The sequence below is a fragment of the Typopeltis vanoorti genome, chromosome 8 (assembly GCF_054136105.1).
Source record: "Typopeltis vanoorti isolate ZY-2024b chromosome 8, IOZ_Tvanoo_1.0, whole genome shotgun sequence".
NCBI classification, from domain to species: domain Eukaryota; kingdom Metazoa; phylum Arthropoda; class Arachnida; order Uropygi; family Thelyphonidae; genus Typopeltis; species Typopeltis vanoorti.
The window spans coordinates 278494-422672 of NC_143556.1; the positions used below are offsets into that span (position 1 = coordinate 278494).

The following is a 144179-nucleotide window of genomic DNA, read 5'->3' on the forward strand; positions in this document are numbered from 1 at the left end:
ACAGATACATTATTGTAAAATTTAACCAAGTTACTCCAACATAATTTTATATTATAGCCTTTTCACTACTGTGGAATCCTTCCCATGCTGATATCCAGGTTAAAGCACAGTCAGTTCAACTGAACTGACTTGTCTTAGCATTGATGTTTATATGCTATCAGCCCCTGTTCTGTTTATTTATCAGCTGTAGTACCTGTTCCTGATACACCTGGCATGTTTTATCTACAGGTAGCATTCAGTTCCGTGGTGCAAAGACAAGCAGAAAGCATTTAGTGTGTCTCATGCTCAATAGCTGAAGAGTGCCTTTGCATCTCCCACGTTGTTACTATTTTCATTTGCAAGTGTTATTCTTTTACATTCATTCTTTCCTTTACTTGATATGTGATAGAATTCTATTGAGTTGTGTGATGACTATCCATGACTAGATGATTGAAATACTCCAAACTCTTCCCACACCACTTTCATATCACCCATCTACCCTTGCTTTAGCTGTTGTTATCTATTTATACCATCCATTGTACCAAGCATTGAGGTTTTGAACTTTCTATGATTAGTCATTCTTCAGATATATCCAAAGAACATAGTTTCTTTTGAATTATTTTTGCATTACATTTTCTTTGCAGTTTACTTCGCAATACAGTTTTTGTCTGTTACCTTTTGTACCCATGGAATTATAAGAATATTTCAATAACATGTTCTTTGAAAAGCCATATTTGTCTCACAGAATCTTTGAACATTACCCATCACTCAACCAGAGACTACTTTTGAATACGTGTTTCCAGCAGTCTGAGCTTTGTGGAAATGCTTACTGATTTACTTCTCTATATCTTCTACATTGCCTACAGGTTTACTTTTGCTTTTGTTTCTTAGTATAAATCATGCATCATGTTGTTCCCTAGGTATGTGAAGTTCCTAACCTGCTCTGGCTCTTCATTTTTGACCTTTAAGTGCTTTTCATCCTCTTATCTCTCTGAATATCACTGTCTTTGTGTTTCTATGTTAATTATTAGCCTATATTTCTATCTTCACTTCAGCACTGTTCTTTCTACTTTCTCCTCATCTTTGATAATGAGTATTTTAACTGCAAATAGAAAGTTGTTTATATTACTACCTTGACTTGAAATTCATCTGATGTCCTCTATGGCAGCCATTGTTCTTTCTAAATACAGGATAAAGATGCTTGGGGGGTGATATCTAGTCATCAGTCTAGTTACCTTCAGAACAATTGCATATTTTCTCATGGCAACCTCTGCATTCTCATTGACGTTGTCAACATCACTTTCATGTGCACTCTATAAGTTTCAGTATGGTGCATGTGCTTTCTGAACTATTCTGTTAAATGCTTTCTGGAAGTCAACAAAACCGGTATAAACATTTACTTTTACATAGCACTTTCTCGATAATCAGTCGTATCATTAGTATTTGGTTCATGGTACATCTGTCTTCTAAATCTTGTTTGCAATCTTCCAGTTATTTCTTCCATTAGTTACTGTATTATTTTTGTTAATATTATCATAAGTACTTTCGGAAACCGATTTCTTAGACCAATTGTTCTGTAATTTTTATAGTGCATATTGCTTTCTTTTCTGTGAATCGGTATTGAGATTGATTTTCTCCATTATTTTTTTATATTTTGCCATATTCAGTTCATTTGTAATCAACTCACTACCATAGTTCAACATCTCTCCAGTGATCTCTTCATTTTCAGGGATTTTATAGATTTTTAAGATATTTATCTGTTTTTCAATCCTGGATAAGTGTTCTTCACGTGGTGGTGATATTTCCTTCAATTCATCAATGAACCTTTTTTATCCCTCAATATCTTCCTGTGTCTTATATAACTGAGCAGTATCATGTCCATCTGTCACATATATCTTCTGTGTTCATCAAGATTTGACCATTTACATTTTAGCTCTTTTAGACCCCATTTCTTCTTAATGTTTCTGAACATATTTACTTCTTGTTCTGTATTTCCCAAAGTGTTTATTTATATCCTTGTGATTCTAACCATTTTGTTTTATCTCTCATAACCGCTTTCTTCCTTTCTATTTTGTCTATGATGTTCTTCCATTTCTGTAGAGATCTCTTCTTATATAAAACCTTCCTTTTCTTGAATTATCTTTAATGTCTCCTATGAGATCCCATTGCTTTTGGCTTTAGTAATGTAAAATGGTCTTGCCAAAATTCTTGCCATTATTATTCTGTCATTTACAGGACTGATTGTTCCACAGTTTTCTAGATTCCAGAAACCACTTTGTTGCATTTACCTGCAGTTCATTTTCCATAATGGATTTCAGTTCATAACTGACCACATTCCTATACACTTTCCCTGCAATTTTTTCACTCATTGTCCTCATTCCTACTGATTCTGAACATGCCTTTATTTGTTCCTTCAATTTCGATGTGATATTTGCAATCAATAAGCTATGATCCAATTCCATATCTGTTCAGGATACTATGACAGCACTATATCAGTTTTTATTATTATTAAAAATCTATCCACAGTTTTCCTTCAAATTAGTCTATTGCTTAATAGAACACAGTACATTATAATATGTAACATTTCGTGCTTGTAATGCACTTCTAACTGAATCAATCCATCTAAACTTTGGTGTTCCTGTGGGTCTCTTTCTGACTATCTTGGCATTATATATTTAATTTTATGGGGTTTCTTCTCCCATCCATTTGGAGAAGTTAGGTTGAGCAACCCTATTGAGGGATTAGGCAGATATATTTCAGACTGTACATCCATGTGTTCATGGGATGTGTTCACCTTTTATGAAGAACGAATAATCCAAGTTGTGAACAACCTTCTACCTAAATACGAGACTAGCTAACTCAACTTTAGCTGAAATAACCAGATAAACGTTCCTCACATCACAAATGGGATTCAATCCAGATTTTTCTGAATAAAGGCCTTGTCTATGGATGCTCTATCTTGGCCTTAAACACTTATTTTTCTAATATATCCACCCATTTTATTTAAATGACCTTACCAGTCTTGAATGGTACCAGTATTGAGTTCCTATCTGATATCTTCATTTTTAATATCTTCATATTAAAAATGAAGAAAGAAATATATTAAAACAGAAAAAAGTGATACAAAGCTGCCATTGATGCTATCCCTTCATCTCCATAATTTTTCTCAGAATCCTCATATCCGTTTTTGATTAAGTGCTTTTTTCAAACCCAACTCTCAGATCCATAACTTAAAACTGGTTTTAAGTTATGGATCTGAGATCTGAGAGTTATGGATCATTGCCATAGCTAAACCTAACAGGAAGCATGAATGCTCAAAGTGCCTGTATATTTGCTTCCTCTTGTTCCATTTTATAAGCTTTCACTGGTCTGGCAGCTGTTTCAAACTCAATGTCAGAGATCAGACAGACACTTCAGAGAGCTAAAACTCTTAGTACTAAGGAACTCGTCTTTTCGGAGGTCTCTGCCTGGTCTCTGATGAAAACAGCTCTCAGACCAGTGAAACCTTTTTAAATGGGAGGCAGATATATGGACATTTTGAGCATTCATGCTTCCTATAATGTTTGGCTAGGAAAACACATAAAATGAAAAATTGTTTTATTTTATAAACTTATGTATTCAATATTGTATAATGTTTAAGAAAAAGGAAGAAAACGCACTGCTTTGAAAAACGATAGATTAGATGTCTGTTTGGCTTCTACTTTTCTGCTAATAAGTTATCGTATGGCTGTAGAATCCCGTGAATTCCTCTTTGAAAGTTTAGTTCCTTGCTACAGATTTCAAATCCCCTGTTAATAAGAGCAACAGCCTCTTCCATTGATTTCAATGGAGAGTGGGTGTAGCACCATTCAGCCATAACCTTTTGGAATCCAGTTGTCTTAACCCCAGTGCATGTTTTCTATTTATCATGCTGGTCTTAGTCCATGGTTAATATAATTTGGTTTTTCTTATCATATTATATCCTCTTGTTTCTGTTTGATTATTTAAGTTTGAGGCCATACTAATAGTAAATATAAATATATTTATATTTAATATTAGTAATGCAGTTTTCTTACAAAATCAGGGTATCTATGTCTACGAAGTCATTCACTCTCTGACTAGCCACCACTTCCAATTGTGATTTATGAGATGCACAAAATTGTGCAAAGTTGTGCAATTCTTATCTGAAGTGATGTAAACTTATTCATACCTGTAAAGTGCATAAGATTGAGCATTAACTGTCAACTCAGTGGAGCAATAGATGAAAGGAAGTTGCTTGGTCCTTCATAGTCCACATTCATCTTACATATTCTTTTTTGCTGAGAGCTTGATGACCCACCTGTAAGCTTGTGAACAATGCAGCATGTGTTACCATTTTTCGCATTCTAGTTCGGTACTAGGAGAAAGAAATGAATTTATTATCATTCTCACTGAGCAACATATACTCAGGTAAATCTTATCTGACACAGATAAATTGCATGATTTTTAACTTTTTAAAAATAATTCATTTATGCAGACACATTTGATTATAAATTACATTTATATCTAGATACTGCTTTGTTAAAGTTTTCAAAATTTGTTATTTATGCATAACATGTTATTTATTTGGAAATGGATAACATTTGTGATCCATTTACCAATAAATTAAATTTATCAATAAGCTAACACTGTTAATGGGAAAAATCATTCCTTTGAAATTCTGAATATGTTGTATTATATTATATTATATTATATGATTAAGTGAGCAAATGAAATACTGTTGCTATTTTAATAAAAATATTAAAATATTAAAATATTAAAAATATTAAAATGCTCACTTAATAATAATCAGAACCAATTAAACTCCACTAGCACAATAACTTACAATATCTTGAAGAAACTGACATGCAGTACTGCTGGTTGATTTGTGGTTTATTGGCACATGGACCACAAATGTCATACTGTGCCATAGTGAAATTTATAGCAGTTCACAAGAAACTAAATGGATAAATGAGTAAATAATATGTATGTACAAAAATTAGGTTAAACAGTGCTGTATCTACATGTAAATAAAATTTATAATCAAAAATATTTGTGTGAATTATTTGTAATGTTAAAAATGTCATGCAATTCATGTCTAGTAACATCTCCCTGAGTGTATATGGCTGTGCTAGATAAATAAAAGCTTAGCTAGATAAATAAAAATGTAATTACTCTCTCATCTGATGTGATATAACATCATTATTCCAGAATATGACAAATGGTAAGATGCATGTTGAATTTTTTACATGCAGTTGGGTCATCAGCCTTCACTAAATAATCTGTAAGATGAGCGTGATCAATGCAGAGCCTAGCAGGAACAACTTCCTTACTTTTTTTCCTACGTTGATTAGACTGCTAATGCTTAATTTCAGGCTTAATATCATGTAATCTTTCAGTGTTTCCTGCCACAGTGACTACTCCTGGATCATTAGGATCTTGTAAAATATCAGTAAGTCTGTATGTAGGGAAGTATATTGAATGTAGTATATTGAAGAAGTATGAGCTTTTCCACTTGCTGTGCCTGCAGTCTTATTTCCTTCATTCCAGTGTGGCTGGGAATCCAGGACAGCTGAACATCCTAATTAAAGGAACTTCATTTTGTTTTCTACAGCAGTCATAATTCATTGCAAAGCACTGGATGTTGATTATGCATAGGAGAGGAGATAGGTTGTAAAGAACTGAAAGTGCCTGTATAAATTTTGTAGTGGTTTCTATGTACAAGTGCAAGCTGGATGGCAAGTTACTTTGCTTTATAATTACTACTGTTGAATGGGATCTGGTTCAATATAGTAAAATGATGAAACAGCAGTACACCCAACAGAAATTTTTGATTTTGACCATCGGTGTAGATGGACAAGAAATCAATGTGCTGCTCCGTGTGGCATTAAACATTTGAAGATAGACAGATTATGGTTAAAGAAACTTTTGTAATTGGAAAAGTGACATTGCAGGGTACATTTCAGACCTACAATGGATGAATGCTGTTATGTTTTGTTCAAGTAATGTCAACGTACATTTTAATAGCTAACAAAGCCTCTTTAACATGCATATGAAAAGAATGTATGGCCATTCACATGCTACATTTGTCACCATCCCTAATGTAGTCCACATAGGATGTTCTTGAAGTGACTATTTTAGGGCATAATTAACAGATAGTTGTTTTTGTCTAAGTAATATAGCTGCTTCATTTTCTTGATCACAATGGCTTTGAGTGAGAAATGTGTGAAAGACATTATTAGCTATCCATATACCCTTATGATAGATGACAACGATTGCAGCTTACTCTTCTTTGCTAAATCATAGACTTGAGATGTATAATCCAGCTTTGTATAACCATACAATAAAGACATTGAAGATTATTCAGCACCCCATTCTGTAGATGACAGAGTTAAGAAGATTCAATGCTCTCTTGTTCTTTTCACAAAGTTGACAAATGTGTGGTAAATAATGTAAATTTTCTATAAACTGAATAGTTTTACATTTTTAGCATTTTTGGGACAGGTATACAGAGTTTTTGTGCAGAAAAACCTGAATCCATTAATAACAGTGCAATTGATCATATCTTTGCTTGTACCCTTTTTAATGGATTTAGGTTTTCAGCAGGAAATTATTCTGTATACCTCTGCTGAAATGGACTGCCTTCATGTTACAAGAGTAACAGTAAATTGTAACCTCATCAACACATAGCACATTGCCTGCAAGTGGATGAAGTTGTTTAGCCATTGATTTAACTTTGATAGCCAACAGGACCACACTTAAGTGAACCTTGGGGAACCTCCTGTTCTTCATGATATTTCCATCATAAAACTCAGCTAGGCAGAAATTTTTTAATAAATGCTGGAAGGTGTCCTCTGAGACCTAGGTTATAACTTACATCTCAGAGGTCTCTTAAAATGCCTTATATCTACCCTGTCATAAACTTTTCTCATGACAAAGAATACTGAGATCAGTTGTCCTTGTTTGTAGAATGTAGCTCTTATACAAGGAAATAAATGGGCCATGGGACCAAAGTCAAATAATGTCTACAAAAGACACATTGGGTATTAAATAAAATATTGCTGCTTTCAAAATACCTGAGAAGTCTGTTGTCACCCATTTTCTCTAATATCATATAAAGGCAGCTGGTGGGATAATTGTTTGCACGTGTTGCTTCTTTCCTGGTTTTTGGATAGCGATGACAACTGACTTATGTCAAGAATCTGGAAACTCTTGTTCTGTAATATAATTAGAGAATAACATCCATAGAAATGTTTTATCATTTCATAATGGATGTCATCACAATCTATCACACAAGGGTGAAAAGAAGATCTTTGTTTTACTCCTTAACACATTGCTGATTTGTACTTAATTTTATTTATATGGGTACTCCCTGCAGTCAAATGACTCAATGAGTCATCCACTATAACCATTAACATAATACATATCATAAATCTTAAACCTATTCTCTGTTGGGTGCTCACAACCACCTCTGGCAATTCATTTCACTCACCTAGCACACTCTAAATAAAGAACCTAGCCTGAACATTCTCACTGACCACATTCGTAAACACTTTCTGAATATGGTCCCTTGTTTTACCACCTACTCCCCATGTTTTAAAAATTTTGCTATTTCTCAATCTTAGAGTCCCTATATTAGCGCTTCAGCATTGAAGTAATGCTCTGAGCTATTTTGTCAACACTTGTAATATATGTCCTGAATTTCAAATCTTTATCCACCATAATCACCAGCCTCATCAATATCCTTTGAACTAGTACCATCAGTATGATGCCAAGTTTAATCTTTACGTTCTGATGTGCATTACCTTACATGTACATTGAATTGACAATTGTCCTTTGCTTACACTGCTAATTTCTTTAAATCATCCTGTAAGATATCTGCATCACCTTTATTCCACTCAACCATAGCACACAACAGTGTTGCATTATCAGCAAACAAACAATTTCTAAACCTCAAATCTTTCACTATAGCATTAACCTACAAACTAAAGTGTAGATGTGCTAGTACAGAACCCTGAGTACTTCAGTTGTCACCTGCATTCACCTTGATTGTACTCCTATAGACCACCTTCACTCTGAATAGCAGCCATTCTATATCCATGGAATGCCACCAGCTTCATATCCATTCCAATTAGCTCCAACGTATGTAATAGTTTTCCATGGCATATTCTGTCAAATGTGTTTACAAAGGCCAGCAGTATCATGGTGTAACCATTTTCTTTATTCAATTCTGATGGTACTTTATAAAATGTGAATCAGTTACTGAGACAAGTCCAACCTTTTACTAAGCCATGCTTCCCTCCTACTGACTTTCATTTTTCCTATCCACCCATTCCTGAATTTTTACTTTTACCCAACTTTTTTGAATTCTTTAAAAAACATTCCAGATATACTAATTGGTCTGTGATTTGCTACTTCTGTCTTCTAGCCATTTTATGTGAGGAAACTATCTTATCATCTTTCCACTTTCTTGGAATCTTGCCCAAGCTGAGACTTCTATTAAACATCTTAGAGACACTACCAGTTTAATTCCACTTTCTTGTAGCAAACAAGCTGACACACTGTGAAAGCCCACTGCTCTATTTATTTTAATATTTTTCAATATGCTGAGTACCTCCTGTTCAACTACCTCAATGCTCACATCAGACAGTAATATTTTGTTACTTCCAAGTCACCAACTGGATGATATACTCTTGCAAAGAGATCAAGTAACTGAATTATTTCTTCTGCATCTATCATTTTCATGCCATATTTGCACTGAATAAGGTTACCGTTCAACAATAATTCTTTCTCTTACTTGCTAGGTAGCAAAAAAATTTGATTTACTTCAGTTTGTGGACGTCTGTCAATAACATCTGCTTAGATAGTTTTTCTCTCAAATTCTGATTTATCCATCTTTCCATACTAGTAACCCTTCTTGCTTCTGCTTTATACTGCTCAAGAGCAGGCTGATCACCTTGTTGTTTATGTTCTTTCACACAAAACTTTCTGTTTTTGCAGATCTTGCTTTATATAGATTGTCATCCACTTTATCCTTACTTGGTTTATTCCCTTGACCCTGTGTTTGTGCACTGTAATACTGCCTCGCTCAAACAATCTGTGATAACTTTCCTTGTAGTACTAATCACATTCTTTCCATGTTGTTTCTTATACCACTACACTTCTGAGTTGCCTCCTAAGTTTGTTATAATCACCAGCTTTCTAATTCCATAAACCCTTTTTTGATGGAAATTTCCACATGTTAACCAACCCCCCATAGAGACAAAATTGCATGGTCACTTTCTCTGATTAGAGGTAGAGTTGCTACTTTACACTTAATTTTCTGATGCTATTACCATATCCAACACTCTGAAATCCCTGGTTCACATCATTGTATGCTTTCAGATAATTATCACCAATAACTGTAAATTCCATTTCCATTTGCCATGTGCCCCTTTCTGCTTCCAATCTTGTATCACCATAGCTCTAGTCACTCATTGTGCTAATCTGCTGATGTCCTTCTCCACATTTTCTTCTGGACCACAGGTTTAGAATAAAATATGGATTATAGCAGCAATATATTTTCTCCTATTGACCTCTATCACCAGACAGCCTCAAATGAACCATTTCAATCAGAATTACAAGTTGTGAATCTGATTGAAATGGCTTGTATATTTGATGGTTTAACACGTTCATTGCCAATCACATGATATCGCACTATGCGAGTTCTCACCAAATGGCCAATCATGCATTATCGCACGGACGTCACTAATAAATAAAAAAATATAATAAAATTTGGCCACCACACAAAATTGCAATTTTCAGCTTGGCAATGTATGATATCGCGTGATCATGCGATGAGATTTCTTACCAAACGGCCAATCACGCGTTATCGCGTGTACTTCGCTAACTAAATAAAAACAAAAAAAAAATTGGCCACCACACGAAATTCCAATTTTCAGCTTGGCAATGAAAGTGTTAAGTTATCATTAATAATACCAGTCCTCATGCCCTATTTCTGCTATCTTACTTCCATGCACAATATCTGTTTATGGTACATTGTTTATATAATTATTGGCATCTCAATGACTCTAATGATGTGTCAGTGAGATGCCAAGAGAAACTCCTCTTTTTTTCTCATACTTCATGAATTTGCGAACATGCATTTTGAGATCCCCTTGGGCCCACAGTTACCCTAACACAATGAGATTACCTGTTAATTGATGATGGCTATTTGCACACAGCCATTCCTGAACTCATACTCATTTGTCCCACGTATGGTTAAACACATACTTGATAGCCCCTCCTCCTGCCCATTATCTCTAGTTTTCTGATTTTGCATTTCCATACTCATTGAACAACATTCTCCAAGCACCTCACTTCAAAATAATTTAAATGCATGTACAGGTCCTTATGGTTATAAAATGCACACCACACATCTATAAACTGCACAGCATTCCTCCTGCATAATCTTCTCACTGAAAGTCATGCCCCTTTTCTTAATTCTGTACTATCATACTGAGGTAGCAGACTCTATTTTTTATTACTTACTCTTCATTTTAGCTTCTTTTAACAACTCTCATATAATTTCTCATTGCACATTTCTGAACTTTGAAATCATTTGTGCCTGCATTTGTTCTGAATATTTAAAGTTCACTAACCAACTTTATCTTTGACCTTGAAAACATGCTTTGTCACTTTCTTATTAAGTGTACCTCTTAATATCAAATCTCTATAAAAATGCTATTTCTTTTCTCCTAGTTTCTAACACTTTAATGCTTTTCTTGTTCACTGTTTCTTTCATTCAATTGCCATTGTACAGAAGTGTGGATTATTCTGTACTACACTAATCATTTCTTATGTTGCTTGAGCTGATGTTTTATCCTGTGAAGGAATCTGCATTTGTGTGCAATATCTCTTCCTGCTGGCATCTCCTCCACATTATAATTTCTACCACTTCCTTTGAACCATTATTCATATTTCATGAACTATTATATTCAGCTCTCCACATTCTCCACACTTATAAAATCCTGTGTTATTTTTATATCCTCACTTCTTTCTATCACTCGTGACATTAGTTGCATTTCTTACTCATGTATGAAACATTCAGACAAATCTCCATTCCATCAAACACACAAAATTGCGCTAAATCACACTTTAATTTCAATGTCTTGGTCATCATTTTCCTTATAAGCATCAGACCCAAAACAGAAATCAGTGCCATAACATTTCTGAAGGAATATCACATAATAATAATAATAATAATAATAATAATAATAATAATAATAATAATTTTTAGATACAACAATAGTTTTATTTACATGTATATATATATACATAATTTTTATAATACATTACAATTGTTAAAAAAAAAAATAATAATAATTTTTTTTAAACATTTTATTGTCTCAGATAAATTACATACATACAACAATAGTTTTATTTACACACATATATATATATACATAATATATATAATACATTACAATTGTGAATAACAAATACTGGCAAGTTATTAATATTTTTAAATTATAATAATTTTTTTAAATAAATAATATTTTTGTTCACTGCTATAATATTTACACATACATATATACAATAGTTATCTTGAGTATAATAGTAATAATATTTTCTTTTTCTTTTTTCTTTTTTTTTGTCTTAGATGAATTGCATACATAGTTGCTGTAGTAATTATATATATATATAATATTCATAACACATTACAAGTATGTATAACAGATTCTTGCAAGTTAGTAATTTGCTTCCTCGAAGCTTAGCAGAGCTTATCTGAGGAAGATAATAGATGACAGAGGGTGGTGGTTTCATGGTTGTGTTCCTATACTAGTCACAAGCCAGGTGTTGATTTTACTGTTTGTTGGTACGTGCTTGAAAGACTTCGACTGCTATTACAGTTTAACTTTTTTATATATTTTTTTTTATTTTTGTGCAAATATGGTTGGATTTAGACGTGGTGTGTTTGTTTCTTTGTGTTCTTGTAGTGATAGTTTTTGAGAGGGGAGGATTGTCATAGGTTTGTGTTTGTGTGTGTGCATGTGTGGTGGGGAGAGAGAGACAGGAATTGCTCTAATTTTCATTCTCGCTATAATATTTATCTAGTGCCTGTTTCATCTCTCTGTATGTTCCTAGGTTTCTGTTTTCTAATGGAAGTTTGTTTATCATGTCAGGTATGTAGAAGTTTCGGGTAGCTTTGCCATTGTGATTGTTGTACTTATAAGTTATGTAGTTTGTTGACTGTGGCCTTGTTATTTGATATATTGTTCTGGTTACTCTATATGTTGGGCTGTAGTAGTGTTTTAACATGACTGTGTAGTGGTGTAAGTGTTTCACGTTGAATATTTTATGTTTTGTCCATGCTTCCTGCATAAGAGTGGGTTGTTCCCAGAATATAAGTTTTATCATTTTATCTTGCAACCATTGTAGCCTGTTAAGTTTGTAGTCTGTGCAGAATGCATATGATGTGATAGCATATCTTAAAATGTTTTCACATAATGCTTTATAGATTATTATTTTTATGTGGGTTGGGGCAATGTCTTTTAATCGGTATAATTTGCTTGCTATTATCCTAAGATTGGTATGTAGGTAGTTTGTATGGCTATTCCAACTTTGATCAGCATCGAAGTGAAGTCCAAGATAGCGTGTTGTTTTCACCTGTGTGATGGTTGTGAGTTTAGGTTCTGCACTTTGTGTATAGGAGGATGAATGTTTGATAGTGAGATATTTAGTTTCTATGGGCAAGGTTGGGGGTTTTTGAATATCATTAGCTTTGTTTTTCCAGGGTTTATATATATGCCATTTTTGGTTAACCAGTTAGTGATTTGATTGATGTCGTGTTGCATATTTATGTAAGCGATATTTGCATTGTTGTGAATGTTATGGCCGTTTCGTCTGCATACTGGAAGATTTTACTTTTTAGGGGAGTTGGCTTATGTCGTGTGTGTGTATATGTTAAATAGAATGGGAGAATAATAATAATAATAATAATAATAATAATAATAATAATAATAATAATAATAATAATAATAAAATCACAACTAAACAGCAGAGTCACAAGTAAACAAATACCACCAATTTCATTTAATAATGTCAATATCTAATACAAAATGACTTATCTCTGTAAAACATTCCTCAGTAATAGCAGCCATTACTCAGAAATGTTTGTGACATCTGTGGTTAAAGGTTGAATTTTGGATAAAGGTTGAAATCAAGAATATAATTTCTTGGAATCTTTAATTTATAGTATAACCAAGTGAAAAAATCAAGATATGCAAAAATCAATGTAACAGTCTACAACTCTCCATTTTTAAAGAGATTAAATTTAACTTCATTGCTCGATTTTTATTATGGTTTTTCTTCTCCTTCAAAAACTGTGTTAAACATGTATGCTTAAATATAGTAGTTTCTGAAAGGAAATGGTTTCCTCTATATGAAAACCACAATTTTTATTTATTTGGTCTCTAACGACCACATCAACTGTGATATATTTTTAAGTCTACTTATATTGATTTCTTAGTGTTTGTTACTTGTACTTTTCAATCTTAGGTGTTATACAACCCACTATTGTTATTCCGTAGTTTTTATCATGTGAACTAGTGGTAAGTTTTTATCATGTGAACTTTCTATTAATCTGCTGATGTAATGTATCCGTTTTATTTGTACATAATTTTTTAGAAATCCAGCTTGGTTTTTCATTACACGTCATGTTAACTAAGGTTCTATTCTACTGAATAACATCCTTTGCAGATTTTAACTATGGTTGCTTAAAAAGTACCACCTCTGTAGTTATTCTTTCTATTAAGACTGCCATTTTAGGCCATAGGGAAATGAAAGGGAAACCATAATTACTGTATAGTACAGAAAAATGGCAAAAATGAATTTAATTAAAAAACAAACATAAAATGAGAACAATCCCCAAAAAGAAAAATGTAACTGTAAATTCTGTACAGGTAATTAAAAAAACAAAAAAACAAAAATGAAAACAATTCTTTACCTTTTATCCTGTTGGTGAGCAAATAGCCTCCCTCACTTATTATCTCAGCCAACCCCTCAGGAAACTCACCAACTACTTTATCATCACAACTGGCTGCTTCATCTCGCACCTTAAGATTATGTAAATTGTCTCAAGCCTTCAACTGAATAAACCAACCTTTACTAGTATTAAACTGTTCACCTGCACTAGTTTTCTCCTTTCACTTTTCAATGCCTCAAACAATCTTTTTGCCTTTTCTTGAATTAACATGACGTTATTTGGGATATGGTGTTGATGTTGGTCTTCCAGCCTGAACAAGAAGCCTTTCCATCTCAATCATGAGCCTACTACACTTATTTTTGTAATAACAGGCGATTTCATGTACGAGAACTTTATCCTCGATAATAGTCCCAACTGTGGTGCAACTTAAGTTCAATGCGCGGCTGATGTTCGTTGGCATTTCTCCCATTTTGCCATTTTAATTATGTCTAATTTCACTTTTAATGAAATTGCTTTCCTTTTCTTTAACACACTGCCATCATAAGAGTCTGCCTGATGTTTGGGAACCATATTGAAGTGTAAAAATTCACAAAAAAACAGAAACACAAAAGTGAGTGAGTTGGAGTAAACAAAGCATATCATACCCAAAGAGTGTATGCTGCACCCAACTGATGCCACCTGTCCCAAACAAATACTGCATAATGGCGTAATCTTCTGCCATTCTCAAAGAAGTTTGCCTGTGACGTTTGAATTTTACATCGTGCTGCTTCAAGTCAAAATACTGGGATTACTGTCTTAAAGTCGAAATAATGCATGTTGAAGATGACGTAGGTCGAGGATCCCTTGTACTTGTAATTGGATATGCTTAGATATAGGAGCTATGATACCATTACATTTAATTGCTAAGAATTCTGCTCTGGGATGCATATCAAATACTACCATTTACCTAATTGATTAGTCAAGGTATATAAAGAAAAGTATGTAAACTATAAAGCAGAATATCTAGATCACCCTCACAGCTAACACCTGATCTGTATATATCTGTAAGGCTGCACATCTATAAATATTTATAATCATCATTTATACAAATAAATATAATGTAAAAAGGGAAAGGAAATTTGCATTAAAAATTAAAGATTGCAAATTATGGTCTTCCAAGTCTTTGTAATAAGAGATCTTGAGTAATAGAGATCTGATGGAGTTTTACAGATCCTCCTATTGAGGGTTTCACATATGTACTGTATTGCCAAACTAATTTGCATGGTCTTTCTCAATGCAATTGCCATCTGGTGGTTTGTACGAGATGACGGATTCCAAAGACGGTGAGATTTCAGGATGTCTGAATTCATGTCCTCACTTTCTGAGTTGTAGTTTTTTTACTCTATTGGCAAGTGGTTCCTGCTTAGCCAGATTTAGCACTGTAGAGTTTGTGACATGGTCCATCCAACATCAATCTGAGATATGTAGTTCCAAAGGAGTTAATTAGATCTGTAATTTTTGTGCTTATTGTCCAAGTTTCAGAAAGATAAAAGAAGATGGATCTACTGGTTGCATTATATAGTCTTCATTTTCTCTTTGTTTTAAGGCAAGAAGGGCAACAGGAAACCACCTTGTTCATAGTCACTTCCCAATATACTGGTTATAGCTGTCCCTACCAGTGTAAGGATGAAAGGAAAACATTCTATACCATTTAAAGGAATCCAAGTAGAATCTTTCAAAAATGCTGCAAAAAAACACAATCCAATCTCCTTGCCATTACAAATGAAGTTTGAAACACTAGAATAATATCTCAACAATGTGGACAGGGCCTTATTGTCCATATATCCTAAAATGGCAGTCTTAATAGAAAGAATAACTACAGAGGTGTTACTTTTCATTCAACCACAGTTAATATCTTCAAAGAATGTTATTCAGTAGAATAGAACCTTAGTTAACATGATGTTTAATTAAAATCCAAGCTGGATTTCTAAAAATATGATGTACAAATACAACAGATACATTATAATCAGCAGATTAATAGAAAGTTCACATGACAAAAACTTACCACTTATTTCAATCTTTATAGACTTCAAAAAATCCTTTGACTTCATAGAGAAGCAATGTCTACTACTCAGCTTCTATGATCTACCCTGAAAAATCATACAATTTCCATGCCATATAAAAATTAGATTGCTACAGTAATTTTCAAAACAGAAAATTCTGAATCCTTTTCAGTGAAAGCAGGAATCCTACAAGGTGATGTACTAGCACCTTATGTGTTTCTGGTATGCTTGGACTACAGAAAAACCTTGCTTAATGCGATTAATTAATTCATCAATTATTGCGCACTAAGTGAAATTGCATTAGAATATAACAAATAATAAGAATAATTATAATTCATCCATGAGCAAACATAAATTTCGAAAAAAAAATTTTACAACATAAGCTATATTAGAGGATAAAATCATCAAACCTAAGAAAAATCGATTCTTAAATTTGTGTTTAATGTCTATGGAATGTTTAAACACATTCGTATCTCTATGGAATGTGTTTAAACATTCCATAGAGATACGATTTTCAAAAAAATTAAGTAAAGATGTTTGAATTGTGTTTGACTTTCATCTTGTCATGAATTTGCCATAGTTACTGATCCATTTATCAAGATTTTGGTAGACTTGGAAGCTTCATTCCATATGAGGATCAGCACCAAGCTAAACTTCTTTAGTATACTCAATGTGATTGAAAAGTAGCTCAAGTTCTTTTCCAGTTAGATTCTTAGTCATAACATTCTCATCTTCATATGCACATTGTTTTCTAGTTAAAGGAGATCATTCTCATTTAACTGTTTTGAATGGGAATCGAGCAAGTTTCTCACATCTTTATTATTCAGTTCATTAAATCCAAGTTCTTTTCCAAGCCTGCTGATTTCTTCAATAATGTTAGATTTTGGATTATGAACATGATAAAGTGGACATAGGCTTCCGTTTAAAGCCTATGCATTGCCCCTTAATAACCTAAAATATAAATAAATTGATCTATATATACGTTCTATCCTTGTTGAGTAGCTTCAGTTTTAGTTAGAAAATGTTTTTTAGCATATGCATCCAAAAGAAGCCAATTCAGTCGACTTTTTGCAATCATTATAATCATCCTTTTGAATTATTCTTTGCAATTCTTCAGGAAATGTCACCATAAAATCATTATCAGCATTAGTAGGTTCCCCCAGTTATTCATATGCTATGTTTGATTTTTAAATTGGTCAAACCATCCTAGCCTCGGAGTAAAGCTTTTACATTTCTCTTGAAATTTGATCTGTTTAAATTAGGTAAAATATTTAGGGCCTTTGCCTGAATATTCCTTGTTGTAAGAGGTTGCTACTAATTCTTTACACACTAGCAACTTTCCCCGTTTTTTGATTCTTTGCTCTTATTTAAAATAGTCCAAACTCTAGATTCACTGTGTCCCAGGTCTTGCAAAGTCATTTTATTGCTAGTGCCACTTTCATATCTCTTAGTGGCATCCAGATTGTCTACTTGTTAGAATTTGGCCACAAAAAAATTTGTATAATATAAAAAATCACATTATTAATTAAAAGTTATTAATCACTTGCTTAAAGTGAGAAATAGTATTATTCCACTCAATCATGCTAACTGATTATTGTGCATATCGAATTCATGTTAAGCAAGGATTTGCTGTATAATTTCCAAAACAACACAGATAATCTTGATTTTAATCTACCCACACTTAAAAAAAGCTACAATTATAATTAATCTTAACTTTTCTGGCAATGTACATGTTGATACAGAACCAACAAATGTGCAAACTCATCTCAGTCTACTAGAGGCATAGGCTAAACTAATTGGCCTGCAGATCAACATCCAAAATTCAAAGTGTTCTAAATAGGTTATGAAAACCTTATACTTCATGTCAACAATAAAATAAATCCTTAGAAAGAGTAAAGAATTTTCAGTAACTTGGATCGTATATCAGTTTACATTTTGTAAAACAGCAATATTAGAAAGTTATATAGTTATTCAGCTGGATATAGTTATTCAAAACAAACTCTGTGCCATCTGGAAATTATCATTATATGCATATGCAAAATATAAATAAATATTTGTGCAACCTTTCAGGAATGAAATATATTTTAAAACAAATTTCTTAACACAAGATGCCATGCTACTGCTAATTCTCATAAATGTAACAAATAAAACGAACTTGAATGTATAAAGTCCTTTCATTTCCAGGTGAGCAACATATACTCAATGGACAAAACATTAGTGATATTTAATAGCATGTCAGTCTGCCTCTAGTGAAAATAACAAACTGTAATTTCTGAGTCATTCACTTCACCATGGGCAGAGGTAATTCTGCCCATGTCTGCTGCAGCATTTCCACAACTGCACCTTAGATGTCAGTCCTGTATACATGGATCTGATGTTTGTGTCTTCTGAGTCTTCCCCAAGATTGAATCGGATTTCAATCCAGGGTGTTACTGGACAAACTCATACACGTGTTCTGCAAGCCATTAGTGGAAGGTTGCAGAATAGTCATTTGAATTTGTGACCTGGTGGGGTGGAGCATTAATATGTTGAAACACACCATTGGTTGAATGATGGACAATGGATATAAAAGTATGTAGGTGATTAGCATGCACATTATGGTAGCATTCAGCATTTAAGTATCTCTCCAAACACACTAAGGGACCTAATGTGCCACATGAGAAGGCTTCCCAAACCATCACAGATCCACCACCTCCTTGACACAGCTGACCTAGCATGACAGGGCCCAGATCTCATGTTGTAGATGTTACACCTACATCTTCCTATTACCTCAGTACAGCTGATAATAGATTCATCAAAACATACCAATCTGATCGACCCGGCAAATGTCACTGCAAAGTGGATGTGGCATTTGCAACATTTAAATATGCAACAGCATTAAGTCAGTTCGGTTTATTATAGATCATTGCTGGAACCCTCTGGCATATAGCAGGAAACATCCATATAATTTGTCTTATTTACCTTCATTTCATATCTGACTACTTTAAATGAACCGACTCTCCCTTGCCTATTGTTTTTGGATGCAATTCATATGGATATCATCATTACCTCTCACCCCAATATATCTTCCATGAAAGTGGAACACTTAACACACCATCCCTGAACTACATTTGATGTTAGCCTATGCCTAATGCTCTTCATTGTTCCTGATATTTCTGTGTTAGTGTATGGAAACTGCAGGCATCCGTTTAAGACCCCAATTATTGTTCTTTCCAGAATTGACTATCCTACTCAATATTTTTGCACAAGAGACTAGATACGATAATTGGTCGTTCTCACACTCACTCACATCATGGATACCTTCACACAAACTGACCAGCTTCCATCTTTTTGTTCAAGTTTTCATTGTGCTTCACAATTTTCACTGAACAAACCTCTCTCTCTACAATCAAGTTTTTTCTTACTATAGTAACATTCTTGCTCTTTATATTTGCTTCGTTCAACCATTTTCACTCCTCAGATCATTAGTGGGCAACCAAGAGAATTATTTCTTTCCATACCGTTTGTGTATCCAAATAGCATGAATATCATTAATTTTTGCTACAGGGAAACAAACATTCCAGTGTGGCTGGGAATCCAGGACAGCTGAACATCCTAATTAAAGGAACTTCATTTTGTTTTCTACAGCAGTCATAATTCATTGCAAAGCACTGGATGTTGATTATGCATAGGAGAGGAGATAGGTTGTAAAGAACTGAAAGTGCCTGTATAAATTTTGTAGTGGTTTCTATGTACAAGTGCAAGCTGGATGGCAAGTTACTTTGCTTTATAATTACTACTGTTGAATGGGATCTGGTTCAATATAGTAAAATGATGAAACAGCAGTACACCCAACAGAAATTTTTGATTTTGACCATCGGTGTAGATGGACAAGAAATCAATGTGCTGCTCCGTGTGGCATTAAACATTTGAAGATAGACAGATTATGGTTAAAGAAACTTTTGTAATTGGAAAAGTGACATTGCAGGGTACATTTCAGACCTACAATGGATGAATGCTGTTATGTTTTGTTCAAGTAATGTCAACGTACATTTTAATAGCTAACAAAGCCTCTTTAACATGCATATGAAAAGAATGTATGGCCATTCACATGCTACATTTGTCACCATCCCTAATGTAGTCCACATAGGATGTTCTTGAAGTGACTATTTTAGGGCATAATTAACAGATAGTTGTTTTTGTCTAAGTAATATAGCTGCTTCATTTTCTTGATCACAATGGCTTTGAGTGAGAAATGTGTGAAAGACATTATTAGCTATCCATATACCCTTATGATAGATGACAACGATTGCAGCTTACTCTTCTTTGCTAAATCATAGACTTGAGATGTATAATCCAGCTTTGTATAACCATACAATAAAGACATTGAAGATTATTCAGCACCCCATTCTGTAGATGACAGAGTTAAGAAGATTCAATGCTCTCTTGTTCTTCCCCACCCCCCCCCCCCCCCACCCCCCCCCCCCCCCACCCCCCCCCCCCCCCACCCCCCCCCCCCCCCACCCCCCCCCCCCCCCACCCCCCCCCCCCCCCACCCCCCCCCCCCCCCACCCCCCCCCCCCCCCACCCCCCCCCCCCCCCACCCCCCCCCCCCCCCACCCCCCCCCCCCCCCACCCCCCCCCCCCCCCACCCCCCCCCCCCCCCACCCCCCCCCCCCCCCACCCCCCCCCCCCCCCACCCCCCCCCCCCCCCACCCCCCCCCCCCCCCACCCCCCCCCCCCCCCACCCCCCCCCCCCCCCACCCCCCCCCCCCCCCACCCCCCCCCCCCCCCACCCCCCCCCCCCCCCACCCCCCCCCCCCCCCACCCCCCCCCCCCCCCACCCCCCCCCCCCCCCACCCCCCCCCCCCCCCACCCCCCCCCCCCCCCACCCCCCCCCCCCCCCACCCCCCCCCCCCCCCACCCCCCCCCCCCCCCACCCCCCCCCCCCCCAATTTTACAATGAAGGTTTAGACATTATTATTATTATTATTATTATTATTATTATTATTATTATTATTATTATTATTATTATTATTCAGGCCTGAATGGAGTGAAAAGACTCATCGTGGGAGGTCCTTCCTAAGAACATAAAGTCTGTCAAGACTCATCAAGGGGAGGTTCCCCTAAGAAACACAAAATCTATCATACCACTCAATAATCTCATTGACCGTTCTTGCCCTCACCACTCTATCAGGCAATGCATTCCATGGCTCAACCACCTACCATGCAAAGAAACCGTTCCTCACCCTCTTGCTCACAGTTTCCTTTCGTAACTTCCAGGGATGGCCTCTTGTCATTACTCCTTCCTGCTGTTCAACCAAGTGAAAGAACTCCTCAGTGTCAACCCTGTAACCACCTCTCAACAGTTTAAAAGTCTCAATCATATCACCTCTCCTTCTTCTATCCACCAAACTCTGCAGTCCACATTCCCTCAGCCAATCCTCATAACTATGCTTGTACAGTCCTGAAACCATTTTTGTCATCTGTCTTTGTATCCTTTCCACAGTTAATTTATCCCCTTCAAAACCTGGGGACCAAATCTGAGAACAATAATCCAAGTGTGGTCTGATCAGAGACTTATACAACGGAATGATAACCCTCTTAAATCTGCAGTTCAGTGTCCTTTGCATAATTTCAGCAATCCTGTGTGTTACCTTCACCACCCTTGCAATATGTCCCCTAAACTTCAGGTTTCTATCAATCATCAACCGCAGATCTCTTGTTTCCCCAACTTCCTCCAGTATAACTCCTCCCATAGAGTATGCAGCATCCCTTCGATGTTTCCCAAACATCAAGACATTACATTTTGCTGCATTAAATGGAAAACCCCATTCATTTGCCCATTAATCTCGCTTATTGAAATCCTCTTGCAGGGCTACCACATCTGCACTATTACTAATAATCCTTCCCAGCTTCGCATCATCTGCAAAAAACTGAATATCCCCTTGCAATCCACTGGTAATGGCATTGATATAAAGGTTAAACAATATAGGTCCTAGTACAGAGCCCTGTGGGACCCCACTTGTAATCTTCTGCCTCCTTGAAACTGCTCCACCATACACAACTCTCTGATACCTATCAGACAGCCAATTCTGAATCCAGTCGACCAATCTGACATCCAGACGAATGGGTTGCAACTTAAATAACAGCTTATCATGTGGCACCCTGTCAAATGCCTTTGCTAAGTCTAAGAAAATTGCGATATATGCCTTTCCTTCAATCTAATGTTCATGTAACTTTATTATAAAAGGCTAGCATATTGCTAAAACAAGAGTGCCCTTTCACAAATCCATGTTGACTCTCACAAATAACATTACTCTCATCTGCCCACAGATAACATTACTCTCATCTGTATACCGTCTGCCACTACTTTCTCCAAGATCTTAACAACTACTGATGAATCACAGACTGGTCTATAATTAGACAATTCCAGTCTGTTACCACCCTTATACAATGGCACTATCTTACCTTCCTTCTATTCCCTGGGCACCTTTGCTGAAGCCAGACTTTCATTGAAAAGCCAGGTTAAAGGCACTGTCAGTTCCCTAGCACATTCTCTCAAAACTCGTGGTGAAATACCATCCAGTCCAAAAACTATTGACATCCAGAGCTCTCGGTATCTTAAACACACTCTCCTCCTGTACCTCTAAATCTTGAACCTGCCCTATCCCTCTAGCATTAAAACTGACTCCTCCACGATGAATTACTCCAATAAAGTGGTCATTGAACCATTCCACTATGTCCTCTGCATCAGTCGCTCTATTCCTATTTTTATTCCACAATATCACATAGCTAAAAAATTACCTAGGATTTTCTTTGGATCTTAGGATCAATCTCCTCTCATATTCCAGTTTCGCTTTCCTTACCACACTAGTCACTCTTCTGGCCTGTGTCTTATATTCTTCATGCATCCTCTCTTCACCTGTCTCCTTATATCTCTTCAATAGCCACTTTTTCACATGCAATTCCTGTTTAATATTGTTTATCATCCACTTTACTCCGAATTGTGTACTCTTCTTCACTCGTGGTGTACAACTTAGATTGCTGCTAACAAATATTCTTTCACAATTTCCCATGCACTAACGATATCCTGGCCTTCCAATTCCTCCCTCTATGAAACTTCCCAAAGTTGACGTCTAAGACTATTATAATCACTTGTATTATAATTCCGCATCGCAGGAGTATCAAAGAGACACCTGCATGTCTATTCATTTTACAAGTCAAAACAATATGGTCACTCCCTCCAACTGGTGGGAGAGATGTCATCTCAGTTATTATCAACTCTTCTGATGCTATAACCAAATCTAAAACTCTTGAACCTCTTGTTCCCTCTGTTACATGTTGTCTAAGACATTTGTCCCTCAAGAATTCTAGAAATTCCATTCCACTATTGCTACATGTATCTTCCTCTCTCCAATTTACACTATTGTAGTTAAAATCTCCCATAACAATCATTCTTCTTGCACTTGCCAAAGTTAGCTGTCTAAACATCTCCTGGTCCCCATCCTCTGTACTCCTTGGTCTGTTGCAACACCCCACTAAATATCCTGTCTTGCCTACCTCTACCTCACACCATATGCTCTCAAAAGCATTTGTCTCACTTCCTTCCAAAGCCTCCACTCTTAGAGGACATAGATCATCACTTATCATAAGCAGTACCCCACCACCATGCTTACCCCTCCTATCCTGACAAAAAATGACATTTCTAACAAAATTAGCAATTTTAACAAAATTAGACAGTACGCTAAAGTGTTTATTTCAGCAACAGTCAAGAACAAAAAGCCGAATAAGAAGGTATATTTCATCAAAACAACCATTATTATTTAGAAATGAAACACTGCAGCAAAAATGAAATATATGAGTTCATGTCATAGAACACTAGATAAAATGAGAAACCAAAGAATACTGAAATAATGGAACCAAACAATGATAATATACCAAACAGAAAATAGAAGTAAATTGAAAGTTCATATAGAATGAAACAGTGCAGTCCAATCTCCGAGAGTTGATGCTGCCCAATGCCATGTTCAAAGATTGATTTTAAACCCGGAGTATAAGACCTGACTGCCTTGTTTTAGATTTTTTAAAAAATCCAGCATTGTCTCATATGATAATATATATAGTATTTGTATTAAGAATAATATTGTCCTCTATATAACACTTACTACAATGACACAGTGAAACTATATGCCAGTTTGTTCAGGACTTTTTGGAATGGAAGTTGATTATAACAGCATTTCAGTCATCAGTCAGGTGTAACAAAATTTAAGGGAAGAATACATATCCGATATGTAATTACTATCACATCATCATCATTATTATTATTAAATGAGACCTCAAAGCAGTCCGAGGACTAATTGTGAGAGGGTACCTGCCTCCCTGTCTGCCCCTACTTAATCATCCAATTACAACACACACACAATGTCTTTACTTTAATATACTTCTTTTTAATATAATACAAATTACTTTAATCTAGTTCTTACTTAGATCATAGTGGGACTTATTTTTAAATCCATACAAAGATTGCTAGTCATGAAATGAATTGATATCACATCTTTTCCATCAAAGGGTAAAATGTCCCATTGTTCTTTCAGTTGAGCTACAGAGCTACCTAAACTATGATCTAAGTAAGAACTAGATTAAAGTAAATCATTTTCAAAGATTATAAAGCAAGATTTAAATTCTGGTGGAAGCTGACCTTTACCACAAAAATTCACTACAAAATTATATTAATACATTTTAATATATTCATTAATGATTTAAGATATACTATAAAAACCAAAATATAAAATAATAAGAAACCTGAAATGCCATCATAACAATTTTAAGACAAAAATTCGCTAAATAGCAATTCAACATAACTATTTCTCTAAACCTTACAACTTTGCTAGTGATAGACATTATACCTAGGACTGCTAAGATCCAAAATATTTTTGCAGTACACATTAAAGGATCCAAAACAAATTACTTTTTGTGTGACTTGAACGTAGTTGCAAGTATTTCGATATCTAATTTATAATAATAATTATAAAATTTTATCAGTCTGTTCAGAAATTGAGCAAGTGAGAATGCAAGCTGATGTATCTCATTTGTACAGAAATGTATGCAGTTAATTCATCTCTTTTTCAAACTCCATATCATCATCATGAAATTCCTGTCATGTATCCTCGAAGGGGTGTAGAGGATATGATGATAGTACTAGATGAACTTACATCATTACTGAGTTCTTATCAACAATGTTCTTCCAAATCAATTTATCTGTCAAGACACCAACATTATCAAATGTAAACAAATCAAACGGACAGATAAAATAACTAATGAAGAGGCCATAAAAAGGGTAAAAGAAGAAAGAAGTCTGTTAAGGATGATAAAAAAGAAGAAAGGGAAACTGGATTGGACATATTCTCAGTGGAAATAGAATCATCGGAGATGCTATCAAAGGAAAAATAGATGGGAAAATAAAGGAAGAGTAAGGATAACAATGGTAGATGACATGCTGAATGGAGACAGTTACCAACCTTAAAGAGAAGGCTCAGAACAGAAAAGAGTGGAAGGAAACTGTTTGCTACTAAGAGAGGAACCTGCTTACAGAATACTCAAAAAGAAGATATTTCTCTCTTTTTAGGCATATTTTACTCTTTTAATGCACCTATATCTTGGTCTTCCTGTCTTTTTCCCACCAACCTGGCAAGAACACTTGTTTTGTTAATCATTCCTCTCACATTCTATTTAAGTGACCATACCATTTGGATTAGCTCTGCTAACATATTCCTGGATGCTAATGTCAAGTTCATGCCCCTAATATTTCTCGGGACTCATATTTGTGGTCTCTAGTCAAGTATGTTATTTCTAACCCAGCTCTCAGATCAATAAGTTAAAATTGGTTTGAGTAATGTTGTATACAACTAATTTAGTGTTTTAGTATATACTATGTTAAAGCTACAAAGCAATTTTATAAGCTAGGTTTAATCCTTTTTCCCAAGTAAGCAAACAGACAAGTAAGTCAAGTTTGCACCTGCATGTAGTGCAAGTCTGTGGCAACTTGTGGTAAAGGTGGAATAAGTCCGATCACTTTCCTTAGTATTTTCCCCTAATTCAAAGCACATCCCCTTGCTTTCTATACCTTTTTTTACAACTTTTTACATCTTACTCTCATCTTGAGATTTTTATTTAATAAGTTCAAAGCACTTTGTGGCAACTTGTGTAGGTAAAATTTATAAGCTCTGTAGTACTTCAACCTTGGCATTTTTAGGTCTGGCTCCCACTGACAAGACCTCAATAAAGATCAAAAGTGGTGTGGGTAATGGCCCCTTGCCTTTAATGTATAGCATCATACATCTCCACAACGGGAAAATATTAAGGAAAGTGATCAGAGCTTACTCCACCTTTACGAGTTGCCTCAGACGTGCACTACATACAGGCGCAAACTTGACCTGTCTGTTTGCTTACTTGAGAAAAAGGATTAAAACCTAGTTTATAAAATTACTTGGTATCTTTAATTTCTTTCTTATTCCATATAATTTTATTCAACTGACTTCCTGCTATACAGGCTTTGTTGATTCTAATGTGTATAGTTTCTTAATAATTTCTTACATAGCAGTAAGAAATTATTTTGCTTGTGAGTACAAATCAGCAATGAGTACTTCCCTTGGTAAAGTGAATATAGAAAATAATAAATGCTGTTAAAATATTCTTGTTTAGTTTACAATTGAAATAGAAACACATTAATAGCCATGCACACAAGCACTTATTAATGATGATGTGGAGGCATATAATAAATCTCACAGAGAGACAATTGAGATGGATTCTAAGATGGTCAAGCAATTACAAGAGGTTATATAAGCTACAATCTGACCTCATGTTGGCTATGGAAACTCTGGTATCTATTTCTACTGGGTACATAACGTTACATGAACATGTAACGTTATGTACCCAGTGGAAATAACTGATCAGCTATCTGATAACTGTTCTAGCTGATCAGTTATCAGACAGATAACTGATCAGCTATCTGTCTGATAGCTGATCAGTAGTTTGTGTCCCTCGCCCTCTGTACAGGAGAGAATGTTTGCAAGAAATGTTACACATAGCCTGGTTACAACCAACAGAGGACTACTGTTCAGACTCTGAATTTGCTCTATAAAGAGAAACTATTTGAACTCTGATGTAGGGAGAGAAGGCAATCTTTTGATTCTTTTAATATATTCATTATAGGGACACTTGGAAAGCAGTGTCATGCTTAGTGGAGGAATCTATCCCTATGTTCATCCATATTTGGGTACCATGGGAGATACCCTACAGAATGATAATGCTCTTCCTCATGACCAATATCTTCAAGCACTGTACTTCTTTGCCTATATGGTGGCCTAGGAATAATAATAATATAGTGGCACTCTAACAATTTTCTTTTTTGCCTCTTGAACATTATCCTTCTTGGACTGACTTTCAGAACCAGCTTATCCTGATGAACATTTACACCAACTGACTTCCAAGTAAATAAACACATGTTTTTATTGAAAAATTTCTTCTGTTATTAATGAGGTTTTATTTCTCTGAAAGTTGTGAGGTTTGTTATTGTAGGCTTGCTACAGCATATACCCTAAACTTTGTTTGCAGATTCATTGGCTAATATGCTTAAACATTCCACCAATATTTAGGCAAAGTAGGAATTGGCTAGATGATAACTGTAATATGAAGTCAACTATCCACTGCTCCAGATATCTCAGGGAGGTAGCTAAATTCAACGAACTGCTACAAGAGATCTGAGAAAATTGGGAACCAAGTGCTGCCTTACAAAATAAATGGTGATCAGCTCAGGTTTCAAATCCTCTGTGTACTCCTTTTTATGTGTATAAACATATTACTTTCATACACTGGGTAGATTTGGCCTTCTGTACTTTTGATTAAACATATAGAAACAAACTTTAAATTAATTTTTACTAGCTCTGGAAACTCTTCCATAGGGACCAAACATGAGATTTTATGAAGTTCTTTTCCATCACAGTTCACAGACAAAAACTAAATAATTTACAAAAATATGTATAAAATTGATAAATGTGGAAAAATCCTTAGCCCACCCATAGTACAAATGTTGTATAAATTTACTAATAACCTTTGGTATGGAACTACATAAAAAGTGGGTCTCTCTATATTGCACTGTTGTTGGAATTTGGTGGGATTAAATTCGGTTTGGTTAATTAAATTAAATTAGTTAAATTAAATTTGGTGGGTCCATGCCATGGAGAGAAATTCAGCAGGTACTGGATACAGGTTCTGTCTATTAAGAACTTCCTGCTTTGCTAATGTTTAGATCTCCATAATGCCATAACAGCTTAGAAAGAAACAAAGAATCTATTCTCTACTTTCGTTTTTTGAAACCAGCACAAATTTTCTTTTTTTAAAATGATCTTCAATTTTAATGTGTTTAAAGAAAATGGTAATCCCCTTATATTTCAAATGCTTATACGACTCTTTTGTTCTGAAGTAACACATTACTATTAACAATAAATCCAATAATAGCTTTCTTATTGTGTTATCTCACAGGGGAATTTGTACACATCTTAAAAGCAAAAGTCTCAATATGTTATAATAAGGAAAAAAACATATATCATTATAAATTCAGATCCAAGTTCATAATCTAGGTCACAGCTTCAGGAACCACTTGTAAAAAGTCATTCGTCATTCTGATTAGCATGGAAGGTGCATTCTGTTACAATATATTGCAGTTTGTTATGGAGCACCACAGTAATAACTAATCCATTCTCTGAACAGAAATCAGGTGCCCACTGTTATTTTGAACTTTGCTCTTTTCTGCAAATTTATCAAAAACATTATGTCTATTGTTCATTCCTTACTCTAATCTCTAGAGCTCATGTATTGACCATAGCAGATTATGGAGAATAATAGCAGATGTATTATCTTGGCCATAGTTACTGCATCTGCACTCTAACAGACTGCAATTTTTAAACTAAACTATTTTGGTAAATATCTTTTAATGGAAAATAAATTTCACCATCCAAAGTGATCCCAGAACTTGGTTTATTGCAGTACTGAAGTGTTTTTTAAGAAAAAAGTTCCATGTTTAGTCCATATATTCTGACACAAATAACTAATCACCTGTACACTAAATCATTTTGTGGGAGGATTATAAAAACATCTATAATTCGATAATAGACTTCTCAAAGCCAGGTTTAAATTTGAAGGACTACTGATATGCTTTTTTGCAGATGAAAAATACTGGAGTATACCAAAGTTTTTTCCTTGGGTTGCACACTAATCTAAAAACCAAGGGTAATAGAAAGCAGGTATTTTGTGCAGATTGTAATGCTTGTATCTTAATCTTCCAAACGGCTAGGATGTCTATAGATGTCCAACTAAATCTGGATATGTTTCAGCCCACCTGTTTAAAGAACCCTGGATAAGAAGTGCAATTTGACCCTCATGTCCATTAGAAAGTGTGATAAACCCTCATGCTGAAGAGAACAGTTAATCGGATTATCTCGAGTTCGTAGCTGCCTCTCCATTGCCTATAACAAGAAACTCATTTCCTTGTACAACACCTTATTGTACAACAAAATTTTAATGCCTGCACAAAATAAAGATCTTGTATAATTTGTTCACTTAAAAATATTTAAGTGAACAAAGCCTTACCTTGGAGAACCAATTTAATTTTTTAATTTTTTATTTTTTGGCGCTAATTTTTTTCTAATTGCTTACTAAACAAGATTTTTCTTTGTTCTCGAAGAAATTAATTCACAATAATTATTTGAAATATTCTTTTAATAAAAAGAAAACCAGCTGCTGACATTCCAGTTTATATTATTTTTATTTTTGTACAAAACCTTCGAAAATCGAATAATACTTCACAGATTTCCTTTAGGACGTACTTGAGCAACTTTGCTTTATAGAGAATAACATGAAATTCTTTAATCATATTACTAAATTTTTTCTTCATGTTGTATAGTAATCTCTACTTTCACTTTCTTGGTTTCCTTGTATAATTGGTGATTACAAAATGAAATTAACAGTTATGATTTAAATTTATATTTTCTGCATAATTCAGATATTTTATTCTCCAATTTTTAAAGTAAGCGATAGATTTGCTTATTTTTATCATTCAAAATATGTATATCAAAATTTCAGTTCCTTTCACAATAGAATTGAACTTTACTTTGCCTCTGATAGTTTAACCCCTCCCCTATGTGGCATGACTATGACACCCCCAAAAACTGTTATGAAACATACAGTTTTTATTTAATTCGTTATTTTTCTCTAGTAATTGTTCCACATAACTTTAATTTTTCGATACTGAAACTATGTGGTGATTATTATAAATTAACAAATTATAAATCAGGCAATATACATATTATTTATGTATATTATCTGATATTGAGAGTCCCTTTACTGGGGAAGGGTTACTGCATTACAATGGATAATTACTATATGTATACTGAACCGCTGATTTGCTTTTACAGCATTGTACAGATAGTTATGGCACATACACTGTAAATTCAAAAAGGCAAGATATGCCTCCAGATCTGGCTTCAGGAAAGCTAATCGAAGGGGCAACTCCGAGCTTATCAGCGAGGGAAAGTCTTTGCACTACGTTGGAGAGACAAAAAAGATGTTTTTCTGCTGTCTTCCCTGCACAATCCATCAACGGAATCCATGGAGAAGCATGGTTTAAAGAAAGAAAAACCAATTGCTGTGTGTACATACAACGACACTATGGGAGGAGTCGAGAGGTTCGATCAGCACCTATCATTCTACTCTGTAATGAGGAAAAAGCATACAAAATATTACAAAAAAGTGTTTGAACATGTATTAAATTTTATTATTTGGAACAGTTTCCTCCTGCACAAGAAAAAATGTTTGTTTGTACCATAACATATCTAGAATACAGAATAGAAATTGCGAAAGCATTGCTGAATGCACATGCACCTTCTTCAGCAAGCAGAAAAACAGGAAATCCTGCCAGACATCTGAGGCTGACGCTGCTAACTCCAACCATTTTCCCGAAAATCTACCACCAACGGCTAATAAAAAACACTGCACGCAAATGTTATGTATGTAATAAAAAAATATCAGAAAGGAAACAAAAATCTGGTGCCCTGAGTGTAAAACTGCTTTGTGCATTTACCCTTCCTTCAAGGTGTTCCACACTGTTCAAGAATTTTAAATTCTGAATAGTAAGAAATAAAAAATGTTTGTTTTCAAGGCCATCAAAACAGGCCATTTCAGGACTACAAATATTCATAGAGGGATACCTGAATGAACTGTTTCCTTTTCATCTTGAAGGTGAATTTTTAATTTCTTTTTATGACACAGAATGATATTTTAGAAGGAATAAAATATAAGAGGTAAAGTATTTCACCAAAACAATAAAAAATAATGAAATAAAATCTACCCTATATATATATAAAAGATAAGCCTTTTATGTCATGTTTTTCAAAACGTTTTGAAACTCGGGTGCTACCCTGAATGTCAAGTCTTCAAAATTCGAGTCATCAGAATTCAGGGGAAAAACCCCCCTTTCGAGTTGAAGGAGAACTGGCTTACCAGACTGGAACATGGGGGGTTGGGCATAGCTCCCCTAGTTAAAAAATGAAATATATAAATAATAACGGGAACATTTTCACCTTGCCAACACTAAACACTGATGTGATATGGGTTCCAAATTTCTTGTTTCAGAGATATATATTACAAAGTTTTGTAATAAAAATTTCTGCTACAATGAAGTTTGACATAATCAACAATATTATTACTACCTTATTTCTGTTTCTTGTGTGGGAGAAAAATGGTAAAATGTCACTTTTGTAATTACATGAGATGTTATAATGGCAAAAATAGTAAGAAAAATGTCACTTGCACTTTCTCTTCAAAACACAAAGAAAGAACATTGTATATTCAGCCAGTGGAAAAGAAAATACTACATATTTTTCTTCTGTTATCTGATTTTTTTTCTTGTAGTACAAAGAAGAAATCACTGCATATAACATGGAGTCTGCATGAGGAACAAAATCTGGAAATTGGTTACATTATAACAAATAGAGAAATCATGTAAGAAAAATTATTCACATAAGATTCTAATCTCAGCAGACATAACATTTTCTTTTAGATTACATATCTAAAGTAACTGAACCTTTGCTACTATTTTATACTAAAATAAATGGGTATGTTCCCCAAGTGATTTACATTTGTAACAGCTGTCTTGCGAACGATTTATGAAATAAATTACCTGAAATATCTGCAGATTGATCTATAGAATAGCTGTAATGGATATAGAATAGCCGTAACGAGATTAATGTCAGAGGAATGTAATGGCATGATAAAAGGTAGAATGCTGACGAAGTTTTGATCCATGAAAAAAAGCTAGGGAGAGCTGACTATATTATCCACACCAGCCGGTTGGGAGGTTAATCAGAATAAGTATTTAGATCACAGAATGGAATATTAGGCATTTTAGTGAAAAAATCAGATATCTCACTTGCACCAATGCAATCACAAATAATGTAATTCATGGTATATGATGAAATGGTACAAGGATAAATATCAGAGCAACCTCCCAGAGAAAAACTAGTTAAATTTTATGTAATATAAAGATATTAAATACAACCTTTTGTGTAAACAAGAAATTGTAAACATATTTAACAACATGTTCAAGTTTCATTTAAAACTTCATAAAGGTTAACTTTCATTTCAGTAGCATTAGGGCTTGTACTTAGAAAAGGTGCAAAAACACTGGTGGTCTCTAAATATTCAACTTTTGTCTGAGCATGTGGTTTCATGCACATTGTCAATATTTACAAAAATCAGACATAAATTATGGCAAATATGATCAAGTAAATGGATCTGCATTGCCCAATGTAAGTCCACCTATCAACTTACTTATTTAACTGCACTACACACATTTAAATTTATTCCCTAAAAAGCCTGAATAACTCAGTCAGTATAAAGGAAGCTGTTTAGTCTGAAAGTCCTAATTTCATTTCACATTCATGAGTCAAGAGACCTTCATCTGTATTTTGCTTAAGATGAGTTAGCCAGTCTCATATAGAAGTAGGGGCTTTTGTTCTGGAAACTGGTTTTTTCTTCACCCCACAGAATAGGTAAACTCTCCAGAACACAAGCAATTAATAAAGAAAACTACATTATAACCAATAACTTTATGGTGGTTTCATACGATTGTGCCAGACTATCCAAATGGGACTTATGGCCACGATGTTATTATTATTACCATATCCCCTGCTAATTAATTCTCTGACTACACAGTGGAATTACCAGCTATCACCAGCACTAAGAACAGTATGTTTTGTCATTAAACTGCAAGGGTTCTCATATTATCAATTTGACTGCAAGTGGGCTGAAAAAACTCCACTTTCCATGTGCAAAAAGCCTGTTACTCCCATAAAAGGTCAGCTATCTCACCTTCAATAGAAAAATCCCATATAAAGCCTCCTAGTCACGAATATACTATTATTATTATTATTATTTCACACCTAAAGGGAGTCAAAGGACTAATCAAGGGAGGACACACCTGCTCTTCAAATCTGTCTCCACCATTCAATCACCTAACTGACTGCGACTACATCATCTACTGCCGACGACCACTGGTATTTCCACAGACAATTACAAACATCCATACCCATGGCATGATTCGAACCTGGGGACTTTTGACTGGAGAGCGGATTCGCTAACCACTCGGCTAACCAGGCCTGCAATGAAACTCTTATGTAAGCTTTTTTCTGGTGAATTAACTTTTCACACACAATTTAAATGGTTATTTTTCTCCAAGAAAGTCAGTCCAGATACAGACAAATCAGGCAGTAGAATTCAAAATATACTATTATCAGAAATTAGATGGCACTGTGTAGCAGTAGATTATGTAGTAATAATATAGGTTACTGTATTATGCACAGTACGATGCTGAGGTGAGTTCTTGGAGGATGTCAATAATAACATGACAAAAACATAAGTGAATATTTTTAAATTAAATTTTTCAATCACCTGGAAGATCAGGATCCTGCATGTCTATCCTCAATTGGAAGTTACTGCCATAGGTCAATGCCCACAGCAATATGCTATAAATGTTAAAACAGAAATTATGTATGAGTTTGATTTATACTTTAGTGTGGTGTGTTTTAGTAGAAATAATGCAGAAAATGCTCATAACATGTATATTTCACAACAGAATAAATAGATACATAGACTTGGGAAGTAGTATCTATTTATATAGTAAAATGTCACTGAATTGTCAATAGAGGAATGATTACTAGAAAGGATATCACATACACAAGTCAATCTGTCAGTTATTAATCTGATTATTACCATTTACCATATATATTCCATCTATTTCATGCACCTCGCTTTGCAGAAGAGTAAACTAACTTAAAAATGTTTCATACTTTTCACATGATTTATATAGTTCATATGAAAAGTATCATTCTTGAGTCTCTATGGACATCAAATTAAAAACTCTCCCACAAAATGCAGTAAAACCAATGTATCGCAGATTGATATACCTTTAAATAAGCAGAGAATGGGATTTACATAAATAATGCCTTTTATTGGAAAATGATGTAAGGAAAGACAGAAAAGTGTTTTTGAGAATGTGGAAGTAATGAATAATAATATACAAACATGAATCATGCCGTAAACATAATGTGGATGATCAAGTGACAGCCAGGTGCAAAATAGAACACTGACATGCTCATTCTCTGAAAGATGGCATGCAAGTGGAACACTGTGCTATCTCCCTTGGAACACTGTGAGCGTTGTGATTTTGATTGTTAATTCCATGTTGATCATAAGGTTATTCTCTCATAATAATGTATTCAGAACAGGCAAATTCATTTAACTACCTAGGATGTACGATCACATATGAAAATGAAAAAGATATAAATGTAAAAATTGCAAAATATTTAAAAATAACAGGTGAAATTAACTCTATATTTAAACCAAACCTAGTTCAAAAGCAAACCAGTCTAAAAGTATACAATACATTAGCCCTACCAGTCTTAATGTATGGAAGCGAAATCTGGACAATAAAACAAAAAGACAAACAAAGATTAACCACAGCAGAAATGAAGTTTATGAGAAAAACTGCAAAGTATACCCTATTTGATCACAAAAGAAACGAAGAAATTATGAAAGAATTAAAGCAAGAACCCGTAATAGAAAAAATTAAAAAACATAAACATAAATGGATGGAACATGTTCAAAGAATGAAAACAGAAAGATTACAACACGGAGCCCTAAAATACAAGCAATTAGGAAAAACCAGGACATCCTCTTAAACGATGACTTCTAAGGCTGAAATGGGCCATGTTAGGCCTATATCCTTGATATGCATGATGATGATGATGAATAACTGTATTCAGTTATTCTGAATAAAGTAAGCTCTTATGAAACACAAGTAATTGACACTGTTATCCTACTGACAGAATCTAAATTTTGTTTTTGATTAGAGATAGATATTTTGGATTTAATGCTGGATATTTCAATTTGGGAAGGAACAGTTATATCTCTCATTAATTGCCGACATGCTTAACACTATAAATCACTTTTTATACCCCATTAGAATCATGCAATGTCATATTTTGGAAATAGTTTGCAGAAATTTGTTGATGTTCTCTTCCATTTTTAGATGTAAATGATGTACACATGATATCATTCACATGCTCTGTAACACTACAGAACCAATGCGTGGACCCAATTTCAAACACATCTACTACTTGTTCTAAAATCTGTGTTTGTCTAAAGTACAATATATATTTAAGATGTTGTTTTCTCCATGGTACTGTATTCCCCCCTTACGAAATCATAAAGGGATAATATGAGCCAAAAATAAAGCTATGCTTACTCGAGATCATTCATTAATTAGGAAAAGCCAAAACAAAGACAACTGTTAATGTAGGCAATGCAGAAAAAGTGGCTGCATTGGATTATATTCTCAGATGAGAGCTATGTCTTTTTCCAAGGAGTGTGAGAACCCTAAATCAGCAGCTGATAAGTTTTTATGCCCACCTTCAAGAAGCTGCGAAACACATCACAGTCCAAGTTCACCTGTGGCTACAAATATTGGATATTTGTAGAAAGTGTTCCACAGACCAAGAAAGACAAAGAACTCATCTTCCAACAGGATCTTCCTCCATACAACACTTAAACAAGTGAGCTCCTCAAAAATGGCATCCAAATGCTGTGCCAGATAACTCTCCTGACATTAGTTGAATAGAAAATTTGTGGACCATAGTGAAAAGATACAAAAATCTTCAAGGGCTCACTTTAGTGAGTACGGGCATGGCAAACCCGTGGTACCAGATGCTGGACCATGCCTTACTTCATGTAATATATATATATATATCTGTTATATTATTCTGTAGACTGGTCCCTCCTCTTTTCTCCTCTCCTTGCTCCTTCCCCCTGATGCTATTAGAGTATTCGAGGACTAGCGGTGAGTATTTCCTATGTTGCTAATCATTTCGTCTTATGCAGCCACTGAAGGAGACAAGATAGCCTCAATAGGTGTGGGTCCCAACCCCGGATAAATGCGAGGGTTGATGTCAGGAAGGGCATCTGGTCGGAAAACTTCAATGACAGCTCAAACTATGATATGAGTCAAAGAGAAAATGATACCCAATAAGCGACATGCAGACACATCGCCCTACAGCTGCGAGAAGTGGATGAGGGCTACCGCATCAAGGGCGGGTGTGGTTAAAGAAGTGAGCCCAGAAGGTGGAGAGGATGTTGCGAGTGGGAACACTGAATGTTGGAAGCATGACTGGAAGGGGAAGAGAGGTGGCAGAAATCATGAGGAAGAGGAAGTTGGACATTTTATGTGTGCAAGAGACAAGGTGGAAGGGGGGGGAAGGCAAAGGAACTGGGAGAGGGTTATAAATTGTTCTACTCTGGAGAGAATAATGAGGGAAGAAATGGTGTAGGAATTGTGGTATGTGGCAGAATGAAGGGTGAGGTACTGGAAGTGGGTAGAAGGAACAACAAGATCATGCGAATGAAACTGGGTCTTGGAGAAGAGCAGGTGGTCGTATTATGTGTATATGCCCTGCAAGTTGATTGTACAGCAGAGGAGAAAGTTGAGTTCTGGAACATGCTAGATGAAGAAATGAGGGAATTGGAAGAAAATGAGATGGTGTTTGTTGGAGGAGACTTGAACGGACACATAGGGAGACAGAATAAAGACTGTGAAAGGGTGCATGGTGGCCACAGAGTGGGAATGATGAACCAGGAAGGAGAGATGGTTGTAGACTTTGCAGTAGCGTTTGATCTGGCAATTGTGAACTCGTTTTTCTACAAGAGGGAAGAACATTTGATAACATTTAGGAGTGGTAACAACAGTTCACAAATTGACTACATTTTGACAAGAAAGCATCTTAAGGTTGTGACAAATTGTAAAGTAATTCCAACACATCAAGTAACACTTCAACACCAACTGCTGTGCGCAGACTTTAAAATAAGATCGACGAAAAGAACCTCTGGATGCCATGGGATGAAGACAATTAAGTGGTTTCGCTTAAAAGAGAGAGTGAGGAATCGTTTTAGGAAGAGGGTGTTAGAGAGGATTCCGGATGGATTGGAAAGTGTACAAGATTGATGGAAACATAATTCAAAAGTAATCCTGAGCTCTGAAATCAAGGTAGGAGTGAAGTGGCACAGGCAAAGGCCATGGCATATCAAGATCTGTATGATCAATTAGAAACAAAGAAGGAACAGAGAAAAATTTACCAACTAGTGAAATGTAGAAATAAAGAAGCAAAAGACATCTTACATGTGTGGCAGATCAAAGATGCTGAAGGAAGAGTATTATGGAGGGATGTGGACATAAGGAATAGATGGAAAATATACTTTGATGGACTTTTGAATGAGGAAAATGCAAGGACTCACAGAGGAGATGGACAGCCTTCTGAGGGGATGGTGCAGAACATCATTAGAGTGGAGGTGACGGAGGCCATGAAGAGGATGAGGAATGAAAAATCGGTGGGCCCCAACAGAATTGCAGTGGAGACATGGAAAGCACTGGGGGAAGAGGGAATTGACCTGCTGTGGGACCTGTTCATGAAAGTTTGCCAACAGGAAAATACACCTGAGGAATGGAGGGAGAATACTCTTGTTCCCATCTACAAGGGGTAAAGGGGATGCACAAGACTGTAAAAATCTACAAGGGTAAAGGAGATCCCACACAATGAAGATCTTAGAAAGGGTTCTTGATGGTAGATTGAGGGAGGAGGTGGAGATTGCAAAGGAGCAATTTGGCTTCATGCCTGGTAGATCAACAACAGATGCTATCTTTGGGTTACAGTAGATGATGGAAAAGTATCGAGAGAAACAAAGGAAGCTACATCTGGCATTTATTGATCTGGAGAAAGCATACAATAGAGTTCCAAGGCAAGAAGTCTGGAGGTGTCTCAGAAGAAAGTGCTGGAGAAATATGTCAGGTTGTTGCGGGAAATGTACAGAAATGTGAAGACAAGTGTTCGGACCTGTCTGGGACAGACAGAAAGTTTTCAAGTTACAGTTGGCTTGCATCAAGGGTCAGCATTAAGTCCGTTTCTGTTTAATATTGTGATGGCGGTGGTAACAGAGTAGGTGAGAGAAGATGTGCCATGGACAATGTATGTTGTATGCAGATGACATCTTGCTGTGTGCAGATTCAAGAGAAGAAGCAGGAACTAAACAGGAAAAATGGAGAATAGTACTGGTAGAGAGAGGTATGAGACTGAGCAGAAGTAAGACAGAGTATATATGTTGCACAGTGGGCGGTGGATAGGAGACAGATCTAAAGCTGGAAGGAAATGTCATCAGGAAGGTGAGAAACTTTAGATACTTAGGTTCAACAGTCGAAGAAGATGGAGGAGCTGAGAAGGAAGTGGGATGCAGGATACAAGAAGGTTGGAGGAACTGGAGGGATATGGCTGAAGTGTTATGTGATAAGAGGGTGCCGATCAATCTGAAAGGCAAAATCTATAGGACATTAGTGAAGCCAGCTATGACATATGCTATAGAAACTGTGGCCCTGAGGAAAAATAGCATTAGCAGGATGGAAGTAGCAGAGATGAGAATGCTTAAGTGGATGTGCAGTGTAACCAGAAAGGTTTGTCTGAGAAATGACTATGTCAGGGGAACAGTGAAAGTTATTAACTTAGGAGCAAAAATACAGGAGGCAAGGTTGAGATGGTTTGGTCATGTGATGAGGATTGAGAACGAATATGTGGGAAGAAGTGTCATGCAGATGGATGTGCAAGGAAGGTTGAAGCGTGGGCCACTCCAAAGAAAAGATGGAGGGAACTGATAGAAGAGGACCTGAGGATAAAGAACATGGATGTGGTGACAGCCCAAGACAGGAAGGTGTGGAGGAGACTTATTATAAACAGTGATCCCACATAAGTGGGAGAAGCTGCAAAAGAAGAAGTGAAAAGATACATAAATTAAACTGTGATACAAATTACAGCTTAATAGAATTCATTATAAAATTATTAAGTTCAGATGCAGAAATAAGAAAAATTTGTTCCACATTCAAAGTGTCTATGTCTAAACAAATTAAATAAATTGTTAGGAATAGTGGAGCAAATAATTTATTAGCTAAAGTTGGAGTTTAATTGTTGTGCTTATTTTCTTGCAATAATTATAATTTTTCTTTAAAATGTGAGTAGATTATTGTTTGTTAAAATGGCTGAAGATAATAAATTAAAGTCACCTTTTCAGCAATTATTATTTGAATCTAATTCAAAGATTAAAGAATCTTTTAAAGGGGATTAAAGGGGGAATATGATCTAATTCAAAGATTAAAGAATTGAATGTAATTCAAATAAAGCTTTCTACACTTATACCCAACAGTTGCAACGCAAAAATTCTTTAGCCATTTTAACAAACATAATAATCCACTCACATTTTAAAGAAAAATTATAATTTTTCTTTAAAAATTATAATTTATAAAATCTACGTTTTGCCACTTTTTTATAATATACTTTTCTAAATATCTATCCATTTTGGATGGTAAGTTAATAAAAATTTAATTATACAACGTTTCTTATTTTGTTACAAGAGGATAATAATTGATTCAGATCATTACCTGTAACACTTCCATAATAACTCGACCCTCATTATCATTTTCCTGTTTGGATTCTGCAGAATTGTTACATTGATTTTTTATTCATTGTTGACTTAAAGTACATCTGTAACCGCACAGTGTATATCATTTTATCATATGAAAAATCTCCTTTGTTAACATAATTATAACCGATCAGTTTAAATATTTTGATCATATTCCCCCTTGTGTTCTATCTGCCAAACTATACAATCTGTATATCCTGAGTCTATCCTTATATTTTGCAACATATGAAACAACACTGCTATTCAGCATTAATTAGTTTATTAAATTTGGTCATAACTGATAATCCACATATTGTTACTTAAATTACACTGCCAAACAAAAAAACATTTTTTCTCCTGATTATGATCCGACACTTGTTTTTTACTAATTTTGGTGGGCTAATTTCAAATATCAAACCCATTTTTCTCTATCATGTCATGTTTTTCTTCTATAGCATTTTCTTTTTGCTAATTTGTATTTGTAAGTTTTTGATAGTTTTAAGGAGGCAGTACTATTTAGAGGATCAAAAAAATCGATTTTTGAATACTATTTTCTGAAAGTATGTACTTTTAAAAATCTGTTCCTAACTTGTTTATCAAGAAATTCGAAAAAATTCCCGAAGATATAGTCTATTATTCAAAATGGTGCACAGATCAGAATTCACCGCTCTCTCGCTTGTTAGTAAACGAATAAATATGTGAGAACCTGCAATGGCACGTGCTGGCGCTTTAAATGCGAGAGAGGCCGATAACTGACCTAATACATTTAGGTGATGAAAAAGTAGGTGATGACAACTTCCTAAAACAAATGAATGCTATATGCGGACAAAGAACGATCGAAATCAGTCAATCGTTAATCGATCGTGAAAGTATGATGAGCACTTATAACGTTTCAATAAAGTCTCCGTTTTGTTTTTGTTTTGTTAATTGCATGTGTCGGCAGTGAAGAAAATACATCATGTCTACTCGAAAATGTGTCAATAGTGTAGATTTCTTCTGCTACATTTGTGGCAGCTTTACTGTTCCCAGTCAAAGGACAAATATCACTGATTTCATTAAGGAACTGTACTTTGCATAGTTTAATGTAAAACTTGCAGGTCAGGACAATTAATGGGCTCCAAATAGTGTAAATCATGTGTAGAAAATTTACAACAGTGGAGCAAGAGAAAACACCAAAAATTAGCTTTTGGCATTCCTATGATTTGGAGTGAATCGAAAAATCACGTAGATGATTGCTATTTTTGTTTAGTTCAGAGATCTGATTATAATAAGAAGAATAAGAAAAAAATTGTGTATCCAAATAATCTCAACTCAGCAATTCAGCGAGTTGCTCATTCCAATGAAATAGCCATGCCAATTTATAAAGGACTTCCTTTACTTGAGAACGAGCATAATCAGTATATGCCAGATGTTCTTGAGGAGCAAGACCTGGATGTTGATTTAGGCAATGAAAATTTAATTTCTATTTCTGGACCACAACGTTTTACTCAAGCAGAATTGAATGACTTAGTAAGAGATTTGGGCCTATCAAAGGAATCATCGGAATTGTTAGCTTCAAGATTAAATGAAAAAACTTACTGGAGCAAGATATGAAGATAACATTTTATCGTAGCAGGGAAAGTAATCTTGTACAATATTTCAAACACAAGTACGGGTTGGTTTACTGTAACAATGTGTCAGGTTTACTAAATGAAATGAGTGTTGTACAATATCATCCAAATGAGTGGCGTTTATTTATCGACAGTTCAAGCAGAAGTCTCAAGTGTGTCTTACTACACAATGGGAATGCATATGGCTGAATTCCTATTGGCTATTCAGTCCACTTAAAGGAAACATATGAGGACATTAAAAACGTTCTGAAGTTATTAAAATATACAGACCATTACTGGATCATCTGTGTGGATCTTAAAATGGTGAACTTTTTACTTGGCTTTCAAAGAGGATATAGAATGTTTCCATGTTTTCTATGCTTCTGGGATAGTCGAGTTAGAAACCAACACTGGAGTCGTAAACATTGGCCTCTTAGAATATCCTTAAATGTTGGAGAACAGAATGTTACAAATCAATCTTTAATCGACAGAGAAAAAATAATTTGTCCACCTCTACACATCAAACTAGGTCTTATGAAGCAGTATGTTAAAGCTTTAGTTTAAAATGTGATGTTTCCAATACATATGTGAAACATTTCCATGACTTAGTTATGAAAAAATTAAAGCCGGTGTATTTGATGGACCGCAAATTAGAACTTTAATGAGAGACCCAAATTTCATCAACTCAATGAACAAAATTGAGAAAGAGGCCTGGACTTCATTTACAATGGTTGTGAATAATTTTCTTGGAAACAAAAAAGTGGGCAATTACAAAGATCTAGTGGAAACAATTCTTGAAAATTTCCAGTGCCTAGGTTGAAACATGGGCATAAAGCTTCATTTCCTATACAGTTATCTTGATAGATTTCCCGAGAGTTTAGGTGCTGTAAGCAATGAACAAGGCGAAAGATTTCATCAAGACTTAAAAACTATGGAAGATCAGTACCAAGGAAGATGGGATTCTCACATAATGGCTGACTATTGTTGGAGTATTCAAAGGGATTGCCGAAACAGAACATAGCAGAAATTGCTACAAACAAACATTTATTCCCTGAAACTCATGTGTAAGTAAAATTGTTATTTTTTTTATAAATATTTTTGTAATTTTTAATGAATATTGTTAAGTAGTTATGTATCTAATTATCAGCTTCTCTTGCATTCAAATCACCAGTATGTGCCGTTGCAGGTTCTTATGCATTTATTCGTTTACTAACAAGTGCCAGTGGTGAGCGCTCCGATTCTGATCTGAACACTGCTTTGAATAATATGCCATATCTTCAGGAATTTTTCGAATTTCTTGATAAAACGTTAGGAACAGATTTTAAAAAGTACATACTTTCAGAAAATAATATTATAAAATCGATTGTTTTGATTCTCTAAATAGTATTTCCTCCTTAAAACTATCAAAAACTTACAAATTAGCAAAAAGAAAATGCCATAGAGGAAAAACCTGACGTGATAGAGAAAAATGGGTTTGATATTTGAAATCACCACACCCAAATTAGTAAAAAAACAAGTCTCATATAAAAGTTAGCAAAAATTGTGTTGGGTTGTGTTATCTTTAGAAAGACAGACACCATATTAACCTATTCTTTTCTCTTCAAATTCTAAGCAGTTCTCTGCTGGCATACTAATTATCTGACATATGCACTAATCCAATATTGTGCAAAATTCCAACAACAGAGGTCATCTATTGGAAACAGATGTGTAAGTGTCAAAAATTAAACTAAACAGTTTATTTTGTGTTTTAAGCTGAGCTACTTCAATTATTATTATCCACCTCAACATCATCGAGTTTAGGACGCATCATGGAAAGTCAACAACACCAGAGAATACAAAGTCCACCATACCACTTATTAAACTTATCCAAAGTTTGCACTTTCAGTACTTTGTAAAGCAATGCATTCCACACCACTGCTACTTTTTATGCAAAATTACTTCTTACCATTTATTCTCTATTTTTCATTTCCAAGGGTAGCCGCTTGTCCTAATTTCCTTTCCCCTCATTTTATCATATGAAAAATCTCGTGTCAGCATAATTATAACCATTCACCTTAAATGTTTAGATCATATTCCTCCTTGTGTTCAATCTGTCAAACTATATAATCTGTATACCCTAAGTCTCTCCTTATAATCAACCTTATGCAGCCTTGGCATCATTTCTGTTATGTATCGCTTTCCCAGGTTACTCCATCTTCTTGAAATCCCAGTCACCAAACCTAAGCATAGAAATGCAGAGAGATGCATAGAAATGCCTTATACAATGGGACCACCATACTTTTATTTCATGTGTTCAATGCCTGACATTAATAATGCAGCCTTCACCAAAATTTCTTAATAACATTTGCGATATCCTGTAAACTTTAAATTTCTATCTACAGTTGCCATGAGACCCATTCCTTTCTCCATTTCTTCAAGTATAACTCCACCAAGTGAGTAAGAAGCATCTGATCTTTCGATTAAATATTTAACACATTCGCTGCCAACTACGAGTATACTCGTAGTGGGTAAACCTGCTTCACAAGCCAGCTATGAGTATACTCATATGATGCTTACCGCTGGGAACGAGATTATTGTAGTGACCTTGAAGAAGTGAAAATCCTTGGCTTGTGGGGCTAGCTTCAAAACTATGTATTCTCATAGACCGTATATGCTCTGTACAAGCCAACTACGAGTATACTCGTAGGACGTTTACCTCTGGTAACGAGATTATCGTACTGACCTTGAAGAAGTAAAACTGCTCGGCATAGGGGAACAGACCATGGCAAAGTAGCGTGGCAGCGAACGTGTTAAAACCTCTTACATTCAGTTGCATTAGACTGAAATCAATCCCCATATATTTGCAACATTTTTAAGCTTATTCAAATACTCTTGAAGAGCCTAAACATCAGCACTATTACCAGTGCTTTTATCAGGTGGTATGCAATGGTATGCAGTACTGGGACCTTTTTTCTTAAGTTTTAAAATTTTGCGATTTATTGACAGAAAATGTATTATAAATATTCTGGTAGATGGTTCTGTGTTCACAAATTTCAGTTTTGATTATTCATACGTTGGTACCCTGCTTTCCTGTTTCATTGGTTTGTATGCAACTGGAAACAGGAAGTTGTGTTCACTTCTGATTGCTTCCAATATCACTTTATCAGTTCTATATTCACTCTGCAACAGGCAGGTGTTCATGTGAATTTTGAATTAATCTAAGTTAAATCAGTGCAACCATTGTTCAAAATAAATAAAATAAGTAGTTACTTTATGCTAATGAGTAAAAAAAGGAAGGCTGAAAAAGCAGAAAATGTTGACTCTACTTGTGATCATGTAAAACAGAAAACTAGCAGCGAAAATACACTCGGTGGAGAGGATTATGAAACCAAGACCAAAGATCCACATGGTCAAAAGGAAGCAGATTCTGACGATTTGACCAGATATTGGACATTTTTACAGATAAATGACTTCTGTGACAGAAACGAGTGGCTGCATATCAAGAATAAAATGTTGATACCAAAAGCAAGAAGCGATCTTTGTGACAATATATCAGAGGATATGTTAAAAGTGTGGATATTGCTGTAATTACATCATCATGGTGAGTATACACTTTTTTATCCAGAAGCACTAACAATTACTAATAACACTCCAAACTTTACACGTCTGCAAAAAAGTTGAACTATACCTGTAGTCCTGTAATAATATCAGTGACAATATTGAAACCTGTGGAATATCATTTGTAAACTTAATGCTCTGACATTGCTCTTCATATACAACTATGTGATATCTTTTAAAACGCCACTAATTTAATCCACTAACCATATATCCAAACCCATAAGTTGCAACTGAAAAACATTATCTGGCACCCTGTTCAATGATTTGAAAAATTAAAAAATGACTTGTAAAAGATAATCAGATTACAAACCAAGAGTGCTCTTTTTTAAAATCGAAAACGGTCTCGATAAACACTACTGTCCTCAACTGCTTTCTATTTACAGGTCTACAAACTAGCTCTACAAACTCAACTGGAGAAGAAATAGAGATATAGTTTCATACCTGCCTTCAACTACCATCCTTATGTAATTGCACCATCTTAAACTCCTTCCACTCTCTGGGATAGTGGCATTGCAATACTTTCATTTAACAGCCAATTGAATTATTAGTATCATCATCAGATCTCAATGGAATAATCACCCACCATGGAAAAATTACTCTTTATCTACCACTGCTTACACCCTTATACAGTTTCCACATATGGTCCTTTGTTCTCTCATTATTACCACACATTCTGTGAAAAATTTCATTAACATTATTCTTAAAATCACTCCTTACCAACTTATGGTATGGTCAAATTCCTCTCTCCTTTTATATACTAAACTTTGCAATTTGCATTCACTTAATATTACCTCATAGTCTGCATTCCCAAAACCTGAAACCAGTGGTCTCTGAATTCCTGTCTAACAACTAATCAACTTTTTTAAAACAGGTCAAACCAAACCTTAAAATAATCAATGTGCCCTGATCAAGGCCCTCTACCATGGAATTAATGCATTATGTTTTCCCCACACATGCTCACCAAGAAAACTATATACATTATGTACACTGGTGTCAAAAACCTAAGGATGAACTCCATTTTTGAAGATTACAACTGCAAATTCAGACAAATCAGCTTGTTGCAATTTGTGTAACTGACAATTTCAAGCAGAATGCAAGTACACATTCAAATTTTCGAAACGCATGCAAAAGATTTCATATGTTAGCATTCAACAAGATAAGATATGGTTAGGTTAGGTTAGTATTTTATTGATAATAATTTATCAATAAATCATTAACACGTTCACTGCCAACTATGAGTATACTCATAGTTGGTAAACCAGCCATACAAGCCAGCTACGAGTATACTCGTATGATGCTTAACGCCGGCAACGAGATTACTGTACTGACCTTGAAGAAGGGAAAATGCTTGGCTTATGGAGATAGCATCAAAACTGTGTATTCTCATAGATGGTATATGCTCTGCACAAGCCTAATATGAGTATACTCGTATGATGCTTACCGCCGGCAACTAGATTACTGTACTGACCTTGAAGAAGTGAAATTGCTTGGCATATGGGAACAGACTATGCTGAAGTAGCATGGCAGTGAATGTGTTAATAATTTATTGGAATCATTTTCATCATCATCCTTGTCAAGGATTTAGGCCTAGAGTGGCCTCAGAAGTCATCATTGAATTTCTTTAGAGGACTTCTTGGTTTTATTCGAATGGTTTGTAATTTAAGGCATGAACAATGCCATTTTTCATGAAATCAGCATCATCTCTTAAAATCTTTCCAAACCTCAACATTTTTGCATGAGACCACCAAATTTGGGAAGCTTGCATCATGAGAACATCAGCCCAGCAGCCAAGACAACCCAATTTAGCCTGCTAAGTGGTACTGTAGAACTCTAGGAACATTAGTTATTTTCTTCAGCCTCATTTGTTTGTTGTTAGTGCCTGTATGCACACATCATAATTTTATGTTCCCATGAAGCTGGCAATATAATATTGCTGAAATATAGGAAGTATTGATTAAAATTTTTCTTTTAATTAATATTTAGCATACATTGTCATTTCCTGAAATAATTTATTGGGTGTTCAGTTAGATAAATATACTCGTCAAAACAATTAGGGGGTATGTTGGTTTTCAAAATTATAAAAATCATAAAAATAATTCACAAATATAATACATTTATTTTAAAATATTCTTAACATACAAAGTGTAGAACATGGAGCTGCATACAAAATCATGTAAGAAATCTTAGCCTTATCAGCATGTGGGGGTACAAAAGCATAGTTTGTTGTGTGCACTTCCACAGTGCATAATTGTCATTTCAATTGTAAACTTGTATCACCTACTACCCGTTATTTTGTTAATAATGGCAGAGCAGCATATCCCAGAATCCATGGCTTGAAGAGCCACTGGTCGATTAGTAGCTGAACAAATGTAGCAAGTTTTCACTCAAGCATGTCATCTAATGCAAAACATAATTGCAACTTTGCAATCAATTTCTAGAGAGAGGAAATGTTTGAAAAACACAAGGTAAGTCGCTCATCAACAACTCCAAAACATGATCAGTATTCATTATTACTTACCAGAGGAACATGCAAATTCAATCAAACATCCTTGGGATGCTTTAGGTAGGTGCATTTCTGCTCGACTGGTGTGGGAGACTGCAACTTTGCAACTGCATTGATCCTTGCAAGGCTGAGTATGAAAAGAAACTTGTTGTATAGGTAACACATATAAACAGTATGCTTGTGTGAAAAGCAAATGCATATTTTCAAGTAATGAATACTTACTTCACTATAATCGATCAATCTGGTGAATACAACATGGTTCATTGTGCTACCACACAACTTTTCTAAAGCATGCTACCACACCATCAGATGAATGGATAGAGGTGAATGACAAGGATAGCAATACAGATATCAGATCTGTTAACAAATATTCAAAAGAACTATTCATTCCTTCACCTGGGTGAGTTAATTTTTGTCATATCAGGAAAAAATGCATGATAGTCTACTGTACAAAGGTGATACAAAAACCAACATGTATTCCAAAGTATTAGTATCTGCAGAGTGATGAAGATTTCAGAGAACTTGACAAAAAGTCATATACAGAGGCAAGTTGAGAAATTATACTTTGCAAGAAACAGCATGGGTTTAGTAAAGTGAGGTCATGTCATGCAATCTGCTCCTATTTTATAACAATGTGACAGCTAAGGTCGATAAAAAGCATATATATTATTATTATTATTATTTGCCACCTGCAGGGAGTCCAAGGACTCATTGAAGGAGGACACCTACTCTACAACTTTCTCCACTATGCACTCCACCAACTTGCTGCAACTACATCAACGCCATCTACTGCTGCCCACCACCACTAGTATTTCCACAGACACAAACATTCATGCCCATGGCAAGATTCAAGCCTGCAGCCTTTTGGCTGGAGAGCAGATACACTAACCACTCGGCCAGCCAGGCTGGCTGGCCGAGTGGTTAGCGTATCCCCTCTATGTATGTATGTATGTATATATATATATATATATATATATATATATATATATATATATATACACATACATATATACATACACACACACACACACATATATATATATACACACATACATACTATGGTATTTGTGGCCTTTTCTAAAGCGTTTGATGGGATGGGTACCCACAGAAAAGCTGTTGAACTAGAGAATATGAGATTGGAATGTAAACTTAATGTATGGTGACTATAATAAAACATGCGAGTTATAACATCAGTATGAGAGAGGCCATGAAAAGGTTGCTGGAAGATGTAACAGTGAAGAATGAGAAAGTGAAAATCGTTAGTATTTTACCTTGCTATGACAAAAATGACAAAAATTTAAAAGAAGGCCTATGATGGCAATCGATTCAATGCATATGCTATGTAGAAGGAATGGATGTGAGTTTTTGGATATCTGGAGTGAGTCTGAGGAAAGATTGGATTTGTATAAGAGGGATGGCCTACACCTGAATTTGTTTGGTATCAGGAGTCTGGAAAAACTAATAACTGGTATGAGACCTAAGGCAGAGAGTCAGGGAAAGTAAACTATAAAGGGAGGAAGGGTTTGAATGTGAAAGTAAGAGTAAAAATGGTATATAACGGTGTTAAAGACAGGAATGGACTTTGTCATTGGAATGTTGACGAGGATAGAACGTTTTCAGGTTTGTGTTCATCCCCTTTGGACCAATTATGTCTACATGTGTAAGGCATTAGAGAAGAATAGAAATCTGCAAGTTGTGCAATTGGGTCAGACAGACTGCAAACCAGGGTATACTAAGGAACATGCAGTTAGATTATTATGTCTGTACACGAATGCTAGGAGAATCAGAAACAAAGCGTTAGAGTTTGTTGCTTTAGTCAATATGTTGCAATCTTAGATTGTAGGAATTAGTGATACCAGTCTATCAGAATCAGACCTATTAACTGGTATCCAGTGTCATAGGTACAGTATTTTTAGGAAGGATAGAGTGGATAGGAGGGGACATGCTGCTAATGATATTGGATGACTTAAAACCAGTTAGAGTTGAGAACTATAATTGTAGTAATACTACTAACAATTTTTCATGTGGTGCAATGAGTTTGAAGCCATCTGATGCGAAGTGGAGACTATCAAGAAAAATTACATAGTGGGGTGTTGTTACAGACCTGGTGGATCAGTTGTTGGTGATGAACAAATGCATCACCAGATACAAAAGGTGAGTGGAAAAGGATAATCATAATGGGAGACTTTAATTATCCAAATATTGATTGCGTAGCAGTAGAATCTCATGAGAAGAATGAAAATGCATTTATTGAGCTATTGCAGGACAACTTCCTCAAGCAGTATGTGAGAACAGGAACTCAAGGTATAAAGGGTGCTAGATTTGATTAGTGTCAAAGGGCATTTCAGTTAAAGATGCAACTATTCTGCCTCCAGCTGATGACAGTCATCATGTGGTACTCACTTGGGAAGTGACTAAGTTTATGAATGTTCCATCAAAAAAGGTTACATGTTGAACTACAAAGCAGGAAATTCTAACCGAGTTCAGTGGAATGTGATCAGTTATTGGATGGAAAGGATATTGACAGTGTATGGGAAGCATTTAAACCATACTTAAATGATGCGATATCAGAATGTGTCCCAAGAGTTCAAAGAATGAATACAGTAGGAATCAATGGGATGTGTAATCTTATTAAGCAAGAAATTCGTAAGAAAAGGACAAAGTGGAAGGAAGACAATTTGTATAAGGATGACGTCCGTTATGAATGTTATAAGCAGCAGGCTAGAATAGTCACAACTGTTGTACAGAATGCAAAGTCTGATTATGAACAGAAACTGGCTGTATATGCTAAAGACAACTCAAAAACTCTATCGATATGCGGCAAGTAAAAGAAAGGATGAATACGGAAGAGTAACTCTTCTAATTCAGGGTGGCATGAGGGTTACTGATGCAGAAGAGGTTCAGTTAATCAGGGTGCCCATTTTGCTAAACGCTATCAACCTGGTAAATGCAACCTGAGCTCACTGTTACCTCTTCACTAGATGAAGAAATGCAGGTGTGTGGGGAAGAGGTATTAGAGCTGTTGCACAAACTGGATAAGAATTCAGGAATAGGGACTGATGAAAAAGCAGCATGTGTGCTAAAAAAAGTGTTCAGCTGAACTGATCATTCCTTTGACTAGGTGTTTAATGAGTCTCAGAACAGAGAAGATTCTGCGGGAATAGAAGGAATGTATGGTAATTCCATTGCACAAGGGTCGTGCAAAGACCAATTAGTATCTCAGGAAAATGACCACCACTCCTGAGATACTATTGACCAATTAGTATCTCAGGAGTGGTGGTGAACATTTTGTACAAATTAGGACACACATGCAGAAATGGGTTGACAGTGAATCTCCTAAGGGAAAGTCATTTTTTAGCAAGTTGCTCAGATTCTTTAACAATGTTACCAATGAACTAGATAAAGGGAATGGATACACCATGATACTTTTGGATTTTGCTAAGGCTTTTTGATAGAATACAACATGACAGACTGCAGCATAAATTGGATAAAATGGGTTTCAGTTATAAAATATTACAATGGATAAGTGCAGGGGTGTTAATGACGTCGATCGTGATCAACGGGTAGATCACATAATGCTTTGGGGTCGATCGAAATTTATTTTGTCTCAATTTTTAAAATAATATATAGATGAGTCAAAACACAATAAAGCAAATAAATAATGTTAACCTATTTATCAAATAATAATCTATATTATGGTTCTATTTAAAATTTACATGAATTACAAACTTAAATAGAACCATAATATAGATCAGGTGTGGCCAACTTCATCTTATACGAGGGCCAATATATGATGACTGGTAGCATCACGGGGGCCAAAGGCTTTCAGCCAGCCTTTTTAAAGAGATGCCAAGACATTAACCTTATTCCTATCTGCATCAAGCTAAAAAAGAAATTTACGTCCACTAAAGCACTTTATATATATGACTGCACAGAGAAAGCAATACTCATAGATCAAATCCAAACAGCCAGCAAAAACCTAGCGATAACTCAAAATCAGGTTTCTAAAATTGCACACATGAACTATTGAGCTATATAAATCCAGATATGCTACAAGTACTTGCAAGAGTTACTGACAGTTCGGCCAAAAATATCTTAGCAAATAAAGAAAAACTCAAGGCCAAATTTCACATTTTAAAACAACGGCAAACTATAGCTACCAATCATACAAATCCAACCAATCAGGAGATCTCCTCCATCGAAAATAGCTCCAACATTGAATAACAAACAAGGGAAACAAGGAGAAACCAACCATCTGCAAATAAGAACCATGTAATCAACTTTTCAAGACACACCTTAAATAGCTGCTAACTTTTGCTACTTGAGGAAAGCCTTAACAATGCAATAGCTCCTAAAATAGTCAATAAATTGGATTTTATTTACCACATAGAAAAAGGCATTAGGTCTGTACCCAACAGCATATCTAATAAAATACGAATAGAAACCAGAAATGTTCTAAACCGTGGGTTCTCAAAGTTTTTAAATTTTGTACCACTTAAATAAGAATCAAAAAATATATGTTATCGTCATCAAATTCCTGAAGTACCCTCAAGAGGTGTACAGGATATCATAGAACTACATGAAAAATTTACATCATTAACAACTTCCTATCTACAATTTTCCTCCAAATCAGTCTGCTACTTGTCAAGACTCCAATATTATCAGATCTTATATCTCTATCGTCTAAGCCACTTTGTACCGTATCAATCCACATATATCTTGGTCTTCCTCTGGGTCGTTTTTCTGCCATCCTGGCAGAGAACACTTGTTTTGCTAATCTTTCCTCTCCCATTCTGTTTAGGTGACCATACCACCTGAGATTAGCTCTGCTAACGCATTCCTGGATGCTGACATTGTCAAGTTCTTTCCTCATATCCTCGTTTTTATATGATATTGCCATTGATGCCATCTGTTCATGCCTCTAATATTTTTCAGGACTCTCATGTCTGCAGTCTCTGGTCTTTGGTCAAGTGTTTTATTTCTGACCCAGCTCTATTATTCCATAAGTTAAAACTGGTTTGAACACTGTGTTTTATACAGCTAATTTAGTGTTCTGACTAATTTCTCTTATTCCATATGAATTTATTCAATTGACGTCCTACATACCAGCTTTGATTCTGTTGACTATTTCCATATTTAATTTGCCATCTTCACTAAAAATCGTGCATGAGTAGCTGAAATATTTTACTTGTTCCACAGGTTCCCCATTCACAACGAAAATGATATTTTCAACAATTCTACCTATTTTCATTGATTTGTCTTTTTAACGCTGACTTTCATACCATATCTATTACAACAGTTATTCAATTTAGTCAGGGAATCTTGCAAACTTGTAGCGGATTTGTTTAGAAGTATAACATCATCCGCATAAAGCAGAGTTGACATTAACATCTCCAAGTTTGATATCATGTTTAATACCAGTTTCCTTCATAATGTGATCCATATAGATGATGAATAACAGAGGAGATAATGTACATCCTTGTCTCAAACCAGATTTAACAATAATACCATCTTCCTGTACTTTCTTCAATTCTAACTGCTGACTTACAACTCAAATAAAGACTATGTATTGCTTGATATAATGCCCAATTGACACCATATAACTGTAGCGTATTGAATAGCTTCTCTCGTGGCACCTTGTCATATGCCTTTTCCAAATCGACAAAACTTAAATACAGATCTTTGTTATATTCCCATGCTTTCTGAACTATTTGTTGTAAAGTGAAGATCTGATCCTGATAGCCTCGATTTGGCCTGAATCCAGCTTGTTCTTCACCAAGCTTTCCTTTCACAATTCCTCTCAACCGTTTCTCAAGTATAGTTGAATAGATATGGCTAAGAACACTTAGTAGAGAAATACCTCTGTAATTCTGACATTGTTTTATTTCTCTCTTTATATATGGGTACTATTAGAGCTCTACTCCAATCATCAGGAATTCATTCCTCTGTCCAGGCTTTCTGAGCCATGCAGTGCAGCCACTGTAAGACTCTTATACCACCATATTTCAGCATTCCTGGAGGAATATCATCTACTCCTGCTGCCTTTTCCACATTTCAAACCTTTGATTGCTTTTTCTACTTCGAATATGGATATGTATTCCTGACTGTATGCCTGTTGAGTGTTTTTTACCACTCTGCTATAACTCCTTGTTTCATTTAGCACTTTTTCGAAGTAATTAATTACTCCATAGTTCAAGAATATCTTTTTCTCCTGTTTTCATGTCACCTTTATCATCTCTAATTCCTTTTACAGCACTCTCCCCTCCATTTCTAATCTATTTCAACAAGCCCCAGAATATATTTTACAACCTTCTTGATATTTATTTTCTATATTCTTGCCAACGTTATCCCATGACTTTTGTTTAACTAGTTTTACAGTGTTTAGCATTCTTGGATTTGTCTCTGTATTCTCTAAGGGCACAAGCTGACTTATTTTACAGGAACTTTTGATATGCTTTCTTCTTTTCCTTCACAGCCTCTTTAACTTCCTGTGTCCGCCATGGAGTTCTGATTTTTCTATCCATGCAGACAACCTCACCACATGCCTCTCTGGCTGAATCAATCAGGGTTTTCGTCGAGGCTTGGCACTGAATCTCCGAGGTTTGGTTCCTGTTTTCAAACTCTTTCATTTTTTCTTCAATAATCTTAGTGTATTTTAGACTTCAGTTCATATCTGAGAGCAGCTCAACTTTAATTCGCTTTAAAACTTTTTTACATGTTATTATTCTTTCCAATATGAAATTCCATTTTATCCTGCTCAAGAAATAAATAATGATCACTTCCAACTTCAAATCCTCTGTACACTGGTGTCCTGCACCATGGAGAAAACATCACTATCAACAATAACATAGTCAATGAGACTTTTCTTATTCCTTGCCTCTTCCCTCCATATGAATTTGTGCACATTTTTATGTTGGAACATGGTTTAGTAATAACCAGTCCTTGTCCTGAGCAGAAATTCAAAAGGTATTTATCATTATTATTAACTTTGCTCTTTTCTCCAAATTTTCTGAAAATATCTTTGTGTCTGACAATAATTTCCTACTCTGCTATTTAGATCCCCAACAAGGACCAACTTTTCCTTTTTCATTGTGTCAGTTGCTTTTTCTAAAGCATCAAAACATTCCTCCACTTCTACCTTAATAGAACCTTCAGTGGGACCATAGGCACAAATAAGCCTCACTGTCCAATTCCCCATTCTGATATTAGCCCACATCACTCTACTTCAGAATGCCTGCCATTCACGAAGATTAGACTCGTATTTTGTGTTGAATACTATGGCTACTCCTTTTCCTTAGTATAACATTTTGCTTTAATTGCTCAGAAAGATCAAAAGTTTTTGTCTTTTTTGTTTCAGTCACCCATATTATGTTGATCTAGTACTTATCTAATTCTTCAGCTAGCTCCATTTCTTTGCACATTCAGGCTTCTTATTTTGACAGTACCAATGTTCAACTCTGGTGATGTTGAGTTGGTGTATGCTTTCAGATTTGTGTGCCACCAAAAATATATGTGCTGCCATAAAATAGGTTCAAAATAAATATTAAATATGAAACCCATATGACATGCAAATGAGACTTTGCATCTGAAAATTCATATAAACTCCAATAAAATTTATTTCTTCATTTTATTCCATTCGCCAAGCTAAATATTTGGAACTGTCTATTCATTACAATATTAAAATACATGTTTCTGAACATTTATTTAAATATTTTATGTCCTGGATACACTACTCACCCATCTCCCATCTGGCAGTCTATCCTTCACAGTTTACCACAAACCAACACACACACACACACTGGCCAATACATACATACATACTACCAAAAATGACATAATGTACCATCAGCGGTACATGTACCACAGTTTGAGAAACGATGTTCTAAATAATAAGAAAAATATTCATACCAATCTTACAAAAACAGAACTAGCAGCGATTAAGTCATTGAAAGCCAATCAAGACATAATTATAACGAAATTGGATAAAGGCAATGACACCGTCTTCCTTGACAGGTCAACTTCCATCCATCAGAGGAATGAACTACTCTCTGATAACAGTACCTATCAGCTGGTAAACTATAACCCAACAAACAGTAGAAAGAACAAAACAGAGAAACTACTTAAGTCTGTCACTTCATGGCCATCCGACATGGTTAAAAAATTTATACCCCATTATGCCTGCTCCCTCAGAATACACAAACAAAATGTGCTGCTTCGACATATTGTGGAAGGAATAGCCCTAATTACCACTTAGCCAAGAAATTAGCATCAACACTCAAGGAGGTAGTAGGTCATTCCCACTCCTACATAAAGAACACACACTTTATAAGCAAAATTAAAAAATCATAACACTCGACAAAGATGCCTTATTAATCAGTTTCGATGTTTCTGCCTTTTTTACAAATTTCCCAATCAATGACACAATTCTTCTCCTAAGGAACAAATTTCCACCCGAAATTACGGCCCTCTTTGTCCACGTACTACGTTCTGGTTACTTCGTGTGGCAAAATAAAAAGTAATTTTTACCTACAAAAAGAAGGCATGGCCATGGGCTCACCACTATCCCCAATTGCTAACTTCTATGTGGAAACTTTTCAGGAAAGTGCTCTTGATTCCTCCACTCTAAAACCTACAGCATGGCTTAGATATGTTGACACTGTGTTCGTTACCTGCCCACATGGGCGACAAACGCTAAATACATTCCTTAGCCACCTGAACAAACAACATGAATGCATACAATTTACGATCAAAATTGAAAATCAGAACTTGCTCCCATCCTGGATACACTAGTCACACATGTTTCTTCAGGAAGTCTATCCTTCACACTCTACCACAAACCGACACACACACAATGGCCAATACATACATGCCAATTCATACCGCCACCATCACAAAATTATGGAGTCATTAACACCCTTAAAAACAGAGCTATAATAATTTGCTCTAACCAGCAAGCTCTGAAACAAGAACTAAAAATCATCGTCATCACGAACCACGGACTCATTGCCCATTGATGTCTGATGCCTGTTTCACTATCTTCCTTCACCTTTCTTTATCCAGTGCAGAGTGTCACAGTTTTCATACACCCATTCCACATCAGTCTTTTATATAGTCTATCTATTCTTTGAATGGTCTACCTATTCTGTTTAAACCATCCAAAATACCAAACATAAATATCTTTATCTTCTGGTCCTCACTCATTCTACAGATGTGTCAAAATAATTGCAGCTTCCATTTTATAATCTTCTGCATTAGATTCTGTTTGGTTGTATCTTCTGATAGAGTTCTTCATTGGTGATTTTCTGTATCCAACCTATTCTGTAACAAGTTCTTTCAAATGCCAAAATTCTTTTCCTTGATTCCTTATTACCGTTTCAGAACCATACAGTACACTGCTGAAGATGCATGTTTCCAGTACTCTTAGTTTTGTTTGCAAACTGATCACTTTACTTTTCCAGATGTTATCCATGGCCTTCAGATTTGTTCTTCCCTTTGCAATCCTGATATTTATTTATTTCTTACAGTCCAAGTCATTTGTCAGTTTACTTCCCAAATATGTGAATTGTTCTACATTTTCTATATCAGTTCCATCCACCTGTATCTTTTATTTCATGTTCATCTCACCAAATACCATTGTCTTCGTTTTTTCCAAGTTCATAATAAGTCGAAATCGCTTCCCTTCCTCATTTATCAGTTTCAGTGTTTTTTGTAGTTCTCTTTTGTCATCTTCAATAATAACAATGTCATCTGCAAATCTCAGATTTTTAATTCTCATTCTGTGTACAGATATTCCTTTGGCATCATCCTTCAATTTGTCCATTGCTCTTTCTAAATGTGTGATGAAAATGCTTGGTGATATTGAGTCTCCCTGTCTAGTACCTCTGCTTGTTTTAAACCATTTCCCCAAATCATCACCTATTCTAACTGCTGCAACTGCATTCTGATAAACATCTTTTAATATAGGTATTAGTTTTTTATCAATTCCCTAGGATTCCAGACCTGCTAATGTCACTTTCTGGTCAATACTGTCAAATGCTTTCTGAAAATCAACAAAGCAAGTATATATGTTTTTGTTTTTTCTCCTAGGTTTCTCTGCTATTAACCTCATTGTCAAAATCTGTTGAATTGTAGTTCTATCCTTCCTAATTCTTGCTTGATCATCTGCATGTTCTCAATCTTTTCGTCAATATGATCATCATCACTTTACCAAGGTGACTTATAAAGGCAATTGTTCTATCATCAGTGACACATTTATATATAATGGCTATAACAAAAATACTATTAATAAAGTACTTCATAAAACATCATAAAAAATCTAGATTACAGTAAAATCATAGCCATCCTATACATTAAAAGGTTATCAGAAAAATATCAACAGAATCCTGCACCATTAAAACCTCAATGTCACATTTAAATTCATCTCCTCCAAGGATCCTCTCCACCCAGTGACATCCTGGAGTATATTTCATCCACTGCACCTGTAAATTACTATGCATTGGTGAAACAGACCATTCAATACCTATACGTAAGAAAGAAAAAATAAGACACATTAAATATAACCATTTTGGTGAAGCAAACCTCTCAATTCACACTCTCAACACCATACAAAAACCTGCTATGAAAGAAAATTGAAGGAAGCCTGCAAAAATCTGATAAACTATGCAAATATCAACAATAATGGTGGCCTGAAAGTTGCAAGAATCTGGATGGCACACGTTAAGCCTGCCAAATATCTAGTATCCAGCATACTTCCAGGATTCTAGGCAACCTTCAACTAGTATTGGAAACCATTCAATATTAACTGGTTGGAATTTATATGTATAATCACGGTGTTAATATATATATAGACTTGTGACTCCCATTGTACAATTACAACCAAGATAATATTAATAATATGACTAGCATTGCTGTAAGTTTTTTTTTTCACCAGAGGTCAGGCCAATAAATGTAGCGATTGTTTTCAGTAACTTTAACAAACCATGTAGATTGTAGTGCAGCTTGTTTCTCTGTGTGTATATATATATATAATGCCCCAGAAGATAATCTTGATATAAAGGTCAAAATGTCGAAAGTGGATTTTGGTTTATATTAAACTAGTTTTACTCAAACATAGTCATTGTCTCTATAATTTTCCAAAATGTATTCTAATCACTGTGTAAGCCTGAAATAAACGATTCTTGCCCTAACAATGAAAAAACGAATTTATAATTTCAAATTTTTTTTCAACCTAAACTCCTACATTCCTTCCAATGCTCCAGTGCCAATATCCCATCCATGTAGTGATTCTGCATAAGATCTGCAAATACCCCTCTTCAGCTGCAATCACCTCTCCATTTGAAGAAAATGCTGATCAATGAGGAAGAGTTTTAGTTTTGGGAAAAGATAGAAATCAGGAGCCAAATCTGGAGAATAGAGTGGATATTCTAAGAATGCATAGTGCAGATTAATTAATTTTTGCATTGCAAAAACATCTTTGTGGGCAGATGCATTGTCTTGAAAGATGATTTTTCTCTTCTGCAAATAGAGGCTTTTCTCATGATATTTTTTGTATGGTCTGATTAAAAGATTGGATAATATTCCCAAGTTCTCATTTTAGCCTCTTCAAGATAACTAATAAAAATGCCTTTAGCATCCCAAAACACTGATACCATGACCTTTCCTGCTGATGCCACTGGCTTTGTCTTCATTGGTGCAGAACAACTGGCTTCTGTCCACTGTTTTGACTGCTGTTTGAATTCTGATGTAATGGTGAATCCAAGTCTCATCCATGGTAATAACGTGATGCACAAAATCAGTTTTATTCTTGTTAAAACACAAACTATTCAGAGATTTTCATGCAAGTGTGTTTTCGATCTGCTGTGAGCAAGCATGGTACCCATCTTGCAGAAAGCTTTTTGCATTTGCAATTCTTCATGAAAAATATATTTTACATGTTCTTTTGTAATGCCTGTAGTCTCAGCAATTTCACACTTTGATTGCTGATCATCCAATACCATATCATGTACATTGATCAATTATTTCTGGTGTGGTTACTTTTTGGATATCCTTCATGTGGTAATCTTCAAGGCTGGTATGGCCACATTTAAACTCAGCAGCCCATTTCATAATTGTCGAAAACGAAGGGGTAGACTGCCCATAAACTTTTATTAACTTCATATTAATTTCATTTGGCGTTAAACCTTCTTTTACAAAGAATTTTTAACTGGATGATACTCAGTTTTATCCATTTCAAGGGATACACACAACACTTTTGTTTCAGACAGCTGTATAAAACAAACTACATGATAGAATGACTTGCAATTTCACAGGGATGCTTATGACAAATATGCCGGCTTGGAAAAAAATCATGCCTATAGTGTTATCTGTGGTCGAGGTCGAGAACCTTCCAGACACCCTCGTACTGGAAGCATTAAAATTAGTTTTTAATCCTTTCCTAGTGCTCAACTACTCCACTGAACATGCAACATTGTGTCCTTCCAGCATTTAGCTTTAACACACTGAGGTATTAGCTACCCCAGATAAATTAACGTTATCCAACTGAATCATGCAGACAACAGAGGTGATTATACATCAACATGGAGATAATTGACATGTGCCAAAATGCCAGCAGTATCAGGAATAAATGTTGAATTTGTTTTCTTTGGAAATATCTTATGACCAACGGGATAGACTAACTGGTATCAAGATTGTGATACCAATATCAGACGATTTGAGTCAATTTGGAGCAGAAGGCTATGATTACAGTATCATTAATAATTTTCAATGCAGCAGGGAGTTTGAAGCAATATATTGTGAGTAAGAGTCTAACAAGATGATATATACAAAGAGATTTTGATACAGACATTGTGCATCAGTAGCTGAAGGAGAATGCTTTGGCAAATCAATGTGATGAGAGTGATCATAGGTGACTAATTATCTGAATGATTATGCAGCAGTGAAATCTTAGGAGAACATAGCTGAATTTATTGTGCTATTGCAGGATAGCTTACTTAATCAACATGCAACAGAAAGAACTAAATGTTAAAGAGTGTTAGAGGCATCAGTTAAAGACATGACCAGTACCAGCTGATGAGCAATCATGCTATTTTGACCTGGAAGAGATTGAGCATATTAAATGTTTGATTCAGTAAAGGTTGAACTACAAGCAGGCAGTAGTCTGTAATATCTATCCCTTGGGAGGGCCTGAAACATTGCAGAGTCTTATGAAACATCCCAAGTATGTTTTGGGACTGAAGATGGGGAATGGGGGGAGAATGCCTCTCAGATATTTCAGGAGTTAATGTTAGGAGGGAAATAAAATATCTCACATGAACCTATAGGCAGCAGCGGCTTCTGGTCAGTATTGCATGGTGCAAACAGCATCTGTTGCTCATGTTAGGGAAGCTAAATGAACCATTAAGGTTGATCAGATGAGGGACAAAGTGGTGACTGTAAAAAAAAATTAATGAAAGAAATCTGGTAGATTATGGAATTGCAAAGAAAAAGTACACATTGGTTCAGGCATCACTTGGATAAACAAAGTCCATGTACCCAACTGAGTGAATAGGGTTAGGTTGACAAGTTAGCTATCCCAGATAGCACAAAAAAAATTAAAACCAGCAATATACAAGGTATGAGTATGAACATGGAATGTTCATACTTAAAGGATTCTGGGAAAGCTAGAATGACTTTGCAAGGAGATGGAGCAATACTGGTGACATCCTTGGGTTATCAGTAATGTGCTAGAAGCCAGAAGAGACAAAAAGTGGAAGAATCATATGGTCTGGCAATAGCATTAAACATGCAGGAGTTGGGTGTCTTCTAAGTCAAAAAGGATGAAAAGCTTTTTTATAATACACTAGTGTCCAAAATTATGGAAAGCTTTTGGAAAAAGTGTATTTTTGAGGTTTTTGATGGCTCATAACACCACTTTTGTTGGTGTAATACCATAAAATTATATGTCAATGGAAAGATAATTTAATCAAGAATGTAATGCTACAAAGTTTGTTCAATTATCAGTATTCTATGAAACGTTATAGCCAAATAACCAGAAACAAGAAGCACAACTTGCTAAGGTTGATATGAAGTAGCTTTTATTCATTTGAATGTAAAGAATGAGCATGAGTGTTTAGAGAGCCAATCAGATGTCATCTTGTTTTTGCAATGAGCCAATAAGGTCACAGTAGGATTCTGCTATTGACGTCATGTCTTGGAGCTGAGAGGAGGACATTTATCAGTGTGTTATGTGATTGCTATCGAGTTGGTTGGGGTTTTTTGTGTTCTTTTATTTAGTGAGCTTGTGAGACGTAATAAATGGTAAGAAATGGTGCAAAGAGTTGACTGGTCACCCAGAAAGCAATGTAAAATAGTACTATTAAGTGAACAAGGCTACAGGTATGAAGAACTTAAAAGAAAAATTGATGGAAACTTAACCAAAGGAGGCATTTCTAAATTTTTGAAGAGGTGTAAGAAGACTCAGTAACTAGCAGACTGGTAGAGGCAGGAAAAGGTGCACAACAGCAAGTGATGATAGAAGAATTGAGAGACTGTGCCTATGTGACAGAAGAAAATCATCTGGGTGTGTACAAGATGAAATGGTGCAATACAATGTGAAGTTCAGTGCAAGCATTGTTCGGCACAGACTGCAAGAATTTGATCAAAATGCTAGAATTCCACGAAAAAAGCCATTTCCATTCCTCGAAGGTTGAAAAGATTAAACTGGACTAAAACCCATGTTAACTGGACAGCAGAGCAATGGGACAGTGTTATTTGGAGTGACGGGACCAAAATCTCTGATTGGTAGTGATGGCATAAAATATGTAAGGAGAAGAATCGGAGATTTGTATCCTGATTGCATTACACCTACTGTGAAACACCCACTTAGTGTTATGATCTGGGGTTATATGACATTAAAAGGTGTGAGCAGAATTTGTGTGATTAATGGGAATATCAATGTCCAAAAATACATAAATGAAATACTTCAGCCAAACTGAAGCCTTCCGCATGTGATCTTTTCCAAGATAATGAAGCATTTATATTTCAACAGGATTCAGCTCGATGTCATGTTGCTGCTGTGTAAAAAGGTGGTTTCAGGATAATCATATTCCACTGGTGGAATGGCCTGGGAATAGCCCAGACCTTAATCCATTCGAAAATCTATGGATCTGACTAAAGAAACTTATTAGTCAGAAGCAGCCCTCCAATAAAACCCAATTAATAGAAGCAATAATTCAATCTTGATTTCACATTATAACAGCTGAAAAAACTTGGTTCACTTTATGGGAAGGTATTGCAAGGCCATAATTAATGCTAAAGGTTACCCAACAAAGTATTAACTCACAGTGAGAATTTTTGTATATCTCATTTTTTCTGTTTCATTTTTCCTCTTTATAACGTCTAATAAAAAATCCTTCATAAAAGTTATTGCATTACATTCTTGATTAAATTATCTTTCCACTGATGTATAATTTTATGGTATTACTCCAAAAAAGTGTTATGAGCCACCACACCTCAGAAATACACTTTTTCCAAAAGGTTTCCACAATTTTGGCAACTAATGTACAAACCAATAAATGGTAGAATAATGGCAAACTTTTCAGCAAGATCATTTACCCTCACAACAATTCAGGTCTATTCCCTCACCCACTTCAGAAACAATTAATTGAAAATAACCTTGAAATCAATACCAAAGAAAGATATGAGAGAATATCAAGAAAATATAGATGAATTTGCCTTGAGGCATAACATGGCAATTCATAACACACATTTCCAGATAAAGGACTATACAAAGACACTTAGGAGTCACCAGATGTAAGAATTAAGAACATGCTAAACATGATATGATACTCATAGACAACAGATGGGCCACATCAGTTCAGCATTGTCGAATGTTTGAAGGAGAAGGCATGGATTCAGATAATAAATTAGTAATTGCAAATATCGAATTGAAATTCAAGCAACAAATAAAGCCACCTTCAGAATTGAAAGGATAAGAGGACACTGAGTGAGAAAATGACAGGGAAAGTGTAGATGAAAGTGATCAAGTAAGAACTGAAATCCATTATGGAAAAGGAACTGGAAGTTGAAACAACAGAGTGGGGTCTGCAATCAAGAAAACAGTGGAACAAACAGCCGTGGAGACAGAAAGGCCAAAGAGGTGGATCTCACAAGAGACATTAAAGATAATTCAAGAAAAAAGAGCTTTAGTATCGGATGAGATCACTGCAGAAATAGAAGAACATCATAGACAAAAGTCAATGAAGAGAAAATGGTTAGGAGAGACAAAATAAAATGGCTAGGGGAACAGTGCAAGGATATCAATAAATACTTCAGCAAATATAGAACAAGAAATATATAAGATGGTCAGAAATATAAGAAACATTAATGAGAAATAGTCTAAAACATACATAGATACTGCTCAGAGTTAGAAAACACAGGAAAATTAGGTCTAAAAAAGTTCACTGATGAACGTTTTTTTAGACCATCTGTTTTTTAAAACATACTCAGGATTGTGAAAGCAGTTAAACATCTGAAAAATTATAAAAGCCCTGGGAATGATGACATCACTGGAGAGATGTTGAAACATGGTGGCGAGGTGATATTAGCTGAAATATACATGGCATGACAGGAAGGCAAAATCTAAAAAGAATGGACAAAATCAATTCAAAAAAAGAAAGGAAAATGGACTGCAAAAAGTACAGAACAATAGCTCTAACAAGTTATTTGTGGAAAGTACTTATGGTAATATTAAAAGTAAGAATAAAGAAACTAATGGAAGATAAGCAAGCAAGATTTAGAAGATACAGAAGTTGTATGGAGCAATACTAATGTTAAGACTGATTGTGGAGAAAGCCTTATGTTTTCATAGGTATAAGATATCAAAATAGATATAAGCATTTATATCTATTTTGTCCACATGGTTAGCCTAGCGGCTGTACACTTCACAACCATATGCCTGGGGAAGGAGTGTCCTATGGCTGAGGAGTGTTCCTCAGCCATAGCCAAGTTAGCGGTCTTGGGCACAGGCAGCAGGATATTTTACCCAGCATATCCTTGGATTTTTACTTCCGCAGAACTGTCGAACTGGCCCCATGGACACACGCTTTGAAGACCTGGGATACTACCAGGAATAAGGAGCAACCAATCTTTTCCGTGGGATTATGAGTTATGGAAGCTTATGCAGTAAAATTTGTAGGCCTGCGTGGAAGCATAACATACGATGATGATTATATCTGTTTTGTTTTCAGAAAGCATTTAACCGTATAGATGAGTGAGTAGCATGAACTGCACTCATACTTATGGAGTAGATAGTAATGTTTCTTGCAGAATGTCAATGACAATGCAGAGGATGTTGTGAGAAATTGTGGGGAAATATGATATGGTTCTGCACCACAGGCAGGGGACTGGAGACCCAACATCCCAAAGCATCTTTATCCTGCTTTTAAATGATATCAGGGGAATTTCAATTCGAGGTACTAAGATAAACAACTTGCTAAATGCAGATGGCATAGTCATTATCGATGATGAAGTAGAAAGAACAGTGCTGAAATGAAGGAGAGATTTGGGCTGATAATGAACATCAAAATAAAAAAAAATAAAAAAACCAATGATATTCATAGAGAATAAGTTATCAATAAGAATAATTGATAACTTAGTGGTTTCCTCTTTGGATGTTTAGATAATATTTCATTATTGTTTCAGCAGTGGTGGTAAGTGGCATGCAGTGCTCATCTGTATTAAAATTTTTACTGTATCGTTTAAAGTAAGATTACTGTTATCTTCAACTGAGTCAAGAAAATCCAAGAAGGAAACAGATCTATATTTTTATACATCTAATATAAGCTGGATATTTCTTTAATTTAAACCATTACGGAAATAGGTTAAGTTCTGAGGACTTTTCTGAGCCTGGTCAAATGATGAAAATATCCAACCTAACTCATTTGTAATCTTGGTTAGATATGGTATTTTCAATAGCTGACGCTTCACTTGTTCAAATAATGTACAAGTTACTGTATTAAAAACCAATGTCAGATATTAAATAAACTCTTGGAATCATATATCACAGATCAACATATTGATGAATTAGGCTATGTGGCAAATTATATTATATCTCATAACAATGACCCATGATATAACATTTCTGTATTCAACACCTGTGGCATGTTGGGTGAATTAAAAAACGGGCTTGTTATTTAGAAATCTCCATGATAATACCTCTTCATATTTGTATTTATTGTATCAATCTGAAATATACAATGTTGAATGAAACTATTCAATAATCTTTATTTAATTTTTTGTGGTTCTTTGCCTGTATTAATTCAATAATAGTAAGTATCTGTCCCAATGATTATCTCAAAGTTTAAATACCGTTACAGACAATTTTATTATTATTATGCCAGTCTGGTTGGCTGTGGTTAGCATTTCTGCTCTCCAGAGAAAAGGCTGCAGGTTTGAATCCCACTATTGTCATGGATGTTCACGATGGTTTGTGAAGATATATTTATGTGAAGTACATTTATGTAGATGATGCAGTTTGCTGTAGTTGGTGGAGATGGAGAGTTGTAGTGTAGGTGACCTCCCTGGATGAGTCTTTGGACTCCTCGGAGGTGTCATGTAATAATAATAATAAATAATTATTACACGATTATCTCCATAAAGTCACAAGACTAATCATGGCGTTGTGTGTATATTGTTAGCGCCATGATTAGCGCCAAGACTAATCATGGTGCTAACAATATACACACAACGCCTATCATACCTCTCCTTAAACTCGTTCTCTATCATCATGGCACTCAACTAAATCTAGCAATCTAGTCAAAATATCTACTCTTTACACACATTCTTACATAACTTTGATAGATGACCTCTAGTTCTCTTCCTATTCATCATGTATTGAACGATTTCCATTGTTCAATCTTACAGAACCCCCTTTAACTCACAATTTTCTATCATGTCTCCTTTTCTCTGCCTCTTAACTAAACCTTGCAACCCACACATCTTCAACCTATCCTCATAGAGAGAAATCCACAGTTCTATCACCAGCTTAGTCACTCCTCTTTGAATCCTCTCCACCACATTCTGGTTCCCCAAGAAACACAGATGGCCAGATTCATGCAAGTGATCAAGATGTTGCCGAATCATAGCTTAGCATGTTTCTCAACATGCAAGTAATTATTTGAACTATTTTGCCAATTTTTGCAATATGTCCTCTGAACCTGAACTCCATGCTCATCATTACCACAAGTCCCAGCCTCACTAATCTCCTAGAAGGCAGTACCATTAATGTAGCCTCCAATCTGAAGTGCAAAGCCTTACACTTTGCAACTTTCAATTGATAATCATTATATTTTGCCCACAATGCAATTTATTTAAATCAACCACATGTTTTCATTATCGAAGTCACCTTTATCGATTACTGCCCTCCCCAGTTTTACATCATCAGCAAATAGAGAATTCTTAAATCTTTCCCTATATTCTATACTACTAAATCGAACTGCCTACAGACAGCATTGAACAATTATTTTCTTGTTTAGGGGTAATAGTTCTCACCACACAATAGTAGATTACACACAATTTAGACAGCATTGAACAGTAAAACACAGAATTAACATTGGATGGTCAAACATGAATAAAATATGGAGAATATGAAAAAATAAACTCTCAAAACATGATAAAATCAAACTATTCAAATCCATGATCATCCCTACAGTGACATATGGATGTGAGTCATGGTGACTCACTAAGAAGGAACTACTCAAAATAAGTGCATTTGAGGGGAAGTGCCTAAGAAAAATAAAAACACACTTTATTCAACATAAAGCCACAGAACAAATAAAGCAAGACAACTACCAGGACGACATCACAGACATTATTCATGAGTAACAGCTCCATTGGTTTTGCCATGTCCAGAGAATGCCTCTTGACAGACTTCCAAACATTGGCTCATATCTTTAAATGTGAGAGGGGCAAATTCCCCAAATTCATTACCCTGTTCGAGAAGATAAGAAAATCATTTCGAGATAGATTGTACAAAGGGGACTCAATGCATCACCAGATGGATGAGAAGTATAATTCATAGTAAGTATAATTTCTCAAAGAAAATTATACTTACTGTGAAAATATAGATTTTCATCTGTGCTGTGCACAGATGAAAACTCAAATGGAAGTTACTTAGCACATTTGTTTTATCAGATACAATGTCTAGAAGAAAAGTAATGAGAAAAAATTCCTATAACCCTGCTACCAGTTAGGACGTATATATACGTCCAAGTTCCAATGGATGCAAAGTGCATATTAAAATTGTAACACCATTGACGTTACATTGAAATATGTGATGGATACAAAGCGTATGAGGATGCTTATTTGATCCATAATGGCCAGTATAATTTGTGTATTCCATAAATGATCTCCCTTCCTTAAAAAAACAGCTTGTAACATTGAAACACCTGAGCATGTCATAAATAATTGTTATTATATGCCCAGTGAATTTTATCGAACATTTAGGTAACATTATCATTCAGTTTAACACTAATTTATATGCACAACACTGTTGAAGATTTTGCTTGTCCATTTGCATGGTCACTTTCTAAGTAACTCCAAAACACACAAAATGCAGTGGTTCCAACATTCCTTCCCTGTGGTATAACCAGATTGGAAGTCTTCTTCATTTATGGTAGTGCCATGGATTTTTGGAAGCTTTCCACAGTCTCAAATTGACGATCATGGATCTTGTCCTTGAGCTTTGGAAAAAGAAGAAAATTGCAGAGACAAGTTGGGTAAGTAAAGTGGTAGCTCCCACATCACAATCCAGTTTTTAGTGAAATGCACACAAACTGACAGCACAGAATGGGAAGATGCAGTGTTGATGCAAGATACAGTTATTTGCAATCTCTACAGACAAATAATAGGCACATTTTTGCAACAGTTAAGGAATTTCTGTGTACTAAATTTGATCGACAGTCACTCAAGGAGGTACAAATTCTAGGTGGATAATGCCATCAAAAAAGATGACAGTCAAGGTTTGCGTTAGGTTAGTTTAGAGAATTTTTCATGTGCCACTCCAAACTTTGGCGTTTCATTTGATTTCAGGACTGTATTCATATTGTAATACCAAAAAAACCTGCTCTCATACACAATAATAACATGGTCAAAAATATGGAGTTCAGTTTTAAGTCAGTGCAGCATTTCCATGGAAACATTGCAGCGGCAAATGTTTTCGTGTTTCCTATAATTTTTGTAACCATCTGCAACTTCTGCATGGATCTTTCACATTTCACAATTTTCAATCAAAATCTGGTGAACAATGAAATGGTTAATATACTGTTCTGAGATTATTTATAGAATTAAATGTCAATCTTTGCAGATGCAGTGCAATACTCAGAAATGTGTTGCTGTTGTTTCTTGTTGTGATAGGCCACCCTGCACATTGGTCAGCTTCCATGCTCTCCCTTCCCGTCAAAAACAGCCTATGTCATTTAAACACTTGAAGATGTGACAAAGAATCATTATCATATGACCAGTGAAGTCCAAAAGAAGCAAGTTCGATTCTTCTACTGCTAGCAAGAAAAGAAAAACATTGACTTTAAAAACATTGACTAAACAAAACTCAACATTATTAAGGATTTTCAAGGCAGAATGAAAATTTGTGAATAGCAAAGAAGATCTACAGGAATCCAGAGTACAAACAATCATAAAAGAAAGGTTTACAGATTTTGGAGGACATAGATTCTAACGAGGAACGAATTGTAGCCACAATGCAAGGAATGAAAAAATCATTAGCTTGCTATGAAGAAATTTTGCTTGGCAAGTAAAAGACATTATGCCATCAAACGAATCAATTAGATTTTATGAAACCATCAACATTGAAATAACTTTTTTTTTCTGTATGAAAAACTACAATTATGATATTTCTTAAAAATATATGTGTTTTTGTGAACATTTGGTCCCAATTGTATGTTTGTATATATAAATTACATGCCAAATTATACCCCAAGTTATGCAAACTCAACTTACATGCTTTTTGTTGGTTCCACCTACCGAGTACTTTTGGGGTTTACTGTACTTATTTTTGGATTTTTGATAAACAAATAAAATTTTAAAGATAATAGTTTATAAATTATATTGAACTGCCTACTCAGTTTTCAAAAGTTAGATAGGGCTAAAAAACGGCCTCGCCTACTCCTTATGTAAAAAACAAAAAGGTGATAGCTGATTTTTTTATTTTTTAAATTATAATCTATAAACCTATTAATGAGCTGAGGTACCATAGCTAAAAATCCGGTATATATGCTGGGTAGACTATCGGCACGTCAGGCTGATGCGGAATCGAAATAAATTAATAAACGTAGGTTATTTATGAGCTATAAAATGCTTTAGATGATCTAAGTTTGTTTACTTTACTGCAATTGGACCTTTATTGATACTTTTTTGTATTTTTGCATCATTTCATTTTGTTTGTTAGTGTTACTGTTCAGTTGTATTTGTTTTATAAAATATATTTATTGTTGTTTAGTAAATGTTTTGTAATTTTGGATTATTATTCATGCATACATCATGTATGTCTATTATATTTGAGAGGCAGTTACAGGGTAGACATTGGAGAGTTCTTTCACTTGGTGGAATGGCAGGAGGGAGTGATAGCAAGGGGCCATCCCTGGAAGTTACGAAAGGAGGCTGTGCACAAGAGGGTGAGGAGTGGTTTCTTTGCATGGAGGGTGGCTGAAGCTTGGAATGTATAGCCTGAAAGTGTGGTTGGAGTGGGAACAGTTAATGGGTACAAGGAATCATATGACAATCTTTGTGAATCCTAAAATCGACCTCCCATGTTGAGTCTTTTGACTCCATGAAGGCCTGGATAATAATAATAATAATCTAAAACTTACCAAACTCTGTACAAAAAAGGAATCAAAAGAAATGCTCAAAGAAAAAGTCCTAAATACTATCAACCTTCTTTCATCCTCCAATCAGGATATATGTTATACCGATGAATCGTCAGACACCAATCTGATTAATGAAGGCTGGTGTTCTCCTGCTCCCAAAAGGTGAAAAAATTTCAATGAAAGTTGGATCTGGGAGAATGGCTTCCAATTTTACCAGAATTCTATGCAATAAAGAAAAGGCTCAAATCTTACTTAACATTATCATCTCAACAATCAGAGGGAATTATAATTTATATAGACTCAAGATCAGCTATGGAGGCAATAAAAAATGGCAATAACAAGCTCACACAAGAAACCCATCAACTCATATATCAACTAAAGTGATTAGGAAAAATTGGATGACCAGCAAGTCAATTCAATGAAATTGCTGAGCCTATAGGCATTTTGAAAAAACATGTAGGATATATTTTACATGAAGAATTGCAAATGAAAAAAAACTTTGTGCAAGATGGGCACAATGCTTGCTCATAGCAGATCAAAAATGCAGTCGCAGGAAAATCTCTGAAGAGTGCTTGGAGTGTTTTAACAAGAATAAAACTGATTGTTTGTGTGTCGATTTATTACTATGGATGAGACTTGGATTTCCTATCACACACCAGAATCCAAACAACAGTCAAAACAGTGGACAGAAGTCGGTTGTTCAGTGCCAAACAAAACAAAGTCGGTTCCATCATCAGGAAAGCTCATGGCATCGGTGTTTTGGGATGCTAAAGGCATTATGTTTATTAATTATCTTGAAATGGGTAAAACAATAACCGGGGAATATTATTCCAATCTCTTAACCAGATCAGACGAAAAAAATTGTAAGAAATGATCGAGTTTAATGAATCAAAAAATCATCTTTCATCAGGACAATACACCTGACCTCGAAGGTGTTTTGGCAATGGGAAAATTAAGGGATCTTCATTATGAATTGTTGGGACATCCACCCTATTCCCTAGATTTGGCTTCGTCCAACTTCTGTCTCTTCCCAAAACTAAAACTCTTCCTTGTTAGTCAGCATTTTTCTTCAAATGAAGAGGTGATTGCAGGCTGTAGTGGGTTATGTTGCAGATCTTACTGAGAACCACCACCACAGGAATGTGATAATTGCGCTGGTTTAAACATATTCGTCTCAAGGGAGATTATGTTGAAAAATAAAAATAATTTTGAACTTATAAATTCGTTTTTTTCATTGGCCAAGAACTCTTCAGACCACCCTTGTAACACATCAATTTCATTCTGAATAAAGATTCTATGGAAGTAAAATATTTCTGGGCAGATTTTAGTGAACATTCAAGTTAAATTTTAGAAATAGACTAATACATTAAGCAAAGCTGGTATCATGGGTAGTCAGCTGAATACATTTATATGGAAGAGAAATCAGCCAAAACACCAAACCAGCAGTATACAAGACAGTGTTCAATGCAATTATAAATTATAGATCTGACAATTTTGTTAAAAATAAAGCACTTATAAAACAAATAATATAAATAATGACAGATATGAGGATTCTGAGAAAAATTGGTAGAGGGATGAAGAGATATCATCAATGGAGGTTTTTTTGTATTTTTCTTCTTTTTAATATTTTTATTCTATCTTCATTTTTAATAATCTCTATTAAAAATGTAGATATCAGAAAGGAACTCGATATTGTTAGTATTCAAGAATAATTAAGCAGGGATAATCTAAGTTTACAAGCTTAGATTATAACTTAATACCAAGATAGAGCCTCTGTAGACAAAGCCCTTTTGTTGGAAAGACAAGGGTTCGATTCCCATCTGATTTGAGGAACCTTTATCTGGTCTCTTTCAACTAAAAATGAGTTAGCTGGTCTCACAGAGATAGAGGTTTCTTTGAACAAAAAATTGAGTTTTTCTTTTCTCAGAACAGGTGAAACTTCCCCCTTGAACACACACAAAAACACAGAGATTAATATATATACCTAATCCCTCACTAGGATGGCTCAACCTGCACTCACACAAAGGGAGGGGTGGAACCACATTCAAATAATGCCAAGATGACAGGAAAGAGACCCACAGGAAGACCAAGGTATCGGTGGATTGATTCAGTCAGAAACACCTGGGAAGCACAAAATGTTAGATATAACAATATTGGTTACTGTCCAGTGCTAGACTAATTTAAAGGAAAATTGTGGATAGGAATTTTTAATAATAATAATAAAAAAACTTAATAAGGTGCTCTCATCATAGTAGCCTGAACACCACTATGTTATTGTTGATAGCAATGTTTCCACTGATTTAGGACACAAGATATAAATAATTTGAAACTCTTTAACAAAATTTTAAAATAAATCAAAGTTGAGCAGCTATCAGATGTTAAATGTAGACTGAAATATACAAAGATCACTGACGAGAAGTATGTTTGAGAACAAGAACCAAACCTTGGAGATTTATTAGAAAATCCTGAAGATAGCATTCATTCAGCCAGAGAGGTATGTATTGAGGTTGTTTGTAAGGAAGAAAAATCAGAATTCCATGGTGGACTGCAGAATTTAAAAAGGTACTCAAGGAAAAGAAGAAAGCATATGGAAAGTTCCTGTTAAGCAAGTCAAGCTTTTGCTCTTAGAGAATACAGAAAAACGTCTGTGCAAAAGTGGGGGAGAGAGTTGGTAAGAGATGGGTCATTAATAAGTCTAATTGCTCTTCTCTGTATTGAGTCAAGCATTTTGAGAAAGCTTTTAGGTCCCCACCCCATATGTGGGAGCAGTAATGGCTACATATTGAATAGCTGGGTGGATTTGTGATTTGTATAATGTCAACAGCTCTTCGGGGTGAAGTAACATGTTGAGCAAAAGAGAAATCCTAGATTTTTTGAAGCTGAGGATGCAATGGTTGTGATGTGTTTATGCCAGAGAAGCTTGATGTGAGGGTAATTCCAAGAAGAGAGATATCAAACTGTCTCGAAATTTGTGTATCGTCAAAAAGGATACTGGGAAAAAATGTTTCTTTTTTATGGGAAATAGTACGGAACTGGATTTTATTAGCACTTAAATTGCTGAGGTTATCCAAACCCCATTATAGTATGACTTGGAGATCGGAATTGAGGGTGGGTGGTGGTTGCTGTTCTGTAGGTTGAGGTGAGTTGTGTAGGGTAAGGTTTATCAAATGAAAGTGAAGAGTTTAATGTGCTTTCGTCTGCAAAACTGTGTATTGGGTTGGAGGTCAATTGAAGGAGATCATTGATATATAGAAGGAGAGGGTTGGTGAGAGGACAGAACCTTGTGGAACCCAAGCATAAATTGAATGGTGGGAGGATAGGGAGCCATCCACCATCACACACAGTGTGCTTCCAGACAGAAAGCTGGCAATCCAACTAGAGACGTTCTGGGTCAGACCGAATGATGGTAGTTTGCTTAATAAGCCTTTGTGCCAGACCCGGTCAATAGCTTTGGAGATATCAAGTGCAATCACTTGTGATTCGCCAAACTTCTGCATTGCATTTGTCCAGAGATGAGTGGCATATTTCAGCATCAACTGAATCCATACTGGCAGTCGTTTATTAGGCGGATGTCTTCAAGGTAGTTTAGGAGTTGGGAACTGTTAATTTGTCCATTACTTTTGACAGGACTGAGGCATTGACAGGAGTCAATGCCATCCAGTGAAAAGTCAATGGATGGCATTGACTTTTCACTCTTCTTGGGAATGTTCTGAATATAGGCCAATTTCCAGTTTGTGAATAGATTCCACAATATGAGAGCATGAGAATATGAGAGTATACACAGGCGACATAGGATAGGAGTCAGTTCTGGTGCATAAACTTTCAGGACAACTGGGGGAAATGTCATCAGGGCCAGGAGACTTGTGTCTAATTTGAACAGTATTTTTCTGATCTCATCCTGGCAAAAGGATATAGGGGCATTGTATGTTGGGTATCTGGAATGGTTTGGGGATATTTACCATTTACCATTATGGGTTATGCATGCATTGGAAGCAAAGTGTGAAGCCAGAAGATTGGCTTTTTCTGTAGGTGATGATGCAATAGAGCCATCTGGGTATGACAAGGGCAGGAATAGCGTTGGGTAGAAGTTACGACCAACTTTGACGAGAGACCAAAAGGCTCGGCTGCTAGTTTACTGATTTTCACTCTTTCAAACTCTATTTTGGAAACATTGATCGTTTTTCTGTATCTATTTCGGGCTACGATATAAAGGAGGATGAGGTTGGTTCTTGATTTCAGCCAGTTATGGTATGTCTGGTGTTTCATCTGTACAGCCTTGGCACATCTTTTCGAGAACCAGTTTTATTAGGGAATGACAGTTCAGAGTACTGGGTGGAATGTATGTTTCCATGCCAGTGAGGATTACTTTGGTAATACGTTCATTACATATGTTTGGGTTGGAATGCCAGAAGCAATAGTCCACCAATGGGAATGTGGCATGGAAGTTGAAGAGGGTGTCCCACTTGGCACTGTCATAATGCCAAGCTACTCTTGTATAGGAGTGTTCGTGTAAGCATTGTTGCTTGGGGGAGGAGATGAGCACTAGATTGTAGTCAGAATTACCCAGGGGACTCACTACTTTCACTGTGTATTTGGAGGGGTCATTGGTGAGGAAGAAATCTAGAGTGTTTGGGGAATGGTTTGAGTTATCTGGTATTCTGGTTGGCATTTGAACAAGTTGTGTAAGGTGGCAAATGTTTCAGCATCTCTGCCTGCATGATCTGTACAACTGGGAGAGGAAAGTCAGTGTTGTGGACATTAAAATCTCCTAGGAGGATAATTTCACTATTGGGAAAGTGGGATTGGAGAAAGTCAATTTTTAAGCAGAGAAAATTAGAGCTCAGAGTGGTTGGTTGTGTTGGGGAGGCGATAGTCAGCAAATGAATTTTTGACTGAGTGGGGAAGGGATATTTTCAGCCAAAGTTGTGTGCTCTCTGGCAAGGTATGTCAGAGCAGATATATGCGCAGACACCACCCTTGGGACGAAAGTTGTTAAAGAGCGAGTAGTATGGAAGGTTGAGATAAAGTGCTGAGGGGGATTTAGATTTGAATTTCTACCAGAAAGAGTAGAGCTTGGCAGACTGAAGATGGTAGTGGACACTATTAAGGTTTAGCTTAAGGATGTTGGTGAAGTGGAGTTTGTGAGTCATATATTTAACCTCAAGGGTCTTTCACATTTCCTATGCAGTGCCTGAATACTAGTGGCATCACTCGGTTTTTGCACCAGTTTAACTTGTTTGTAGTCAATGATCCAACTGTTGTCACCATTTTGACGTTTTTCTTCAAGTTTTCTTCAAAACTGGCATCTTTGTTCCCTTTGTGCAAATGATAAATCTGGTCTATGATATGAGTAATTTACTCATATCATAGCATGTGTGCATGACTGTGGACAAGTGTCTTTAGCCTTGTTGTCAATCGTTGTTATTAATTTTGATGTGCTTGTCAGCATGTCGCAAATTTAATCTGAGTCTTGGTGTGGGAAGGTTCCAAGGTAATGGAAATAAGGCTAGATAGTTACATCAAGGAGGCTCCAAGGCATAAGAAGAAAATTAACCAAATTAAGCAAGTCAGATATTGGATAAGTTGGTTGAAAGTAGAATTCTGGAATGGGTGAATAGGAATAATATTCTATGTTGGACAGCACAGAATTGGTTTGTGAAAGGTAGGTTTAGTCTTAGTAATTTACTCATATCATCTGTGATGAATTGAATAAGAGTAATGTCTACACTATGATACTGCTGGTCGTCTTTGCAGAGATGTACAGAAAACTATTACATAATTTGGAGCAGCAAATAGGAATGGATATAAAGTTGGTAACAAGGATTGCAGTTGGCTGACAGTGAAAGTAGTATATGGTGGAGTATGAGAATGAGGGTGACTAGTGGAGGGCTGTACTAGGACCACAACTGTTATTTGTATAACAGTGATATATGAAATTATTTGAGAGGAAATATTCAGTTGTTTGCTGCTGACATCTGCAATTAAGCAAAAACAATAACATAATGATCACTAATCGATGAATATAACACTGCTTTGCTTATCAATAGTAATTATATTGGGAAAGTGATTTATGTTGTTATTTTAATGGCTAACATAACCTACTTTCATTTAGCAATGCCCTTTTTTACAATGTCATTGGCTCTTTACTTTTTTCTTAGGGCATTATTGAAGTGTTATAAACTCAACATATAAAGAATAATATAGGATGAAAATTCGGACATACCGTTTTTTGGATGTTGTTTTCTGTCTCCTTATCCCGGCGATATGCATCTGCTGTTAAACTGTTTAACGAAGAGGGTTTGGGAAAGTGGGGGAATTATTTGAAAAAAAAACAGGTTTTTTTATATGTATAATATTATTATGGGTGCGTAGACAGCGTTTCGGTGGTAGTGTGATAGAAGGATCTGAAGACAGAAATTATTTTTGGGGGGAAAGCAAAGGGATTGATAGGAAAGTCAGGAGTGGGATAACGGGGTGTGAGCCATTTCGACAGCTTGTTGTCTTCAGAATGGGAAGTGGAAACTATGTCATGTCGGTTTGGTGTTTCTGTCTTTGGTGTGCATTTGTTGTCTAGTATTGTTCAGAGCCGTGACCTAATTTTTATGTTATGGAGTTTCCGACACTCAGAGATTATGTAGAGTCAGTGGATGTTTATTGAGTTTTCGTCACATTTTATGGTTATCGTTTCCGATATTATAAGCATTGTTATGTCTAAAATGATAACATGGTCGATTTGAAGGGTATGTTTCTGTTCAAGGGCATGGACTGCTATTTCAGTTTTTCCTGTACTTTGTATCCTGTTTTTCTTTTTGTTGTTGCGTTTGTTGTTTAAATGTTCTCTTTAGGAAATAAGAACCTAATCTAACCATACCACTAGTGATTAGTTCTGCTATCACATTCCTCATTGCTAAGAATGTCGAGTTATTTCTTAATATCCTCATTTTAATATGATATTGCCATTGATGTCATCTGTTCAAATGGCTAATCTTTCTCAGGATTCTCATATCTGTTGTCTCCAGTCTTTGGTCAAGTTTTTACTTCAAATCCAGCTTTCATATACATAACTTAAAATTGGATTGAACACTGTATACAGCCAATTCAGTTTTTTGACTAATTTCTCCTATTCTATATAAATTTATTCAGTTGACTTCCTACCATACCAGCTTAGTTGATTCCGTTGTCTATGAGGGGTGTTCAAAAAAGACCAAACTTTTTAAACAGCATGCCAACCAGCAGAGAATGCACTGCTGCAACTGACCACATCTAGCAGCACGTTTTGACAACAGACAATGACCAGAGAGAGAGTATGTGATGTGATTTGTGGAAATAGTCATTTAACAGTCTGATAAGTTCCTGAAAAAGTGCACATCAGCATAGGATCTTGCCATTGGATAAACTTCAGATGCATCTTGTCTGTGAAAAATTCTTGACACATTTGTTGACTGAGGATCAGAAAGAGAATCATGTTGAAACCAGTCAGGAAATGCTTGCCAATGCACATGGCAGTGACTTTCTTCAGAACATCATAACAGGAGATGAGACATGGGATTTTGCTACTATTGAAACCAAGCTGCAATCAGCAGAGTAGGTGGAGAATGGATCCTGTTGACCAAAATAAAGCACGGATGAGTCAGTCAAAGATCAAGTTGATGGTGGAGTTAACTCATAGGAAATGCATTGTTCATTATGTATTTGTATTATGTGGTCAGAAGGTAAACAATGAGTTGTGCCAATAAGTTTTAGAACGTTTGAGAGATGCTCTGCAAGGAAGAGGACTGAAATGTGCGAAAACCAGGCTTGGATTTTTCCCCACAACAATGTGCCAGCTCAGGAATTGCTCCTCATCTGGAGTTATATGGCAAAACATTAGCCCCAGCAGACTTTTTCCAGTTTCCAAAACTTAAAACTGTTTTGAAAGGACGTCATTTCCAAACCATAGTGGCGATTCGGGATATACAATAAGAGAACTGCACACCTTCACAGAAAGCGCATTACACCAATGGAATAAACATTGGGAATGATGTATCACAGTAGTTGGAGTTACATTGAATGGGACAGAGCTTACAATTTTGTAAAATGAGCAATATAGTCTTTATAACAAAAGTTTGGTTTTTTTTTGGAACATACCTTATATTTCCATACTTAATTTACCATCTTCAATAAAAATCGTGCCTAAGTAGCTAAAATGTTTTACTTGTTCTATAGCTTCTCAATTCACAACAAAATTAGTTTAAATGCTTCTGCCAATTTTGATTGTCTTAGTCTTATTATTGCTGACTTTCATTCCAAATCTATTACAACAGTTATTCAATTTAGTTGGAGAATCTCGCAGACTTGTAGCAGATTTATTTAGAAGTATAACATCATCTGCTGCATAAAGCAAAGAGCTGACATAACATCTCCAATCTTGATATCGGGTTTAATAACACCTTCCTTCATAATGTAATCCATGTAGATAATGAATAACAGAGGGGATAATGTACATCACTGTCTGACAGCAGATTTAATATTAAAACATCTTCCTTTACTTCAATTCTAACTTGTGACTTTCAACTCAAATAAAGACTAAGTAATGCTTGATGTAATGCCCAATTGACACCTTACAACTGTGGTGTTTTGAATGGCTTTTCTGTTGGCACCTTATCATATGACTTCCATTTCTACAAAACTTAAATACAGATATATGTTATATTCCCATAATTTCTGAAGTATTTGTTATAAAGTTAAAAATCTTGAGAGCTTCTATTTCCGACTTGTTTTTCACCAACTTTTCTTCCACAATCCTTCTCAACTGTTTCTCAAATATAATTGCATAAATCTTACAGGGAACATTCAGTAGAGACACACCTCTGTAATTCTCACATTCACTGTTATTTCTCTGTTTATATATGGGTACTATGAGAGCTCAACCCAATCATCTGGAATTTGTACCTCTGTTCAGGTTTTCTGAACTATGTAGTGCAGCCACTGTAAGAATTTTATACCTCCATATTTGAGCATTTCTGGTTGAATCTACTCCAACTCTCCTTCCACATTTCAGGCTTTTTTGTACTTCATGTATGGATATGTATACCTGATTGCATATGTGTTGAGTGTTTTTTTACAACTGTGCTGTCACTGATTGTTTGGTCAAGGAACTGTTTGAATTCCTCCAAACATTAAGTATATATTTTTCACAAATGCTCATTTCACCTTTAATTCCTTTTACAGCACTTTCTGTCATTTCTGAGCTTTTTTAACAGCCTCCATAATACTTTGTCATCTTCTTGATATTTATTTTCTATGTTCTTCGGAAAGACTTCCCATGACTTTTGTTTAGTTAGTTTTACAGCTTTCTACATTATTCTGTATTCTCTAAGAGCACAAGCTGATTTATTAGCAGGACCTTTTGACATGCTTTGTGATTTTCCTTCAATGCCTCTTGCTTCCTGTGTTCTTCCATGGAGTTCTCATTTTTCTGAACTTGCACAACAACCTCATCACCTGCCCCTCTGGGCTGAATCAATGAATGTTTTCTTCAGAATTTGAGAGTGAACTACCATGGTTTGTTACTTGTTCTCCAACTCTTTCATTTTTTCTTCAATAATGTTTGTGTAGTTTTTTCTACCATTCAAATCTGAGAGCTGCTCAACTTTTACTCACTTTAAAATTTTTTCAATATGAAATTCAATTTTATCCTGCTCAAGACTAAATGGTTTATCACTTCCAATTTCAAATCCTCTGTACACTCTGGTCCTGCACCTATGAGAAAACAGCACTATCAACAACAACATAGTCAGTGAGACTTTTTTCATTCTTTACCTCTGCTGTCCATGTGAATTTGTGCAAATTTTTATGTTGGAAAATTGTGTTAGTAATAACCAGTACATGGCATGAGCAGAAATCCAACAGGTATTTGTCATTATTATTAGCTTTGCTTCTCCAAATTTTTCCAAAATATTTTTGCATGTCTGACAATCGTTTGCTACTCTGCTATTTAGATTCCCAACAAGGACCAACCAAATTTATGCCTTTTTCTTTGTGTAAGCTACTTTCTCTAAAGCCTCAAAAAATTCCTCCACTTTTATCCTACTTTTACCATAATTATTACTTTTATGCATATTTTAAAAACTGCAGAAGCAGCAAGTGATTATCAGGGCTGAGAAGAGAAAGAAGGTGGTCTGAAATAATAATGAAGACCAAGTGAACTAACCACGAAAAAAAGTTTAGGAAAAAATTATGTATACAGACTAAATGATCAGGGGAACACATAATGAAAGTGTAACAAAATCGCATTTCACTTTTGCAAAATTTCTCAATATTAGTCATACCATCCAGAATGAAAAAGGTAAGGTAAAACAACTAATTATTGTCTTGGTTAACACAAATGGTTTGAGAGGTGAAGAGTATTCTATGAAGGAGGATATAAAGGAGTTGTTAGAAACCAAACTGAAGAGTGAAAACGTGAAGATTGTGAAATCTCCTGCCATGCAATGATAGAGGTGAACTTAGGAGAGAAATGGTAGTAAATGAATATGCAGGTTGCACAGCAGTAGCGATGTAGGATTTGTGGGAAAACTATGTAGACTGTTCAATAAGTTATAAGACTATATTTATACAGAACACAGATTACCTTTAATCGTCATCATTTACATGGTCTTTTTCGAAGTAACTACTGTGAGACACGATGCATTTGTCCCAACGTTGCATCCACTTCTTAAACACATGTGAAAGTCCTTTTTGAGAGTTCTTTCAAAACCGCCTCCGCAGCTTTTACACATGCTTTGTTGATTTCGAAATGGTGGCCTCTTAGTGGTTTCTTGAGCTGAGGAAACAGCCAGAAATCGCACCATGTGAGATGAGATCAGGACTGTATGGCGGGTGTGGTAGGATATCTATGTTGTTCTTCTGCAAAACGTCCACTACACAACTAGCAATATGTGATCTTGCATTATCGTGGTGCAATAAGAAGCCATTCTTCAGCAATGGATGCTTCCTTTTGACGTGCTGTACCATTGTCCGTAAAACATCCGAATAGTATGAGCCGTTTATTATTCCCAGGTTCTACAGTGTGTTGGTAAACAATGCCTTCGTAGTCAAAAAACATTATGATCATAACTTTACCAGCCGATTTTACAGTTTTTGCTTTCTTGGGTTAGGCGAAGACGGATGCTTCCATTCACTGCTTTGTTGTTTCATTGTAGGGTCATACTGATACAACCAAGCTTCATCTGCTGCAATGATGCATTTTAAGAAGTTGTCGCCTTCTTGTTCCAGTCGTTCTTTCCATTCTGTGCATATCCACTCGATGCTGCATTTGCTCCGGTGTCAAGAGTTTGGGAATCGATCAGGTTCAAACACGTTTCAATCCCAAATGTTCAGCCATGATTGAGTGAACACTTCCCACAGAAATATTCAGGACAACATGCAACTGGTATACTGTAATTCTGCGATCCTCCTTGATAATCGCTGCTGTGTTGATCATTGTCTCTGTGATGGACGTTGAAGGTCTTCCCTCACATTCAAGATCTTCCACATTTTGCCTTCCTTCCTTAAAAGTTTTATGCCAGCGATAAACACTTGCCCTCGACATTGCTTCATCATGGAAAGCTTCATGTATCATGTTAAAAAATGTCCGAGGCTGATTTTTGCAAACGCACACATAATTTAATCGCATAACGCTGCTCCAAGAACGCTTCATTTCGACGACAGGTCACGCCTCGTAGTTGGGCCGAAACAAGCTTGCGTTTAGTCACGTGACACTCTGGCACATCAGCCCATATACACTGTCTATCAACCTCTTTTGTTAATACAGACAGCAACATTTCTTTATTCCACAGAAATTAATATTGTGATGAATGGTTTCTTGACAGTAAAATTAGTCTTATTACTTACTGAACAGCCCTCATACATTAATAAATGCAGCAAATGCTGAGGAGAAGAGGAATAAGTAACCGGGATGAGAAAACTAAGCAATAACCAAAGACAAGAAAGAAGCTATAAGCAACGGAGAAGCATAAAATTAACTGAAGCAGAAATTAATCAAAATTGCAAAAGAGCTATGGGAAAAACATACATTGAAAAGAATAGAGAAATATGGGATCATTTCTTAACAAAATTGAAAGATCATCTTACAGTGAAGAGATCAAATCTAAATATTTCATGTAGTTTTACAGTATTATATACTGATTATAAATTTCATTAATGAACATTATTTTATATGATATCACTAATGATATCATATAAAATAATTTAATCAACTAATTTAAACAAAAAACAAACTAATTTAAAAATATATGTAGGTGTTTGTGTTTAGTAATGTACTTATATGCTTAGTATTACTGGTGTCACCATGTGGTTAAATGGTACCAACAGTAATCTGAAAAAGGTAATTAAGTAGTAAAATTGCATACTGTATGCTGTAATCCTTAGCAATTCACATAGAAATAATGTTGTAAGTATATTATTGTATGTTTGTTTATAATAGTGTTTGTATGGCACACTATTACTGTAGATGTAAGGATTGTAGTTACAGCAACCATTTTGTCCCTTGTTTTGCACTGAGTTTTGGTAATAAGTATGCATGATCATTTTTTACAACAGCCTTTGCTGGGTAACAAAAACACTATCAAGCAGGGAAAGAGGCCAATAAGCTCTAATAAATCGAGTTACATTCTCTAATCTGCAACGACTTTCCAAGCATTTTTATATGAGAAGCAACCGATGTATGTTCCACATAGCCAAAATCAGCAGTAAACTTTCTTTTATTGGAAAAGCATTTGGAATGATCAAATTATTGTATTCCTATTTTCTGAACAATTATTCTTCATGCCTACTTCAGAAAAATGAGAAATATTTAAGGAAACTTGCTTATTGAAAGATTACATATGCATGTATATTTGTCAAGCAAGGCTTTTTAACTATGAATATTCTAAGAATTTCAGATAAGGTGGAATGAATGAGTTAAAACAATAAAATAAGTACTGCAAAGTCAAGCAAAACTACATAACTTTTAGCCAAATGGGATGTTCAATTTGTTTTATATAGTTTGGTGTGATTTGAATTTAACTGTGAGAATCAGAGAATGAAAGCCTTTTCCTTGAGTTCATACTGAGTAATTCTTAGAATGGCCATTTAATTATATGTGTGTATTAAAAGTTAGAATTTAAATTACTGCCTTTAATTCTATAAGGAATGACATAAAAATAATCTTATTATAGATAATTATCTTGTTCAACTTTATATAAGATGAATAAGATAATTCTCTATAATTATATATATTTAGATATATATCTGATCTATGGATAACTAGGTCAAGAAAATTCGCATAATTTACTTTCATAAATGAAGACTAACCCAAAACCTCAATAAGACCGAGGTCAGCTCTTTTCACCTGAACACCAAAAGTGGCAAATAGGAAGCTTCTGGTCAGGTTTAACAACACATCACTGCAGCATCAAGTTTTCTCTAAATATCTGGGTGTTATCTGTGATAGCACAGTTTCTTTCAAAAGACATCTGGAGAATAAGATCAGAACTGATAATATCATGCAAAAACTGTGTGGTTCTGCTGCTACTACATTGCAAAGCTCCAAGTTGGGCCTAGTCTACTCTGCAGCAGAATATTGTTCACCAGTATGGCAAAATAGTTCTCATATCAAGAAAATCAACATGAGAATAAATGCAGAAATGAGGACAATAGCCAGTAGAAGGGAGTGGTCCCTTCCACTGGCTTCCAACTTTGAGCAACATTGCACCACAGAACTTGCACAGACAAGATGCTCTGGAAAAAGAGTACAAAAAACATAAATACGTGAAGACCTCCCACACATTAGTATAAATTGCTTTAAATCCTGATGGCTTTCACTAATACTGGCTGTAAATAGTAAATAGAACTAGTAAATAGCGATTTCAATGTTCATTCAAAATGCCTAGAAACTGGAAAGAAAAATTCCACCATATTTAAACAAGTATGTCCTTCCCAACCAAAATCAGAAAGGGATTGAGCTTATGCAATGGCACTATCTTACCTTCCGTCCATTCCCTGGGCACCTTTCCCATAGCCAGACTTTCATTGAAAAGCCAGGTCAAAGGAGTTGTCAGTTCCTTAGCACATTCTATCAAAACTCATCGTGAAATACCATCCAGTCCCACAACTTTACTGACATCCAGAGTACTCAGTATTTGGAACACACACACACACACACACACACACACACACTCCTCCTGCACCTCTAAACCTGCCCTATCCCTCCAGTATTAAAATTTACTCCTCCAGGATGAAATACACCAATAAAGTGTTCATTGAACAATTCCACTATGTCCTCTGCATCAGTCACTCTATTCCAATTTTTATCCCACAGTGTCATTCTTCCACAATCATTTCTCCTCCTACTGGCCACATAGCTAAAAATTCCCTAGGATTTTCTTTGGAGCATATGGCCAATCTCTTCTCATATTCCACTTTCACCTTCCTTACCATACTAGTCACTCACCTGTGTCTTATATTCTTCATGCATCTGCTCTTCACCTGTCTCCTTATATCTCTTCCATAGTCTCTTTTTCACATGCAGCTCGTTTAATATTGTTTGTCATCCTCTTGACACCAAATTTTGTCCTCTTCTTCACTCGTGGAATACAGCTTACTATTACTGCTAACAAATATTCCTTCACAATTTCCCTGGCACAATGATAACCCAGCCTTCCAATTCCTCCATGAAACTTCCCCAATTTGATGCCTAAGACTATTGTAATCACTTGCATTATAATTCCACATATATTCCCATCTCTTTGATACTCCTGCATATCTATTCATCTTCCAAGTCAAAACCACATAGTCACACTCTCCAACTGGTGGGAGAGATGTCATCTCACTTATTGTCAGCTCTTCTGATGCTATGACTAAATCCAAAACTGTTGAACCTCTTGTTCCCTCTATTACATGTTGCCCAAGACATTTGTCCTTCATGAATTCTAGAAATTCCATTCCCTTATTGCTACATGCATCTTCCTCTCCCCAATTTATACTGCTGTAGTTAAAATCTCCCATAACAATCATTCTTCTTGCACTTGCCAAGCTCAACTGTCTAAACATCTCCTGGTCCCCACCTTCTGTGCTCCTTGGTTTTGTAGCAACACACCACTAAATAAAGTCTTGCTTATCTCTACCTGATGCCATATGCTTTCAAAATCATTAGTGTATTCCATGACTGACTACATATAGGTTGGATATAGGTGGGAATAACATAATTGGAGTAATCAAGCTTCTTTAAATATAACATACAGAATTCTAAGAAACATGAATAGGGATTTTAAAAAAAGTGAAGATTGAAATAATCGAAGAGAAAACCTGGCTGAACTTTTTTCAAAACGTATGACAAAATAGTAATGAAAATAATACTGATTTAATGCTAACTATACAGTGGAAGATATAATATTACAAGAAATCCAACATACTGCAAAGAAAATCATGAAAATCCCCTGGAGAAGATGAAATAAACTTACAACTTAATATAAAAGAAGGCATCCTGTCCATCAAATGTGTTTTGATATATTTAATAGTCTCTGGAGGCAACTAAAAATCCCAGAAAGTTGAAATACAGCAATTATCATACTAGTATACAAAAAATTACTCTCTAGGATTCAACAGAAAAGAGAAAGTATACTTTGAGGGAACCAAGCACAATTCATAAAAATAAGAGTACAATGGATCACTTATTCACAATACCTCTCGTTAGAGAAAAATATATTAAACATAAGAACAGGCAAGGAGACTGAATTCGTTGGTAAGAGTAGCAAAAGTTCAGCATGAGCAGCAGTTAGTTAATGAAGCCAGAAAGTATCCTAGGGAGTTCTTTTGATATGTAGCTAGAAAAAAAAGAATGAATATGGAAGGATGGTATTGATTGCTGAAAATGGTTTACAAACAACTGCTGCAGAGGATATAGTTGAGGTATTTAACGAGCAGTTCATAAAGGTCTTTCATTCTTGTGAATGTGACATGGGGAGTTTGAGAGCAGTTATTGAGGAGGAGAGACTGACTGTAAGAGAGCAAGAGGTATATGCAGAATTGAGCAATCTTGGTGTTAAGGCTGGGAGTTAACAATATACCACCATGTATTTTAAACTGTCACCTACCTTGACATATTTGTTTAATATGAGTCTTGCATTGGGTCAAATTCCAAGAGAGTGAAAGGAAGGAAAGATAGCACTGCTTCATAAGGGAGGTGACAGAACTAAGCATCAAATTATAGGCCTATTGTTGGAGAGGCTGGTGAAAACCAGTATCCAGAATTTGGTTGCCAACAATGGTATTATCTTTGATGGATAGCATGGATATGCTAAGGAAGGTCATGTTTTAATAATCTATTTACTTATTACAACAAGGCAGTGGCTTCATTGGATAAAGACATTAGAGTGTGCAGCAGCTAGGTTCTCGTTCCTGCACCCTGTTAGTACCCATTAGGGGAAGCTAAAGCTGCTATCAACCAAACGCAAGTGATCGAACTGAAATGCTCCCAAATTTCTGCCCTAAGGGATCCTACCTGGGGCCAAGCCTAAAAATAATATCATTTAATATTAAAGGTTTCTCCAGTGTCAAGCAAGATTTCATTGCAAATATTTTCAGAAATAATGACTGCTATGTGCATTGCCTGCAAGAAACTCACAGAGGAGAAGGTGCTGCAAGACCTTACTTCCATGGCATGAAACTCAAAGAAATACCCCACGATAAATATGGCATTGCAATATTTACAAAAGAGAACTTGATCCCATCGTCCATTGAATCAACGAACTACAGAAACATTGAGATTATTATCACATTTAAAAATATCTCAATCACCTCAGTCTATAAACCAGCAGAAGAAGCTTTCTCCTTCCTTGACATCCTCCTCAATAATAATGCATACATGACTAATGTTGTATTAGGTTAGTTAATACTATGACTTTAACAGCCATAGTATTAACTGGCGGTACACAAAGTCCAACGAAGATGGAGAAGTTGTTGAAAAATGGGCTGAAAACCTTTCGATAAACCTGATGCATAATCCAAAACTCTTGCATCTTTCAACAATGGCAGATGTAAGCAAGGCTATAACCCTGACCTCATTTGTTTGCTCAAAAATATCCAATATCTGTGTTAAAAAGATTTTAAATCCGATTCCACATACTCAACATAGACCAATAATGCTTCAATTCAACCCAGCAATTATGCCTAACACCGTCCCTTACAGACGACGATTTAATTTCCAAAAAGCTAATTGGAAGGGTTGCATGGAAGATCTTGACCGCTCCATAGAAGAAGTTCCTCCAAACCCTCAAGAGTATCCAGAATTCATAAAAATACTGAAGGAAATCTCCACCAAATACATCCCCCAAGGATGCCGTACAAACTATATTCCAGGCCTTTCCAGTGACATACAAGTCCAGTATGCTGATTACTTACAACTTTACAAGTCCCTTCTCAGAAGAGACAATCCAAGCAGGAGAAAAACTATGCTCCAAGATGGCAAAGGAAAGGCATTCATCATGGAAAAAAGAAATAGAAGTGATTGATATGACCCATAGTAGAAAGAAAGACATGGAACTTTATCAACAGAATTAGGAAGGATTTCACTAAGCCATATGAGCATCTGCAGGTAACATCTAATCAAATTGCTCACATCGAATAACATAACAGCTAATCAAATCATCCAGCTGCTGCTGAATGGAAAATTCACTAAAAAACACACAAAAATATGATACTTAGAACCCCAAGTGAGGAACAAAATATGATTAACTCAGATTTCACCATCACTGAACTCAATGCTGGTATTAACCTATTAAAACCCAGAAAATCTGCAGGCCTTGATGATGTCTGTAATGAACAGATTAAACATTTTCAAACTAGGACTAAAGAGTGGTTATTAAACCTATACAACACTTGCCTCAGAACCCTAAGGGCTACCAACTATCTGGAGGCATGCCAAAGTGGTGGCCTTTGTGAAACCAGGGAAAACCCCAACTGAAGCAAAAAATTACAGACCTATATCACTACTCAGCAACCTCTTTAACTCTATGAATGATTAATTTTGAATAGGCTACAACCCCTAATCAAACCCCATCTTATTGCTGAGCAGGCTGGCTTTAGACCGTTTAGACACATCACAAATTCTCAACCTCACTCAATATATAGAAAATGGTTATGAGCAAAAACTAGCCATAGGAGTAGTCTTTGTAGACCTAACTGCAGCATATGATACCATAAACCATCTCACACTTAGAAATGAAATATACAGAATAACTAGAGACTATCGCCTTGTCCTCCTGATCTAATCACTCTTGGAAAACAGATGCTTTTACGTGGACCTTGGGGGGTAGGAAGAGACGCTGGCACCATGGGATGTAGAATTTATGCATAGTGGGGATACATACTGTTGGAGGTGGAGAAAATAAGAGATCTTTGGATGATGGTGGATAACGATCTAAAATTTAGAGGACACCACAACGAATTCTGGTAATGATGAGAGGACACTGACTTGTAGAAGGAAGGAGATACTTGTTTCATTGTTTAAGGCCTTGATTAGGTCACCTAGCTTTCAAAAGGATGAAGAGATGTTGGAAAGGGTATAGAGGTGACTGATTAAGGTAGTTCATGATCTCTGGAATGTTGAATATGATGAAAGGTTGAGAAGATGCAATTTACAGTCTAGTGGATAAGAGGAAGAGGAGTAATATGAGAGAGACATATAGGTTGGTAAGGGGGTTGTTACAGGTTTAATATTGATTTCATAAAATGATGGGAGATCAGTAGGAGAAGTCATCATCCAGGGAAGCTGTATAAAGTGGGTGTGAACAAATGAGTTGGAAGAAGGTCTTTTGCGTGTGAGAGTTGTGAATGATTAGAATTCCTTGCCTGAAAGTGTGGTGTCTTCAGAGAATTTGAATGTGTTTAAGGCACAGTATGATGAGCTGTGTGTATGACAACGGGACCTCCTGGACAAGTCTGACTCCATGGAGTCTTAGGATATTAATAATAATAAAATACTATGTCGCAGTTTTATAGATATGCAGAAGGCATCAGGTGAGTATGGCATGAGGTATTGTAGAGAATACTGAACCAGTATGGAATAGATAATAAAACAGTATGCATAATTAAAACTCTTCACCATTGCAAGAGGTGTTCATCAAGGCTGCATATTTTCACCAATGCTTTTTAATCTAGCTTTTAATTTTTCAGGAAATTAAGAGTATACTAGAAGAAATTATAAAAAACTAATTAATACCCTCTTATGCAAAGCCCATAGTCTTAGTGGCCATGTGCTTTGCAACCATATGCCTGGAGAAGGGGTGTCCTAGGTTCGATTCCAATTGATGACATGAGGAGCTTAAGGATCTTTCTCAGCCATAGTCAAGTTAGCTGGTCTTGGGCATGGACAGTGGGGATTTCCCTCCAGTTAATCTGGGCTTTTTCATCCTGCAAGCAGGGAAACCAGTCATGAACATGCAGGCTACAATCAAGGAAGGCAATGGAAATCCACCTTGCTCAAAGTCATTTCCTAGCTGGTAGTGGCATATATAGCTGTCCCTAAACAGTCAAAAGGCTATAACCACAACAACAATGCCTTCATCTCAGATTCACAAAAAAGCATTTAAATGTGCACAGACAGTAACACTGAGCAAACGAGGCTGAATAAAGGCAAGACGTCTGGCCTAGAATCCTAAAGGTTCCCCCCATGGACTATATTAGGTTGTCTTGACAACTGAACTGACAATTTAAAATATATGCTTCCAAAATTTGGGGGGTAGTTGCATGCACCCAAATTTGTTGAGTTGTGGAACATGTTTCAGAGATCAAGAAGATGCAATGACTAGTCTTTCATACTTGTATTTGCTGGAATGTAACAGAGCGACCTTCTTCCGGTGTAAGCATGGTTACCAAGTCCTGATGGCTGTATTGGTGGAATCAGATGTAGTACTTATGTCCAGACATCCTGATATTAGCTATCCTGACTGTTTGGCCATATTGTAACTGCAAAGGACTTGGTATACTGTTGGTAAGTCTAGGGGATGTGCTAGTCTCTGGTAAAGCAGATAAGAGATGACAATTTCTTATATGGTTTCTGGTTGTAAGGTCATATTTCCTTACGATTTTTTGTTAATTTTTCAGATGTGTCCAAATATATGGAACTTGATAGTTTTTGATAAATCTCTGCTGCTTTGAAGGGGAAGTGGTAGTGATTGTCGTTACATGGTTTTAATATTTTTGGGAGGGGGAGGTTGTCATTGTCTAAGAAAGTATTAATATAAGTTCAGTAGTTAGGGTACAATTATCTGAACTGATTAAGTTTACCCTGTCATATAGGGATCTCTATAAGTTCATATTGTCAGGAGGTGGGAGGGAACTATTGCTGATTGTATCTACCTGTATGTGTAGGTTTTCTGTAAATGGAGAGTCAGGTATCCATCAGGCTGGTATGTAATCCGAGTATCTAGGAATGGGAGACAATTGTTTTCCTTTTCCATGGTAAACCTGGATTCTGGGGTGTTGATTGTTTAGGTGTTTTAAGAAGAAATTGGAGTGTATCCAGATCATGCAGCCAAATGCAAAACATATCACCCATGTAGTGTAGACATGGGGCAGTTTTTAAGGCTTCTTCTTCAAAGGTCCCCATAAAGAAGTTGGCCAGAGGTGGAGAACCCATGGCAGTGTCCCATCTGTTTGTAGAATTTTCCTTGCCAAATGAAATAGACTGAATTTATGAACTGAAATAGGACTGAGATATCGAGAGGAATTATGACTTTGAATGAGGTCTGAGGTATCTTTGAGTGAGATATTGGTAAATAAAGAGGAGACATTAAAACTGACCATTATGCAGTGTGTTAGAGTGTGAGGTTTTCTATACTAGCTTTAAAGTGGGCTGAGTTTTTTTTATGTGTGAAGGTATGTTGCCATATATTGTGTGAGCACTTTGGCTAACTGTTTGGCTAATTTGTACATGGGTGAATCAATGCCATCCACAGTGGGACGTAATGACAAATTTTGTTTATGGATTTTTGGTCTATATATCTGGGGGGAGCAGGTTCTAGATTTATAAGGTTTTAGTATGTAACTTCCACAGGCCAAGAGATAACCTTTTTAAGGAACCTATGCACTGTTATGATTTGTGGGCTAGTGGGATCATAGTCTACGGGGAGGTAGATATGATCCAGAAGTAAAGAGGCAAGCTTACCTGAGTAATCTGGATTTAAAACCACTGTGGCATTTTCCTTATCTGGTTTTGGAATTATTCTGTTCTTGCTTTTAATCTCTTGCAGCGCTTGAAATTCTTTTTTATAAAGGTTGCTTTTTGGTGGGTTAACTTGAGTGAGATGCTGGCTACATTCAGTATGCTGTTTATAATATGGCTGGGAAAGCTGCAGATAACTCATTCTAAATGTGTCATTATTCCTTGGCAGGAATTTTCATAGGTGCTACTCCAAAGTTATGGCCACATGAGTGTGCCAATTGATTCAGGAAGATAGGTTTATTACAGTATTCAGAGGTAGTTGAGGAAGTTTGGAAGCTGAGTTCTTGTGTAGAGTTTCAAATTCCTTAATGTGCCAATATTATATTCTTTGAAAATCTCTGTCCGCTGCAGCATTTGAGACGTCAGAAACAATCAGTCAAAGGTCAATCTAATTGCTTGCCGATAAAGGTGTTGCAGATAACCAACAGGATTATTTAAATAAATTGTGAGTGCATGTTAAAGAAAATGATCATTTTAATGTTGCAAAATGTAAGGTTATACACGTTGGTTGAAAATTACATACTGTATATCATTACACTGATGGTACTGGACTGCAGAAAATTAATGAGACCAGGGACTAGAGGATAATGGTTGGCAGGGAGTCGAAGTTCAGAGCGCATATTGCAAAAGTTGGCAAAATGGCTCAAAAGATTATTGGGATGTTAAAAATGCACTAACAAGTAAAGGTAGGAAGGTTATTGTTCTTCATTATAAGATTATGATTCATCTGCATTTTGACTACTGTGTTCAGATATCGTCAGCCAAGTTTCTTGGGGATCGGGAGGTGATGGAAAGGATTCAGTGATGAGTGACTAATCTTGTGACAGGTGTTGAATGCTCTCTACGAGGATAGGTTGGAAGTATGCAAGTTGCTAAGTTTAGATGAAAAGCAGAAAAAGGGGACATGATATTAACTTATAAGTTAATAAAAGAGTTCTATAAGATTTAACACAATGGAAATTTTTCAATGCATGATGAATAGAGAGAAAAAGAGGGAGAGAGCTAGAAGTCATCCCTGAAATAAGTTTGTGTGTGGACTAGACTTTTTGCTTGGAAAGTGGAGACAAAATGGAACGTATTACCAGAATGAGTTATGATGCCCTACCAGTGAATGAGTTGAAGAAGTATGACAGGTACTGTATGTATAAAGGTTAGCATCAGTCTCCAATGATGAGTCTTCTGACTCCATGGAGATACTCATGTAATAATAATAATAATACTAAGAATAATGTGGTATTTCCATTTTCATTGAGAGATTGATATTTTCAGAACCAAATGCTTTTGAAAATGTTCTTTCTTTTTTCAAAAGAAAGTACACAAGATTATATCCTCACTATTTTTGCAACTCAACATAAAAATATATACTTCACCTGACATAAATCAACAAAACCAACCCATTTATACAGGGTGTCCCAAAATTCACGCAAGAAGTAATTTTGATAGAAAACACAGGTTTTTAATTAAAAATTGTAATTTCTTATTGATTCATTAAGTATACAGTATAGGGTTATGCATGGAATAGCAATTGGGTAAATGGCCTCCATGGCTTTGCTGGCACATACGCACTCTTTTGTCGAAATTTTCCATGCCCGTTTTGCATAAATGTGGCTGAATTTCGTTGATACAGCGCTCAATTTCCTCCTTCAAGGCTGGGCTTGTTGGCATAAACCTTAGACTTCAAAAAACCCCAAAGAAAAAAGTCTAACGCCATTAAGTCACATGATCTGGGTGGCCAATTCTGATCACCAAAACGGGAAATTACATGACCAGGAAATGACTCATGCAGTAATTGAATTGTTTCTCGGGTTGTATGGCATGTGTTGCACCGTCTTGTTGAAACCACATGTCGTCCACATCCATATCGTGCAATTTAGGCACAAAAAACTGGATTATCGTGTCGCGATAGCGAGCACCATTAACTGTTATTGCCTTACCAGCTGCATTTTCGAAGAAGAATGGACCGATGATGCCTCCAGCCCAAACTCCACACCAAACAGCGACACGTTGTGGATGCATTTGTTTCTCAACAACCACTCGTGGATTTTCAGAACCCCAAATGTGACAATTTTGTCAATTAATGAAGCCATCAAAATGAAAATGAGCCTCATCGCTGAATATGATTTTGTTCGAAAAATAAGCATCCACTTGTTGTTCCATAATCCATTCAACGAACTCTCTTTGCTGTGTGTGGTCAGTTCTTGAGTCAATTGAACTTTGTAAGCATAAAGATGCAAATCTTTCATGAGAATACACTGTAGAGAGCATTTCATATTCTTGAAATGCCCAATTCAAGACCACGGTGCCGAATTGATGTTCCTGGAGTCTCAGCAACACTCTCACGAACTGATTCGATGTTTTCTGTTGAACTACTTGTAGGACGGCCAGAGCATATAAGATCACTAATTGATCCAGTTTCCTTGAATTTTTTAATTAATCTTTTCACAGTTGATGAAGTTAAATCACTATTCCGATCATATTTTATACGAAAATTGCGAACTGTAGCTGCCAAACGTTCATTATTTTTAAAATATTGCTCAACAATGAAAATGCGTTGTTCTTTCATGTAGTGCTCCATTTTTAATCACCCTAAACTGTCAGCTGTCATGCTGTCTTTTTTTTCTCATTAGCAACACTTTACCACACAAATGGTGCTAAATTGGAAAGGTGGATGGAGTAAATGATAATTGACCAGATATGCTCAAATATGGAGGTAGAAAATTTTACAGAAGTTGAATTGAATATTTCAAAAGGCTACCTGGTCAAATATTCAAATTGAAGATGATTGAAATACAGATCTCATAGTATTCATTTATAAAAAAAAAGAAATAAAAATAAACACAACAAATACAGACGAATTTCTCTATGGCATTCTCTGGATAAAATATGTGTAAGCATTTTCGAGAAGAGGTTAGAAAAACAGTATGAAAGAGAAACTTGGAGAACAAACTGAGCTCAGGCCAAATAGTTACCTGTATCAGATATTTATTTTGACACAAACAGAAAATCTTGGGAAAAGAAGAAGAAACTTTGTAGAGATCCTTGTTATATTCAGGGATTTCTCATCAGACCTGGAAAAGATATCTGATAAGCTATCGAGAAGAAATCTTTGAAATAGTACAATTCTATGCAGTAAACAGAACATTTCATCAAGCAATACATAGCAAATGATATCCAAGTTAGCAGTAAGAATATAGAGAGGAAGGAAGTGATGGTTTGATATGAAATCAGATTTGAAACATGGTGTATGCTATTATTTTGCAGTGAATATGGTATTAGGTTTCATTTCAAAATAAGATAACAATATTGATATCAACAATATTATGTAGATGGATAAGACTAATTTGGAAGAAACAGTTGAGAAAATAATGTAACTATTTCATACAGTACTTACTATTATTGTATCCTGCATTCCTCAATTCTGTGTGTGTGTGTGTGCGCGTTACACAAACACACACACACACAATCAATTTCCTTCTATCCTTTCAAAAATGGGGTAGAAGGACATGACACATGCATGTGTGGTCCCACAGCCATTGGCTGTGGTAAGGAAAAAGTGAAGTAATTTTTCAAGAAGCATGGAAAGCTGACATTTTATACAAACACAAATTTTGTTCATTTCAAAGCTAAACAGCAGTAATGAGTGCCAGATGCATTATACACAATAAATGCTTCTTATTTAACAGTTACCACAAGTGAACATTTCCACCCCTCTCCTATTTAATGTTTACTTCTTCAGAATAATCATCCTGTATTTTCTTCCTTCTCTCCTACATTAGCTATAAATAGTTCACACATATCCTGCTACTAGATAAAATGTACTGCAGATGATTAGCTTGATAACTTGCAACCAGTTGCAAAAGTTCCTGTAAAATGTGAATGCACGCACATTTTACAGGAACTCCAACATGCACACATAGTTATAAAAGCTGCAAAATTGAGCTTTGTGAGTTTCTTTATAAGAATTAAAAAGAAAAAAATGATCCTGTGTATGTTGTATTTGTGAAAACTGAAGATTCTAATCATTAGGACACAGTATCGTCTTCTTATTGTGCTATCTTCTATCGAAGGTCAGCGACCATCTTGGCGAACAAACTGCTGTCTTGTGCTAATCTGAGCAGTTGTGCACAGCTCTTTCCTGTCCACATCTTGATGTTGTCAAACCATGATATTCTTTTACTTCCTCAAGTTCCTTTGCCATCAATTCTTCCTACCAAAATAGTTTGTAGAAGTTGGTATTTGCTGTTTCTCATGATGTGGCCAAGATATGATGTTTTTCATTTCTTGATTATTTGTACAAGATGTTTAGCTTTGCCAATGGATTTTAAGACCTCTTCATTGGTAATTTTATCTGTCCATGATATCTTTAGCATTCTTCTGTATAGCCACATCTCAAAGACTTCATTTTTCTTGATGGTTGTCACCTTCAATGTCCATGTTTCAACTCCATAGAGCAGAATAGACCACAAGTAACATTTCAGCATTCGGCATCTGACTTCCATGTTTAGGTCTTTATTGCAGAATAGTGTTCTTATTTTCATGAAGGACTGCCATGCAACTTCAATCCTTGTCTTTATATCTATTTCTGGATCCAACCATTCATTAAGCCAACAACCAAGATATTTATATCTTGACACTTGATCAATATTTTTCCCATTGAGTGTCAGTTTCATTGATGAGGCTGGATGTTTGCTGATGATCATGTATTTTGTCTTGTTGATGTTTATATTTATTCCCATTCTTTGGCTTTCTATGTATACTCTGTCAATGAGTTTTTGGAGATCCATAATGTTATCTGTAATTAGCACGGTATCATCTGCATATCGTAGGTTATTGTTAACACGTTCACTGCCACGCTACTTTGGCATGGTCTGTTCCCCTAGGCCGAGAAGTTTTACTTCTTCAAGGTCAGTACGATAATCTCGTTACCGGAGGTAAACGTCCTACGAGTATACTCGTAGTTGGCTTGTACAGAGCATATACAGTCTATGAGAATACACAGTTTTGATGCTAGCCCCACAAGCCAAGGATTTTCACTTCTTCAAGGTCACTACAATAATCTCGTTCCCGGCGGTAAGCGTCATACGAGTATACTCGTAGCTGGGATGTGAAGCAGGTTTACCCACTACGAGTATACTCGTAGTTGGCAGCGAACGTGTTAACAATCTTTCCATTTATTGTGATTCCCTCTGGACATTCTTCCAATGCTTTTTTAAAGATTACCTCTGCGTATATGTTGAACAGGAGTGTAGAGAGCACACATCCTTGTCTCACTCCTCTTTTGATGTTAATATCACTGGTGGTAATGTTGTCTAATTGAATGGTAGCTGACTGATTCCAATACAGATTTGTTATTAGTCTTATGTCTTGTTCATCTAGCCTTATTTGTTGAAGGACTTCTATTAAGTTAGTGTGTCTGACTTTGTTGAATGCTTTTTCAAAATCTATGAAACACATAAAGACAGATTTCTGTTTTTTCTATGCATTTTTGTATCAATATTTGGGTACAGAAAATGGCCTCTCTAGTACCAAAACCATTCCGAAAGCCGAATTGTGTTTCACTTAGAGTTTCTTCACTTTTCCTATAAATGCGATTCTGAATTACTTTCAAAAATATTTTTAATGTTTGGCTCATTAGACTAATAAGTCAGAAGTCACCACAGGAATTCGCTTTGGGTTTCTTTGGGATAGTGATAAATGTAGATTTGAGCCAATCTGATGGAAATTCATCACTTTCATATATTTCATTAAATAGTTTTTCAAGAAGTTGGATGTTATCTGGTTCTATTAATTTTAAAAATTCTGTTTGCACACCATCTGGTCCACTGGCGTTTCCTGTTTTACTTTTTCGTATAGCATTCTCTATTTCGCATTTCATGATTGCTGGTCCTTGAATGTTATCTTTTATATTTATAGGCTTCTGTCTAGTATCATTGAAAAGTTCTGTTACATATTGTATCCAAATCTGTGCTATATTCTCTTCTTCTAGAACTATTTTTCCATTTTCGTCTCTTAGAGACACTATATGCTTTTTCCTCAGTTTTCCGGAAATTTCGTTGATTTTTCTTATACAGATTGAAATTATCATGTTTCTTCTGAAGCAGTTCAATTTCAGTACATAAATTTTTCATCCAATTTTCCTTGGTTTCTTTTATTTTTTTCTTGATGATGTTATGTGTTTCTGTATACCTGGCTAGGTCTTTGTTTTTGTACATTCTTCTTGTATCAATAAGAGAAAGAATCTATTCTGTCATCCATTCCTGTTGTTTTATATCATTGACATAACCTACTTCTTCAATATTTGTTGTTACGATGGCATTCTTTAAGCTATTCCAAAGAGATTCCACACTTGTATTTTCTTCTATGTTAATCTGTTGTAATCGCAGGTTAAGCTGTGTCTTGGCACTTTTATTTATGTTTGGGTCTTTCAGTTTTTCTAATCAATTTTCTTTTTCTTCTTTTGCGATTTTTTAGCTGATTTTAATCTAAGACGTACTTCTGCAACTATGGGATTGTGGTCTGATGAGATATCTGCTCCAGGATAAGTCTTTGCACTCTTTATACTACTGTGGAATCTTTTATTTATCAGTATATAATCAATTTGATTTCTGACAATGTTATGTTCGTTATCTTGAGGCGATTTCCAAGTGTACAGTCTTCTGGGTGGAAGTTTAAACCAGGTATTTGCTATTGTTAGATCTTCTTCCTGAGAGAACTGGACTAGGCGATCTCCTCTGTCATTTCTGGTGCCTAAGCCATGTTCGCCAACAATTTTTCCATCACCCCCTCTTCCTACTTTTGCATTGAAGTCACCCATCACTATATTTATATCATGTTTCTTTGTTAGGTTTTTAATCTCTTTTAGGTGTTCATAAAACTCTTCAACATCTTCACTTTTGTCAGCTGTGGGTGCATAAGCTTGGATGATATTTATGTTAACGGGGTTTCCCTTAAGTTGTAACAGCATTATCCTTTCAGAAAATGGAATCCAATTTAGTACTGATTTATTGATTTCTTCATCTACTATTACAGCTACACCATGTCGATGTTTGTTCTCATCATTCCCAGAGTAATACTTGTTGTATTATCATGTTGACACTTTCCAGATCCTGGCCATCTTGTCTCGCAAATTCCCAAAATCCGGATGCCCAGCCTCTTCATTTCTCTTGTGGAATTTCTTAATTTGCCAGCTTCATACAGAGTTCTGACATTCCAAGTTGTAATTTTAAAAGTATTACAATTTTAAAAGTAAGGACACAGTATACAGGATGAAGTTACTTCAGAAGATGGAATGAACACAAGAAGAGTATTGTATTAGACAACATTACTCCTATTCTTATAAGAACAGAAAAAAGTGGAAGAATAATAAGTGGCTGATTAAAAATATTATTTGCACTGAAAAAATTATTTATATATGTACGTTTGGGAAACATTTGCTATATGTTGCAAATAGTTCATTACACAAAGCAGCACATTAGCCTATAATTCATTTCAAATTGCTGACTTCAAACTTGGATATGTTGGATATCAGGGAAACAGGTTAATATATTTACATGAAATAAAAAAGCGACCACTAAATGACTAAACTAATTTTAACTTACACATTTTAGTGAGGTGTGGTTAAAATTAAAACAACTCCAAGGACAACAGATGAGAAAATAAAATTACAGGAGTGAACACATAGCTCTAATGACAAAATCTTTACAATATACAAAACTTCAAGAAATTTCAACACTAGTGTGTTAAAATGTTCTCTCAAAGTTATCAAAATTTATTTTGAATTAAGTTGTGCTTACCCTTACATGTCCTGTTCAAAAAATGATCAAACATATTGATGGGAAGCATGAGCTTCAAACGTAGCATACAACAGAGATGTTGCCTGCGTAACAGATGTAACTTCATTAATGTGGGTTAGTAATGAATTTTTCCAAAAGCACACTACACTTAGGTGGATCCAGTGGACAATGAAGAGGCTAAAAACTCTGAAAAACAGATGGAAAAAGCCTTGTCTAAGAACTTCAAGTTCATGGGTAGAATTCTAAAAGATTAATAAAAGTTGAATTTAATTTTCATTGCTTAGTAATTACAAGCCAAGAATTTGTGAAATAATTATCAAAAAGAAGCAATGCATAAAAAATAAAATTTTGTTCACCAATTTATTTGTCTGGCTGTCATGTAACAGACAACTTTTAATTCAGCGAATGTTTCAAACTAAAATAGTATGAAACTATAATTAAATACAACAAATGATGCATATTATTATTACAGGCAACTCCAAGGAGCCCTTAGACTCATTGTGGAAGACCCTAAACATCATGTCAAGAACAAGTATCAGCACCTGCACAGTATCTATCATACTTTGCTCTGAATTCATTTACAGTCATGGCACCCACAACAAACTCAGGTAGCTTATTCCACTCGTTCAACACTCTTGAAGTAAAAATCCTAGTTCTAACACCCTTGCTAACTATACTCTTGCTGAGTTTCCATGGATGGCCCCTAGTTCTCCCACCAGACCTGTTCTAAAAATTTTCTCTCAATTAATCCTGTAAAAACCCTTCAGTAATTTGAATGTTTCAATCATATCACCCCTTTTCTGCCTATCAACTAATTTCTGTAACCCAGAGATCTTCAACCTGTTCTTGTAAAGTTATTATTATTATCCAGAACCTCTCACGATGAGTCTTTTTTTTAAAAAAAAGACTTTCAGGAATCACAAAGTTTATCATACCACTGCTTGAACCCATTGACAATTCCCACTCCAACCACTCTCTCTCAGGCAATGCATTCCAAGGTTCAACCAACCACCCTCCACACAAAGAAACTACTCCTCACCATCTTGTGCACAGCCTCCTTTTGTAACTTCCAGGGATGGCCCCCTTGTCATCTCTCCTTCCTGCCGTTCCACGAAGTGAAAGAACTTTCCAATGTCTACCCTGTAGCTGCCTATCAACATTTTAAAAGTCCCGTTCATATCATCTCTCCTTCTATCCACCAAACTGCAGTCCACATTCTCTCAGTCGATCCTCATTACTCATATTGTACAGTCCTGAAAATATCTTTGTTATCTGCCACTGTACCTTTCCAAAGTCAATTTATCCCTTTCAAATCCTGGAGACCAAATCTGAGAACAATAGTCTAAGTGTGGTCTCACCAGGGTTTTATACAATGGAATGATAACTCTTATCTTTGCAGGTCAGCATCCTTCTCAGTATTGCAGCAATCCTCTGAATTACCCTCACCACCTTTGCAATATGCCCTCTGAACTACATTTTTCTATCAATCATCATCCCCAGATCTCTGGTCTCCCCTACCTCCTCCAATCGAGTATGCATCCCCCCATTGATGGATCCCAACCCTCAAGACTTTACATTTGCTGTATTGAACCGAAACCCGCATTCATTTGCCCATCTATCTAGTTTATTCAAATCCTCTTGCAGGGTGCCACAATTGCACTATTACTGATAACCCATTCATTTATTAAGTTATTCAGAAAGTTCATTCCATAGACCACCTATCATCTTCATCACTCGCCTCTGGATCCAACATACCTCCACCCCATCAAGAAGAAAACCTTGTGCCCAGATCTGGGCACAGTAGTCAAGTTGGGGGTCTTATCAAGGCTCAATAAAGAGATACAATAACCTGCATGTCTCTGCTCGTTAAAGTATTCTTCGGTAACCAAGTGATCTGATGAGCTGATTTAGTCCCTTCTTCAATGTGCCCCCTAAACTTCAACTCCCTATCCACCAACACTCCCAGAGTGCTGAATGGAGACCACCAGAAGTGGGGCATCCGAAAAAAAGTCGCTTGCAAAAGTCAAAAGTAAAGACAATGCTGATTTGCTGCTACGATTCCAAGGGCATTATACAAAGAATTCATTCCCCCTGGCCAAATAGTCAATGATGAGTTTTATCTCGAAGTACTGAAGCAATTGATAGTGAGAATTTGTTGCGTACAGCATGAATATCGTGACGACCGACCGTTCAAAACACACTGTCACTCTTGGCACTATAACTCGGCTTCTAATGATACAAATATCATAAACATTTGACACAATACTAATGAAGGTTGCCGATTTCGACAGCAAAAAGATACAACAGGCAGGGCCGCTACCTTTTTCTATTTTCGAAAAGTTCGGTTTCTTTTTTGGACAGAGGGTGTATATCGTTCATGAACAAACTAAATAGCAGTGGTCCAAGAACAGAACCCTGTGGCACACTAGTCATTCTTTTGGACTACTCCAGAATAAACTACTCTCTGATATCTCTCTATCAACCACACTCCTATGCACCTTACCAACCCTATATGATACAGTTTACTGATTCCATGAGGTATCCTGTCAAAGGCCGTAGCAAGGTCGAGCAGTATCACTGTAAACCCATTACCCTTATCCAGTTTAGCTGCCACTTTGTTATAAAACGTGAGTAAGTTACTGAGGCATGATCTACCTTTCACAAAACCATGCTATCCCCCAAACCGTATCCCATTATTATGATTATTATTTGTACACCTCCAAGGAGTCTGAAGACTCATCACGGGAGAACACCGACTATTATACAACTGTCTCAACCAATACACCGAACCTCTACTACTAATCATCTCCACCAACGTCATCTATCCCCCACCTCCACCACAACTAGTATTTTTTGTCTGTAAATTCCATGTGTTCTGAAGGGCTGATTTGTCTGTATGCAGGATAAAAAACACGAGTTTCTAGGAGGAAACCCTGCTACTTCCATATGAGATCGACTCACTCACCATTAAGACTTCAATTGAAAATTGTCAACATAAAGATTCCTCCCATCATGACAAGAATTGAATTTACGCCTATTCAAATGAAGGGCACAATGTACCGTCATTCTTCCAATTGTGCTACAGAGGTGCTATCTATTCATTCCTGTATTTTGCTCTTGACTAATTTCTCCAAAACCGTGACAATGATTCCTGATATACTGATCAGTCAGTAATTTGCAACAGCAGTCATGGAACCTCCTATATGCAGTGGAACTATATTCCCCTCTTTCCACCCCCCCTCAGGACTAACCCAGACCTGAGACTCAAATTAAACAAAGTGGTTAAAGGCACTGATAATTCTTTTGCCACTTCACATAAGACACGAGCTGGTATACCATCCAATCCCACAGATGTATTCACATTAAGGTTTGTAATACACTATTCACCTCCATGTCATTCATCTCAATTCATGTATAAGCTATTAGTTCCCTCATTCCTGCAATATCACCACCTGGATGATATACTTTTGCAAAGTGCTCACTTAGTAATTCTACTATTTTAACTGATTTAGTCACCTCCCTACCATCGGCATTCCTTAAAATTATTCTGCCATATACATTTTTTCTTTTACTTGCAGTATATCGAATGAACTGTTTGGGATTCTCTTTACCTTGCATAGCTAATTTCCTTTCATAATCTGCATTTGCTTTTCTTACCACACTAGTTACCCCTCTGGCCTGTGATTTATACTGTCCGTGTGCCTGCAGGTCACATTTCTCCTTAAATTCCTCCACAGTTGTTTCTTTTTTTTGCAGCTCAAGCTTAATGGTGTTATTCATCCATTTAATGCCCACTTGATTTCTATCCAGACTCCATGCACAGGCCAGAAGGGTAACTAGTGTGGTAAGAAAAACAAAAGCAGATTATGAAAGGAAATTAGCAATGCAAGCTAAAGAGAATCCCAAACAGTTCCTTTGATATGCTGCAAGTAAATTCACTATGCATATACATAGAGAGATATGCAGTCAGCCATTACCTTCTTCAAATGCTCCTTTACCACTTCCCATTCAGCACTATCAACATCTGGCCCTTGCAGTTTTACATGCCATGGCACTGAACCAAGCAATCTCCTAAGCTAGTCATACTTACCAGCCTGGTAATTCCACATGTACCCTGTCTTAATTTAAAATTCCACACATTTAGCCACCTCCCAGGTCAAGATGATCACTCTCACCAATTGGTGGCAACATCGTCATATTCATTACAGTCAAATTCTCAGATGCAATTACTAGGTCAATCACTCTCGAACCCCTAGTATATTCCATTACATGCTATCTCAGGTAGTTATCCCTATGTAACTGCATAAAATCCATTTCCTTCCTCCCATGTGTCCACTCCTCCTTCCATTCAGTGTTACCATAGTTGTATTCCCACATAATAGTTACTTGTCCTCCACTTGATGAGTCTATTTGCCTATGCATACTACCTCCATCATTTATTCCATCATCTGGTCTACAGCAACACCCAACTGTACATTTTGTTCTGCTGGCCTCAATCTCACCAAATAGCGCCTCAAATGTGCTATTTTCACTATTCTGCAGTTGAACTTCTATTCTCTTCGGCTGCAATTCATCTGCTATCATCAATAACTCCTCTCCTATTCTTTTCTCTCTGTCCCTCCTGAACATACTTTACCGTTCGCATTCTATCCCACTAACTATATCATCTTCTGTCAGCCATGTCTCACTAATATACAGAAGCATTTCAGCAAACATATATAAAAACATTCAATAGACAAAATCACTGTGTTATATGACACGCCAATTTTTCTTTTCATTCCTTTCTCTTATTATCCCTCCTTAACTTTTCTCAGTATACCAGATTAGTCAATCATATTCATTCAATTCTCTCCCTAAAAGAAAACAAAATTTTAATCTTAAGATGTGACTTCTTGATATAGGAATAGGAAGAGTTTTAAAACAAAATTTTAATTATGGCATTTTATTTGGTAAAGGAAACAGTAATATATAAGTAACAAAAACTGAAGGAAGTCATGAATTATTAAACATTTTTATGAACAAAAAACACAGCAGCCAACTTGCAACTAAATTCACTGTCTTTCTTAGCATGGAAAGATAAAGTCAGGTACTTTAAAATTATAGCTTGAATTGTATTTACACTGAAACTGCATGGCATAAATAAAATTACAGCATGGGAAAAAATTAGACGTGCTGGTTGTTAAGTATGCAGAAATTGTTCACAAGACTTACATTCCTGAATGTGTCTAACTAATCAATACCAGGAAGGATAGAGAATCATTACATAGTATTTCTTGGATCATCTGTTTATTTCTAACCCAGTAGCAGCTCCATTGGTCTGAACACCTGTCTTTTATATAGCTATTTTGACTAATTTATCACTTATTCTACAAATATTTATTCAGTTGAATTGATTGAAATGTTCCTAATAGAACATTTTTCTAAAGAGCACTGTGATAGCTTATATCTTTGATTTAAACAATGACTGAATTAAACTGAACAGCATCATACAGCCTTAAAACAAAAATAATTTCAACATTCAACCAAAGCCAACCAACAACATTCAACCAAAGCCTACTAGATTTGGTGGTCTTCAGTAATCCCCTCTATGGGAAATATTATTGTATCAATCTATTAATTCATAATTTATTTTATTATTTTTAAACTGGTTGTTGTCTTTCTTAATCTTTGGTGGTGCTTTTTAAAATGCTATTAGTATTTTAATTGTGCTCAATTTTCATTGTACTGAATATGCCTTCAAACATCAAGTGTATATCATCACTATAAATTATCCAGCAATGTCTATCTAGTATAGCAATGACAAAACCCACAAATTACCCATACTTTGTCTTAAATCAGTAAATTTCTTGCATCCTATATCATTGCTTTGCTGCATCCCCAGGAGTAGATGAATATATGTGCTTCCAGAAATGTCTCTGAATATTTGTTTTCATTGGAAGAGCAAGAGTGCTTACAACAGGAAAAAACATGGAGAGAAGCAACCCTGGGGTAAGGTGGTACAACACCAGGATTGTTGTACCACCTTACCCCAGTCCTGAAGATACTTTCAGGTGCAAACTTTGTTTGCTCACACTTGGATAAAGGATTAAACTAATTTTATTATACTCTAACCAAGTGAAAAATAAACTTTCAACTGGTTAAAGTCAGCTGAATAAATTTATATGGAATAAGAAAGAAATTAGTCAAAACACTAAATTAGCTGTATACAAGACTGCTCAAACCAATTTTAACTTATGGATTTGAGAACTGGGTTAGAAATAATGATTTCTAACATAAAAATTGATACTGCTGATGCATGCCTTCAGGAAGATTTGAATAGACTTTTTTATTTGGACAAAGGAGTTTATGCCACGAGGAAGTGCAAGGTGTTGCACCTTGGACCGCAGAAATATAATGCTGTGTACTATATCAATGGTGCCGTACTGCAGGAAGTGGATGAATTTAGATATTTGGAGGTGATGGTTGACAGTGAAATGAAGGGAATATGTTGCAAAGGCTGTACACCATAGTGCTTCTAAGATAAGAAGTACTCTAACATGTAGGAATAAATGTGTGCTTCAATCTGGTCCCCTTGTTTTCAGTGTGATGTGAAGACATCATTGAGAGTCCAGAGGTGAGTGACAAAGGCAATATCAGGACTTTGAACTGCTGGCTATGGAGAGAGAGGTTGAAAAAGGTGACGGTAGAGTTTGGTGCATAGAAAGAGGTGATATGATAGACATTTAAGCTAGTGATAGGATTTTATCACATCAATCCAGATGAATAACGAGGATATATGAAAGAACTTGCCATTGTTAGCATTCAAGAATGTGATAATAAAGCTCGGGGAGGGGGTATGGTCACTTAAACAGAATGAGAAAGGAAAGATTATCAAAACAAGTGTTCTCTGCCAGGTTAACAGGAAAAAGACCAGAAGGCCAAGATGTAGATGGATTGATAGAGTACAAAAGCACCTTAAAAGACAGAAATATAAGATCTGATATCAGTCTTGACAGATAATAGATTAATTTGGAGAAAATTATTTATCAGATGTAAGTAATGGTGTAACTTTTTCATCTAGTAATATCATAATTATCCTTCACAACCCCTGAAAGTATATATAATATCATCAAGACTTTGATGATATTAAAAACACAGGGTGACAATATCATTGGCTGAGTGGTTATTGTCTCTGCTCTCCAACTAGCAGGCTGCAGGTTGAAATACCACTATGTTTGTGATTATCTTTAGGTGAAAGATGAATTTCATTATCTGATATGACACTACAACCCCACTTATTAGAGACATGAAAGTGGTTTAAAAGTTTCAATATTTGTATCTGGAGTAAGGTGTCAGATATACAAATAAATGTATATAAAACAAATAAACAAATGTATAAAAAAATATACGAAACTGATAAATTATTATTATATGGTATCTCCCTGGAGTACAGAGACTCATCATGGGAGTCCCACAAGACTGTCAAAAACATAAAACCTATCACATTTTTCTTTACACTCATTCACTATTAGAAAACTCAACTAATTGGAAATCCATTCACCACTCTCCCTGCAAAATATCTAGCCTGCACACCCTTGCCAACCAAACACACAACTGCCACGGATTTCCTGTCACTTTATCATAAATTACTAAAACACGGATTTACCTTTCACAAAGCTGCTACCCACTACACAGCATCAGATCTCTATTAACCAACTGTTGAATTTTGCCATTAACCAACTTTTTCCAATACTTTAACAAACATTCCAGAGATATGAATTGGGCTGTAGTTTGCTACTTTATCTCAGAGCGACCTTTTTGTAGTGGAACGCTCTTTCCACTCCATTTGAAACTTTGCGAACTATGAATTAGATTGAAAAACTTCATCCGAGGCAATGGCAATTCTCTTGCACATTCACATAAAAAAAAAAGAAAATACTTAGCCCACACATGGACACTCCAGGTTTTCCAATTCTCACATGCTCTGGGATTTGGCTTTTTTTATGGGGGGGGAGAAGAATGAGTATTGATGTTTTACCAACTCTGTCAGGATATTTTCTTCCAACTCTGTTGCCAGATTTTTTCAGTTGCTTTTTTTCACTACTTTGTCCCCAGCTGCTCTCAACGATCCCACTGACACTTCATCAGCTCAAGGAGATTTTCTTTTTGGCAACTGTTCCATTTTTCATATCACCTTACTTTGCATTATCATAGGTAACTTAACCAATTTTCTAATTTTAAATTCGTTTCGATATTAATATATTTCTTGCACAAATCCTCACCCATATTTCATCTTTGTTTCACTTCTTCTATCAAACGTTTTCTCTTATTACTTTTTTAGTATTCCTAATCTAGGGTTAAACTTTCCTGTAACCTCATTTATTGTTGTAAACAGATCTCTTGATCTGCCTATAATGTTACTTTCTTCAATTTCCTTGCACTTTTGTTTAAATGTTTTTCTTTATGTTCCTGGTCTGTCTCTGAAAATCTGCATTCAACTGTCTACCCCTTTCTTTCTCTAACATTTCATTTTTCTTTTCTTTTTTTTTGCTGCTATCTGAATATCTTCTTCTGTCAGACATTTACATTGTTTCATCTTGTTGATTTAATCAGCTTCTTTCGATTTCTATTATTATTGTTTCTTCCCACTGTTCTAATTCTCTTCCTCATTCAAATTTTGTATCTTTATTTTCAACATCTACTTTCAATGTTTCATTTATATGATTTAAATAAAATCCAATAGTCACTGGCTTCTTCTTGACAAAAAAAACTCATCCTTTTCTGCTTTTTCTCTCACTTTTGCATTTCATACCAAACAGAAATCAATAGAATATCTCTATTATCTATAGCATACACTAACTGTTGCAATCTACTGTAAAATTCTTCTACCTCTTGTTCACTTGCATCTACAGTGAGTGCATATACTTGTATGAGTGAGACATACACTCATGCATCTATACAATATGCATCTATTCTGATTTGGATTATTCTGTCACATACAAGGTTAAATCCTAAAATGTAGTTTTCAGTATTCTCTTTTCTAACTATAAATGCCACTTCATTTCTTCTGAAATGTTCATGTCTAGAGTAGTAAATCCTAAAGTCATCAGTATTGAAGTAACCCATTCTTGTTTATCTAAGCTCATTATTTTCTAAAATCTTAATCTGAGTTGTTCTAATTTTTTCTCTTTTACCAGTACCAGTTTTCCTTGATTTATATTACTTCTTACATTCCATGATCCTATTTTATGTCAGTCAGTAAAGTGGAGACAATTTCTTCTGAAATTAACTGTACTGGAGAATAAACTTCCTGAAGGCTTTGATCCAACTTTCATTTCATTGGAAGTTTCACTCTGATGTTCCCAATAACTGTTTTGATGCCTTCTGACCTCAAAAATTTCCTGGGGGACCCATATGAATAATTTAAGCCTGTGTTCATTAGATGTTCTTGGAAAAATATGTAGACATGGTTTGCCATTGCCTGCTATGTTTCCAGTGCATGCCTGTGTGGCATCACAGAATCCTACTAGAGAAATTTTCACTTCTCCAGAGAGCAAAGTCATCTCCAAAGTTCATATCCACCACCACACTAAAGTGGTGTGCATCTCACCTGACGAGGAATTATTTCTTAGCAGCAGCTGTATAAATTCTATTTTCTTTTCTCCCTTTGACCATTCCTTTTTCCAATCTGTGTCCAATTATTATACAGGTACCTCTGGAGTCAGAAAACTTATCATGGGAGACAAACTCTGGCCTTCATACACACAATACCTAACATACATTTCCTTATCCTCATTCATAGTCAGGGCACTCACAGCTACTTCTTGAAATCCATTTCACAAATTCGCACCTCTCCAAGCAAACATCTAGTCTACACATGCTTGCTAATGACACTCTTAAACAAATTGGAGAGATTATCTCCAGTTCTCTATTCGCCATGTACTAAAAAATTCTTTTCTGTCATGTCAATCTTTTCTGTCAATCAGCAATATCAAAATGTGAGAAATGATAACAGATCCAAGAGTACACAGAGGATCTGAAATAGAATTAGATCTAAAATAGAATTATCTCTTAATAGAAAAAATAAAATGGGAGCCAAGATGGAAAACAACAAAAAAAAGCACAAGGAATATAGAAATTTTGAAGTTAAGTGTCATCCAAAAGTCTAACTTCAAAGTTAGACTTTTGGATGACAATAGCATTAATGATGTGCAATTTAAAACTTATGAATGGTTTATTTCTGGAATTTTCCATTTAATATTTCTAGGATCAGAGTTGACCACAGGTAACCAAAACTGGAGAAAGGGAATCTGCAGATAAGGTGGGGGGGGTAGTACTGTAAAAACCAGGCAAAGAGGGGGAAGGGGCATTGCAATACTATTTGTTTGTTTTTCTTTAGATGTAAAGCATCATGCAGATGTTTACTATGAAACAGTCTTATCTTGATGGGGAAAAAATCCATTTCTTTTAGCCAAGAGATTAGATCTAAAATAGAATTATCTCTTAATAGAAAAAATAAAATGGGAGCCAAGATGGAAAACAACAAAAAAAAGCACAAGGAATATAGAAATTTTGAAGTTAAGTGTCATCCAAAAGTCTAACTTCAAAGTTAGACTTTTGGATGACAATAGCATTAATGATGTTGAATTTAAAACTTATGAATGGTTGATTTCTGGAATTTTCCATTTAATATTTCTAGGATCAGAGTTGACCACAGGTAACTAAAACTGGAGAAAGGGAATCTGCAGATATGGTGGGGGGGTAGTACTGTAAAAACTAGGCAAAGAGGGGGAAGGGGCATTGCAATACTATTTGTTTGTTTTTCTTTAGATGTAAAGCATCATGCAGATGTTTACTATGAAACAGTCTTATCTTGATGGGGAAAAAATCCATTTCTTTTAGCCAAGAGGTAACTTTTTTTTTCAATAATTTAAGAACTTTTGTTTGATATTGATCTTTAATTTGGTAAGCATAACTCTCATTTAGAAAGAGCATTTTTGTTGTATTCAGTATGATTTTGTATTCTGTACAAAACCATCAGTCAAGCCATATTTACATATGGTGCCCAGACGTGGAACATTACTCAACAAGCAGTTAATATCATCAACAGCTTTGGGACAACATGCCTTCAAACATTACTAGAAAATATATGGCAGGATAGCATTCCTAATCCTTTCATCTTTGAAGAAAGCCATCAAAGACATCTAACGGAAACAAAAAAAAGGCAGTTGAGGTAGTTAAGACACTAACTTGGACATCCACCTTTACCCACATTCAGTACTTTGGATCCAAAAGGCCAGTATTATTGAAGCCGAGAATAATATTACTATTATTATTATATATGCACGTATCGCCAATGAGTCCATAGACTCATTGCGAGAGGTTCATTTTAAAAACATTAATCAGCAATTGGCAATGGCTGTCATATTTTGCACTGAAATTATTCACCAACAAAGCGCGCACACACAACTGACTAGCAATCTATTCCATTCACTCACCAAATAAACAGCTGCAAAAACCTACAAACCACACCTGCAAAAAACTCAGGCAACCAAATCTGTGCACAATAATCCAGATGAGACCTTATCAAAACCTTATAAAGAGGAATAATAACCTTTTTATCCTTGCATTTCAGGATATTTCTCAATATCTAGGTAATTCTATGAACTATTTTAGCCACTTTTGCAATACACCCATTCAATTTCAACTCCCTATCCAGCAATATCCACAAGGCTCTGGCTTCATCAAGTTCTTGGAGTATGGTACCATCAATATGATATAGAACTGGTAATCTTTTCATTCCAAAATGCATAACCTTACACTTTTTCACATTAAATTGGCATCCATTCTGCTTTGCCCATACTACCAGTCTATTTAAATCATCCTGGAAAATATCAACATAAACATCAAAATATCAGCTCTACTTAATTTTGCATAATCTGAAAACAGCTACTCCCTCTCAGCTTATTTCCTATATCATTAATGAACAAATTAAATAGTAGTGGTCGAAGTAGAGAGTTCAGTGGCACACCACTAGTCAATGTCCTTCTACAGGAGTGCATAACCTGCATAAACTACCACCTGATATTGTCATCAACTACTCTCTTATCTATACCCATTTGATGTAACATATGAATGAAATATACTATCAAATGCCTTTGATAATTCCAGTGTCATACAGTTAGTATGATCATATAGCCCACCTGTCACCTTATTACAAAAAACAAATGTGTTACTGAACATTACCTATCCTTCAAAGCCAATCTCCCCTCCCCGTACAAAAACCCATTCCTATATTTTGTCTTTGACCTACTTCTCCTATACTTTGACCACCACTCCTGAAATATTAATTGGCCTATGCAATGGAACTAATTTTACTTCGTTCCATCCCTGTGGAATTCCACATCAGCTGGGACTCTGATTAAAAATCTAATCAAAGGGACTAACATTCCCCTATCACATTCTCGTAATAAATGAGCAATAGCTGTACTGACATTTTTCTTTAAGATCCAATTAAATTAAACCCAATCATGATTGTGTAAGATCCAATGTAACTCGACTCCCTCTGTCCTTATTTCCATCTTAAATCCTGACATATGTATTACTGTAATATCATCACATGGATGATATACTATTGCAAAATGATTATTCAATAATTCAACTAGTTTGTCTGCTTCCACTTCTACACCATCTACATTCTTCAAAATAATTTTACTGTGGTCATTCTTTCTTTTGCTTGCCACATACTGACAGCTCTTTTGGATTACTCTTAGCTTGCTCAGCTGATCTCCTCTCATACTCCAATTTGGCCTTCCTTACTAGTCACTCTTCTGGCTTGTGCTTTATGCTGCTTGTAGGCTGGTTGGTCACCTCTATGACCAACTATCTCTTCCATATGCTTCTCTGTCTTTTTAATGCCTGCTTAATGCTATAACTTGTCCATTTCATTTCTAGTTTATAACTTCTCTTAACTCTTGCAATTAGCTACTTCTTCCTTCAAACACCCCTTTACCACCTGCACTGCACTGCTAACATCTTTTCCTTGCAATATATCCTCCTATTGTACTGCTTAAAGCAATTTTCTAAGTTTCTTGGAATTCCCAGCTTTTAATTCTACATCAAACCCTTCTTTACTGAAAATTCCACATGCTTAGCCACTTCCTAGATTACAACTGAATGATTACTCTCGTTAACTGCACAGGTAATTATCTGCTGCCTTAGGTAATTATCCCTGAGAAGCTGCACAAATTCCAATACCTTTTGCCCATATGACCTTTCTGCCTTCCAATCTATATCCACATAATTAAAGTTATCCACCTTTTACTTATTGAATTTACTTGCCAATACATACCACCCACATCATCCTTTGCATTTCCTGGCCTATAACAGGAGCTGCCAACCAAATACTTTCTCACATTACCTTGCATCTCACATATTTGTATCTCCAGAAGGATCATCCATATGCTGTTACAGAACACTGAATATTAGAAAATTATTTCTGAGTAACACTAGTGTTTGTATATGAATGAGGAGGGACACATTAGTTGATGGCTGTTTAAGTTGTGAACTTGGGTCTTTATTCTATTGTGAACAACATTGCCTCATTAATATCCCAAAACTTTTTTGTTGATAGAAAATCTATGAATCTTGAGTTCACTTATGTGTGGAAAGGCTCATGTGTTCACAGTACAGGTTATTCATTTTCATGTTATTGATGATACAAAATGATATAAAAATAACATTTATAATCATTTGCTGATATTTCGCTGGCATTATATCCAGTTTCTTCATAGCACAAAACATCTTGCCACAGTACATGAAATACCAATTTGAACTTTAGGACTAATTAGGACTTTAGTTACTTGTGAAATCTGTTACAAAACTATTCCCAATGTTATACCAAATTGTTATTTTATGAACTGTTTTCGTGCTCTGAAGATGCTCGATGTTACACCAGCTAAATATCAGCAAAGAAGATAATAAATATTTCCTTATCATTTTATGTTGTATCTAATCAACCTGTATGTGTTAAGTTAGGGTTAGCTACAAGAACAAAATTTCGAAAACTTCTATTAGGCAATCCTTTAAAAAAACGTAGCTTCATAGAACTGATTTCTCTAAAGAATTCTTTAAAATACAATTACTCTAAAACGCTAATCACCATAATCAAATGTTTGGCTAATAGCATGCTGGTATAGTTAGGCCTATCAACGTTACATATTCAGACAACTTTCTTACCTTTTAGCAGTCATGAAAAACTCATTGCACCACATACAGAAATCGCTACAGTTGGAAAATAAGAGAAAAAAATATTTTATAAGTCAACAATGAATCATTCCAAATTGCACACAAAACTACTACAGAAAAACTTATCGACATCCTGCATAGCACAATATGTACATGAAAAACTACCCAGTATTTCAGTTTTCAGTGTACAGAGCCCTCTCGCGATCAAGCTTTGTAAAAAATATATTAATTAAAATAACAATAATCACAGAAAAAACAGCAGCTGAATTAATTTATTCTTCTTATTTATTTTTTTTTTTGATTTTTTATTATTATTATGTGACACCTCCAGGGAGTCGAAAGATGCATCGAGGCAGAGTGTGCCAACAGCATCGAACGATTGAATCCCTTCCAACTACTAATCGCGCTCAAACTTGCTTAAATTTTTGCGAGCCCATAGTAGCAGAGACTACCAATTGAGCCACCTTTGCTGGCAATTAGCAAGACAGTCATTCAAATATGAACTCCAACACAAGAACTGGCTGCAAAATAAAAAAATTTTATATATCAAGGTTTGGTGAATTTTCTTACTTGTTTCTGTTGTCTGAATATGTAACGTTGTTAGTTGAAGGTCAGAGCATTAACTTATAACATGTTTGTTTGTCTGGTACATATGGAATTATTTTCTACGTTTATAGTCAGTCCATAATTGTTTGTGTCCAAGTTAAACCTAGTCTAAAACTGAGGGAAATATTACCCAGGTATTAAATACATCGTTTGTTGTTAATTGTCCTGTTGTTTTATATCATACCGTTAACACATTGCTAAATAATTTCCACCACACCTAAGCTTGTCCACAAGATTGAAATGTACTCATGACTACATTCATTTAGGATTTTTATTTCTACCAGTATTCTGATAACTGAGTTTCTTTAAACAACTTTCAAAGTAATTATTCCAGATTACCAGAATATATATGATCCAGATTTCTGCAATCTTTAACATCTCTAAATCCCCCTTACATTTTAGTCATATTCAGTAACACACATAATATTTTGACATTTTCTTGATAGTAATATTTTATATTCTTCCCCAAACTCTTTCGTTTAGTCAATTTTGTGTACATTGTTTGCAGTGGCAGGTTACCCAACAGGTGCACTAGGTGCGTGCCTAGGGCCTTTTCATCTCGAGGGGCTTAAAAAATTACATAGCAAAAAGATAATATTCCTCGAAAAATTTAGTGAACGTTTATATTTATTTATTTATTATCTAATATATTTTTAGATAACTAATATTTATTTTATATTTTATTTTTATTGCATATAGGAAAAAAATTAGGAACGTATTAAAATGAAAAGGTGATTTGAATCAGGAGCAGAAAAAAGAAAACGAAAAAGATAAAATGTAAAATGTGCTCAAAAGCAAAAAAACTCCCTAACTTTATGTTAATCCACATTTAAAAAATTCCTTTACATAAAGTGCCTTATAAGAAAATTGCACCCAGGGCCTTAAAGGAACATACTCTGCTACTGACAGTGTGCCCATTAAGTAATGAGACAACAATTATTATAATACCAAAATACAGAACTATATTTGGAATTGTCAATAACAGATTCAAAATAATCTCCCTTCTACTCCATATAATGTTTACTCTGTTGTACAGGTGTTCAAAGAAATGATAGAAGTTCTGAACGGGAACTTCCATTATCTTCTTGATCACACCACGTTGGATGCCCTCAATGTCAATGAATAGCTCCTCTTTCAAGGCATACTTCAAAGACCAAATGTTATGGGCCAAATGTGAAGAATAGGAGGGATATTCGATCTCATAGATTGAATTTGAAGCAAGAAACTGTCTCATATGAGGCAGCTCACAATGCACCACAATCCTCAAAGAAATCTTACTCTTGTGCAAATCTATAAGATTAATCTAACGGTTTCCTAGGCTACTTGCTGTGCACCAAGCTGCGCAGCAAGTAGCCTAGTGATTACTCACCTGTTATGGGCAACAATTTCCCCAGCTTGCACATTTTCATTTGCTTTACCCAATGCTACACTTCATCTCACAGATCGAACATCTGTGTGATGTAGGGCTAAGATCAGGGTTCTGTGGAGGCTAGTGAAATGTGGGATGATGTTCGTGTTGTGATCCTCAATTCTGAATGTTTTTTGTGCAGATTATAATCGTTGCAGGAACTCTGCATTAAATGTGTCAGCTGTCGAATGGCGGTATTTACATATTATCCTTCACTGCGCCCTACGGACAGTTTATTTCCACCCCTTCCATCTTACTACAGAATCGCTGATTGCTGTCCAGTGATAGTCCAAGTTGTCAACAATTTGCCGAACATGTATGCCTGCAAAATGGCATTCTATTACAATGCCTCTTTCAAACTCTCACTTCCGATGAAATGGCTATGACAAGAGCAAGCATCCAAATTATACAGTTATAAACATGTGATGCATTACATGGTACGATGTCCCTTCCTGGCTAGGGGTGTTCTGAACTGCTTTCTAAGCAGGGTATAAAATCACTTTCAAAAGAAATGCCTAAGCTTGCACGAAGGAGAAGAATGGAAAATATTGAACTCCAAGAAACATCTGAATATTGCAGACAGAGTAATGCATCCTAGGTTGTGGCGATTCAAAGGAAGTGCCCATTGTCTTTTTCAGAAAGACAATGTATGGTGCATGGTCATAAGGCAGGTACTGTAACTGCATGGTTACTGGACATGAACTTCACCATACTGGAATTTCCTCTACGGAGAAATGATCTAAACCATGTAGGACATTTGTGTGATGAACTAGAAAATCAGGTGAGGTCAAGGGATGTCAGCCTCACAACAGTCCAGAATGTCATTACATGCCTATGGGAAGAATGGTCCAAACTTCTCATTGATCGCAATCGTTAACTTGCTGAAAGTATACCACATAGGATTGGTGTGGTCATCAGAGTGAAGGGACATCCTACATCTTATTGAGGTGGGCGCAATGGCCGTTTGTTCCACACACTATAGTTGGTCTGTAGACTGCTTTCCAAGCAGTGTATCCATTGTAAATATCATTAAATTAATATAATTAATATCATCATCATTATTATTAGTAATAGTATATCTTTTGATGGCTACCAGTAGACCATCTATGTGAAATTGCAAGTTATTCTATCATGTAATTTGTTTTATACAGCTATTGAGTAAGGTTCGGTTATAAAATTCTTTGTAAAAGAAGGTTTAATGCCAAAAGAAATTCATTCAAAGTTCATAAACGTTTATGGGCACTCTGCTGCTTACTTTTTGATAACTAAGAAATCGGCTGTCGAGTTTAATCGTGGCCGTACCAGCCTTGAAAGTGTTCCACATGAAGGATGTCCAAAAAGTGCGACAACATCCAAAATCATTGATTCAGTGCACGATATGTTATTGGATGACCAGAGAGTAAATGTGCGTGAAATTGCTGAGACTATAGGCATTTCGAAAGAACATGTAAGATATATTTTGCATGAAGAATTGCAAATGAAAAAGCTTTGCACAAGATGGGTATTGTGCTTGCTCACAGCAGATCAAAATGCACTCGCATGAAAATCTCTGAACAGTGCTTGGAGCGTTTTAATAAGAATAAAACTGATTTTTTTTCTGTGTCAATTTATTACTATGAATGAGACTTGGATTACACACCAGAATCCAAACAGCAGTCAAAACAGTGGGCAAGAGCTGGCTATGTGCCAAACAAGACAAAATCGGATTTATCAGCAGGAAAGGTCATGGCATTGGTGTTTTGGGATGCTAAAGGCATTTTGTTTATTAATTATCTTGAAAAGGGTAAAACAATAACTGAGGAATATTATTCCGATCTCTAAACCACACTAGACGAAAAAATGTGGGAGAAAATACCCGTTTTGCAGAAGAAAAAAAATGATCTTTCATCAGGACAATGCACATGCCCACCAAGGTATTTTGGCAATAGGAAAATTAAAGGATGTGCATTATGAATTGTTGGAACATCCACCCTGTTCCCCAGATTTGGCTCCCTCTGACTTCTATCTCTTCCAAAAACTAAAACTCTTCCACTGGTCAGCGTTTTATTTCGAATCAAGAGGTGATTGCAGCTGTAGATGGGTTATTTGTAGATCTCACTAATAACAACAACAGGGACGGGATAATGTCTCTGGAGCATCTCGGTAATAAATGTATTAGTCTTATGGGAGATAATGTTGAAAAATAAAAATAATTTTGAAATTATAAATTCGTCTTTTCATTATTAGGCCAAGAACGTTTCAGACCACCATCATTTAGTAGTTACAGTGCTTAAATACATTTAATAATAAATAATAAATATATACTGTATAACTTATTTAATTGTATAAATGCTGTAAAAATGCAACGTTATTCAACCTCAACTTATACATTACTGCCTATACTAACTATAATTAATATATTAAACTGGAAAAAAGGAAAAGTTGTACGAATTGCATTGTGACAAAAAAAAAACAGATCTGTATTTGTTGTAAATATGTAATCATATGCTGACTATGTTAGGGTTACCATATTCTAAAATGCCAAAATGCTGACACCCCATCGCCTGACTAACTCGTTTCGAGCACAAATATCTAATACAAAAATAAATACATATGTTTGAAATCTTTACCTTTGTAAGCTTTTCATTAATTATATGTGATGAGTATGCTTATTAGAACACACTTATTAGAAAACATAAAATATGAGATTTTAAGTGTCATCATAAGACTCATGAAAAAAGAGTAGGCCTACATGAAAAAGAATTATTCTTATCACACTACATGCATTACTTTGCAGCCCCTGCATATTTTTCACAAGACCTAATTTTCTTTAGCAGTTCTTTGTTTTGACACAAATAGTCGAACATATTTTTACATGTAAAATGTCTGTAATTAAATTTAACCAAAGCAAGTCCTTTCACAGGTTCTATGGTAAGTCTATTTCTTTCCTTGGTCCACTGAGCTTGTATTAATTAAAAGTGCTTTTCAACACTGCCATTTTGATTTTAACCTGGAATTGCAAACAGAAACTGAGCGATCTTTACAGTTTCATTGTACTGTTCTTCACTCTTACAGAATTCAATGTAGTCACACCATTTTTCTGACTTGACACTCCTTTTCCATCAAATGAAGCAACAAATCTCTTCAAGTTGGAAAATTGGACAAAACAGTTGCTCTCATCAACTTGCACACCTCACTCCATCAAGAAGTGTATACATTCTTCTACACTTAGCTAGCAGAGTTCTTTAAGACCTAGCCACTTAAAACAGGAAAATTCATTAAACTGTTGCATCCATATGTTCAAATAGTCTAAACATCCTATATAGAATATTTATGCATTACACCAAAACTTTTCTACCCTAGATTTGAATCCATCACTTTCCATTTTCTTCAACATGTACTTTGTATTCAATGGTATGACATGTTCATTTTTCCTTTCCTGAAGAAGATCATGTAATGAATATAGTATTTCCATTATATCAATAAGGGAATTGTCTTCTTTCTCTAGCCTATTAATATGTGAATAGAACACACCAATTAGAGACGGCAAATGCCATAGATAGATTTCACTGAAAGGATCTTCAAAAAAGTTCTTTATTACAGCTGGTGGTCTATTTTGAGATAAAAAGAATGATGTAAGAGCTGGATACATTTGAATTAGTCTTTTAACAGCAGGGTAGGAGCATAGCCATTTTGTTTTTCTGTGATTTAAAAGTTGCTGGTATTCTATATCATCAAATTCACAGAACCCCTTGAGAGACTCCATGCAGACATTGTATATTGAAAAATAATTATATATTTTAACTATTAAAGTTTGTAGGCCAATGTCAAGCAGGTCTGTACCATGTTGGATGCAATTATTAAGGATGTGTGTAGGGCATCCCACTCCGACCAATGATTGGTTAACCATCCTCTTCAAGTTGGCAAATATATTATTGCCTTGACCTCTTGCAAGACCCCCTGGTATAGCAATTATCACACCCAAAAGCAACACATTTATTTTGAAGTCCCAAATTGTTTAGTGTTTCACTGACATAAGTTGAAATAGTTTATGCAGTTTCATTTGGCTTGCTTTCAACATTTACTACTTTAATCTGTAAACCTCTATTCTTGTAGTCAAAATATTGAATAAGGATAGGAAATACTTTCACATTACCATAGTTACTAGCATCTATTCAAACACCAGTAAAGGGAATATCTGTCATGGATTTGATTATAATTTCTATCGAATGGAGTGCACGAACAGAATTTACAATGGCTTGTGTTTTTGTGCAACCATTCTACACTTTGGCTGCACTTTTTGAATTGATGAAAATTTTTTTCAACAATCCAGTAGATAGTCCATGGAATTGTAACTGTTGTGATGAACAACAGTATGATATGCAGGGGGCGCCTTGAGCAGCACTTACACTGTCTTCCAATTCTGAATTTGGCTTGATAAAATATATTTAATTTTCCTGTTGAAATCTGCCTGCTAACACATTTTAAATGCTTTTCTGTTTTTGCATGTAGTTCCAAGTCTCTTATCCCATGCTTTGCTACCGAAACATATGTACCAGGACTCCATACAATACAATACATTCAGCCTCCCATGGCTCAGGTCCAGGGCAAAAACAAGGAAATTTTTCCCTATGATTTTCATTGAAAGAGCACTTTCTTTTAGCTTTAGATATCCTCCAGATAATCTGAAATAAATATAAGTAAGATCGTAATGTTTAGGTAGGCCTATATAACAGTTATGTCATAACCTAAAACGTGGTATATATTTTACTAATATAATTTGTTATTTTAATACCTTACTTACTTGGTAAGGTCATTAATACTAATTAAGAACGAATAAAACTAAGGATGTGTCTTGATTTCCACTTCAAACACCACCGCTATCATAACATTAAGCACTCAGTAACGCCATTAACGTGAGGCCAGCGCCAGCGAGAAAGCACGAAAAGTTGAAAAAAAAACGAGTGCGGATATCTAAAAGCACAATTCGATTCGATTATTGATTCAAAGGTTCTATAATATAACCAACCTCCTGCATTCTTGTTTCATCAATGTTACCAACACAGGAGAAACGCCTGGGCTAAAAATCTGAAATGCTCCTACAGAAATGGGGATAAAACAGGTGGTTTTTGAAAATGTATGAGGACATATCCGCATAAATGCTGATACAGTAACCCTAGTCTATGTGTAAACACAATATGTAACCATAATTTTAATAATAAGAAAGGATTGAATTTATAAAATATATATATATATATAATATATATATATATATATTTATTTATTTATTTATTTATTTATAAACGATTATTGCAATTCATATTATTCTGTTATATGAATTCCACATCATGCAATTATAAAATCTTAAGAGTGAATAGTGTAATCTAAGAAATTATAGCACTTTTCCTAAATATTTTAAAATATATGCCATTCTCTGAGAAGAAATAATAACTGAAAGTAAAGTGATGTATCCAATTGTACACATAGTATAGAATTGTAAAGGTATAAAATTGTAAAGTTTCATTAGTTCATTGTTGTTGTCAATTTTTTTATTTTAATTAATATTGTGAAAAGTGAAATTAATGCATTTATGCCAAATATTGCATGTTAAATAAAAAAAATTGTTGATTTGAATTGTGAATAAAAATGGATTATAAAGTTCAAATGTAAGTGAGAAAATGCAAAAATATCTGTTCAACTGCATTTTGTGAAACGAATTATATATTGTTTTTGTTATGATTATTATTAATTTTAACATTAATTATAATACTACATTGTCCTAATCATAATACATTTAATAATATATAACGAAATGTTCTCTACATGCATGTAATTTCTTCCAAATATAATCAACTGTGTTAGAGAAAGAGAGAGAGAGAGAGAGACCTCTAAGGAGTCAGGGACTCATTGAGAGATGCTAAATATTACATGCACCAGCCAGAATACTTATTCTTGAATTCATTCACACTGCTTGCATATACTACATTCAATGGCAATACATTCCAAACACACACACACAATCCTATGAGAGAAAATTCCAGATATCATTCCTTCTTAGCAGAATTCATTCTCAGCTTCCAAGGTTGCCCTTTTCACACCCTCCATAAATCGAAAAAATTCAATCAACTGTCAAAATTAATATTTCCCAATCTTGATATCAGTTTAACACCCTCCGTTGCACTATCGCCACTGTATCAAAATCAGAATCTAAACTACGAAACCAGACCTCCACACATTAATCCAAGTGAGGGCTTATCAAGGCTTTGTAAAAAGGCAAAACGACATCCTTATCTCTAAATGTTAAAATTCCTTTCAGCATTGCCCATTATTCTCTGAGTTGTATTTTCAATCTTGGCTACATGGACCCTGAAATACAACTCCCTACCTACTAACACTACAAGATCCCTACCCTGTTCATTTTCTTCTAGCATAATCCCACCAATATAATAAGATATTGGGTATCTAATCAGACCACAGTGCATGACATCACATTTACTTACATTGAACTGACATTCCTTTTCCCATGCCCACAATTCCAGCTAATTCAAATTATTATGCAAGTACTTCATATCAGTAATATTCGAATTACTCTATCAATCTTTGCATCATCAGCAAATAGCTGTATGTTGTCTGTCAAATCTTTCCTAATATCATTAATGTACAGATTAAATAACAGTGACCCAATCACTCATCCTTGTGTTACACCACTAGATACCTTAAATCTTGCAGACTCATATCCCCCATATACCTATTATTGATGTCTGTGAGTTATCCATCCTCTTATCCACTCTAATATTTTTTTAATCCAAACTCATATCTCCAATTTATACAACATTTTTCCATGCTGTATTCTGTCAAAAGCCTTAGCAAAATCCAAATGTCTCATGGTGTATCCATTCCCCTTGTCTAATTCAACCAAAAATTATTATAGAATGTGAGCGAGTTGCTAAAACAACCGTCTCTTAACCACCCAACCGGCCAAGACGTATATATACGTCCAGGTTACCATGGATGTGAATTGCATATTAAAATTGTAGGGGACTGATGTATTTTATCCATATTGATGGGTGAATAAACGTCGTTAATAAATTCATGCTGCTTATTGCAAAATAAAGCTTGATTGTCAACCGATTTGTGAATGGGAACGTTGATCAATTTTTCGAAAATTCTTCACCACTACTCCTGACATACTGATTAGTCAATAGTTGAATACATCGGTCTTCACCCTTGTGCAATGGAATTACCATTCGTTCTTTTCCTTCCTCTGGAACATTTCCTGTTCTGAGACTCAAATTATATAGATGTACATATATAGATGTACAAAATGCAGTACATAATCTGGTCAGATATGTCTCTAATTTCAGGACATTTCTTTTTATTCTGCATCTAGTTGACACCCCATTATGGAATGAACATAAAGAAAGTGAGAAGAGGCTCAGTCTTAGAAGAATGAGTCGTTTAGTTGCTTTCTTTATCGGCGATATTAAGGTCCTAGTTAGGTAGCGTAGACAGATTGATAAAATTCGTCGTAAAAATCTCGTGGAAAACAAGTAGTCTTATCAATGATGTTATTATTGAAACGGACCGAGTCTTGTTGACAGAGAAACAAGAGTATAATGGAATAAGAAACAGGAACTGACTACCATGTAACTATGTTCGGGGTAATTTCAGTAGTACTATTGAAAAGAAAATTTTATGCTAAAGTATGGAAAAAATCAAGTTGGAACAATTATCATATTTGAACTGTAGACACAATTATTCAAACATTAGAAATGAAATTGAAAACGTAAACGAAACCCTTGAATGTTGAGCAGGAAACCCTCAAAGTATTGAGGGTTTCCTGCTCAACAGAAATCCTAATCGCAAGTGAAGCTTGTGATTATGATTTCTGCCAACTCTTTTCACTGGTTTTCGACAATGGGATTATTAGTAAATCACGTGTGGCTTACTATGGCAAAATATACATTAATGCTATAATCTTCATTACCATAATAATAATAATAATAATAATAATCATTATTTTAACAAGAAATGCATGAAATTCCAAGACGAAAACTTTGATATTTCAGTAGAGAATTCTTAAAAACGATTCAAAATGCAGTAGACAAAAATCTTCCTCATCTGGCTCAGTCACTTTCGACGATGCCCTTTGGTTGGAAAAACCAGGGTTCAAATCGTGTAGAACGTGAAAGCACCTCTATCAATGCTTTTAACTGAAGGTGAGTTAGCCGGACTCATACAGAGGTAAAACTTTATTTGCCAGAGAGCCAAGTTTATCATCCCTCAGAACATGTAGTCTGGCCATTAGCATACACGCAGTTGACATACATAATACACTGACCTCGTAGCCTGAGTTGCTTCGGCGTAAATCTAAATAAACTACACCGAACTGCCTCATCATTTCTGAAATATACCAAAGATATGAAGAAGGATCAGAATGTCAAGCCATTAATTAGTTTCAATTAAGATTATTCTAATGGAACAACAGTTATGCAATGATCTCTATAACCACCTGTCTTGTTCTTTTTATTTTATTTTTTATTTTTTCTCTTGATAGAGGAATCAATTCAATGAAGGTGATTTGTGGCGTTCACAACAGATACATAAATGAAACAAAAAACTTATACTTGAGAATTCAACCTCTGGCCTGTACAGAAGAAATATGGGAAAATATTACTCAGGATATCTAAAGAATATGGCCAGCATCTTGAAAAAAAAAATTACTTTTCTGAAGATCTGGAAAAGAAATAAAGAAAAAAGACTCGGAAAGAAAACCAGTATTTTAAAACCCTTAGAAATTAAGAAAATTTTGAGAATTGGTAAACTAAAAATGGCTGCCAACATGTAGAGGATGCTTGTCGAAATCTAAAAAGAAAATTCTTCCATTTAGAGGAAACGATAATCAAATAACTGACTTTCGTTAATAACAAAAATTGTGTAGCTTCAGTTTAATTTTTTGTTTGATAATTTCATATGGATCGACCTATTTACAAGATCATAATCACTCGTTTCTGATACAATTTATGACATGGTACGCATCCTTAATTGGTGTACACCATGCAATGAAATTAATTCATTAGTGGTTAGACAATAATTTCCTAAATATTAACTAGATCAATTATATATCCACCACAGTATTCAAAAAATACTAATAGAGCCAAATGTTTCAGATATACTTTTGCCATGATGGGTTTCTTTCAACTATCAGTATTAAATTAAAATTATTATTTGCAATTAGGGCTTATTTACTAATTGCAAGCGGACCTGTATAACTAGGCCGCATGCGGCACATGGTGTGATTTTGTGGGTTTTGATTTTCACGAGCAAAAAAATAAAATAACATTTTAAATTGAATGCGTATTAGATCTATAAAGAGCCAAGATGCTATTTTTTTCGGCGGCGTAAATTAAGTCAAGGGGATAAAAATCCCTCATTATTTTCTAGCCGGATGCGAAACTCGGAGATCGAAAACTATCGAAATCTAAGAGTTTCATGCCGGCCCTTGTGTGCAACTCATTTCTGAAAAAATATATTCAATATACATGAAAAAACTTCGATTTAGATTTTTTTTCTATATTGTTCTCTCGAATTTAGGCGTTATCTTGCATGTGATACCAATCATTAATTAACGAATTGAAGCTGAACCTCAATACAATTCGCGAGACGGAGCGTTCTTAGTTCAGGTTTATCATCTTTTGTATTCGATTCATTTCTGATAAACATATTCAATACAGACGCAAAGAATTACTATAGAAAGAAGTGTCAATATATTGCTTTCGTGTTCAGACCTAGTCATGGTTTAGACCTAGCCAGGCTTAACAAAAAAAGTTAGGCTTAACAATAAAGTTAGGCCTAACGATAAAGTCGGCTTAACCAAAAGTTAGTCTTACCCATAATGTAGGCTTAACAAAAAAGTTAGGCTTAATGATAAAGTAGGCTTAACAAGAAAATTAGGCTTAACAAGAAAATTAGGCTTGACGATATCGTTAGGCCTAACGATAAATTAGGCTTAACAATAAAGTTAAGCTTAACGATATACTAGGCTTTACAAAAAAATTAGGCTTAACGATATCGTTAGGCTTAACATTAAAGTAGGCTTAACAAAAGCCTTCTGCTTTGCTGCCTTCACTGCCTGAGCAGCAAGCTTTTCACGCTTCAGCATACCAGATACGCATCTCAGGTGACCTGATCCTAAGCCATGTTAGGTAGGCCTCCTTTTTTGCCCAGACAGCTTTTTGGACCTCTAGGTTCCACCAAAATGTACTTTTCTCACTGCCTGTCACCACGCAAAGCCACTTTCTGCCACAGTATGAGAGTGCAGATGCAGTGACAGCTGTTCTGAATGCTCCTACTCCTCCTCAATTCTGTAGTATGATTGTGAGGCTCTTTTAACCTAGAGGAAATGTCATCTGCAAAATTCCTCCTCACAGCATCATTTTTGAGTGCCTCCCATTTCACATGGTATAGCTGCTTAGGCCTACCAGCAGTGATGGTAGCATCTGGTTTCTGAAGTTATAGAGTGCAGACAACAAGGTCGTGGTCAGTTCACAGTTCTGCCCCTCTCTCACATGAACGTCCAGCACTGAGGAAAAGAGTTCTGCTTAGACTATAAAGAAGTCAGTCAGAAACCTTTGACCAAGTGTATCCTTGTACGAGGTATATTTATAGACTTCTCAGTGCTGGAAGAAGGTATTAATTATGCACTAGCTGTTAGTACATGAAGTCCAATATTTTCAACCCATTTGCGTTATGTTCAGGGTCTCCGTTCCTCCCAATCACACCCCTCCACGTCTGGTCATCTGTTCCAACATGTGCATTGAAGTCACCCATTAGCAGGACTGATTCCATGTCTGCCACCCTGTCAAAAGTAGTATGCATTTCCTCTAGGAAGGCAGAGTATTCTGACTCTAGATTTGGTGTATAGGATTGCACCACAGCTAAGTCGTGGTTTTTCGTATGAACCCTTAACACACACATCCATTCCCCAGTGGGTTCCATTCAGCAACACAGTCTGACAGCTGGGGACTAGTGAGTGTCCCCAGACCCACCTGAGCAGATATTGTTGTGCTCACAACAGAGTAGTCAAGCTTTCACCCCTCATCCAGGTCGACAGTTCTAGAACCTCTCCTCTTAGTCAAAGAAAGCGCGACTAAATCTAGTTGGTAGCACTTAGTTTCCTCGACCAGTTCCGTTTTCTTCTCTGTCAGAGAGGAGATGTTCCAGTTGCCTAAAGACATAGTCTGGTGCCGTTGTCGTTGCCATTTCCGCCCTTTTTTGCAGAACCATTTCTTTGTGCTGCCCATAAACACCTCTTCAAACAGGTAGCTGGCCCATTGATGGAGTTTCCTCTAGCAGAGTGCTGACATCATACGTTGCTTGGTAACCCACGCAACGTACGATGCGGTATGACGAGTGTTTGATTACCTGACCATATTGCAGTGTTTGGTAATGTACTCTTAGCACTAAGGGGAAGTAAGCTTAATCATGTTTATTATTGCACATATGTTCTACCTTGAGCATCATTACAACTTCCATGCAGTTGATTTCTCATAAATATGTTCACTAGAGATGTCAAGAGTTAGCATTAAAATACATTCTTTATACTGATGTTCAATGTTTGAACGTTATTTGCTTGAGGTTCTTAACGATCACTAATTTTTCTGATATTTCTGTTATATTTCGACCTTTCTATTAATGGTATTCAATACGTAGTGCTTAAAATGCATTTTTGTTGTTCTTTTGTGTTGAATCATTGTCTTATTTTGATTCATTAACTTGTTGAAGAGGGAGATAAACCTCAATCGTGTTCATGATATTATGAATGTTCTAACTTGAGTTCATCGCACAGCGTATGCTATTTATTTCTGATAAATGTACTCACTGCAGATGCAGAGAGTTAGTAGTAAAATGTATTTTTCATATTGTTCTTTCATTTTTTGACATCAACTTGCTTGTCAATACAAGAAAAATATGATCAATTATGATTTTTATTATATTTATAATATTTCTTATCTATCATTCTGGTAAATATATCCTGATAAATAATCACTGCAGATGCATAGAGCTTTAATATATATTTCTGTATTTTTCCATGGCTAATTATCTTTATTTTAATTCCATAAATTGCGAAAGGGAGATGAATCTCAACATTTTATTATATTACTAGGGTCCTGCTTTGAGCATCATCACTACTTGAATGAAATTCATTTCTGAAAAATATATTTGCTATAGTTGTATAGAGATAGCATGAAAAATATTTTTCACATTGATCTTTTTATGTTGGAAAGTATTCTCACTTGAGGTATTTAATAATGAATAATTATTCTGATATTTCCGATATTTTAATAAATATTCTGATAAATATATATTGACTGTAGATGCTAGGGCTTTAAAATATATTTTGGTATTTTTATTTCATGGTTAATTATTGTCTTTCCTTTAGTTCTATAATTTGCAAAAGTAGAATGATCCTTAATGTTTTTTATTATAGAAAGAGTGTTTTATTGAGCATCATCACCCCTAGCATGCAAGCCAATTCTGATTAATATATTCACTACATATGTATAGGGTAAGCAAGGAAATGTATATTTCATATTATTATTATTTCACGATTCAAAGTTTTCTCTCTTGACGTACTTATCAGTCACTAATTTTTCTGATATTTCTCTTATTTTTAACAAAATTGTTGAAAAATATATTCAATTCAGATACACACTGCTTGAAAATATCTCACAGTGTTGTTCTTTCCTGGTTAACACTGGTAATTTTTTTCAAATATCAATTAGGGTATGGAGAAGTAAACTCAGCCATGTTTGTTAGCAGGAGTATTCTACCTTGAGCGTCATCACCCCTTGCATGTAGTATAAAATACATTGACTATAGATACAGAGAGTTAGCATTAAAAAGCATTTTTCGTACTATTCGATGATTTCCTAATATTTGAACCTTCATGATTCGATGTTGTTGCACTTGAGGTATATAACAGTCATTAATTTTCCTGCTATTTTCTAAATTTTTCTCATATCGTCTTATAAATATATTCAGCACAAATGCACAGAGTTTCAAATATATGCATATAGATATGTTGATTGCTAACCATCGTCGTCCTGCTGATTTATTAATTTGCGGTAGGGAGAAGAACCTCAACTATATTTATTATAGTCTGTGTGTTCTACCTTGAGCATCATGTTCCATTGTTTGCAATTCATTTCTGAAAATTATATTCCCATAAATGCAGAGAGTTTTCATGTAAATGTATTTCTTATATTGTTCTTTCATGATTCGATTTTGTCTTGTTTGAGGAAATCAATGATAACTAATTTTTCTGATACTTGCAATATTTTCCAAATATTCTCCAAATATTTTTGGTACGAAGAAAGATTGTATATACTTAGCATTAAAATATATTTCGATATTGATCTTTCATGTTTGAACATTTTATCGCTTGAGGAACTTACCAATAAATAACTATTCTGATATTTCCTATAATTTTATCAAACATACTGATAAAATATATTCACCGCAACTCATGGAGCTTTAAAATATATTTCTGTATTTTTATTTCATTGTTAGCCATATTGTTAACAATATGAAATATTTTTAAAATATGGAATAACAAAATGGAAAAAAATTCAAATTCTAATTGGTGTCCTATATATATATATATATATACAGCAAGGGGAAGTGAACCTCAACTAAGAACGCTCGCAAAATGTGATTGAGGTTCATTTTCCATTTGAAATTGGATGATCGTTAAGTATTACAGCTAGACTATGTCTAAACACGAAAGAACAATACACAAAATACATTCTAAATCTAACTCTGTACACCTGTATTGAATATATTTATCAGTAATGATTTGCATGCAAACGGTAGCAAATGACAAATAAGAACGCTTGTGCTCATAAAAATAGTTGAAGTTCATCTTCCCTTCACAAACTAATGTTTTGTAAGTATCACAAGCAACACAACGACGAAACACGAAGGAACAATATGGAAAATACATTATGTAGCTAATCAATACATCTGCATTGCATATATTTATCAAACATGAATTGCACGGAAGAGGCAGAGAATTTCAACTAAAATGTTCAAGCTCACAAAACGTAGTTAAGATTCATTTTCCCTTAGTAAACTAATGATTGATAACTATCACAAGCAAAATTACATGTAATCATGAAAGAACAATATGGTGAATAGATTATAAGGCTCTGTGCATATGTATTAAATATATCACTAGTAAACTGCACCCAAGGAGAGGTGATCCTCTTCCAAGAGCGCTCCTGCTTGCAAAACGTTGTTGATGTTCATCCTCCCTTCATAAACTAATGAATGGCAAGTTTCACGAGCAAGACTACATCTGAACATGAAAGAACAATATGCAAAATACCGTTGTAAGCTATCTCTACATCTCTATTAAATATGTGTTTTAGTAATGAATTTCACAGAAGGGGCAGTCAACATCATCTAAGAACATTTGCACTCGCTATACATACTTGCAGTTCATCTGCACTTCAAAAATTAATCTATGGTAAGGATGACAACCATGACTAGGTCTATACACGAAAGCAAAATATTGAAAATTCTTTCTATAGTAATTCTTTTCATCTGTATTGAATATGTTTATCAGAAATGAATTGCATACAAGGGATGATGAACTTCAACTAAGAACGCTTCCTCTCGTGAATTGTAGTTGAGGTTCAGCTTCAATTCGTTAACTAATGATTGGTATCACATGCAAGATAACGCGTAAATTCGAGAGAACAATATGGGAAAAAAAATCTAATTCTAAGTTTTTTCATGTGTATTGAATATATTTTTTCAGAAATGAGTTGCACACATAGGCCGGTGAAGTTCAATTAAGATCTCATGCACTCGCGAAATGTAGTTGAGGTTCGTCTTCCCTAGAAAATCTATTGATTGAAGTGTTACAAGTCTTTATCTAAACATCTTTGTCTGCATGCAAGGGTCAGTGTACCCTTCTTCACAGCCCTTTACATTCAAAAACACAATCAAGCACATACGTGGCAATACCACTTTACTTACAAACTCATATCTCATAATACATTTTTCAAGACGTTACTTGAGCTTCAATATTCGATGTCATTCTACCTATATTCTCTTCATTGTTATTGTGCATTTATGCTATTTCGTACAGAAATCCTCATTTGTCACTCTATATGCAGATGAAACCGATGCAATTAGTCTCTGCAAACATTCCTTTCTCGTTATTCTCTCGTGTCGTGCAGCATGGAAATGTTAATTCATTATGCAATACAGATGCAGATGCAACAGAATGAATCCAGTTTGACAGGCATTGCCTTCTTGCAGCACTCTAATACCATTTGCTTATCATCTTCATTTGCTTGTTTTACTTCCATGAAATGCTTTTCATCCTCTACACATGTAGACATACCCAAGTAAATGTCATCATTGTTTGTTTCTCTGCGCTCATGCTATGTGTCACAGAAATGCTCCTCATCTGGTAGACACACAGACGTTACCAAGTGAAAGTTGACATTCATCCCTTTTTGTTGCTTCACTGACATATCAGGCAACACAGAAATGCTCATCATCCATGACAAGGGACAGACATGGACATGCTCACTGAGTATGTAACGCACACACACACAGTCGAAACTGAATGAATCCAGGTCGACAGGCATTGACTTGTTGCTGCACTCTAATAATGTATGGCACAGAAATGCTTATGTTCCATTACACCCACAAACGTAACCAAGTGAATGCAGGCATTCATTGCTTTGTTGTTACTCTCTTATATCATGTGGCACAGTAATGCTCATCATCCACTATACCATAGATGGCGAACCTATGGCACACGTGCCAGAGGTGATACATTCGAGAATTTTGCTGGCACATCAACGATTTACAGGTGATATCCTTTTATACACTTACAAATTATTCGACCATTTTTTTTAATTGTTACAATGCGTACAAATTAAAATTTGTTTTACACGAGAGAGCAGCTATAAAGACGGGGATATGAATGGTGCGGTATTAACAAAGGATCGCGCGACCCAAAGACAAAGGCAACCGACAAGTGTTGAGTTGAAATGCTAATTCTCTTCAACCGAAATCCATAACACCTGAAACTGCCATGACAACGTTCACTATATATTTTTTAGTTTTAACACATTCACGACGGGGTGTCATTTATCATTCCGACAGAAAATCTCATTATCAGCAGGCTCAACTCACACAAAGTTTACCCTTGATTGAATTTTATTCCTGCTTGTTTGCTTATGAACTGGCAGGCGAACTTAGAAATGCATTATATGTACAGTGACCATATTTTTTGGAGAAAATAAAGAACAAATTAGAAATTGTTTCATAATAAATAAATAAAAAACACCTTGCATTTATTTGTTTCACTAAAACTAAAAAGAGCTTCATAACGTTTCTTGTAAAATATAAGTACATAGATAGCATTTTAAACAATCATATTATTACTTTAAAAAATTTCATTTTGATACTTTTCACATGAACTTTTTAATAAATCTGGTTTGTGTTTTAAAAATTCATAAAACTGTATATAATTCATGTCAAAGTTGCATTTGGTATAAACGAGTGCTTTCAATGTTTGGATTTTTAATTGGGGTTTCTCACAGGTCCACATATTGTTCACTAATGAAAATGCTCATTCAGTGGGGCATCCAGGGATCCAGGGAGACATAAGCAAAATTCAAATATTTTTAAAATGTTTTTAAAAGATACATGTTTATCTGCGAAATATTTAAAATGTTCAACCCATCTATGTCTGCAGGACCACTTATTTTGTCACCATTCTTCAATCTTTTCACTAGTGACATGACTTTTAATACACGAAACCTTAAATAGTTCGCCGTCATTTATATTTAAGTTCCGGTGACCGAAAATGAAAAGCAAGTTACTATTGCCTTGACATGAACATGTTTAAACATTTTTCGTATCCGAGGTAAATGCAAAACTTTTTAATGTCTTATTTTGTAAATTAAAATCAGGGGTGTGAGTTATATTCGAGTAAATACGGTAAGCATTTCGCCAACAAGTTGACATCCTTCTGCTGCTTGCCCTGCTCAGCTGACTTATATGGTGAGTTAAAATGCATAAATATTTTCCTCACTATTTTTTTTTTGACAATCCAACATCATTAAAATCAATTTAATAATAAAATAATCAATTTTACACTGAATAATATTATAAATTTATATATAAATTAATATAAATAAAATATAATATTATTTATAAAATTATGAATAATTATTTATAAAATGTTATATAATATTATAAATTAATTAATTTTCTATTACTGTTTCCCCTACTAAAAACTACCCGGCACGTCAGCAACTCGATTTGTAAACTTTTGGCATGCGAACATGAAAAGGTTCGCCACCACTGCACTATACACTAAGTTGTAATGAGGTTAATGTCGACATTCATTACTTTGTTGATGCAGTCTTATGTCATGCAACGCTCGTTAGTCACTATAAATACAGAGCCGACTAAAAGAAAGAACCCTGTGTTCAATCTCCATGTATGTCTTCAACACCACTAGTTCCTTTATGTGTAACTGCATTAAAGACATATTCCTAACTAAGCCATGCACAGAAATGTTCCTTATATAAAAGAGGAGAGTATTTCTCAGAGGAGAAAAATCTCTCAGTTAGAGGATGCATCTGAATAGATCGCACTATGGTGGCTCTGCTTCTAAGGATAACACCCAAACCACTAAGTAGGTTGACTGCAGGTAAAACCTAAATGATATGGTGCAGGAAGATGCAGCTGCCTTGATGGTTATGTTCTACTGGCCTCATCACCAGAGTGATCACACCATAACATTACTTTAACTAGTGTTGTGTTTCCATATGCAAGGCATGAATGGTATTATTGCAGTGACTAGACGTAATTTTGAATTAGAGGTATTCAGTCATAAACCCAAGGATTTTGACTACATGGACTAGTAGCTTTGCACCACTGGTCACTCCACCAAGCACATGTACCAAGTGTCCAAACCTGTAGTTAATCTAGTACTGATCAGGATTATTATTGCAATGACTAGTCATTAATATAATACAAATCTGTCTCACTATGATCTAAATGCTTGGAAAATTCTCGTTCAAAATGATATTAACCACCTCACTGGCCATTAAAGATCATATACACACCCGGATGAGCTTCGTATCCATTATAAATTTCAATGTAATATCAATGGTATTACAATTTTAATATGCACTTCGCATCCATGGAAATGTGGACGTATATATACGTTCTGGCCCGTAGCGTGGTTAAGAGCCATTATCGATTGTTCAAAAATAGGTTTGAACACATTTTTGAAAAAGGAGAAAGAGGAAAGATATGATTGAGTCTCTAAAACGTCTGAAAGGGATACAGGATATCAATTTGTTATGGAAGTTGGAGAAAGGAAAAGAAAGCATGGTTAGAAGTTAAGAATGAATCCTTAACCAAAAAATTAGGCTTAACGATAAAGGAGGCTTAACCATAAAATAGACTTAACAAAAACGTTAGCCCCAATGATAAAGTTAGGATTCGTGATAAAGTTAGGATTCGTTAGGACGTATATATATGTCCAAGTTTCCATGGATGCGAAGTGCCTATTAAAATTGTAATACCATTGATATTAGATTGAAATATATGATGGTTACGAAGCATATGAGTATGCTTATTTGTTCCATAATGGCCAGTAAGTTTGTTAACGATCAAGTTAGGCTTAGCCATAAAGTAGGTTTAACCAGTGGCGGACCTAGAACTTTTGCCGCCCGGGGAGGTCTCCAATTTGCCGCACTTTCTAAGTCAAACAAATGGTGGTTTTTATAAATTAATAAACATAAATAAATAATTGTAATTGAAAGAAACTATAGGTGGGCGCTTTTTTACCATTGGATGCCATATTTAAATTAGGCAGTAATAAAGGATGCCGCATAAGTTGATATACCTATAAATGCAACTTTTATAAAAATACAAGATACTTTTTTAAAGGCCACAAGAAACTTACGGAGGCCGCAGGTTCCCCACCTATGAGACAAAACATATACCTAATTTACAAAAAAAAATTACCATTAAATATTTTTTATTTTATGTTTATAAATAAATAATTTCATTTCCTTTTGGATAAAACAAATTGTACACATATGTGTATGTAAACATATTTATATATTTACTCTTCTAACTTTCATAGCAGAAAAATCGTGTATAATGCTCTCAAAATTTATATTATTTGTAATTTCTTGTTCTATGGACAATATTTCAAGATTTTGTAGTCTTAAATCACTCATTGTGGAACGAAGATAATTTTTTATCAACTTCAATTTGGAGAAGCTCCTTTCACAACTAGCGACACTGATAGCAATTGTTAAAAAAATTCTTCGCAAAATTACAATGTTGGGTACATAATTTTCCAATCTATACTTTTGAATAAACTTTAGTAGATCTAGAGGGCCTTCCCTCCCGTTTTTCCAACGTTTTGCCTCTTCTTGTAGTGTAAGTACAGCCATAAAAACCTGGATCCTTTTTCTTTCAATATGGAACTGTTCTTTATCAATGTCAATAAAGTCATTTATTTGACATTCAAATTCTTCATTTAGTAGGTTACCTAGTATTATACACGAATATTTTCTTGCAAGGACATGCAACTGATCAAAACTGATCAAACGTTCTTTTATTTCCTTTATAATTCTATCCATAGATAAAAAACATTTCTCTTCGTACTTCTTGTTCTAAGGATAGCCCCACATCTCGTGAATTTTCCCCACTTATATTTTTTCTCCTTCTAAATCGACGCTCAGTCGATATCTCCAACTTTTCACAAATTGTTTTGGCTGCTATAACAGCGTTTTGTATTAGCGCATCTCTTTGTTCCATGAAATGGGTTTGCAAAGAATTTAGTTTTATATGGCATTGACGGATATTTAACCGTTTTATTTGCAGGTATTTTTGCGCGTCATTAATTTCCAAAAGGACAGGTTCCCATAAATTGAGATAACATAGAAAAGAAAAAGATTGCATTGAATTGAGTAATATTCCAGCATCTGATTTCGTTTTACTATTTTCTTCTTCAGATGTCAATTTTTCTAAAGCGCTTAAAATGTAAAAAAATTGGTTTTTTACTATAGTTACCACTTCTGCTCTAGCGCTGCAGCGAGTTTCTACACTGCGTTTAACACCTTGACCAGTGACAGAAAGTAAAACATCCCATCGATGAGTGGAAGAAGAAAACAACGAAAACAACTGTTCGATAGTTCCAAAAAATGTTATGGAATAGATAGCAGTAGAAGCTGCGTGTAAACATGCCAGGTTTAAAGAATGATTTGTACATGCAACAAATTCTGCTATTTGGATTTATTTCCTTAATGCGAGTTTGAACACCGCTGTGCTTTCCTGCCATGATGGCAGCATTATCGTAAGCCTGTCCTCTGCAATTTTTTATATCTAAACCGTCATTTTCTAATTTTGTTAAAATCATATTTGTGATTTCCTCGGCAGTTTTTCCTTTAGTTTCTACAAAGTCAATAAACTATTCTACAACTTTAACTTCGTTACCATCAATAACTACATATCTAATAATTTGACTGGTTTGATCTTTGTGAGAAATATCTGGAGTGCTGTCAAATATCATACAAAAGTATTTAGCTTTCTTTATTTGATCCATAATTGTTTTTCTCACTGCGCCTCCCAATAGCTCTATGAATTCGTTCTGAATCTTCGGCGACAAATAAGAGATACTATATTTATTACCCATCTTAATTTTTATTACATGTTCACGTAATACTGGGTCGTACTTAGCCAAGAAGTCAACAAGCTCTAGAAAATTTCCTCTATTTTCCATTGAATTGATGTCTTTCTGATGAACACTTTCACGATGACCTCGAAACGCCGAATTTTGTTTTGCTAAGAATCTAATTATATCAAGTATTCTTGTAAGAATTTCCTTCCATTTTTCAATTTCCTTATTACTATTCTGCTGTTGTAGTTTATCAAAAGTTGCGCCATGTCCAAGTCTTATTTCTAATTCCTTCCATTGGGAAAATGATCGAATGTGCAGTGGGCTCAACTCGTGTTGACTTATTTTGGGATGAAGTTTCCACCATTTATTAAAACCATTTTCTGTGTTAAAATTTGATTGACAAAGATCATCAAACAGTTTGCAGCAAACACAATAAATACTTTTCTTCGATGGTGAATACACTATCCACGATCTTAACAGCTTTTCACCATTAGGCAAAATTTGAAAAAGCCAGTCGCGATTAAGCTTTCTTGTTTCACCGTTGGCTGTAATTGTATTACCAGGACGTTTTACTCCTTCACTAAAATCGGCGTTTAAATTTTGAATTGAAAACGGACCTTGACGTACCGGGAATACTCTTTTATTGTCGTCAATCTTGTTAGGCCATAATCCAACATCTTTCATAGAAATAGACGGAATAATTTGTGCAGCAGACTTTTCATCAGAACTTGATGAACTTTCTACTTCTTCGCCAGTATGTGAGCCAGGTCTTTCCTCTTCAACAACATTGGAATAACTTTTTTCGCCTTCGCGGGTGGCTTCTTTGCCAGTACTTGAGGCAACAATATTAAAAGAACTAGAAGTTGATTCACTGGAGATGTATTTGAGTAGTGCTCCAGTATTTTTATTCTGTATTTCCTCCCATGCCTTCTTTTTCTTTCTAAATGACGCTCCACTTTCTTTTATTCGTTTCATCCTACGGATATATTAAAAACATAAATTATAGAAATAAAACGTCTATTTCGTATTTTCGTATTTTTTAATGAATAATAAATTTCGTGAAATTTCAATAAAACACAAATAATTTATGCTACTTTAATGCAATGGAAAACAAAAGAAATTTAATTTGTAATAACTTACCTTAGAACAATTTTCTAAAAACTGAAACAGTAATATAAATTACTACTTGCAAGTTACACAATATTTGAACCACCATGCAGTAAAGAGTGCATACAGGTCGACCGCTTAAGTTAAGCGGCTTAACTTATGAAAATATATCGGCTTAACTTTATCGTTAATTTACATCAACAATTTACACGAGAGAGGAATGACATTTTCACCCATCTATCCAAGCCATATACACTCAGGGAAATGCTAGCAGAGTCGGGCAAATTGAACGAGGTTTTTAAATTTTTTAGAAAGAATTAATTGGTACAAACACATTTGACTATAAATTTGTTTATATGTAAATACTTTTTCCTTAACTTAACTTTTATACATACATATTATTCATTAGGTTAAATCTGACCAATTATGTATTATCGTAGGCATTGGTCTTGTATATTTGAATCACCCTGCTGTAATTTTGTTAATATATAAATGCCATAATGCTAAACTTAAATTTTATGCATATACGCTGTATAATAATTCCTTTCTGACTCTTTAAGTATTAGTATAATAATTTTTGTTGTAATCTTCAGGGTCGAATCCTGGTCTTGAAATTCACGCTTGCTTCTGTTATCATTAAGGGAGTGAGAGGTGTGACTCAAGTCTGATAAGCGGAATAATGAATTACTGACCATTTACAACTGTATATTTAGAAATTTATGTACATGTAATCATACAAATATAACATTTATTTTACAAATGATATTCTATCTTTTTCCATTTAGCTACTTGAATACAAATTCTACCCTATGGTTCTTCTTTATGAATTGGTCAATAACATCGTCATAAAAAGTTGGTTGTAACTTAATTTTTCCAAGCAACACGCACACTTATAAAGGCTGGCAGAAGCTCACTGGCTAGAGCTATTTTCAATGCGTATGACCTGTGTTTAAGACGACGTGAAGGGAGCGGAAATGGCTATGCGCGCGCATGAAATCTCAGTGCTGCAGCGAGGACCTGGAAGCTCCTACAACCGAGCAAGCCAAGGTAGCTTTGACTAGATGAGCAAGCATCGGCCTTCGATACACAACGCAAAGCTCAATTATTGTGGCAGAAACTTCAGACATCTTCTGTCTACAAAAATAAAAGCCTAAATGGGATGCTTATACATGCATGCATTTATTAACAAATAAACATTACTTTATTCTCAATTAATGACTTGTGCAGCAAGCATAGCAAGCATGGAGAATTCACCCCTAGTAATCTTACTATACGTAGATTCTGCTTTCCTTGACTTGTTTTATATATACATATGTTATCTATTTATGTACTGCTGAAACCTCTGCAGTAATTTTGTTTATATGTATAATAGATACTGCATTACTTAACATAAATTTTGTGTATGCATTTTATTTACTACTTTAGCTTTCGAATAATCATGCAGCTAGTAATTCTGTTTATATGTATTGCTAAATTCTGTATATATACATTGCTAAATTTAAATTTCATCAATGTTTATTATATAATAATCCATTTTTGCCTATTTTTGTTCTGCTATAAAACATTGTTATAATTTTATATATATGTAGATACTGCATTTCTTCGCTTAGTGTTGCGTATTTTGTGTTTTAACTTACATTGTAAACTATTTTTGCACTACTGCAATAACGTCTTACCTTGTGTGTTGCTGTGCCCTCTGCAGCAGTTCTGTTTATCTATATGCTTTGTGGAACTAGATTCTTGTACAGATATATTGTTTACAATTTTCTGTAAATGGTAATGTTGTAACCTTTACTACGGCAGTATGACCTTTGTAGTTTTTGTGCCAAATAAACTATAAACCAAACCAAACCAAATGCTATATCACTGTATCTGTGAATCCCTACTCAGATATATAACAGTCTATGCAAACACATAAATCAGCCACTTAACAAAATTAGAAATATTTCAAAGGAAAATTGTGTCAACAGTGACTTGGACACCTTATACACAACAGCCAATATCCGACAAGCACATGGCGACACACAGAATTCTGAGCATTAAAAACCTGAAACACTACATGACATTAACAAGGAATTACTTCAACATCACCTATCGAAACAACAGAGACACATATCGTATAACACGACCTACAACTCTCTACATCCCCAAACCCTTCAACAACTGATACGGTTCTTTTGTGAGATGACATCAGATACCAACGCAACTCAACAACCAACCAAGAAATGTAAAAGACATGGACAACTACAGAACGTTAAAACACGAACTCTGGAAAATATACCAGCAAAGTTAATATACCATTAACACTAATATACACATCAAAAATCACCAGCATCCAATTGCTACATCTTATCCATAAACAGCAACAGTAACAGCAACATAAAGAGTGAAGGCTAATCCCACTCTCTTCATAAAAGCTAGCCCAAACTTCGAAGAAGATGGGATTAATCCGCCTCATTCAACTATATGTAATCCTCATAATCAAAGACTGCAGATTATGGAACAAAACAGTCACTACGGTGTATAATAATAATAATGAAGATGCTGATATAAATACATAATTGATTAAAAATTAGCAATGTTAAAAAGCAAAATGAATCCTTTCCGCATCCCATACTGATAACAAAAAAATAAAGTGTAAATAATTTGTGAATTCAAATGAACTACAGATTGAAATATAAATATAAATGACGAAATGCAGAAAAGAATTATTGTATATTTATATAAACTTAATTCATATCCAATATCGTTAATATGAAAAATATCCCTCTCTTAACTCATTAAATTAATTATTATAAATATATATGGGGGAAAATGTAAAATCCGTTCTTAGTATTATTATTTATACACATTTAAATAAGGTATTCACTTATCAAGTAAGGTATTCACAAATATACTGAATATTTGTAGTGAACATAAATGTAATATTAATACTTCAATTGTATATTTGTAAATAATCTGTATATGTGAAGATGATAATAGACTTTGTCAAAAAATTATGATTAATATTAAAATTCAACTTGCTGTCCAACTTACATTAAATCATAATGGATACTTTCAACAAAATTTTCAATTTCATTTCATAAAACGACTGGAGATGATCGAATGGTATGTGTCACATCTTTCCACTATTCAACGACTCGCCAAAGAGAGTTAACATGTTGTATGATGAAACGATTTGAGCAATCGAATTGTTTGGATCATATCAAAATAACGCCTGAATCTTATACTTCAATTATCTCATGTAAGCGTCCGTTTAATAAGAATTTTCCTGTTTCTATCGTAATTTCAATCGCATTTGCTTTGGATCCCGTTTAAAGTTTTTGGAATCAAAAATACATGTATAGGATTACAGGTGCATTTTATTTACATGCTGCTAGTCTTACATTAGATGATTGGGATTGCTATCATTGTAAGAAACTCTGAGAAGAAAACCTTGTTAATGGGTTAATTTAGCATCAGGTTTTCAAAGATCCACTGTCAAAAGTTTTATCTAAAATAAGTGTCCTTCTTCATGCAATGAAACGCCTTTCTTGACGCTTTCAAGAAACTCAGTGCGGTGCTTTTCACGAGAAGTACTGCACCAAGTTTACTGCTAAGAACATCTCCTGTACATTGCGAAGCATCTGCAATGGCAGATGTGTTTACCGTGAATCCCCGCACCCCTCATCCATAACGGAGCTCCTTCTTTTAATACGAAGTAGACAGATGCGAGAAGTGCAAGTAGAGGTAAGAAATGGCTCTCGCTGTTTATTACCAGACCCGAGATATTAATGCAATTAAAATGACGAAATGCAAAAGTTGTCAAAAGGGTTTAAAAAACCTTTTGACAACTATGTGATATGTTTAAATACCCCACCCCGGAATTGCATGGACAATTTTTGGGATGTTTATTTATTATCTGAATCACTGATCACCGCTTTGGATTTGGTGTGCACAGCGGCATCGAAAGTGAGTTAAATAACCCGAAGTGTTTGTCCTATTGGACAAAAATTTCTCTTTCATATTTTTCAATTACCTGACATGTTTCAGCTAACTCGTCACTACCTGCAGATGGCAGAACAGCTCTTTCGTAACATGTGTCATTTATGTTTCTGTATTCCGGTTGACTATAATGTGATCGAAAAAACTGTGAGCAGGTGAAAAGTTCCTTGTGTGTGTTGCATTTATTTTATTTATGGGTCGCAAGAGTGCGCTGTTATTACTTCGTATGAAGTGTTTTATTTGATATACGTACCGGATGCTTTCAGGTAAATTACTTGAATTTTGCTGTTAAACGCCGACCATGGTGCCACGAAATTCATCAGGCAAGTTTTTAGTTGACATACCATATTGATTATTGCTGTCAACCCGTTTTCAAATGAGGACAGGGGAAAGCAGTGGAGACCGAAATTTTTTCCTTAATTCGTTGCTGTGTTTGTACTCAGTTAGTGAATGCAATTCTTCTCAGAAGAGAAAATAGTTCCGTTCTTGGGAAACTGTATTTGTTTGCGTTGATAAAAGAGAAAAAAATCTTTATCTCGTAGAGAAGAGGAAGCTTTGAGTGCTTACCTCCTAATTGGAACCACCGAAATAGAACTCCAAAACACAGCCGCAAAACTCAGAATGCTGAAAGGAATTGCATGTCGGAATCGGCGGCTTGCATCCTCTTGACGATGTATTGCGTGCTAATCGCTCCCCCCCCCCGTCTGAATATTGGAAGGTGATTATTATCGGTTTAATGTTGTTAAAGTGGAATGCACATTAAAAAAAACTTCTCTTAATAAGCAATTAGACATTTAAAATACCAAATGACCTGTTCATGAAAAATAACGAAGGGTTCAGAGTTGTAGTCACGCTTTTATGATAAGCCCAGAGAATGGTAATACACATTCAGCGCATTTTCATAGAGGGAGCAAAATGTTAATTTCCATAAGACACGATCCTTGTTTAACGCTCTATATTTTCTTGTAACTGGAATAAATCGCCCAGGAACAGTGTTAGTGGTAGCCTTGATGCGAATGAAAATCAGGTAGAAACTGGTTTTAGATAAAGAAATTTGTGAGCTGCACGGATTCCTTCTTCATATGTGCAACTCGGACAAGAATAACATGAAGAAAACAAATCTCAAAATTTAAGCAACTCTATTTCCCTAAGAATTAAAATCAAAATATTTGTAGAACAATAAATTTCATTCTTTTGTACTCATTATCTGCGTTTTGGTTCTTTCTCTTTTGCACACAAGATTCTACACTTTTGCGATGTCCACTCCAGCTGTATATGCTTCAAAATACGGAGCTCGTTTGCACATCGCATCCTTTTGTCTCCCCACCCCACAACAAAAGTATGACAATATTAGATTAAGAAATAAAGAAGTGTCGTTTTTGTGATATGTTAATATTCACAGTTGCCTTTTTTTGAAGGTGTATAGGTGTATCAATACTTGCGTTCTTTTTAAATCAAATAAGAGAAACAATCCATATTTTATCTTTACTTACGAAGCTTCCATTCGAAAGGAAGTCTTTTTCCTTGGGATAAAGAAGGTAATTGTACACACGTGGTGGGGATTTCGCTTATAGCCATAGACCTCTGAATTTTTCTTTCTACCCCTAAGCATTCCAGTCATGCACACCTGAATGAGATCCTTAATTTCCAACGTTGTTCACTTTCATATTTACTAATTAAAACATCCTGAGAAAATATTATGTTCCCTTCATTATCGGTTCTGTACATTCTGGAACTAAAGTTCTTTCTCTAACAGCTTTGCATTCAATGGAATGTATGTACCCAAAATTCATTGTTATAACCCAGTATGTTACATGGATTATTCGTTCCTAACTTGACGTCAACAGCACTTGGTAAGAGACAGAGGATTCCCTATTTATACTCAGGAATATTTCAATAATAAATTGCAATTCGAGTCGCAATATGCCTCTGAGACAGAGGGCATTGAAATATACCATCGTATTACCGCATATTTGTTCTTGCAATGGAAGAGTAAAGTTCTTGAAGTTGGGGGGGGGGGGGGATTTTTTCCCAGCAACATCTTTTGCAGATACGTTTTCAACTCGTATTTAATCTTGTTGAGAGGCTTTAAACCTTAGCGTTGCAATCCATCTGAATTAGGTTTTTTGCCCATTAATCTCATTGTTTCATATGGCTGTGCCAGAACCAAGCAAGTTAGCGCTGATTTTTGAACAAAATAATTCAGGCCGTGTGGAGCACTGACATGAATTTCCAGAATCGTCCTACAGCACCCAACCGACCAAATCACTTCTGGCGTGGGGGGGAATGCATAGCAAATTGGATAGAGTATCAATATTTGCGCTGTTTTTAAATGCAACAAATCTACTGTTAATGGGTTGTTTTTTATGTATAGTATATCCTAACATGGCACATCTCTTCCCATTCCTTTAATCTGTCATGATGGTTACTTTATTTTCACTTGTTTATTTTTACAGAAACAAGTATTATGCCTCGCCGC

General features: G+C 35.3%; 1 protein-coding gene and 1 long non-coding RNA gene across 2 annotated transcripts; both read right to left on the minus strand.

Moving 5' to 3' along the window:
* Positions 1 to 29933: 29933 nt before the first annotated feature.
* LOC150103666 (uncharacterized) lies at positions 29934 to 114002 on the minus strand. The gene is made up of 4 exons (XR_016548712.1): positions 113868 to 114002; positions 99651 to 99836; positions 47773 to 47884; positions 29934 to 30733 (listed from the first exon to the last, which is right to left on the minus strand). It is a non-coding gene; the product is annotated as an uncharacterized LOC150103666 (long non-coding RNA).
* Positions 114003 to 136399: 22397 nt separating this feature from the next.
* On the minus strand, positions 136400 to 137584 carry LOC150103667 (uncharacterized). Its single transcript, XM_090397048.1, has one exon. The coding sequence runs from the start codon at positions 137582 to 137584 to the stop codon at positions 136400 to 136402; it is 1185 nt and encodes a 394-aa protein (XP_090253174.1).
* Positions 137585 to 144179: the final 6595 nt, after the last annotated feature.

Bases quoted from the DNA above. Each gene is read 5' to 3' on its own strand.
- LOC150103667 (XM_090397048.1), bottom strand. From the start codon at position 137,584: ATGAAACGAATAAAAGAAAGTGGAGCGTCATTTAGAAAGAAAAAGAAG.